We start from the raw sequence: 120,847 nt of genomic DNA on the forward strand, positions 1-120,847 counted from the left end.
TGCATGCTGCCTCTTATGCATGGTGGTAAGTCAACGACTTCTTGTCAGTCTCCTTGTAATTACCTTTATCGCTATTGCTCTTTTAACGTTCTCGTTATTTTTCCTTTTGGCAGGTGAACTCCTCCATCCATGCCTTAGCGGCCCAAGTGGAAAGGAGCTCGAGGCAAGCACGAGCTACCGAAGTGGCTTCTCGCGCTGCATAGGCCATGGGAGTGGTGGTGAAGCACATGGCGGACTTGAGGTTGGACTTGCAGCATCAGGTCGAATACATTCAGGAGGATATTAGAGAGAGGACAAAGATCTTTTCTCAGGGCATCGAAGATGTCAAGAAGAAGGTCGTTGAAGACTATATCGCCTCGCCGCGCTTTGACGACCTGATGGTGGGCTCCTATAGAAGGGGTTTTAAACTAAGCCGGTGGATGATCAGGAACACGTCCCCCGAGCTCGATATCAGCGCCATAACTACTTCGCGCATTACTCAGGAGATGGCCAACGCGGATGATGGTGAATTGGATTATGAGGATGAGGCAGGACCCTCGGGTATCATTGAAGTGCCTTCCGAGGGTGAGGACTGAGGTTGTCGGACTGCTGGAATGTTGTTTCTTTTTTTTTTTTTGAATGTAAATAGAGTATGTTGTGATGAAATGTCCTCCTTTTGGTTAAGTGTTGTTGTCACCCTCTTTTTTCTGAACTGACTATATTGCCGAACAGACTATATGCCTTTGATGATGAGGTGCCGAGGTCCTTATTAGCTCGTTGTTAGCACTTCGGCTTGGTGTTAGCATTTTGCCTTTCCGTGCCCATGCTGAAGAGGTGACTATGTCTTAGCTCAACATTCTAGCCCTTAGGCTCTGGGAGCGGCTCCTAGTCCACTTCGCTTGGTGATTTATAGGTAGTATCGTCTTAAGTTAATGACGTTCCACGCTCGGGGTACTTGTTTGCCTTCTAATGTTTCAAGCTCATATGCACCCCGAGCACTCTCTTTACTCGGTAGGGCCCTTCCCAATTCGGTCAAAGTTTGCCCACGCCGGGCTCGGGTGCCATGATCTTACGAAGAACCAGGTCGCCGATACGGAAGTTCCACTTTTTTACTATGGCATTGTAGTACCGAGCTATTCTATGCTGGTACGCTACAGTCGGATGTATGAGAGGTCTCTTACCTCGTCGAGTAGATCGAGGTTGGTACGTAGCTCGTCTCCGTTTGTCTGATCGTTGTATGCTTCTAGTCGCAGTGTAGGTACTTCGATCTTCACCTAGATTACCGTTTCAATGTCGTAGGTGAGGTTAAAGGGGGTCTCTCCCGTGGCGGTTTTTTTTCGTAGTTCGGTGGGCCCATAGAACACTTGGTAGCTCATCTGCCCACAATCCTTTAGCTCGGTCTAGTCGCGCTTTCAGGCCACAGAGGATAGCTCTGTTCATAACTTCTGTTTGACCGTTTTCTTGTGGGTGCGCGACCGATGCGAAGTCTACCGAATCCCCATATCTTGGCACCATTCCTGAAATTTGATGTCCTCGAATTGCTTGCCATTGTCATAGATTAGTACCCAAGGTAACCCAAAGCGACATACTATGTTCTTTCAAAAGAAGTTCTGTACGTTTTGTGTTGTGACTGTTGCGAGAGGTTCAGCTTCTACCCACTTTGTGAAGTAATCTACCGCCACCACTAGAAACTTCCTCCCACCTGTTGCTGGCGAGAATGACCCTAGGAGGTCGATGCCCCATTGCGCAAAGGGCCATGGACTGGTGAGATACTTGAGGTCGGCAGTAGGCTGATGGTGGATATTGGCATGCTTCTGACACTTGTCGCATTTTCTGACGAGCTCAATGGCCTCTGCCTTCATCGTTGGCCAGTAATACCCTTGTCAAAGTGCCTTCTGGGTGAAGGCCCTGCCCCCCAAGTGTCCACCGCACAGACCTTCATGAGTGTCACGGAGTACGAGCTCAGCTTCAGCAGGTCGCAAGCAACGGAGGTAGAGGAGCGTTAGGATCGTCGGTACAGTCGTTCATCTATTATGACATATTTGGCTGCTGGCACTGCACCCTTCTGGCTGCATTGTGATCTGTTGGAAGGGTCCCGTCAAGCAAGAAGCTCGCGAGTGTGTCAATCCAGCTCGGCTCTGCTTCAAGGACGGGAGCAACCTCCTCCGCGAGTGTGCACTTGGCGATGAAATCTGCCAAGGCTTGGGCCTTGATAGCACTTTGTGGCTTATACTAGAGGTCGTACTCATTGAGCTCGATGGCCCACTTCATCAGCCGACCAGAAACCTCGGGCTTGAGTAGGACTTGCCTCAGAGGTTTGTCAGTTAAGACGATGACAGTGTGAGCCTGGAAATATGGGCAGAGTTTTCGATCTGCAATTATCAGTGCGTATGCCAACTTTTCTATCTGCGGGTATCTTGTCTCTGCTCCCTGCAAAATTTTACTAACATAATAGATGGGTTGCTGGACCCGATCTACTTCTTTTATTAGTACCAAACTAACTACCTCATCGCTTGCCGAGAGGTACAGTTCTAAGACATCGCCCTCCTCGGGCCTGGTTAAGACCGGCACACTGGCAAGGTAGCTCTTTAGCTCGTTGAACGCGAGCTGGCAGTCTTGGGTCTATTCGAACCCTTTGCCTTTATTTGCTTTAAAGAAAGGCAGGCAGTGGTCTGCCGATTTGGACATGAAGCGGCTCAGGGCGGCTATGCGACCATTTAGCCTTTGAACCTCTTTTACTTTTCGGGGTGGTCTCATATCTAGGATGGTCTTTATTTTGTCCGGGTTGGTCTCAATACCGTGCCGTTTGATGATGTATCGTAGGAACTTACCCAAGGTGACATCGAAGACACACTTGTTTGGGTTTAGTTTCATGCTAAATTGACGCAGAATTTGGAAGACAGATTGCAAGTCTTGTATTAATTCATGCGAAAACTGTGTCTTGACGACCATGTTGTCTACATAACATTCTATCTTCATGCCAATTAGGGGCTAAAACAGCTTATTCACGAGTCTTTGGAAGGTCGTCCTAGCATTCTTCAGTCTGAAGGGCATGACCTTGTAGCAGTACAGGCCGAACTCGGTTATGAATGTGGTTTTTTCCTCGTCGGACTGGTCCATCCTGATTTGGTTGTAGCCCGGGTAGGCGTCCAAGAAACTTAGCAACTCATGTCCTGAGGTCGCATCCACTAGGCGGTCAATTTTGGGGAGGGGGAAGTAATCTTTCGGGCAAGCTCGGTTTAGGTCGGTGTAGTCGACGCACATGCGCCACTTGCCGTTTGCCTTTTTTACCAGAATTGGGTTGGCTACCTAGCTCGGGTAATGAACTTCCCTTATGAAGTCTGCTGCGAGGAGCTTCTCGACCTCCTCATCGACCGCCGTCCAGCGCTCTGGGGCTAAGTTGCGTTTCTTCTGTCTAATGGGTCTGACTGCAGGGTCAGTATTAAGTTTGTGAGTTATAAGGTCGGGGTCAATACCGGGCATATCGGCCGCGGACCATGCAAAAATATCTAAATTTTGAAGTAAGAAACTTACCAGTTCGAATCATAGAGGTTCTTGGACGGAAGCACCGATCTGTAGCGTCCGAGTTGGGCCCGCATCTGAAGTTGGGATTGTGATTGTTTCTTCTGTGGGCACAGCTCATTATTTGCCTTGCTCCGTAGGCCGCTCTAGTTCGAGGTCGTCGGCCACCTCAGTTTTTCCCTTCAGGGCGGCAACATAGCACTTGCGGGACTCGAGCTGGTCGCCCCGCCCTACCCCCACACCGAAGTCTGTAGGGAACTTCATTGTCAAGTAGTAGGTGGAGACCACTGCCCGTAGGACATGATTGATTGGCCGCCCTATTATGGCATTGTATAGGGAGGGGGTCGTGACCACCAGGAAATTGTGGTTGACTCTGACCGCACGGGACCATGTTCCGGCTTCCACAGGTATTGTTATTTTCCCGAGGGGCCTGGCTTTCTCTCCTCTGAAGCCCACCAGAGGAGTGTTTGCGGGCTTCAACTTGCTTCTCTGCAACTGAAGCTGGTCAAACGCCGATTTGAAGAGAATGTTCGCTGAGCTGCCTGAATCAACAAGCACGCGCCTGACTTCGAAGTTGTTGATCCTTAGTTTTATGACAAGCGCATCATCGTGGGGGTAGGGGACCCCTCGCGCATTGTCTTTCGTGAAGAAAATCGGTTCCTCCATCTTCGGTCTCTTCAGAGGGTTCTGTTATTTTCGAGCAGCTTCGCGAACTGACGCCCGGGCTGCTGCCGAAGTACGACCCGCTACTATTGAACCTCCCACTATCACATGAATGGTTCCCTGAATTGGCCTCTCTTCCGGTGGCTGTCTTTACGACTGCTCGGCCGGCCTACTGCTGGACTCGGGGGCATCCTTACTGTGCTACCCTTGCCGATCTGTCTTATTATTATTATTATTATTATTATTATTATTATTATTATTATTATTATTATTATTATTATTATTATTATTATGTACAAAATTTCTTAAGTACTCGCGACGGATGAGTCCCTCTATCTCGTCCCGGAGATTATTACAATGTTCGGTACTATGACCGTGGTCTCTATGGAAACTGCAGTACAAGTTTTTGTTCCTCTCATTTGGGTTCCCTTTTAGGCGAGGTGGCCACTTTACGTACGGGGCGTCTTTGATCGTCATCAAGATCTCAGCCCGCTTCATGTTCAAGGGCGTGTAGTCTATCCGACACGCCACGGGAGCTTGGAACTGGCTTGGTTTCGGCGCCCGAGTTGGGTCCTTCTGGCTGTCTCCTTGATTGGGGAGTTCTTCTCTCTTCCTTTTTTCAAACATGCTCCCAGTCCTTTGGTTGATCTCCTCCTCCGTTCGCATGAACTTTTCTGCGAGCTTAAGGAACTCAACAATGGTCGCAGACTGGTTGGCCACTATGTGCCACTTGAACTCCTTGTGTGTTACCCCCATCTTGGCTGCCGCGAGCTGAACTGCAGGGTCCAACCATGGGATCTGTAGGCATGCGTTGTTAAACCACTTGATGTAGTTGCGGATGGGCTCTCCTTCTTTCTGGACCATGCCGAGGAGGCTCTCCTCTTTTCGGGGGCACCGCTTGCTGGTGACGAAGTGTGCGGTGAAGACCTGCACAAACTGGGCCCAACTCCTTACTGACCCCGAGGCCAGATTCCTGTAACAGGTGTGAGCCACTCCTCTGAAGGTGGTAGTGAAGGCTACGCACATACAGGACTCACTGGCCCTAGCTTGGTGCATCTGGGACTAGAAGGCATCGACATGGTCGCTGGAGTCAAAGGACCCGTCATACTTGTCGAGTGGGGGGAGTTTGAAGTCTCTGGGCATAGGAACTGCAAGGAGTTCTGATGACAGGGGGAAGGGACTAAGAGGATTGGGGTAGCCTTTACCTCTTCCGAGCTCACTCCTTCTTCACCTCGGAGCTCGGGCAGAACATGGGTTGCAATTCAGCGGTTTCGCTGGCGGCGCCTCTACTGATTGGAAGGCCCGGTGTTAGCACTGCTTGCCTCAGTGCTCCCGAGCTCGATGGGCCTGGACTGCTGGAGGTAGTCCGCGGCTACGGCACTGAACCAATTTTCGGTGTGCAGGGGCCCGCCCTAAGAGTGCCGAGGTGATGCTGACTTAACGGATCGGGTTCCTGGTCCGCTGGCGCCTGGCGAGGCGGGGGCAGTTGCTCTCTCTCTCCTGCTAGGGGATGAAGCTTGGCTTCTAGAGGGGCTCTGAGCCTGGGGGGCTCGAGCTTGGGAAGCCTCCTAGTGGGGGCGCCCGCCTTGAGGGGAGGGCTTGGCTCGCCTAACGGCGGGGTGTCGAGGTGGGAGCTGACTTTGAGGCAATTGGGGGAATTGCTGCTGGTAGTGGTATTGGGATACATGGTGCAACATCTGTTGCTGGTAGATTTGATGTTGTTGAAGTTGCTGCATTTGGGCTTGGATGGCCCGCATGCCATGCACTAGGTCATCAAGCTGGTTCTGGCTAGTTGTCGGGGGAATAATGGTTGGTTCAGCAAAGGTGGTTCCAACAAAGGGAGGAAGGGGGACGTTTATGGCGGGAAGATTCACGGGCGCCACTATTCGTGGCGCATTCAGGCTGGGGATCCCCTCCACCGGAAGGGGGATGGTGAACTGTCTGATGCACACCACGGGGATTTGAGGTTGTTCCCCGATGGCATTCATCTCTGTGCTACGTCTGACATTGCTGGAAGAAGCCATGGGTGTTGGGGTTTCTTGGAAAAAAGGTGTTATGAGAGTTCTAGAGAGAGGCTTTTAGAAGCATTTCCCACAGATGGCACCAATTGATGGTGCGCAATCCAGTCGGTCCTAGCTGTCAGCGATCTTGCCTTTGATTGGAGCAAAAGGTGCCTGAAGTGGGGAAGAAAGCGAGTAGTCTACGGGGAGGAATCCGGTGAGAGTGCTCCGAAGCTCAAATTTGTATTTCCTCAAAGGCAAGATAAAAAACCAGATGGCGCAAAGTTATCACGTCCCTCTGTTCTTAGGGGGAAGGGGCCTTTTATAACCACTTCGCACACTCACTCCTAAGCTCCTGTCAGGTCGGGTATCATTACTTCTGCACTTCTGCCAGCTCAGGTGTCATCACCTCTGCACTTCTGCCAACTCGGGTGTCATCATCCTTGCTGGGGCAGACAACCGCTACTGCTCTCTATAACCGGAGATGGTGATGGCAGGTGGTCGTTGAAGTGCGGCTGTCAAGCGTCAGATCCTAAGTCAGTCAGGTGCACCGCTTTAGGATACAGACTCCTTTGGTGTTAGGTACGGTTGTTCAGTTTGGCGGCCTAGAGACGAAGTGTTGGAGTGGTGTGCGAGATGAAGTCTTGAGTTTGGATAGAAGTGTGGCCCGAACTGCTCTGAGGTGGGCCAGTTTGGGTTGTTGCCCTTTGGGCTCCTCATAAGGCTCGGGGTCAAAGGGAGAGTTTGGGCTCCTTTTGGGGAGCTCGGACCACTAGTTCCTCCCCTCGGAGCTCGCGCCTTGAGCGTACTGCCATGCCGAGCTGTTGCTCCTGCCAGGTCACCCTCGGTTGCTTCCACGTGTTGGGTGGCCAAGAGGTCAGGCCAAATCTTCCTCCATCAGTCGCCGAGGCCTTTTTTGGTAGGCTCAAGGCCGAAATGTGTGAGATCAAGGGAGCGAAGACACTGTTCATCATCGTTCTCTCAGTTGCTTTGGTTCAATCTTGACTTTTGAGGAGTTTTGTTTAAATGGGTTAGGGCTGTTCACGGGTAAGGTTGGGTTGGTTTACTGAGACTTTTCCAACCGACCCGACCTGGTCGGGTTACCTGAAATTGAAACTGAAACCGACCCTGTGTTAAGCAAAATCGACGAGTCGGGTTGGGTCGGTTTGGGTCGGTTTCGGCTCTAAGTTCAACCATGGTAATAAATTGGTAGATTGGAGAAAGAAGACTGAAATTTGATGTAAAAAATGACACATAATTCTATTAGAGAAAGAAGATTGAAATTGGTAGGGGGCGGGCCAAGTTAGAATAGAAGTTATCAAGAAAATAGAAAGTCAAATTGTATTAGAGAAAGAAGACTGAAATTTGTATATTTCAAGAAACCTTCTAATCCAAGTAGAAAAGCACACCTAATTCTAATTGTAATCGGTTGCCTATTTTGCGTAAAAGACCATAAAAACTAGGATCCTTTGATTCTTTTCTTTAAACTTTTCCAAAAAAATTTCTTGACTAGTTGTCTTACAATACTTGCCATTAATGTCATTCCTAACTAGAAGACTAGAAATTAAGTTAGTTTGTAACTAGGATAGAGACAACTTAGTTAAGTAGGAACTAAGTAGGTTGTAACTACTAACTGGGAATTAACCATTAACTACTAAGTCGGTTCGGGTCGGTTTCGGTTTTCACATATGAAAATTGAAACTGACCCGAACCATCGGTTTATGATTTTTTACAACCCGAAACCGATCGGTGCTGAAGAAAACCCGGCCGACTCGGGTTGGATCGGTCCTGGTTGGTCGGTTTGGTCAGGTTGGGTCTTCTTATGAACAACCCTAAAATGGGTTTATGTGGAAGTGACCTCATAGGTATTTCTGTCATTTTATTTGTCCATTAACTATAAGGACCTATTTGACACATTTTGAAAGTTCAGGTATTGTAGAGACATGTTTTGAATTTTGGTTGGGGGCTGACTTGATATAACTCCTAAAGTTTAGGTACCGAAAGAATTTTCAAAAAAAAAAAAAATCTCTAAATGTACAATGTTTAAGAGTTGTTTAAAAAGTAACCGCTAGAAGATGACAATGAAGAAACTAGAGCACCTAGGGGTGGCTACAAGCTGAGCTCCTTACGAGCTATTCAATCTTGGCTCAGTTCGGTTTAAACTGAACTTCGAGCCAAGTTCAAACCCAATGAAGTTCGGCTCGTGAGGCTCGCGAGCTTAATCAAATCTAGTAAAATGCAACAATCTAGTACCCAAACTTTCAAAATGTGATAATCCAGTACTTGTCGTTAAGAAATCCGTAAACTAGCCATTAAGTGATATTTGAAAAGTCAAAAATGCTATTTGAATTTTGAATGCCATCTAATTCTCTTTATCAACCATGTAAGCGTTGACAAAAAACTAAACAATCCCAAGGTGACTGTTTAGAAGAATATAGAATTTGGGACTATTCATTTTATTGTTAATGTTTGGATGGTTGATAAAGAGAATTAGATGGCATTCGAAGGGCATTTTTGACTTTTCAAATGTCACTTAATGATTGATTAACAAATTGGTTAATGGCAGGTACTGGATTGTCACATTTTGAAAATTTGGATACTGGATTGTTGCATTTTAAAGTTCGGGGACGGAATTGTCACTTGAGCCAAGGTACAAGGTATTGATCGGGAATTTCCCTAAATAATATTTTTACTTTTATTTATAATAGCAAATAATGTTTATAATTCTTATTTTTTGTATGTAAAATAAAAAATTACCTTTATATGTATAATTTTTATCTTTTTAAAAAGATTGGCTTATAGACGAGCTCGAACTTGCGAGCTTTTGAATTGAGCCGAGCTCAAGTTCGACCCTAACACTATTTTAATGAGTCGAGCTCAAATTGCAAAGTATTCTGCTTGGCCTAGCTCGTATTCACCCCTAAGAGCACCTAGTGGCTCAAATTGAAATTGAGAGATTTGTTTTTGCGAGATTTTAAATTTTTAATGCAAATTCATTATTTAGATTTTATAAAGGAAATTTTTGAAGTGCCCTTAATAGCATGGTTTTTAAAACCGACCCGGAGACCGAATAGGTCAGGGGTCTGGTTATTGGGTTGAACGGTTCGAATTGTTAATTGCTCGGTTCAGCGGTTTGTTTACCAAAATCAACATTTTTTTGAGAAAATCTGGTTTTGGGGGGCAATGGAACTGGTCTGACCTGTTCCCATTTTTTTGGTCCGGTCCGATTTTGAAAACCATGCTTAATAGTAATTTTCCCTAAGGCTGTATTTGGTTTAAAGGAAAAAGTAGGGAAAGGAAAGGTAGGGAAACTTTTACAAACTTTGTATGGGTTTCCCTACCTTTCCTTTCTTTTCCTCACCTTTTCCTTCAAGCCAAACATAGCTTAAGAAAAGGACAAAACGTGCGGGGCTACCATACTATCTTTGTATCGCGTACTATGTTAACATATGAAGATCTCTTTAGTTAAGCAAATCGAAGTTGGAAGGGTTTTCCTCGATAGATTACAGATCACATCGAGGTACAGGTACAACGTGCGGGGCTACCATACTATCTTTGTATCGCGTACTATGTTAACATATGAAGATCTCTTTAGTTAAGCAAATCGAAGTTGGAAGGGTTTTCCTCGATAGATTACAGATCACATCGAGGTACAGGTACGTTGCTAGGGTTTTCTGCAACTTTCTCCTCACCATCTCTTTGCAGAAATAGGTGTTCTTCTCCTTTTCTCATCTGCGTACTGTTCGTTATATGCGTACGTAATGCGAGCGCTGGGCACATGCTTTTCTTTTTCTTTGCGTTTCTTCGAAATGTGGGTTTTATCGTTTTTATTTATTTATTTATTTTTTATTTTTTTCTCTTCATCATCTTCCTCCATCGTTGCTTCTATTTCTGTGCGCCTATAGGGGTTCTTCCCTTTCCTATTTTCGTTAATTTCCCCTGTGTCTTTAGGAGAAAACAGGGCCTCCGGCTCTGCCCCTTTTCATTTCAGCAGCGATCGTTATCTAGAGAAATCCCTGTCCGAACTTCTTCCTTCTGTTTAATTACTAAATTTGGTCCTGTTAGTTGCTTTAATGCTTTATCTGTAAGTAGTCAACGGCAAAATTAGAGATTTATGCTTTAATAAATTGAAAAGAATATGTATGCTTTCTGTTCATTGCTCAAAAAAAGTTACTTTAAACATTTATAAAAAAATTACTTTAAATGTTTCAATGCGTTCTATGTCATGTAGCTTATATGAATTACTGATCTAAGAGCGTGTAATTTATGTTTGGGTTTTTGTGGACATTTTTGTTTCATTGATAATTTAAAATTGATGGTGCAGTTCTGTTCTTGGATGTGTAGATTATAATACTATAATTTGTACACCCGTTGTTACTTGTCACTTGATTGGCTTATTTGCTAAAATATCTTGGGATTTTGAATGTGATCGTATATTATTAGTGATTGTTAAGATAAGCTTGTTTTCCCCACTTTGAAATATTCTTTATTATTTATACATCTATTAGAAATCCATTCGCTGGAGGTTCATGCCTCTTTTATTGATTTACGTTTCATGCATTAGGATGGTGGAACACCATTCCTCCGATCTTTGTGTTTTGAAACGTTGAAAAAAGGTAGTATTAAAATAAATAGGTACAAGAATTATGTTAACAGTGGAGATGGAATAATAATTAAGAGTGATATAGTCTTGAACTAGGATTCCACATTATATGAAGGCATTTTTTTGAAGCTTGGAGCAATCTGAATTGCTGGACCTATCAAGCTTGTAGTTTCATAAGCAACTCAAACTTCCCTTTATCAATCTCTAATAAGGATTATTAAAGGAGAAAAAATCCAAAGAAAGGAGACAACCCCCAAAACAGGGTGAGGTAATAAAGCAACCAATCTCCTATTACACTATTTCTTGTGCTGTTAGTGTTTAGGAATTTGTTGACATTGACTTCCACAGGATGACACGAATGGTATAATCTACTGGAAGGCATGGTCATTTTACGCAAAGAAAAGAAAAAGTAAAAAGGAAGAGGAGGTGGGGTGATCTTACCCAGCCAATGATGCAATAGAATTCAAAGTATAGAATGATTCTTACTATATAGTTTTAACCTTTAGAAAAGGCATGATTCATTGCTCATGGCCAAGGTTGCTGTGTTTGGGGAAAAAGGGGGGAAACAAATATTGGCCAAAGCATTCAAGTTCCTAGATTATGACATGATAAGTATGCTTTCTCTTAGTGACATAATGCATTTCTCTTTTTATTAGGGAGTTTCTTGAATTCATATGTTGGGAGTTGTAACTTAAAATGCAAATTAGCCACAAAATCTTGTCTTTATTTCTTGGCTCTTGGTTTAAATTCATTTATTACAGCATTTGTTTTTGGACAGTTAGCATTACTGCATTACACCACCCCCTTTCCCTCACAATCTCATTTCTCTTTCTTTTCCTTCTTTTTTATTTTCCCCCCATGAATATGTATTCCTACGACTTCTTAAAATTATTCTGTGCTGATGATTGCAATTTTGAATTTTAAATTTGAAGTTGTGGCATTTTCAGGTGTTAAGATTCATGGAGTCCAATGCACAGTCACAGTCTCAAGACAATGCTGATAAGAAGCCATCATTCCGTAAACCTTCCAATGATGCCGCTAATAGGAAGTATCGGCGCCGTTCTCCTGTTAGTGGATCAGCTTCCTCGTCATCTGATGGTTAGTTCTCAATTAGCTTGTTATTTTGTGGGACTTACTCTCTTTAACATTTTGAATGTTTTTTCATTTAATTAAAATTTCATGTTATTTACTGGTAAAACATGTTCTTTAATTAGTTTTTGTATCAATTATTTTCAATGAGGTTCTCTGTCGTTCTGAGTTTAAGATAACCTGAACATACTATTATTCAGAGGCTAGTGGACTGTTTGAACTTAGACTATCAGTGGCTTATGTGGGAAAGAGAAAGTATGTTGTGAATAGGGGGGTTCTTATTAGGTGTTTGTCTCCTACATTTTTGGAGAGTCCAGAGCATTTTTTAACAGTAGAGAATCCAGGACAAATTGGATTGGTGTTTGGTACAATTGCAGTTTTCTTAGAAAATGGCATAGTGTTGCATTGTTGTTTTCTAAGAAAACAGCCATGAATGTTGTTTGGTAGTGTTTCTGCCACCTAAGCAGATGCAGCAACACTTACAAAAATTTCAGTTTGGTAAGACGTTCTTACGATGTCAGGTCATCCAACCGTTGCTGGCAACAGTGAGCCATGGCAAGAAACGTCATGAAGGTGATGCATTTTTAGTGTTTTTTGGATATATATCTTACCAAACAGATGATTAGACTGTTTAACTAGAAATGCTTAGTTGACATATATGTGGCACCATTTTTCTGGGAAATGGCAATGGTATCAAACATTCCATTGAAGTTTAATATTTGGCAGTGGACTTTGTAGGACTTAATTATTAATTTTGTATCTCTACCAGGTAGTCCCAAGCGTGACCGAAGCCGTAGTCCAATTTATTCCAGGGAAGAGCCCACAAAAGTATCTGATGATCGACGAAGAAGGAAGGATGATGGAAGGGAGATAGAGGTAGATCCTGCTCGTGGTCGGTATGGCAAAGATAGTGATGCATATAGACATTCTGATAGACAGTCCTATGGAAGTTCACGTGATTACCGCAGGCATGATGACTACAGCAGACACAAGTATACTAGTGAAGGGGAAAGAAGCCGTCAGAGGTTGTCTTCTAGGTCAGGTCGAGAGCCAAGAGGTGACAGTCGTGCAGATAATACAAGACATGAAAGTGAGCATGATAAATTGAGAGACTATGGATGGCATGTAGGTAAGCATTCCCTACATAAGCCTGATGCTGACAGACACAGAATTAAGGATAAGGAGAGAGAAGTTATGGATCTAGAGCATCCAAAATATAAAGGTAAAGACTCGACAACTGATAGAACTGTATCTGGAAGAAGACATGCTAATTCAAATATGGAAGAGACTAAGATGGGGGATTGGGATAGGCATAACAGGGATAGAGGAGGTCGAGATGACAAAAAGGATTATAAAAGGAGTCTAGTTGACCACAAGAATGACCAAACATCTTACCATGGAGAATATAGAGGACATGGAAAAGACTCGACCACAGAGAGGGATGATGGTGGAATTTCCCTTAGAGAAACTCAAAAGAGCAACTCAAAGGAACTGGAGAGGGAAAGAAATGCTGCAACAGAAAAGAGAAAAAATGATGGCAAGGATACTGAAAGGCCAAAGGAGCGATATGATAGAGAATCAGAGGAACATTTTAAAAGTGATTCCAGAAACTCAGGTTACAGACCACAAGATGTGGTAAATGAACAATATCAAGATAAAGAAATTCGTGCAAACCTGGATGAGGAATCTTCCAAAAAGCTAAAGTTATTCAATTCGGACACTGGCTCTGGTTCTGCAAAAGAAGGTTGGTAATTTACTAACTTAATAGTTTTAATTAACTTCATTATGCATTAAGCATTTAATCAGTTCTTCTTTTGTTATATCCTGGAGTTTTTTTTTATTATTTATTTTTTATTCCTTGACTTTTAGAACATTATTTCAGGACAATCAGTTGCAAAGTCCAGTACATCATCATCTGATGGAAGGTTGTCTTCAACTTCAAAGCAAGTTCAAGAGATTGCTGATAAAATTTCAGACCATGCCCATTCTTCTGCTGGTGAAGCTGAAGCTGCTCATGATCTAAATGCTGCAAAAGTTGCTGCAATGAAAGCTGCAGAATTAGGTATGAAACACTATGGCAAATTATGGTTCTTTTTTTTGCTATGCTGATCTCTGTAGTTGTTAAGTTCTTTTTAGGCCTAATCCCTGAAATGATTAATTGAGATAGGAAATCCATGTGAATTATATAGCACCCTATATTGTGTCCATTATTTCTTGTTTATCCTTTAGATACTGGCATTCTTGTTCATCTTTTTATTAACTTTGATTTACTAATTAGATTTATTGGGTTTGGGTTTACAATTAACTTAACTGATTCAATGAAGCTCTAACTTCTACATCCCTATCCTAAATCCTAATCCTATTGGTCGTAAATAGGAAATTTTCAGCTGCTATTCTTATGTGTTTTTTTACAGTTTTTTATTTTTTATTTTTTTATTTTTATGGATAACATTTTTTACAGGTTGGTTAGTTCCATGTGGTTTGCACATATGGATTAAGATTTGTGTTTGTGATTCCTGATCCAGTCCATTCTTGGCCTGGCCAAATTTTGGTTGTGGTTTATCTGGACCAGTTTGGGTCAGATTTTGGTTTGACATTTCTAGACTGACCTGAATTTGATTCTACATATTGTCATTCTCCTGTACACTGAAAGGTTTTATATTTCATGGAAATTTCTGGAGTTTTGACATTTTGTTGGTTAATATAGTGAAATATGGGTGGATTTGACCAAAATGGTAAAGGGTCACAAGTTTCCAAGAATTACAGTTTTACTATTTAGCTTTATCTTAGTTTCACAGTTCCACTTGTTAGAAGCAATAAGACATACCAAGGGTATGATAGTGTGCATAAATGAAAATCACAAGCATCTCTTGGTACAGATTTTAATGTCCTTCTGGAGCCATCAGGATAACATCTCTTATTTGACATTCTTCATTTTGGTTAATTAATTTTTTGATCAATATTCATTTTGGTTAACTATGGCCTTCACATACTCAATTTCCATTTTGATCCTGAACAATGAAGATTCTTTGTAGCCAATTTCTCTGATAAATAGACCTGTTCACATGCTGGGCTTCAGGCTAAGCCCATGAATATTTTACAATGTTTTGGGCTTGGGCTTCAGGCCAGGCTCATTCAAAATTTGGCAAAAGCTCAACCTAGCCCAACCCATGAACAGGTATTACCAATAAGTAATATCGTATCTTACTCTCCATTTGGTATAGTTTTGACCTTCATGTCATTCATTTCTAAACTTGACGCTAATTAGTAGTCATTTGACTCATTTCTTCTCTATCATGAATATACATACATGTGAACAACTGAACATTGCATCATTTGGTTCTTTACATCATCTTTCTGATGCTTGATATTTGGTGTGAGTTCCTGGTAAATGATAGAGTGGCCAGTTGGAACCTGAGCTTACCTCAATGCCCAGACAGTGTAAACTTGTCTTTTCTATTAAAAGAAGCAAGAAAAACTGAGTGACCTTATTTAGTTGGAAGTTGATTCTTATGGACTAACTCTAGAATGTGCTGATTTTGGACCATCTCTACATCAAAACAGTGAATAGGAACCTTGTCAGCGGTGGATACATGACTACCGACCAGAAAAAGAAACTTTTGTGGGGGAACAAAAAGAATAGCAATACAGAAGAGGTATCATCAAAAGTTGATTTTATTCATTTCAAAAATAAATGTTAGGGTTATTGCAGGGTGTTGGTTTCCTTAATGTTATTTTTTTAACTTCTGTTACTGCCTGTTCTTTTTTGCCTTGCTTCAAAATCTTGCAGTCAAGTCACCGATGGGATATGGCACAGTTCTCGGATCGAGAGAGACAAGAGAAATTCAATAAACTCATGGTAATTCCTGATTCCTTTATTTTCTTTTACAGTTGTTACTTTCAAAAGTGTTTACAGATGGTAAATATCTATTATTTTTCTTCCTGAATGGCAAAATCTCTGTTGGAATTTCTCAACCCTTACTAACACTGTTTTAGAGTCTGAGGTTGCCTTGGTACCTATGGCCAATTGTAGGGTGTGAAGGGCGAATCGAAAGTAGATCACAAACAGGACGAGAAAGATGGAGGTGCCCTCCTTCGAGCCGAGAAACAAAAAGAGCTTCAGCTGGATTTGGAGAAGCAATACACTGCTGGGCTTCGTCGGAGAGATGGTCGCACAGTTGGACTTGGCCTGTAGTAATATCCTTCTGCCTTTTCTCCATACTCTTGCAACAGTATTTCTTAACGTTTTCATGTACTCGTGTTCTCTGTAAGAATCATGGTTGTGATCCCCTGTATTTTTATCATTTGGTAAAAGGATGTGCTTGTCAAAAACTTTGGATCCTGACAAAAGAGATGCCAGTTTGGATCATTGTTGCCATACGGTTTCATCATGTAGCAAGTTAGGAAAGTCTATTGACACTAATAAATGTTCATAGTGGGTTCTAACATGGCTGAGAGTCCGTTTGGGTCGCAGTTCGAATTGGTATCGGAATTGTATGGTCATTCCCATAAATGGGGGAATTGTCATTCCGCTAGGAATGGGAATGGAATGAGATTCTGATTCCATCCAACCAAACAGTAGGCATTTGTTTGATTCTGATTCCTGCAAACCAAACGAGACTTAAATTTCCCATCAAGCATGTTTTGTCCCTCAATGAAGCACTGTTGCACAAGACCACCACCTTTATGCTATGTTTGGTTTGAAGGAAAAAGTAGAGAAAGGAAGGGAAAGTTGGGGAAACTTTAACAAACTTTTTTAGGTTTTCTTACCTTTCTTTTTCTAACCCTACCTTTTCCTTCAAACCAAACATAGCCTTAGGGTTTTGACCATTGATGATTGCAGTGCCAGACAGACTCGTCAATCAATTTTGTCTTCTCTTCTCAGGGTCTGTTTGGGTTACAGCTGGAATTGGAATCGGAATGGCCTACTCTCATGGTCTGGTTCAGACAGGAATGGGAATAAGAATTGGAATCAGTAGGAATGAAATTTCATTCTCAAAGGAGGGGCAGGGAATGGCCATTCCTCAAATGGGAGAATGACATTCCTGTTTCCATTCCTGTCCAACCAAATTATTGGAATCAAAATAATTCATTCCAATTTTGATTCTAGACCCTTGTTCCTGTGAACCAAATGGGGTCTCAGTGATTCTCGCGTTTGAGTGTAATCTTTATCAGACCAGATCTCATCTCTTGGCATATCTTGGCTGATGGGATGGGATTGGGATCGCAGCACAAATGGGAAGGCACCTTGCATATTCTAGGAAGCCTTGTGGCATCCAAAGAGGGTGCTAGTCATATAGGTCCCTCTAGTGACCCAGTCCTCCACGAATGTTGCCTTCTTAGAACCTGCTGGTGAGTGAGTTCGCTGGTCACATGACACATCTTTTAGCCAAGGTTCAAAATTTCATGAATCAGCTGAAACAGATTGGCACCGATATTCTTAAGGCCGCATTTCGAACTGATGTAAAATGTCAACGGTTACTCGGTGTAAATAGTTACGCTGGTTTGATTTCGTCGGTGTTTGGAAGGTGTACAATCATCATCAGCGTAAAATTTCATTCCAATTCAGTTCTGCACGTTTAGATGGAGTGGAGTTTTACATTGTAAATCAATGTAAAAATTCATTAAAGCAAAGTTTTATATCGATCGATGTAAAGTTTAATTTTTTTCACACTTTTTGAAATTCAAACGATTATTTTTTAGGGGTTTTTACAGTTCAGCCCACCCCTAGAAATCTAAACCTCCACTTTAGGGTGGACTGAATCTGACTATAGGCACTCAAAACAAGTACATGTTCGAGCATCATTGACTAACTCCTCATCAATCTCGATTCATTTCAATATGAACAACAATTCAACCGATTCGATTGACTAGAATATAACAAGAACGGAAAAAGGAAGATATTGGTAATAGATCGAACAAAAAGCATTTCCATTTTTTTTAAACATGAACAATCTGAAAATAGAAAAGAAAAAATGGAAGTAAGAAGTAAAATGAATGTGATAATACAGAAAAAAAGAAGTCCTTATTTATTTTTATTTCTAAATCTAAGTATTTATTACCGACGAGCCATAGCAATTGCACCTATCAAGGCAACTAAAAGAATTATAGAAATGAGTTCAAATGGAAGAAAAAAATCTGTTGATAAATGAATTCCAATTTGTTGACCATTACTTATCAAATCCTGTTCTATAATCTGGTTTGATCTTGTAGTCCAAATCATCCCATACCATGATGTATCTAAGATAGTAGTAATTAGTGAAAAAAAAATACTTGTACAAACCAATGAAGTGACTCCATCTCCAATGGTCCAAAGATGGAAATCATTGTAATATTCTGAACCATTCATCATGAATCTACGGGCAGGATGTGATTTATAGGGGGTCTACTAGTAAACTAGGAGGGGAGGTGGATTGAATCCTGACCATGAAATCTACGAGCAGGATGCAATTTATAGGGGGTCTACTAGTAAACTAGGAGAGGACTGCAAATCAGATTCCTGAGGGAGATTGCAGTCCAAAAATTCATATTTTTTAATGATTCATGTAAAATGTCATCGATATACTTTTACACCGATGATGTTTTACATCAGTTCCAAATGCACCCTAAAGGTTTTTTTGGGGTTTTAAACGGTTTCAGTGGGGTAAGCAGGTTTAGGTTTAAGATTGATACCCTGACTAATTTTAGGAAAAAAAAAATTGAAAACAGAATTTGTCAGTTGAAACACCCGGAAAGCATGTTCATGTGTATTGGGTGCATCTCCCGATCTCCAGATACTTTGAAGCTTAATCCTAGTCGCAAGATACTATAGCCGCAGTGCCGCACATCAGGTGCATCTCCGGATACCCTACAATCTGAAGATTAAATGGCCTGCATCTTGCAAGCTTGCACAAAACTGATCATATTGAATCAAATTTGGAATGGTTCAGCTTTTTTGGCTTCATGGGGCCACTCCTACACAACACACAACAGGGGTTACTTGTCCTCCATTCCCTTAACCTCCCAAAATTTTAGTGGCCATCAGTTGGTAATGTGAAGTTGCTCTGCTGATGAGAATCTACTTAAAATCTTATTAAAAAAACAAAGATGAACTTTTCAGTTTAGCATCTTCAACTGTTATCAAACAGCTCCTAACCAAATAAACTTTTATAAGTCCCCTGAATTTAAAAGGTTTCAGTGGATATATACATTTATAAAACTCAAGCTAACAATTAGCATCGTATAAATTATATGGCAAGGGCGGAGCCAGAAATTTTTTATGAGGGGGTCAAAACTTATGGATGGGGCATAGGGGGGCCAACTATTAGGTGAGAAGTGAGAAGGAGAAAACTTACATAGAAAAAATGTATTTTGTGTATAGATTTCTAGACCATAGAGGGGGTGGGTCTCCCTCTAGATCTGCCCCTGCTACATGGTGTTTGGAAGTGTCGGCGATTTTTGGGACTGATTTTCAAGAAAAAATGCCCATGCTTCCAAGACCCGGTTTTCAAAAAAAAAAAAAAAAAACGCTTCTGTCACGTAGATAGTGAACAAAACTATGATATTTGGTAAGGTGATTTTCATCACCATTTTTCATTTATGTGCTGACAGGTAAATACCATATAAGATACACATCAGTCAACAATTGGGAGAAACGGTTCACCGATGCATGTAACGCCAAATTTGATGTTTCATGCATCGGTAGGGTCCCGATTTTCGAGGCAAGCCTTGTTTTTTAATAATCGGATGAACCAAGCAATGAGATACATAGACATTTGTTGAAACACCTATGTGGATCCGATGTGGCACCATTTTTTTGAAAAACGACCACGATTCCAAACATCCCCCTATGTTTTATATGGCCCAAGATGAAATACCTGCTATACTGTTGTTAATATTTGCTTATCGACTTAACTTGACCTGAGACTTGACTTGGACGCTGTTGTTTCTTAGGTCAGCCCCAGTCGTTGGCTTTTGCTCTTCTATGAGCCTCAGATGAATTTTGCTTCTTTCAGCATTGGACCCATTAGTATTTCTTAGGCCAGCTTGGTATTTCTTTGTTTCAAAATATTTTATGTGTTTGATATAGATTCCATTTGTTAAATAAATATTTATACTTGATTTATCTTTAAAGCCAAAAAAAGTACTTGATAAATCGTTTATTGGTAACCAGGCACCATATCAATGGCATAGTGAATAAACGCTTAGCTGTTGAGGGAAGCATTAAAATGAAACTTCCTCCAACAGTTAACATATATATAAATCATGACCACCTTTTATCAATAGGATGCATGGCACTGTTTATCAAATGAAACTTTCTCCAATGGCATAACATGATGGGATAAATGCTGATTTGGTGATGACATGGCACTGTTTATCAAATAAACAAAAGCTACACCAAACACCGCCATTATGATAAAGTTGACCTAAATGGATGGTGATGGCCCCTATTTATGTATTTCCCAAGAAGCTCATGGGCTTATGGGCCATATGCTATGAAGTGTCACAGTGAACTTAGATAAGTTGGGGTACTGGTTGGCTTTCAAACCATATTGAAGCTCACTCTGAATCTACTACAAGCACAAATGTGTATAAATAAGATCTGAATCTCCTACCCACATTTATCGGAGCCACACATGGAGAACATCTCATCCTTTGCATAGTATTATGCAGGGGGAGAAGTTCGTAAGTGACCATGAGTCCATGTGGATTCAAATATACATAGAACACTAGCTTGTTCACTCGTAATTGGTTATATATTCCTCACATTTGAGTTAAACTTTACTTACAGACCCCTTCTTTTAGTGTGGCATTATGAACCTAACCATAATTGATGATGTCGCGCTTTTAAAGGATTTAAAATCTTTAACATGCTCATGAATGGTCTTGCACTAAAGAAAATTATAGAAAATAAAAATAAAGCAGAAAATAGTGGAAATGACAAAAATAAAACAGGAAACAATAAAAATAATTGAAAATAAAGTGAAACAAAAATAGAAAATAAGAAACAGAATATAGACTAATAAAAACAGAAGGAAAGTAGTATAAAATAACAAGAATAATAGAAAAAAGCAATGACAAAGGAAAATTAATAATATACAAAAAAATGTTCTTCGTCTACTAAAAGGGTTAATAAGAATAATTTACCCCAAACGTCGGGGGAAGATTTTTGGAGGTGTTAAATTTGAGGCAAAGTTTAGGTATTTGTCAGAAATGTCAGAAGAGGTATAAAATACTATTTATTTATTTTTGCAAATTAAGTCATTTTCAGAGTGGTTGAAGGCTTGAAGCAAATTACAATTTGGAATACTAGTGGGTACTTCCACAACAACTTCGGTGTCAACTTTCCGATCTGAATTGATTGAATTGGTGGAACCCACCTAGAAGACCATCTCGACCGCAAATTGAAACATCATCAATGATGGGACTAGCGATCTTTCCTTGTCAGTTATGTCGTGTATTGCTGGCCGTTCAAAGGGGATCAAACATACAAACAAATAAAATTTCAAGAAATTAACTAGCGGAACCCACAAATTTTACCTGTATAACACTGCAGAATATCAACACGGCATATCGGATTGTATTGATGTTTTTTTTTTATATATTTTATTTATTATTTTTCAAAACCGATTCAGAGGGGTCGGTTTAAGTCCCAGCTACCCTTTGAAACATGGACTCACCCGATACAACCCCTATGGGGACGTATCGAAAAGCTCCCAACATGAAACGTATTGGCCAATATGGGCCGATAAATATCGATACTTTGAACCTTGGGCTGGACACTTTGCAGGGGCCAAGTAAAGACCACTTTATTGGGACTTTGTTTCTTGTTCAGGGTTTGTATTTTTTTCTTGGCATGACATAGACAAGTTGGGCACGTGTCCCACAATACATTCTAATCCCAACTGTGACAGTGTATTAGGAATATCTCCCAATGACAAATACAGGAGGTGTTTCTAATGCACGCTGAGATGTACCTGTAGGGCACTGATGTGATCTCAACATAGAAGAAAGAAAGATAAGCTTATTTGTTTAACAAGCTTATAGGGCAAGCAACATCTGAGGAAAAAGGTGCAATATATACCCATGAATAATACTGATGTACCCTAGTGAACTACACCCATTATATATATCAAAGGTTCTCCAATCTCATTTACAGTAATGACTGATCATACCAAACAGATGTGGCCGTGGGGAGGAGTTCTCTCCTGTATTTTGTGCATATAAGATTGGAATAACATGTTGTTCACCTGTGCAATAATGTCTGCATCTTCTCTCTTTCTTGTTGTCCTTTTTCTTCAGTTATCAGCATTTTTGCTTTGTTATTGGTTTCAATGGATGACATTTTATGAGCTAACATGATGACCTTCAGGGTATCCAATCTGGTTGCTGCAAAAGAAGTTAAAAAAGAAGAAGACAGCTCGTCCTCCAAGCCTTTTTCTTCCCCCTCAAGGATTCCATTTGGCTAAGGCTTGGTTTGGAGACATGTCACCAACTTATGAGTTATCTAGACAAGATTAGACATGACCATTAAGACTTTTGGCAGACATAGGTTTGGCAGTTTGGCTTGGCTAGCCTTACTGCAGTAAGGCCCAAGGTCTGCACAAATTTGCTCCTCAACTAGAGGCTCAAGTTCAAAGCAATTGCCATGGCCAGAAAGAGGAAAAGGCTCAGTTTGGAAGAAGTACAAATGCAAATATGTAGAGAACTGATCCTTAATTTTTAATTCTCTCAACTTTTAGGCAATATTTGATGTATAAAATACATAAAAGCAAATCCGTAGGATATAAAGTTAGAAACATTTTTCACTGTCATTGAGCAAAAAAGAAAAAGAAAAGTACGAAAGTGACCTTGAAAAGCTTGAACCATAAAAGTTCCACCAAGAGTAATTTAATGCTGCACCTTGCCACATGTTTTACATTACGTTGTGTTTGCCTTGGCAAAATACATTGAATGCAACATTATATATAACCAGGATGCAAAATTTACAGTGCATTTTGTGGTACCAGAAATGTCTTTAACCTGCACTTAAACTGACCAGTTAGACCAATCAAACTGTCACTTGGCAAGGTTTCTGATGATTCAGTCAATGATCTAGTGACCCTGCTGTGAATCATTGAACCGTTTAACTGGGCTAGTGGATCATGGGTTAGATATTAATTTTGTTTTCTTTTTTTTGTTTTTATATTTTTATCCATTTCTATCATTGATAACAAAAACTTTCTTTTATCACACATGTTTTTATTTAATACGTTGAATAATATGATATTAGACAGTCAATTTTTTGTAATTTTCTTAAAATTTTTATATTTTTATTATTTAATATTAACATCATGAATTAATTCATTTAACCTGAATGGTTGAACTAAGGAGGAAAAAGTGATTCAGTTTCCATTATTATTTTTTTAAATATATTGGATGTATCAATTACTGAAAGTGTTTTTTTTTTCTCTACCTTCCAATAAATTTCCCAACAATAAATAAAAAAAAAAAAACAGTAGAAGTAAGCCTAGGATAAGAGAGAGGTGGTGGTGATTAATTAGCTCTGGTAAATGTTGATGGGTGCATTGAATAGATGGGGTGATGAGTAAGATGTTTAGACTTGGGGAGACAAGCATTTATAAGGGACCGGCCTCTTTGGCGATTTCTTTGCAACTTGTGGGAGAGGTGGTTGATGCTGCTTTTACCTCATGGAGTCATGATATATATTTATTTATTAATAACAACATTAATTATAACATTAATACATCTTTGTGCAATCCTGGCGTGCCATCTTTCTTTCCCATTCTCTCCATGATCCAAGGAAATTAAAGAGAGATACAGATGAGCAGATCAGAGACCAAAAGAAACTTCTTCATGTGGTATGTGTCAGCATGTGCTCTAATGGGTTGGAATGAGATTGGCTTTTTTAGCTCAGTAAAGCATATTCAATTGGATCAGATTCTTTGAGTCATCAACTAATTTTATACATATATGTATATATAATTAAACAGTTTCTTCCTTTGGGAGGATGTCAGTAGTCACCATGATAGAAAGCAAAGAAGCTTCTCAATTAAACTGAAGAGGTCCAATTGGGGCTAAAGTTGTTGTTTGTGAAACTTGACCCCCACCCCTCAACCCACCAACGTCATCATGACCCATTTTACCTAAAATCACACATAGTGCCAGTCATATCTAAGCATGACTTTGTTCAATTACCCCTTTTGTGGTAGTCACTGTTCATGGGTGGGCTCATCTTAGCTAGATATTGCAACTCCTCCGGCCACGTCGCCCCCCACTATACCGACCAGAAAACATCGGTCACTTTCGCCTTGTTGCCTTTGCTTGCAAGGCTGCACTTGGGGCTAGGTTGTGGGGGCTAAATCTATACTCTATCCATCCATTTCTTCAGGAAAAACACTAGTATTGTTCACCCTGCACAAGAAACTGATATCCTCATATCCCTATCTGCAAACCCTGTTCATTATAATATCTGACCCAATGACCTTGTTCAGAGACTAAAACCTCTAAGTCCCATGAGACCCAGAATAAGGAAAGAGGCTAGGGAGAGGGTTGCCATGCATCTGCCAATGAGAAAATGATAGATTACAGAAAACACAGTATTATGTTGATTTATCCATTGGTCCCTATCCAAGCCTAAATCTCTTAATATATGTATGATCCACAATTAAGTGATTAACTAACTTAGAGAGACCCAGACACCTTCTATTATCCTATTTTAATTTATGCTTGTCTCCTTTACTTTATGGATTTCATGTAGCAATGTTGTTATTGATCACACCCTTCCCTAATTCCCAATAATGGGAAGCTGATTTGTTTAATGAGATTGTGGTAACTTGGGGTTATTGTTTATCACTATTGAAAGTGCACCATGATTTGTTAAGGTTCTGGGTGTCGGTTGCATATAAAATAAATTATTCTATAAAAATAATAAACAAACAACTGATATATATGATGATGCTATATGTTGTACTTAGCTGATCTTCTTTTTGTTTCCACATATCTCCTATTTCTCCTTCAAAGATGGTTTCAAACTTCTATAAAATATCCTAATACTTAGATTCTGGAAGTTAGTATTATTCCCATAAGAAGTGATGTAGCGCAATCTGGCTACTCCCTGCAGGAGATGATCTAGTTACCAGTAATGACGGGCTCGATGAACCTGTAAGAGATGAACCAGAGAACCCGAAGTTGTTTACCTAGCAGGGTCGCTCCGATGCTTAAGTTAGCACTTGGTTGCGAGTTGAAAATGATATTAGATCGAGAGAGCTAGAGAGTAGAGATTACGCGTCCCCTCACCCCCGGGGGATGAAGCCTTTATATACTGGAGTCCTTGCGGGTTTGGGGGAGTAGTTCTGGAATTCTCGCTACGATAGGATCCGTTTCCGTGTTAGTTGGGGATAACGCCCAACCGGTAAGGGTGAATCGGGGAGTGGGGAGATAATATTAGCCATTACAAGGTATGATCTCGTAAGACGTGGAGTACGGTGATGAGATCCCCGGGGTTGCCATGCGGTGGTCAGTCAACATTGCCTGAGCTCATGCTCTTTAGATCCGACTTGATATGAATGTCGAAGTGCCTTGGGACCAAGGTGATCCTGATGTGACCTTGCACCGAGGTATACTCATCCCGACGTAGACTTGTCCCGAGGTGGACTTGTCTGAGGTGGTCCGGTTATCCGAGCTTGATCCGTTGCGGACTTGGCGTGACAGGCTGAGCTATTGTCCTACTAGTCAGGTCGCTAGTTCGGCATAAAGGTTGGTCGCCAATTCGATGCCTGTGCCAGGTCGCCAGGTCGGCGCCTGTGCCAGGTCGCCAGGTCGGCGCCTGTGCCTGGTCGCCAGTTTAGGACACCATCATCTTGGCTAAGTTGTTGCCTAAGTGGTTCCGGGTGTCACCCAGTTGTTCTGATGTGTCATGTGTCACAATATCATTGGAGGGCCAAATCTACCCTCATCATTTGCCCCCTACTCCTGAACTGAGAGTAACTCGGCGAAGGGAGTAGATTGCTCCTTCTGACCTAAAATGACTAATTCGATCAGCTCGTAAGCATCGATTCAATTCCTTAGGCTCTGGGAGTGACTCGTAGTCCACTCTCCTTACCCTTGATTTTTCCCATGCCGAAGAGGCGATTGAGTCTTACGTGGTGCCGAGGTCTTTTATCAGTTCAGCACATTAGCCCTTAGGCTCTAAGAGCGACTCGTAGTCCACTCCCCTTGATTTTTCCCATGCCGAAGAGGCGACTGGGTCTTATGTGATGCCGATGTCTTTTATCAGCTCGACACTTTAGAGCTACGGCTGCGCTGCATCAGCCTCGTTAGTGACGCCGGTCACTCACTCCTACAAAAAGCTACTGCGAGCTCGACCTATTGGGGCAACACTACTGACTTTAGGTCACTAGCTCGCACGGGAGCCTTGGAAGGCTTGACTGGCAGGGGTGTCCGTGCAGTTCGTTGGCCGCCAATGAGGGTACATCACGAAGAGGACTAATGAGGCTTTATCCGAGTTGAAATAAAGTCGGCAGAGCTGCTTAGTCTGTTGGCCATCAACTTCCAACTTAGTCTTTGAGTTCATAAAAAATGAAAGCTAGAAAGTGAGAGCTTTAGTTTCTAAAAGGTGAGAACTTAGCTTTCTGGAAGAAGAGGACTTAGCCTTTTAGAAGATGAGAACTTAGCTTTTTGTAGCGTTTCCCACAGATGGTGCCAAATGATGTAGCACAATCCGACTGTTCCCTATAGGAGATGGTCTGGCTACCAGCAACGACGGGCTCGATGAACCTGTAAGAGATGAACTAGAGAACCCGGGGTTGTTTACCCGGCGGGGTCGCTCCGATGCTTAAGTTAGCACTTGGTTGCGAGCTGAAAATGTTATTAGATTGCGAGAGAGCTAGAGAGCAGAGATTACGCGTCCCCTCACCCCCGGGGGGGGGGGGTGAAGCCTTTATATATTGGAGTCCTTGCGGGTTCGGTGGAGTAGTTCTAGAATTCTCACTGCGACAGGATCCGTTTCCGTGTTAGTTGGGGATAACGCTACCAATCGATAAGGCTAAACATTTTCACCTGAATCGGGGAGTGGGGAGATAATATTAGCCGTTACAAGGTATGGTCCCGTAAGACACGGAGTACGATGACGAGATCCCTGGGCATGCAGTGGTCGGTCAACATTGCTTGAGCTCGTGCTCTTTAGATCCGACTTGATATGAATGCCAAAGTGCCTTGGGACCAATGTGGTCTTGATGTGACCTTGCACCGAGGTATACTCATCCCGAGGTAGACTTGTCCCAAGGTGGACTTGTCTGAGGTGATCCGGTTATCCGAGTTCGATCCGTTGCGGACTAGGCGTGTCAGGCTGAGCTGTTGTCCTACTAGTCAGGTTGCTAGTTCGACATAAAGGCTGGTCGCCAGTTCAGCGCCTGTGCCAAGTTGCCTGGTTGGCGCTTGTGCCTAGTCGTCAGTTTAGGACAACATCATCTTGACTAAGTTGTTGCCTAAGTAGTTCCGGGTGTCACCCAGTTGTTCCGAGGTGCCATTTGTCACAATATCGAGGGCCAAATCCAAACAAAGAGGAAGAAAAAAAGTTGGCAACAAGAAAAGGAAAAAGAATCTTCTACTGTTTGTCCGAAATGAACCCTTGTTTGTTCTAAAGGATGAAATAGTTTCTGAAGTTCTCTGAAGTTAAAAGTTCAATAGGTTTTCTTTTTTACATAAAAAAATGTTCATTTGGTTGAGATCATATATTTATTGTGAATGGATCAAAAGCAATACATAAACATTTAATGCCACTTTGTGTATTGGCAAAGTGGATAGATACATTGAATTTTGTCATTCAATAAAACTTTGTACCTTATTTGTGCAACATTTACAGCCTATCATGCTTTTCCGGTGCAGGTACTGCAAAGTGCTATTTTGATCACAGAATTTGCTTAAATTATGACACATTATATATAGTAAATAGCATGTTGTTACAACCCTTGTAGTTTTTGGTCCACAGACATGATTGGATCCATGAAATAAAGACATGCTACAGGACAAGGTTGCATAGACTCATTGTCATTTGAGGTTGGTAAACCAAGAGTTGCATAGACTTATTTACTAGTGTTCCTTTAAAGGCATATTTGGTTGATGGTTCATTTTGTGTTTCATTTAGTTAAATAAAACACAAAAGCGCATTAAGACCACAAACCATATGGTCCTCCTGAATCACAAGCTTTCCCATTTTTTGAACAATTCAAATTCTAGTGCTTTCAACAAAAAAAATCAGAACCACCCCCCCCCCCCACAAAAAAAATTCAGGGTTTTCAACAATACTAAAAGGGTTTTTTAAGCAATAACCAAACACTGCTGATGACTTGGTAGTTGAAATGGTTAGTGGACCTAATGTGCACTTTACTTTATCCCCACGGACCCTTGAATCTCCCTATATAATTAAAAAAAAAATTACTCGCATTTTATTTTGTTTTTCTTTGTAATTGTGTTGATACATTTTATATATTAAATTTCTAATTAATCTCATAAAATCATTAGCTTGGTTTCTCTTAAATCGTAATGCTAGTGGATGCATAAGCCACACTCAAATTCTCATTTTTTTATTTGAGTAAGATTTGGTCAAACCTCCAAACTTCTTCAGATGGATTCAGTATTGACTGAGTCCGGATCTCCTGTCTACACAAACTCTGTTCACATCTATCCACATAACACCACAATCATACATGAAGAACATCTCATCCTTTTATATGGTATTATGCAGAGGGAGATATTCCCAATTTATCGGAATAGTATATTGTGGGTAGATATGGGCAGAGTTCTCATAAAGAAGATCTGGAGTCATATTGACTGTATGCCCACCTTGTTTTGGTCTTTTCAGTTTGGAAGAAGTAATATGTACTATGAAAAATACATATAAAATAATATAAAATATAAAATTTTGCATTCTACAGAATTATGTTTTTACTCCTTCGTAAACTGAGCCTTAAGAAACTTCTTAAACAGTGCAAGAATCGCTTTCCAGTAGAATTCGTATTATAACTCCATGGCTTTCTACTCCTTAAGTAGAAAAAATTTTGGCTCTCCTTTTTGACGGTGGATTAACCATGCATGCCGCCCATGTTTAAGATAACCTCAAATAGGTTTCAAGTCAGAAAATTTTACTTCGTGGGGTTCCCTACCTGATGGCTTCTAAATATGCCCAGCCTCCAACTTGGAAAAGAAGAGAGAGAGAGAGATATTTGAGTCCAAATTGATAAATTCCAACTTGAATGTGGTCTGAATTTGAGACAAGACCAAATTGGGACTGATCTCAGTGGGCATGTGGGGGCTGACAGACATAGGCCAAGAACTTATTTAGAGGGCTTAAAGTTTCTATTTGAAATAGAACCTGCTGCCCAGTGACCATCACTTATAGAAATTGAGCTAAACTGGATAGGACCTTACATGTAATGTATGACAAAGTTTATATAACACGCAAAGAGGTGGAAGTCCACTTAATTTTCGTTTTGTTTTCTAGTTTTAGGTAATCAAGATAACAGGTGGAAGTCCACTTAGTGGGTCCAATAATGAGAACATCCACTTTAGGCCTTAGATCTTCTCCTAGAAAAGAAAAAGATCTCAAAAATCAAAACAGTGATTTATTTATTTATTAACTATACAAAAGAGTTTATTCTAACATATTCCAACATAGCCCTGTTGAAGATGAGCTCATTCAATATAACTTAATTCCAGGTTTTGTTTGTTGATTGGGCAGAAAAAAGGGGACAAGGGTACTAATAGAAATGGACCAATGACATAAAAGATAGACCTAAGTATATAGCTAGAGCTATTATTGCTCAATTTACATTCCTAACTCACTAGACCTCCCAGTGGTGGACTGCAATCAGATTGCATATGCACATGATGCAGAATTATTGCAATTGAATGAGGGATCCCTCATCCCTCACATTAGGAGTGAAGGGGGTTGGCCAATGCCCAATGGAATGGTTTCAATAAGGGCCCATGTGGATGCAAGATGGGCTATGTGTTTCAATCAGATTTCAAGTTGATATATAGAAAAAGATATATCCCCACATGTGCATGCGAGGAGCCTTGTTTGAATCAAAATCAATAAACAATAGACCCACATAAGTAGGATCTGAATCCAAAGCAAGACCAAATATTGGAAATTACCATTTCATGATGCTGACCAACTTCTATTCTTTTTCATTGTGGAATAATCTTCCACAATCATCTTCTATTCTGGAACAACCATGCTAGGCCAGTCATTGGGTCACCATTATTTTGGGCCTGTCATGTCTCTAGCATTTTAATTATTCAAAACAAACTCACTTTCAGACTGCTGTGCACTGAAAAGCACAGCTCCTTTTCCTATCTCAAGATGGTTTGAATTCTATAGGGACCAGCTAAAATGATGGTTCTCACCATTGGCTCAGCACCTTCCAGTCAGAAATCACTCTCCACACACTCTCACTACATTGAGCCAATGATTGTGCAACTGGGAAGGCACAAAATTGGACTCAATTCTCATTCAATTCTTTGATGAAATCAAAATCCTCACTAAATTCTATGGTCAATTTGTATCCAAGGTATAAAATAAAACATTAATTATATATGGGTCCCTTGCGTGAGTGGTAGCAATTTAAAATCTGTTTTGGGTAGGTGTACTGAATCGTCAGCATCACCAATTATGTGTTTAATACCACTTATGTTTATTAAATAAATATTTGTATTTTATTTGCTGGTAAACCAAGAAATGCAATAATTATAACTGTTTATGACAACTGGGCACCACTTCAGCGTGACAATGAATAAATGTTTGGCTGTTTATAGAAGCTTCAAAAAATAATTTCTACAAACGACTAGTATGTACATAAACCAAAATTTATTTTTTACATTTTTGATATATGCAAAAGAATATGAGAGAAAATGATGAGATGACGCCTATGTGACAACATCAATAAACGTTTACTGAATAAACATAAAGATACCAAACATCACCCAAGATGGACTGAAAGTCTTCTGTGTTGAATGGATGGATTCTGTGTCCAAAAGCCACCACTCGGATGGAAGATCCCATGCACATTGGTTCAATATCTTATTGGAAATTGAGACACGTTATCCTATCCATCCCATTGATCATGTTAGCAGCCTTACATGGAGGATGGAGACTTGCCTAGATAATTATATTAAAAACTATTGATAGATTAAACACCGCCCATGGTTGTCATTTGTTAACTACTTTTTATATAAACCCAAGAAAGAATTGAATACAAATCGGATCTAATTAAGCGTTCGAAATTCAATCCATTGATAATTGAATTGAATATGATCCAAATCGCAGCTTTGCATAAAAAAGATGAGTCTAAGACTGGTCCCATGACACGGAATGTTTTTAGGAGACAGACATTTGAATATGTATCGTTTTGTAACAAATTCTTACTACTTTTTTTTGTTTTCTTTCTTTTTCTTGTAATTAGTTGTTCTGTTAGACTCTTGATTCCTATATCAATTGTAAGGGTTAATGGACTCAAACATATCCATCCATGAAGATTTAGGACTGTGTTTGGTACCATTGACATTTTTACTTTTACTTGTAAAATTTTAGGTTAGTCAATATCATTGTTGTTTCTTTAGGCAACGTTAAATTTTATGTTTTTACTATAAATATTAATATCTAATACAATGACTATATTTTTTTAGTGGATGTAATTATCGAATATGATGTAATAAGACAATTTTTCAAAAATTTGTATTGACCAACTTAAAATGTTATAGATAGAAGTAGCAATGATACCAAACACATCCCTAGTATAATTAGAAAGAATCCACAATTATCAAAGAGGTTTGTTTATTGAGAGTTGCCATTCAAAAAATTATCATATTAAGAAAATAACATAGCTGCAAATTTTGATAACCACACAAACAACTGAAACTTTCATTATTTAAAAGGAAGATTGATTGGATATTTCTTACTTATTTGCTAAACAAGTGAGCAGTTAAAAACTGTGCCCATCAATTGAGAAAAGTGGCTTCCATCCTAGCATGAAGTCCAAAATAAGACACAGTCTATTGGTCAATATTTTTTTTTGAAGGTTTGTCCATGGTTCAATAATTAATATATAATTGATGATATATGCATCTGGATTTATTCTTTTTAGAAGAAAACTAGGAGTGCACTTATTTTTTGATAAAAGGCTTGTCCCTAACTACTAGTTAAAAAGAATATTTTTTTTATTGCCCCTACTCAAAATCTTTTAGGGGAATTACTAATATTGCCATATTATAATTAATAACAATTAAGGGGTGCTCCACAGCCAATATGTATGGTTTTGTTTTGAAAGTCTATTGAAATTTGAAAGTACTTTTGCCATTTTTACTCTTTGAGAAACAACCATTTAGGCTGTGTTTGGTTGCAATGCAAATAAATTTGCATTGATGCAAAATTATAACATTGCAAATGATTTGAATGTAAATTATGATCAATTTTTGTTTCAAATTTTAGTTCATTTTGTTTGATTACAATACAAATGAAGTAAATTAAGACATGAAGTAGAATAAAGTAAAATCCAAAACAAAATTAAATAATAATTTGAATTTTTTACATTTACACTCCCATGCATTTGTACTAGTGCAAATAAAATTGCACTGCAACCAAACATAGCCTCACAATTATCTTAGCCTTGGCTGCAGTTCCTTTCTTGACTAAAAATAACCTTGACATTACCCCATTATAAAAAGGTAAAAATACATCACACCATATTCTCTTTGCACTATTGACAAAAAAAAAAAGATTATGTATAATCACATAATATAAACAAACCTAGAAACAGGATAGATGATGGTCATACTCTTTTGTATCTTTCAAATGGTGACAAAAGGAGTCAAAACTATGTGAAACAAAAGGATAACAGACAAAAAGTAACTTGAAGGCAATGCAAAATTTTAGAAAAGGGTTAGAAAGAGAGAAATATTCAAAATTGATAAATGGAGAGTTTTCTCTTAGCTAAAATATCCTGATGGATATTGTTGAACTTTAATTTCTCTAGAAGATTAAAATTCGATGGGGTTTGATTAATAAATTATATGGAGAAAAACACACTTCACATACACCTTGAGAACTGGTTTTAAAATTTCCAACAAAACTTTGTTTTACTCATTTTCAATCTTGTCCTACATTGAAATATTATTAAACCTGTTTTGAGCTTTAAGTAGGAACTTGTTTACACTTTTTATAGTGATAGAAAGGAGAGTATAAAGACTTCCTACCGTGCAATGCACTCATGCATGTATATGCAGTGCAATGAGTTGCTTTAAAGGCGCATTTTGCTTGCACTAGTGATAATTTAATGTGGTGAGAAAGTTTGTAATAACACATTAATTGCATACTATAATTTTACAATATCACAAAGTCGCAATACATTAGTTGCCACATTGCAATTTGAGCCACACATAAGGATGCATTTGGTTTGAAGGAATAAACATAACCATTGACATTTTAAGTTAATCCAATAGTCATGACTTAATCGGGTGTGATAAATGGACAATATTTAAATATTAACGATCGCTAGTTATTAATTAACTGAGAAGTCACAAAGTTTGAAATTGTAATTATACAAAGAGACCCTTCAAACCAACACATCCCTCTTTGAGATGATTTAAAGGGGGTAAACCAAGTCGCTTGACACAATTTTTTGATCACTTCTAATTGTCTCTCAATCTGATTTGTTACTGTCTCACAGAAGGTTTTTTTGAAAATTCTTCAACTTTGTTAATTGTAGTTTCTTACCAAAGGTTTTGTTGTATCCTAATTAAGAACGAATTTACATGTAACCCAACAACAAATTTAATAAAATTGAATAGGGACAAATAAAATTTTAAAGAATATCTTTAGATATGCCTCATAGCTTCTCCTCCAAAATTTGTGATCCCAATTTCTCTAATAGATTGCAGAGCTATTTTTCATCTTCTTCACTGTTCACTTAACTTCTGTCCTCGGTATTGCAATAAGGCTACCCATTTGTACGGCTGCAATGGTTGTTGGGACTGTGTTGAGATTAGATCCATCCTCCAGTCTAATGCAACCCTCCTCTCTATATAAGACAAACTCACATTGGCAGAATTAATCCCTATTGGCTCTTGGAAGGGCTTCATCTTTGATTTAGCTGCCTTGACTAAATCGGTTGAAGAAGCTAGTGAAACTTTCTTTGGAAATGTCAATTTAATAGCTCAATTAAGTATATATTAGCTTTTTGGATATTTCATCCAACATAACTTATAGGCTTTTCATATGAGGCCCACCTTGCAACACAATACTGTTTGTGGAAGCACCCCCAAACAGTCACTGTTATAACTAAAATCAAAGGAAGTGTTTCTTAAATTGCTGAATAGAGATTCCGTTTGAAGGGTATGTAAGGTTGTTTTGCATTTTAATGGGCCACCCAAATCAATCTCTCAGGGTGAGAGGATTTCGAGGTCTACTCACCTACACCTAGTATAATCAATTAATCCTTTTGGAATTATCCTCTTTTAGGAACCTTGGAATCATCGATTAAGCCAAGGTCCACTGGCCCTAGTTTCTATTTTCTCATACGCAAAGGAATCATGACTTCTCATGAGGCCAGAATTGAACTAAAAAAATGAAAATAAAAAAAATAAGAGATGATGGAAGTTGGAACTTGGAACTATGTCACATGGGCGTGCAAGCAAATGATATTATCACCTTTTTTTTTTTTTGATAGATTAAATGATATTAAATACCACCCTTATTTCTTGTATTACCAGTCAGTGATTCTGTTTTAATTAATGAACATAAAGCAAATAGAATAGAATCTGCGGTGATAACATCAAAATGGATTGCCCAACCAGCTAGAACTTCTGGTTGGGCGGAGTTTGCGTTGCGTGAATGGAGGAGTTTGGTTTGGTGGAAATTGGGAAGAGTTCAGGTGGTGATGGGCCGCAGTTTGCTGACACACACAAAAAAGTACCGTTCAAAATTAATCTGTTAACTGTAAACGTTTACCAATCAGAACCCAGTAAGTCGATTCAGTTTCTTCTTTTCTTCCTCTTAAATTGAAGGGAGAGAAGACGAAGAAGAGGGACAGCAGAAGCAAGGGAGAGGGGAGAGAGAGTGTGAGAGAGGTTTATGGTTTTTGATGGAGATTTGGGTGAACTGAAGGAGGACCCACTTCACGTTCATCTTCATCTTCATCAATCTCCACTCTCTCTTTGACCAGATCCTTCCGTTCTGTGATAATTCCATTTCCTCTGTACTTTTTTTTTTTAATTGGGTTCGTATACTTTGTGACTGATTTTAAAATTTGTTGGTTGCACCTAATTGAGAAGCATTGCTAACTTTTATTCCTGAAGATCCGTGTTTTTCTTTCTCAAGTATCAGAAAGATATCGGTATTTGAATCGAGATTCAACCCTACTTCTCTTAATTCTCATTTGTCAGCCACCCATAACATAATATCTACAGACAACAGTCTTCTTACCTTTGTAACCAGTTCCTTGTTCAACCATTCCTTCTATTTTCTTCTCCCCTTTTCACTTTCCTATCTCTAATTGACAGCTGTCCTGAATGCTTTCAAGGTTTCACCAATAGGGATCACTGTAACACAGAGGCTAGTTGATCATAGGAGGAGCTCTTCTGCTGGCTCTGGAGCTTTGAAGTTTGGGTTGATTAATCTAACTACCACCAATAAAACCTTGTCGTTTATACTTGTAGAGTGGACCCCCATATCCATCTTTGGACTAAAACCTGAATGAGGTCCCACTAACAGAATTCTGTTATCCAATGCTCTCTCGCATTGGTAGATTCCATTTCTTTCGTTCTCTGTAATTTTAGGGGGGTGAGGGGCTGAGGGGAGGGAGGTGTTCAAGGGAGGAGATTTCAGACATCAGACCTTTTCTTTTATATATATCACCATTGCTTTTTCTTTTTCCTCAATTGGGTCCTCTCCTTTCTTCTTTTATCTTTTGTGCCAAACTTGAATCAACCAATCTGAGAACTACCCTTATCTGATGCTTTTCTTCCTGATATCCTGCCTCTCCTTCATCATTCTTTCCAAGTCCCTTTCTCTCAAGCCTCTCCCACCATGGGCGAGTAAGTTCAAATTGCTCTCGATTTGGTTTTGGCAGGAATTTTCGTCTTTTCTTGTATCCTGGTCAAGAGAAAGTAAGCTAACCGGCAGTTTTTTCCAAAGTCCCGCAAGTATGCCTATGAACAAGAGGCCTGCTAGTCTGAAACTAGAGATTGTGGAGGAGACACCAGAGATGTCCATATTGGATTTGCCTGAATTGGCCTTGGAATGCATTCTCGGAAAGCTTCCCCCATCTGGGTTGTGTCGCATGGCTGGAGTTTGTCGCTCTTTGAGGGACAGATGCAGGAGTAACCACCTATGGCAGAGTCATATGAAGAAGAAATGGGGTGGAGTAATAGACCGTGCAGCTTATCGTGAATGGCAATGGCATATTGCTTCAATGAAGGATGTCAGTGCACCAAGGAAAACCAAGAAGAAATCCTTGGTCATGTCTCTTTCCTGTATGTGCTCTATTCCATGGGCTAGATCGAAGTATGACAAGCCGAGGAGTTCTTTACCTGTGGATTCGATCATGTCTTGGTATCTCGCTCTTGAAAGCGGCAAGTTCTGGTTCCCTGCTCAGGTCTACAACCGCGAGGTATTGAACTGAAGACATTACTTCAATTTTCAATCTCTCTTATTTCTATTCAATTTTTCTCTTTGTTACTGAAATGGCTGGATCTTTTTCTTTTTTGTTCTGATTTTCTTATCAGAAATCATTAATTTGCTTCAGTTTGACAAAGATCCATGACTTCAAGCTCTAATTGACTTGGATTCTTATTTTCTATGTTTCCTTTGAGCTGGGTGCTGTTGATATAAGCTTTGTAGTGTGGTTGCCTGCTGCTTACTGAAAGTACTCTGAATCTTTTTTTTCCCTTTTTTGGCAGCATGGGCATGTGGGCTTCATGTTGTCTTGTTATGACGCAGAGCTTAGCTATGATAGCCGCACAGATACATTCTATGCCAGGTAATAGAGAAGATGGTTTTCTTTAACATGAATTCTTGTGGACTTATTCACTGATCATGCTGTTATATGCTCTGAAACATCTTGTTCTGATTCTTTAAAGCCTTTTGTTGTGTTTAGTTGTAAACAAGAAAAAGGATTTACATATTTTCAGGTGGTTTTGGTTTGTCTCAGTGCAAATCAATTCATGTTAGAGGCATTTGTCCCTGTGGTTGTCTATGATGAGATGTAGAACGTGCCTTGATAGATGATTTTTTCTATTACTTTTATGTAGATACCCACCACATGGTAGGCGGATAGCTGTGATAGAAGATGGCGTGCAGTGGGATAGGATAAGAGCACCACCTGTTGATACTCCTCCACATGATCTTCATGTCTCTGACTGTTTAAATGATTTACACCCTGGTGATCATATTGAGATTCAGTGGAGAAGGAATAAGGAGTTTCCATATGGTATGCTCTTTAAGAGAAGTTTTTATGCTTTCTGAAATCCCTAGCTTTCGCCAAGATTACTGTGCAAGAACAAAATTCGTTTTCAATATTCTGCAGGAATTTAGCTTGTTTTCCTTTACTGGTTTGTATTTTTCAATAATTAGATATGGCATTTCAACATGTAAATTAATCCAACCTTACTGTGAATTCATGCATAAATACAACTTTCTCTTCATGCTAATGTGTTCTATATTTGTTTCAGGTTGGTGGTATGGAGTTGTGGGCCACCTGGAATCCTGTGATAGAAATGAGAATCACTGCCTCTGTTCTTATAGTGGTAAGAAAATCAAGGATGCTAGTAGCTGATCTTTTTCTTTCAACTAGATTTATATTTTGTGAGCATTAGTCTTTATGGAAAAATGACTAGAGATAGAAAAGTTCTATTTCTGTAAGCACAGTCTGATTCCCTGCCCATAAAGTTACTTTTGTACTCCACCTAATTATTTTGTTACCTAGAAACTATTTATATCAAACAAATTTTGTCCTGGACACTTTTGTGAAAACCATCTGGCTGTCAAACAGGAGTACCTACTCTCTATTTACCATCCCACACGATGAACTTGCCAACAACTTTCTAATTTTCTGCCTCAGAAGAATCCTGAAGGCCAAACAGACTGGAACATATTTTCTCAGTCTCCCTTGTTATCTCTCAATATGCAGCCTTAACCAGATGGGTTTGCCAGTCAAGTTACCAAATGACTGTCATTTGATGTCCCACTTGACTATAATTTTATGTCCTACTAGACCTCAATTATTCCTTGCTATTCAGCTTTAATGCAAAAATTACAGGGCAAAAATCAGTTCATGTATCAATTAACTTAAGGAGCCTAGTAAAATCTTTTGGAGCTTGGTAATATTTACTTCTAATGTGTAATGTAAGTATGAAGATTCACTTCATTATAGAGAAAATGGATCCTGTCCAAAATACTTATCTCAAAGATGGGATAAAAGTAATGCCCTATTTCACCTGGTTCACTCATTAAATAATAAAATGGAAAACCAGAATAGTTGCTATGGGCCTTGGTTGTTTACGTTTTTCAATTCTATCATCTTCTAGTTTCTTGTGTATGTGAAAATGATCCCTTATTCAGATAAGCATATCAAATGGTTTGGAACAACATTCAGATCAATATAAACCCAAATTAACTTCTACTTGTCTCATGTAACCAATAGAGAATGGCCAACCTCATATTGGTATTAAGGCTTGAGTTGAGTTGATGTGATCATTTAATCAATAGGGAACCTTATTGGTTGGAACAGAATTCGAAGTGCTGCCCTAAATGAGTGTCAATGTCTTCAGTTCATGGACTGAATTGAAGACTGGAAAGAAATGTTGATTCCTAATTCTTAGTATCTAAAGGGCAGCACGGTACATGAGGCTCCCGCCAATGCGGGGTCTGGGAAGGGATAAATGCACACAGCCTTAACCCTGAAGATACACAGGGAGGCTGCTTCCAAGATTCGATCACTGGTCACCCAAGTCACAATGGAGTAACCTAACCATTGAAGGGAATATGTCATTCTTAGCATCTAGTCAAAGGAAATATGTTGAGTTCACTGCCATTGAAGAAGGGATTAAGCAAAAGTTCAGTCATGCTCAAGTATATGAAGTTCCTATAACGGCTCTCTGAAACCTCTCTTAAAGTAGAAGATATCCTGCAACCATAAGAGATTCTATATCCACTTGAACTCGGGATTCAGGTTTTTGATTTGGTCTATATGGATTACTTTCAAGAAGATCTTTATAGATCATACTGAATAATTAATACCAAACAATCTGGTGGTCTCTAATTTCTTAGCCATGGTGTGCACACAGTTCTCACATGCTTGGGATCAAGACCTGGCATTCATTATGCCTTCCTCTAAGATCAAATTTTCATCAAGTTTGCCAGTACAGATCTTTGACAGGTGGTTGTAAGCATCCGTCCTGCATGCATCCTTTTGAAAATTTTCAATCAAGTAGTATATCATTTTTATATTACCCAGGATGCAACTAAATAGTGAACAGATCAACTCCCTTCTTTAGGATGTTCTACCTTTTTTCCTTCCTGTTTAGTATGTGTTGATCTTATTTCTTTAATTTTTTTTCTCTTGATTTGTCCAATACTAATGTTTTGTCAACTGCTCACCTAATTATATGACTAAAACTAATGCATGCTGACAGATACTGTGGTTCTGGAGTTCAACCAGTACACCCATGGATCACGGTGGAGGCAAACAACCATTAGCAGGAAGGATCATCGGGAAGAAGGTAATGAAGCAGATGGATTTTATGGAGGAATCAGGAAACTTTACTGTAAGGAGGAGATCTCAACATGGAAGCAGCTATGGCCAAAGGAGGTTTTAGAATAGGTTGATATAGCTTGAATCACAATACACACTAGTGCCTATGTGGTTCTTAGGGTCTAAAATTAGGATTCAATTTAAGTTGGGTGGATGTGGAGGCCATGTTTTTTCCGGCTGGTGGGAATTTTCAGCTGTTAGATGTGACCCTGGTCCACAGAAAGAAAAAACCCTTTTCTCAATAAATGTGAATAGAGTGTACCATATACTACATTATATAACTGTGGTGCTATTGATTATGAAATTGGAAAAACTCTTCCTATTGCTTGCTAGCAAGTCCTTAAACAGTGGGGATGTAATGTTTGCCAAGTGAAATATGACAACCATATTTCATATCATGAGGAAGATATGTTTTTCCCCTCTTACTTTGTGTATTGTTACACTTTTCTGTGGTTCCAGTAGTTCCATCAGCAGAAATTAACAATAATGTGCCATGCAATGAAAGATAAAATGCTCATACCATTTTTCTTCTCTCAACATGAATGAGAGCCTTAATATTGGAAGATTAAGTAAATGTAATTGAGTTTTAAGGCTTGACTATTGAACTGAAATGGTGCAACTGTAATGGCTACAAGTGTGACTTTGGTTTTAAAATCTACAATTTAAGATTTTGAATGTTATTGCAACCGATCATAGGACTGAACCAAATTTAATCTGATGCAAACTAGAATTGTTATTTCAAATCTACTTGGTTAAAGTTCAAATTTTAAACTACTCGATCTTTTCTGATGCAAACTAGAATTGTTGGGAATACTACAAGGCACTTCTACAGTTCTACTCTATGATAGAAACCAAAGTTAAACTGGAAATATGGGAATCTTGCTACTTTTGTGAGACAACTAAAGAAGTCCAAAACAAGCAAAACAGAACTAGAATATAGTTTGTGCATCCATCTCTTCAACTTTGAAATTCTCTGTACAACAGAATATGTTTTGTAAGAGAGTGGTGAAACTGAATTCACCAGAATGTTTTTCTCTTTTCAGAGAAGAATGTTTGTGCTATTAAGAGTATACCCATTTATCATATGTTCAGTGTGGCCAAATCCTTAGGCTCAGTTTGGAAGGAGTACAAATACAAATATATAGTGTGCAAAACCTTATATTTTGTATCATTTTGTATATATTTGCACTGTACATATTTGTATTTGTAATCTTTTCAAACTGTGCCTAAATGAAAAAATAAATCATAAAATCACAACCATATTGACTTCACCAGTGTGAGCTTGTCTTATACCGCCAGTCCCAAGCCTGGATAAATGAGGGTTGTGTCAAGTTGGTAGCCTTGCCAAACCCTCATGAATATGGATCGACTTACTCCTACAGGCCTGAAATACTTCCTACATTAGGACTGAAAACAAAAGGCCCTTATTCTAGTTTTATAATACACAAAGGTTCAAAGTATCAATACACCCAATAAGCACGAACAAGGATATCAGGTATTTCAATGCTTAATAAATTTTATTTCAGCTTTTTATTCAAAATTGCTTAGGCTGCATTTAGAAACGATGCAAATAAGTGTGAATGCAATATGTAGTTTAAAATGGTTCATATAAATTGCAAAGTTGGGTTAGTTTTGCACTGGTAAATTTACCTTCTTACCAAACAGACTTTCAGTTGTAATGGATGCAAACATGAATTCCAATAAAGCATATGCCTTGTTTTATCAAAAACCCACTTGAATGCAAATTTACTTCTTTTTTATTGATGTACTTTTACATCTTATTATCAATATAAATATGCATTGGAAAATGTATTTTCTGTCAATTGTCAATGCATAAATGTAATGTTGCCAAACACAGGCAAAAGTGAACCAGAGTGCAAAATTACCCTGAACCAAGATTTACACTCCATTTGTATCATTTTCAAATGCAGCCTTTGGGGGTTGGTTTTAGGCATGCACCTACCCCGTGGAACCACTCAAAATCCAAAACACCCCTCATTCGGGGTATCAGAAACCTCATAAAAGAGAACTTAGATAAGCCTAGTTGGCTAGTTGCAAGAATGGAATGCACCACCTCAGATGCAGTATGTATAACAAGGTCCAAGAAACATGTTTTTGATTCTGAACCTGAAAGGAAAAATCACTAATAAATTTAGAACTAAGTTCAATCCACTTTTACCATTAATGATATACAGAAAGATGGAAATTCCACTCCACGTGTGAAAAGATGACCAGTGATCTTCCTATTGGATCGTCCAAGTACCATACTCCATACTAAGACAAGTGTACCACTGTCCATCTGGCCATCTCTTTCTCTAAACTTCTCTGTTTCAGAATCATGTGCTTTAGTTCTATAGTCAATCTTCCAAAGCTTTAACTGTTGCCAGGACCTGTCCATAAGGCTATATTTGTTTTGAAGGAAAAGGTAGGGAAACCTATATAAGGTTTGTAAACCTTTCCCTACTTTTTCCTTCAAACCAAACACATCCTTAGAGTAAATTAACTGCATCCGGGAACAATATAAGCAATATCTCCTGTCTAACCATATATTTTTAGCTAATGACTTCCTAAACTCTCAGTCATCCCTGCTAATCTAACTATCGAGACATTAGAGCGAGGCTTCTGTTAGTGCTTCACATAGGTGGACTAATCCCATCAGAAAGTTTTAATCTTTTCAATGTAAGGTTTCCTCACAGAGAAGGGCAAACTGTGGACGCATGTCAAGGGGCCTTGGGCTGAAATATAGTCCATCAGGATAGGATGAGGACAGGAACATGTGTGGAATTACAAGGGTTAACCAGAGTACCTGTATCTCCCACTCTGGTCAATGGTCTAGAGAATCCAAATTTGAACACATGGAGCTAAAGGTTAGGGGTGCAAGTCAGGCAGGGTTAGGTCAGGTTGTGGTCAACCAACTCAACACTAACCCAATCTAAGTTGTTCAACCCCCAGCCCTAACCCTAACTCTACCCAATGCAATCAGGTTAGGTTTGAGTTGGCCCAATGTCTTCACTTCTTTTTTTAATTTTAAAAATATATGTTCTTAAATTTAGGCTTAAGGACATTTTGGTTCTCCTTTCATATAAATAATTTTTCTATTGATATCAACTGATCATATCGGATTTCCCCTTTATAAAATAGATTTGATAAGTAAGCTTCAATTTAGGCATAAAAAAAAAAACTTAGTACAGACGATAAGTAATTAATGTGAAGTTACTTGTTCAAAAGCAACTTATGATAATCCTATTGATTAACCAAACACGTTTAGTGCCAATTTGGGAGGGATTTGACATTGCTGATTTTAGATTTTATGAGGTGGAGCCTATTAGAAAAGCCCATAAGCAATGTTTGGTGAAAATTTTGGAGAGCCCAAATGGACTACTTTTAAACCACATATATAATTCATTGAATCTTTTTTTAGTAGGTTCTTCACAAATAGTTAGCTAAAGCAATTGAACCAACGTTTAAACCCTCCCAAATGAGGCCTCACGATGGGTATTGCAGATAGTTTTTCATCCACTGGATCATGTGAGCTTTCCTCGGCTATTAAATAATCTTAATTACATGTGTCAAGTTATTATTATTATTATTATTATTATTATTATTATTATTATTATTATTATTATTATTATTACAGGGGATCAACAGGTGGGGACAGAGCAGGGTGCACATGAGATTCACGGACCTCGCCACAGAAAGCATGCAGCTTTGCAAATTTGAATCCACACGTACGTGACCAGAGTGATGCCAAGTGACCATCTCATTTAGGGGTGTCAATTGGACCGGATTTGGTCCAATCTGATACGGTTCAATATGAGTTCATTAGTAATGGATCAGGTCCAATCCAATCCAATGAATACTTTGAACCATTTCGAATTAGTCTAATTTAATGTCTGGCCCGTCCAATCTGTTCAAATTGGTTTTAATTTAAATTGGTTTCAATTCAAACCTGGTCCATTGATATCTGTATCCTTATTTTCTATCAATAGACCAGATATTAGTTCAATCTGACTCAATCCAATATAAATTCATTTCAAATGGACTAGGTCCAATCTAATACAATAAATACTTTGGACCATTAAGTCTGGACTGGTCCAATTCAATATATGTCTTACTGGTCCGTCCAATCTATCCAAATTGATTTTAAATTGAACGGGTCCAACCCAAAAGCAGTCCATTGACACTCCTAATCTCATCTACTGGGTCAATAGTAGGTGGCAAATTTATTTAGAACTCAAAAGAGACTCCAACTACTTCAACACAACAATTGGACAATTACTCTAGTGTAATTTCTAAAACTGTTAAAAAAGAAGGACCTCATCAACTACCCAACTTAATGGTTCATTGGTTTGACCATCTGGGCGAACGATGGATTGAGAAAACTGATATAGCTAGATTGGCCATAAGATTCCTCTACATGACTAAAATAAGATAGTGTCAAGTAGGGAAGTTAATTAGGGTAAGTGGAGAACTTCCTTGCACAAATTCACCTATTCTTTACCATGGAACTAGTGGTTAATCTAGAAAATTGATAAGATAGGGAGCCCGTATGATTTACCATGGTTGAATCCTACAACCAACCTCAGCCCTATTTCAAAGATTATATATTTAGAGAATGTTGCAAGGTCTTTTCAGCTGTTTTTTTTTTTAAGGTAAGGTAAATTTGCATTGAATTGTCAAAAAGAGGGGAAAGGAACACCCCCTATTAAAGTGCAGGAGAGGGTGAGGAGGACTCCTCTTGAACCCTAAACTAGAGAAAAAGTACTTTAGACCATTTAATAGGGTAACATACTCTGGTTTATATATGTTTATAAAGTTTGTACAAACCTAAAACCAATGATTATGACCTTTTTATTATTGAGGAAATTACAACTATTGAAAGCATAAGTCCACTTCAAAAGGGTAAATAAGAATACATTATTTTGGTCAATGGCTTCAAAGGATCCAAATTCCCCTAACTACTTTGCCATGTTACGTGGAAGAATTCTTGTATACTTTACAGAAGCTCACTAAACAACTCAACTAGCATACAATCAATATCTTTTACCAAGAAGCTTGAATGATAAATAAAAATCCTACATGTGACAAATTGGTTTTAGGAATAAAATAGCCCCACAAGTTTCTTTAACTTTGAGGTTAAACCTTTATTGCTTGTTTATATTAAGGACCCATTTGTTTTCACATGCCCTGTGAGTTTTTTTGTTTCCATTTTTATCCTTGTATCTTTTTGTTTTTGCACCTGTTTAATGGGTATTTTTGTCCCCTTAAATTTTAGAATATTCCATAAGTGGAAAAATAACTTGCCCGCTTGGGAGAGGGTAAGATTTCCTACACAAGTGACCAAAAAACCTAGGGAAAATATCATTGTCATGAAAAAAGAACATGGAAATGTTGGTCAACTCCCCCCCACCCCCCCTCCCAAAGACAATAATTAAAGGTGGATCATAAACTGATATGTACTAGAATATTGAATAGTGGCAATCAAGAGACTCTCCCATACAATGATGGATAGCTCTAACTGTGGTAAAAATAGGGTTAATTGCATATCCCATTTGACCCAACCAGTGAAACTTCAATATATGGGACACCCTTGAACCCAAAAACCTTGCATACAGCCAAAATAAATCCTATTTTTAAGGCAAGTTTGATATTAAAATAATGAAAGTTTCAATGACCAATAATACTTATCACAAGCACTAACAAAATGTGAGATATATAGTCTATGAAAATGCGAGATATATAGTTCTTGTAGACGGGAGGATTGAAATTGGCCAATCTGGAGGGTCCCTTATTTATTGGATGAGGTGGTTTGGCCACATCATCCTTTCACATGAACCACATCATCCTTTCACATGGGATGATGTGGAGGGTCCCCCTATTGTGGGCTATGCACTTTTTGGCAGGTGTGGGACATTATGTTTAGTCCTATAGCCTGTAAAACAGTTATCAAGTTCAGCTAATCCTTTCTCAAGTGAGCTACCCTATATACAACAATCCCCTCACCCACTTTGCTGCTAGAGAGACATTGTGATCAACCTAATTCTCGTTGAATAGGGGGCTGAAGCCTGTTTGGACTGACCACATTGTTCAATTTGAACTCTCATATTTAAAACGACTAAGAAGTCAAATTGGGTTTAATGATTTTTATCAAATGATTCAGGTGATCCATGCATGCCATGTTTCATGAAAATGGATAAGTGACTAAGTAATCTTGTTGGATAAAAGTCTTGGTAGTTCATTTCTGAAATTAAAACAATCTCATAGTTCATGCACAATAACTATGGTGCTCATTTCTCTTCCACTTCCTTAAGGACCTCAACTATCAATTTATGTTCTTTTCAGTCTCAGCCTCCTAATATAAAAAAAAAAAAAAATTAAGGAGTGGTATTTACTGTAATGGGTAATGCATTCTATCTCTGCAAAATAGACTCCTCCCAATCTCTATTTCCCATAACCAATTTTGCTTCAAGATCTTATTTTTAAACTCTAAGCGGAACATTTATCAACTAGGCATATATGGAAACTGGCACTCTTTCATCAGTGTTTTGATAATTAAAACAGACCAAAGTTTTTGCGCTTTTTCTAGCACAAATCGTATCAAATTTCAAAACAACAATCGGTTTAGAGCAGAAACTTGAAGACATATACATGGGCAACCAAATTAAAATAGCATTTTTTTCTTGGAAGTTGGGATAATCTTCGTTCAAACATCAACTGTGGTCTGAATCCACCATAACAAAACAAATTAGAACGATTCGAACAAACACCCCCTATTGTTTTCCATATGTATTCTTATTTCGCATTCTAAATCAACCCTTTTTTAATATCACCCTTGTTACATATATGCAATTTCATTGAAGATCTGTTTTGAACTTTTGAATCATGCTTGAATGAAAGTTGAACATCAATGGTGAGAGAGCCTTTTCCTGTTATATGCCAACCTCTTGGGCCATGGTATCTTCAACATCAATGGTGATATATACATGGAGATTTTAGTGGAAAATGGACAATCTAGAGCTTATCAGTAGCTTCTCTTCTCCTATTTAATTATTGGCAAGGAAGACTGTATATTGATTTAATGTTCAGCTTGACCACCTAATGAGAGTCATCTAGCTCTATTGCCATTGATCTAGAAGGGTTTCATTCATTCATTCTACTTCGTTAATTAGACACCAATAGGAAGTAACCAGCTCTGGGGTTTGCTTGAGATCCAGAATCTACTGGGTTTCTTGTTTCAGATTCCTAGCTCCTTGCTGTGTAGTCCTTAAGAACTCCTCTAAGAGACGACTCATCCAGTCAATTCACTTTCTAAAGAGATTAGGTATAGGAATACTAAAAAAGTTCTAGATGAGAAGAGTCAGAAAAGAAAGTTGGACAAAATGTGATTTCTGCAAGTCTCAAAGCAGGGAAAATTGGTGCTTCATCTTGAGCTGAATAGATGATACAAAGACAAGAAAGTGAGAAACCAGAATAACTTGGAGGTGAAACCTCACTGCCACGAAGGTTCAGTAGTACTGCAAATTAAAGCATTGATCTATGAATTTTAAGGTGAATTTGGAGGTTTAAAATCCTTCAAATTTTTATTTCATCCTCTGTTATTTATTTTGGGTAGTTTGATGGCTGTATAGCGGAGGGATTCTTTAGAGCCCAATTTAATGAATTTTGATTTTTGAGGGGGTGGGGGAGGTTTATAAGGGTATCGTAGTCATTTTGATTTTTGAACACTGCATTAACTATAAAGGGTTGTTTGATAACAGTTGAAGTAGCTGATTTGAATGACTTATTGCTTTGTCCTTTAATAAATACATAATTAAATAATAAAATATTTGAGGATATAGAAAACAACCTTACTTCAGCTCCAATCTTTTAAGGGGCTCACTCCTCCTTAATAAAATAGGAAAGTAAAATATGGAGATCTACCTTGTACTTTGGGGTAGACTGGGTGGTGATACTTAACTCCCCCAACTCCCAGTTGTGATAAAGAGCTACCTCGTACCTTCAGATTCTAACATTCTAATCTAGTTGTTTGCATTGTGTAAATTGAGAGAAGATTCACATGTGTTAGTCATGTATCTTCAAACATTATTTAAAACCTTGTATTACCCTTTCCTTATTTAATTTATATAAAATTGTTGGGATTGATGGCCTTACCCCCAAGAGGGGGTTAATTAGGTATAACTTAAAAATTTAATTAGGTCAAGCATTACACCTTCCCCCAAAATTTGAAGCTAAGCCTTCTTGAAGATTCAAGATAAATAGCAATGAATAAGGCTTAGACAGAGTATTTAGCAATTAATCAAAATATTGACTTGCACAATCAACTTATTGTTGAATAACAAGCTACAATTTTAAACAAATAAACAATATATAATTATAACAGTTGTAAGGGTTAGCAGTTAAACAAAGATAGTGCAACAAGAACAAGTAACCACTTGAATGTAAATAACAACTGGAAGTAAGTAGAACAATTAAATATAGAAGTTGTTGAACAAGTTAGTGGAATAATGGGCAGTTAAATAAAGATTCAACAATAAAATAAAATAATTACTGAAATGTAAAGGCAGCTGAAAAGTAAAAGTCAATTGCACAAGATGTGTGTGCCAAGTTTTGCAGCATGAACCAACCACAAGTTGGTAGCTGTGAGAATGACCAATTACTAGAAATGAAAACTTGAGATTCGAGTAGTTAAATGATAAATAGAACAAAAAGAAATGTAATCTCAATAACAAGTTAATTGCCCAAAAAATAAATAATACAGATGAATACTAAATAAAGCAATGAATGTAAACAACTGCAAAAATATAAATTCAAAGCAGTTAAATGTTAGTGGTTAGCAGTTGGTGAAAGTTAATAATCAATAAAGTACTCAAATGGCTAATCAAAGATGTTAGTGCAAGTCAGTAGGATTAGTAAAGTTAGTATCTTAGTAACTGCACCAAGATATCTAAATTTTGCAGCTCAAAAGAAAATAAACAAAGTAATGTGCAATAATTACAAGTTCTTTAGATATTTAAGTTTAAAAGATTAGTAGAAGAGTTAGTAGCCAAGTAATTGCATAAACTTGAAAAGTAAAGAAAGGATGAAGCAAAGAAAGCACAAAGGAGGCAAACAAGATTTTTATAGAGGTCCAATAAAAACCCATACATATGTTTACACCTCAAACACCCTTTGAGGATTTCTACAACCATAGATTTTTTCAAGGCTCCTAAAATCTTGGATAGGCTTTTGAATACTACCCAAACTCAATAGAACTTCATGGGTGCCTACCAAACTTGACCTAGTAGATCTTCAAAGCCTCTACCAAACCCTAATAGGTGTTCAACTTAGAACACCTCTTGCATTCAGAGATATTACAAGTGAAGCACAATACAACATGGCACAAAACCTGGCAAATAGGTAGCACAAAAACAGTGTAACTAAAAATGCTCAGCTTAATGAAGAGATATTCAATATATGTGTGAAACTGTATGAACCCTTATGGCTTCTTAGCTCTACTCACCTCTAAAAACTATTGGAGCTCATAAATCTTTTCAAAGAAGAAAGACTCTTGATAACTTGCTTTCTACAAAAACAACTAAAGACTATGTGCATTAATAGCTTTAGTTGTTTTCTTTCTCTTTTTCTTGTTTGTTTGAATCAGGCTAATGACCTTTATTTATGGAGGTTTGGAGAGCAAGTGATCATTTTTTAGCTGTTGGAGGTGTCTTGTCAAGCATAATAATGATTCAAAAAACCTCCAATATGATAGAAGGCTTGCCAAAGATAGAAATAGTCATTTAAGCCTTTAAATGGTTCAATTTCTTTGAAGTAGTTGACTACTACATTCTAATTCTAGTAGGCATCTACAAGACAAAGGAAGAAATCTTTTTTTTTTTTTTTCTCATTTGGTTGGCTAATAATATGACTTGTTATCACAATTAATAGTCAGGTAGTCAACTATACTGTAAAGCTTGGGAAATTTATGCCTTATTGACAACCCAACACTTAGAAATCTTAGAAATATTTATTTAAAAGTTCAAGAACTCTTCCTTTGTCCTTCAATATTGATTTTCAAGACTTTAAAAACTTATTTTAAGTCCAGGAAATCCAAGGAGCCAAACCTAATTTTAACTGTTGGTCTTTAAGGTTGACTAAACCGAGTTTGGTCTTGTTGAATATTACAGAAAGTGCACCTCAAGCAACTGATTACATCAAGAACTTAAAGATACAACTCTTTTAAACACAATTTGATGTCATCGTCCTCCTAGTTAAGTCGTTGTAGAATTGAAATTCTTGAACAACTTTAAAGCCTTTGAATTCCTTTTGTGGCCTTTTCATACTTGAATTTGATTAGAGCATCACCATCTAAGAGATTGGAGATGGTATTTGAAATATGAAACTCAGGCAGCTGAATCAAACAATGCTTTCATTTCTTCATCTTCAGTAGCAATTTTGCTTAACACAATTATACCTTAGAGAAACTTACTTAAGTTTACTACTGTCTTCTCTTTTATTGTATATCTAAAACCCGAGTTCTAAACCTTTCCTATCTTCTTTCTCAAAATTCAAGGACCGTAGCATTACATCAACACCTTGGAAAGCAAAGTGACACTCCCCAAGAGACACCACACTTTAACAATGTCCATTTTCATCATTTTTCCTATTTTCTTTTATCACCTAACCAATTTTGAATGGGCATATTCATAAATTTACCCTTAAAGTCAAGCCCATTAATATTGACCTGTAAACGGAGCGAATTCTAATCAAATCATTCTATATTCGAATTCGAATTCGATTACAAAGTAGGTTATTCAAATCTGGTTAAATATCCACTAATATTCAAAACTACCAACCAAATTCAAAATCGATTAAAGCATCGAATATTTGAATTGAATTTGAATTCGTCCAATTATTTTTCTTCAAAACCCCAATAAAGCCACCCTGTGGCGTTGATGTTGTTCATTGCAAGAAATACCCATGTCAGCACCAAAACATTGAACACAAGAAAGAAAAAAGAAAACAAGGTAAAACTAAAAAACCTAAAAAACACTATGATATATTATTAGGGTAAGGTGGAGATATGTTGAGGGTGATGTTGAATGCGTTGGGATGGATCGCCTGTTGCTCTTCTTCTGAGTATGGATGGCAGATCACAGCTCCGGTGAAAAGAAAAAGAGAGAAAAAATAAAAAAACTATAGAGAAAATCTTACACATGGATAACAACTCGTAGCTCCAGGCCTTTGATGAATGGGATTGGGGATTGTAAGTTTAAATTGATATATTATATTGTATTTATTATTAATATATTAAATTTATATAATAATAAAATTTGAATATTAATTGAATCGAATCAATATTAATCCATATTCAATTCAATAAAATGATCGGTATTGACATAAAGATTCAAATTCGACCATTAAACTTATTAAATCATCTGAATTCGATTCAATTATATCCGATATCAAATTCAAAATTGAATAATTGAATACCGTTTATACCCCTAATTAACATGATGGTAGTAGAGTGTTAAAACTTGAAAGTAAAAGATAGATCTTATGGCAAATTAAAGTTTGAGGAGTAAGTGTCACTACCCTCAAATTAAGGGTAGAGGTGTAATTAACTCAAGCTTTAATTGAACCATTTGGGCTTGAGGCTTATTTCGAGTTCAATACTAATCAATAGTTTGAATTAATCATATAATTTGCAGCCGGAACAAAAATTAGAAATTTTAATCTTCAACTTGAATTCAAACTCAAATATACGAGTATTTTAGTCCAACTTAGTCAAGACATGTCGAAGTTTGGCTCGACTCAGTTCTATTGCACCCTCACGCATTGTATTTTTCCAGCAATAAGTCATTCAGTTCAGCTATTTCAGTTATGTAAGTCTTTTCCAACAAGGATCGTTTTTGAGTTAATAGAAAAGTCAAGGTGTCAACAAGTAATTAGTTGTTACTCGGGGGAGATTTAAGTATTTATAGGATACAATTCAGTAAAAGTAAAAACGAAAAACTCAGAAACAGAAACAGATACCGGATTCGTTTCTTCCATTTCTTTGAGTTTTCAAAGGGAGGCGAAGGGGGTTGGTCGTTGCTCCTTCACCTCGAAGATGAACGGCGGCCCATCTGGTTTCCGTACGTATTTCTTCCTCCCAAATTTTCACAAGAAATCGGAAGAAACAAAAAATCCCATCTTTGCAATCATAGATCCTTTACTAGATTTTTTTTTTCGTTGCACATTTTAATGAAAACTTATATTTTTTCCCTCACAGATAATGCTCCTGTCACAAAAACATTCGTTATTGCGTGTGCCCTCTTCACGATCTTCCTTGGGATTCAAGGCCGTTCGTCGACGCTCGGATTATCGTATCAGGTACTGTAGTTTCCATTCACCTATTATACTCCTTTTTGCTTTATTTTGACACTATTTTTCGTTAAAGTGACGATGAATTATCACAGTACACATGTAATTTGAAGTGGGTCTTTCTGTTTCCTTTCGGGAATCCCTTGAATCGAGATTGGAGATCTTTTTCCCACTTTTTGTTTTCTTCTCCGTTTTCACGGTTTCTTGTTCTTCAGTTTTATCTGTTTTTGCACGTGAATTTCCTCAATGTTTTGTCTTTTTTTTTTCAGGTTTTTGATGGTTAAGTGGAAATTGTTTGTGTTTTGTGATATGGGTATTGAATTAAGTTCTGAGCTCCTATGATCAGGCTCAATTTAGGTGCATTGTATTGGGTATAATGATGGAGATGTTCCCTTTTTTATTTTTTCCATTTCAGTAAGAATAGACCGGAAATAATATTTGAATTGCAACTCTTTGTTTCTTTTCTTTTTTAGTTCCTTTAGACTAAATTTCAAGTTTTTCCTTATGACCTTGTGGTTTTCTGTTGTATGCACATTCTTATTGATTTTCTGGTCGATTCATCTATTGCTTGTTTAAATCATAACGGGTCTTTGCCTCTGGTAGTGTTTATAATCCTGCTTTCTTAAATCAACAGATAGATATGAGGATAATTTACTTGAATGTATGATACCATCTTCTTATTTCCATTCTTTTCAATGGGTTTATATGACATTTGACAACCTATTCATTTCTTTGCTGCCATATCCCCTGATTCAGTGAATTGGTTATTTCCTTTTATACATCTAGTTAGTGTTGTTGGGATATTGGGGATGAGATTTGACACTCCTGGGGGTTTCTTCAAGAGCTCTGGTATCTTCAGAAAGCTATGCAATTATACATTAATCTTCACTTATCACATGAATTTAGCTGTTTAGTGAAACAGTCTATACCCACTGACTTGAAAGATATTTTTCTTTTTCTTTCTGTTTTTAAATCAGAAACTTGACTGTTGCAACTAAAAGAGCAACTCAGCATCTTTTCCTTACTCAAGGAGCTTTCTAAAAAAACTGTTTCTAGGAGGCAATGACCTAACATCCCAATTATACCTGAATTGTGTCATGGTAGCAGTGTTTCCAAAACAGTGAGTCTATGACTAGTACAAACCATGATCTATGTCAATGAAAATTGACCTGACTAGGAGTCACTTGAGTCCATCACTTGACTTGGAAGAGTCATATTGATAGGAATCGATCAGCACCTTTGAAAACTTATTCTAGAAAGAAGAAGGTCTTACAGCATGTCCTGATATGGCACAGTGATGGTACTTTGGATTTGGACTAAATTGAACACCAAGGGTATTTTTGTCATTTTGGAAATTTTCTGTGGGGTCCAATGATAGGGTTTAATTTGTCTAGTTGTAGTTTGTTTATATTTAAAATTTCAGAGTGGTTGCATAAGTAGGATTAGAGTTAATGAGTCTTCTTTGAATTGATATAGGATATAACGGCTTAGTTTGAATCCTACTAGGATTATTAAGTCTAACAGTTTGACTTCTAAGACTATTATGAGTCTAACAGTTTGACTCTTAGATTATTATGAGTTTAGAGTCTATAAATATATATGGACGTTTTACACAAAGGCAATGAATTATATTGAGTTTTTTTCTTCAACTTATGTTAGCTATGGTGAGTGATTCTCATGCCCTAGAGTGATCCTAGGCACCCTGTGAGTGATTCCAGGTATTTTCTCTCTTCTTTCTCTCCCTATTTTCTCTCCTATTCTTCAAGAAGCCATTATAGCCATCAACAACCATAAATTTTGATCCAAGAAGACCATTCAACATTCTCTAAGGACTAGAACTGAGCTGGTCCTATATCAGTTTGGTACCAGAGCCAAGGTTATAGGCTGTTATCATCATGGCTACACGTAGTGGCAAGCAATACAGGGGTCAGCTGACTGATACACAAAGAGATTCATTGATTTCTACCCTTTGCAAGAGAGTTGAAGTCTAGCAAGAAGATAAAGAAGAAGAAGTCTAGCAAGAAGCACCTCTAATCAATGAAAGGGATGGAGGATGAAACAATGTAGCTGCCCATGAAGATGATAATGGTGAAAATGAAGGATCTGTTAATTTTAGAGAATGGCAAAGAGCTGCAAACTGCACAAGGGTACTGCCTGCACAAGCTAATCGAATCCGAAATACCCATCAAGGGATTGATCAAGAAGCATCACTCACAGATCTATTTGATGAGATGATGGAACAAGCTGAACATGGTGGTTATGCAAATGATATAACCAAGAAGGCAAATATGGATGTTTATGATTTCAATGGAGATTTAAACCCTCAATCTTTTTTAGATTGGCTGGCTGCACTAGAGGAATATTTTGACTGGTATGACATGACTGATGATTAGAGGATCAGATTTGCACGTGTGAAGCTTGATGATCATGCTAAAGTATGGTGAAGCATGAAACGACAATTGGAGAATAGAGGTGATGGTCCTATGTCTACATGGTCAGAAATGAAGAATCATTTGAGAGACAAGTACCTCCTAATGGACTTCTAAGATGAGTTATATGAGGAATTGACTAACCTCAAGCAAGGTATGCTATCTGTAGTCGATTACATGCGTAAATTTGATGACTTATCTATTAGATGTGATACTACTGAAAGTGAGAGGCAAAAGTTGGCTTGATTCAAGAATGGACAACAGGCTGAAATTAAGAAAGAGATGGTAACTGCTCGAGTCTTTGACTTAGAGGGTGCCTACCAAGTTGCTGTCAAAATTGAGAAGAGTGTAAAGCAAACAAATACAAGGCAATTTGTATCACAAACCGGGGAATATGCAGCTCGTAAGCAAGCTGATGGGGGAAAGACTTCTAGGCCAACGCATTCTAATGCCAGCTCTAATAAGCTTAGTTGGTCTAGACCTTATCAAGGGGCTGACTATAAGAGTAAATTGCTAATGGTATTACTCAGAAAAAACAGCCTGGTACTAGTTGTTTTAGATGTGGAGGAAAGGGCCATATGGCTTACCAATGTCCTACCAAAAGCCTTCATATCATTTATGAAGATGGCATTGAAGTGGTAGGTGACCTGGGTGATGATTTAGCTGAAAAAGAGGATTATTCCTTCACCGATGGTGATGCTTTAGATGAAGACATCAACTATGTTAGTGTTGTTTGGCGTATTCTTACATCCCCAAAGGAGGAAATCAAGGAAGATTAACTTCATACAACAATATTTCAAACTATAGTAAAGAGTGGGGACAAGTATTGTAATCTCATCATAGATGATGGCAGTAGTATGAATGTGATTTCTGAAGTCACTGTGGATCGGCTAAAGTTGACACCACAACTATACAAGATTGCTTAGGTTGATATGACAACAATTCCGGTAACTCAATGAGCCCTTGTGTCTATTTCTTATGGTAGTTATTCTGATTCTATTTGGTGTGACATTGTTCCTATGAATGTTACACACATATTGCTTGGAGGGCTTGGTTTTATGAGGGATATCTACCATTGTAGAAGGGAGAACACGTATCACTTTCTATTTGATGGGAAGCAAGTTATCATGAACCCAATGTCACCAGAAGTTATTAAAAGACATGGTAAACCACCTCAAAAGGAGACTACAGCCCAAGGACCCATTGCTGAATCTAAGAAAAAACCATTGCATTTGCTCTCCAAAAAAGAGTTTGAAGTAGAAAGCAAGGAGACAGGAGTTGTATATGTTGTAATATGCTAATATCCAAGGAGGTAAAGCAACCAGATGTTGTTCCACTTACTAAAATGCCTAAAGAAGTGGTCCAAGTGTTGGATGAGTTTTCAGATTTGGTGCCAGAAGAGCTATCTAATGAGTTACCGCCCATGAGAGACATTCAACTTGCTATTGACTTGCAGCCAGGGTCACAATTGCCCAACTTACCAGCTTATCATATGAATCCTATAGAGCAAGCTGAACTTAAATGACAAGTTGATGACCTCCTAAAGAAAGGTTTTATTAGAGAAAGCCTTAGTCCATGTGCTGTTCTAGCTCTTCTCACTCCAAAGAAGGATGGTTCTTGGCGTATGTGCGTTAATAGTAGAGCAATCAACAAGATTACTCTCAAGTATATGTTCCCAATTCTTAGGCTTGATGACATGCTTGACATGATGACTGGAGCGACCATTTTTTTTAAGATCGATCCAAGGAATGGCTATTATGAGTGGTTAGTTATGCCATTTGGCCTAGTGATGAGTGGAAGCAACCTTTAAGACAAAATATGGCTTATATGAGTGGTTAGTTATGCCATTTGGACTAACCAATGCCCCTAGTATGATGACCCAGGTACTTTGATCCTTCATTGGTCATTTCTTAGTTGTTTATTTTGATATTCTTATATATAGCCATAGTCCAAAAGAGCATATTGATCATCTACGTCAAGTGATGAGAGTTTTACGCCAAGAGAAACTCTACATCAACTTAAAGAAATGCTCTTTCATGTCACCCTAAGTTTTATTTTTGGGGTTTGTTGTTTCTGCTAGGGTTGTTCGTGAGAAGGGCTAAACCGACCAAATCGGTCCGACTCGAACCGATATAGTTGGTTTTTAAAGTATATCGGTTCAGTTTCGGTTTATAAACATGCATAATCTGATTGGTCAGTTCGGTTTTGGTTTATGTATTTGTAAACTGAAAACAACCCGAACCGAACTGACTATAATTTAAAAAAGGCAAAATATTCAATTTCCAATGTTCAAAATTCTCAATTTTCCAATTTGTCCTGATTTCTAATTTCAAAAAAGGTTAGAATTTATATAAAAGTTTTATTTTCCAAAATTTCCTTCCTAGTTTCGAGAAAAGAAGCCATTATTCATTCAAAAGTTGTCTTTCACTCTTAAAAGTCTAAATTTCTAAGAAATAAAACAGTACAGTCTGAACTCTAAAAAGTTATTCAAACTGTATTTGTGAATATTACTTAGTTACCTTATCACAAGAAGAAGTCCATTTGAAGTGGTGACTGGTATTCAGCCTAAGTGGCCAATTGACTTAGTTACCTTACCACCGGATACGTGTACTAGCATTGAAGCAGAAGCATTTGCTAGGCACATAAGAGCGATACGTGATGATGTTAAGAGAAAAATTGCATTAAGCAATGATTTATACAAGGCTAGAGCTGATATTCATCGACATTTGGCAAATTATCAAGAGGGAGACATGGTTATGGTACGTATACACTCAGAATGTCTTCCTAAAGGTGTGTACAAGAAGCTCCACTCAAAGAGTGTCAGTCCTTACAAAATCATCAAGAAGATAAGTTCTAATGCCTATGTTCTAGAGTTGCCAGATGACATGGGAATTAGTCCTATCTTCAATGTTGAGGACTTGACTCCTTACCACGGACATGTGGATTCCTTTAAGACTCTTATACTTAAATCGCCAACTATTGCAGCTCCAAATGACATTCTAGAGGATGTGTTAGATGAGGAAATAATATCTACTGCTATAGGAGGGTATTAGAAATTCCTTGTCAAGTGGAAATGCAAGAGAGTTCTTGGATCACTGCTGAAGACTTTCATCGTCTCAACCCAGATATTTACGAAAGGTACCATGCTTCTAACTCGTTGGGGTTGAGTTCTTTCAAGCCAGGGAGAGATGATAGGAATTGATCAACACACTTCAAGACTTATTCTAGAAAGAAGAAGGCCTTACAACAGGTCCTGATATGGCATAGTGATGGTACTTAGGATTTGGACCGAATTGAACACCAAGGGTATTTTTGTCGTTTTGCAATTTCCTGTTTGGTCCATTGATAGGGTTTAATTTGTCTAGTTATAGTTTGTTTATCTTTAAAATTTCAGAGTCATTGCATGAGTAGGATTAGAGTTATTGAAGCCGCATTTGAATTGAAATATGATATAACAGCTTAGTTTGAGTCCCACTAGGATTATTGAGTCTAACAGTTTGACTCATAGGATTATTATGAGTTTAAAGTCTATAAATATGTTTGGACGTTTTACTCAAAGGCAATGAATTATATTGAGTTTTCTTCAGCTTATGCTAGCTATGGTGAGTGATTCCTATGCCTTAGAGTGATTCTAGGTATTTTCTTTCTTCTTTCTCTCCCTATTTTCTCTCCTATTCCTTGAAGAAGCCATTACATCCATTAACAGCCATAAAATTCTGATCCAAGAAAACCATTCAACATTCTCTAAGGACTAGAACTGAGTTGGCCCTACATCACATATTCTAAAGGAGTGGAGTCAGCACTCAGAACCATGACTTGACTCCCTACACATAGGAGTGGAGTTGACATGGGAGTCAGCAAACCATGTCCAATATAACTGCAATCTCTTCACACCTCTAGCCTACCAGCCAAAAAGTTGGTTGGCCTCTGAATCTACTTGAAAGAGACATTCACTCTGGAAGCAAGCGCTCCAACTACTCTTGACTCAATAGGACCTGAAGACTCCTCCCCCATACATCAAAATTTGAGCTTCACTGCTCCCTTAGGCGGGGAGACCAGCTCTGTGGGGCTATCTTGTTGGAACTAGAGGATCTAGCCCCATAAGGCCAATATGAACTGCCATCAAAGGAAAAGTTTCTTAATTTCTTTCTATGTTTTGATTGATAATATAATTTTATCAAAGATTTGAAGAGATTGGAGTTCAAAGCACCTAAACATAGGGGTGAGCAAACGGTTTATTCGGTTAAAAACCGAACCAAATAAACCAAAATTTTAAATGAAAAACCCGAAACCGAAATATTGAAAAACTGAAATAACTGAAACCGAAATTTTTGGTAATTTCGGTTACTGAGTTTCAACACTATATATTTTAATATATATTATATATTAAAAAATATATATTATACAATGTACATAATAAATTATATATTTTATATTAACATATAATACATATATAATATGTATAAAATATATTATATTGTATTATATTATGTATTAAAATATATAATTTATTATGTACATTGTATAATATATATATATATATATATATATATATATAATAGATAATAAAGTTTGGCTAATTTGGTTTTTTCAGTTAACCGAATTTCTAAACCTAAAAACCGAAACCAAAACCAAAACTGAAATTTTACAAAACCGAAAAAACCAATGCTCACCCCTACCTAAACATAGATAAAACCAAGAAAAGTAAAAAGCCTGGACCCACTACCTTTCTGAATACCCTTAGGAAACCAACCCTACATCTAAACAATTTAAATAGCTCAACAATCAAATAGAAACTTAAAGGCTCTTGGCAAGAAAAAAATCACAAGTATAAGCTAAGGATAATATCAGTTAAAATATCAGATGCCATTTCTTATTTGAGAAGACTCTTCAGTTCCTCTCTTTCCAAGTGGTGTAAAATATAGATGTTGTTGCATCTGTACACATTGTCTTTCCTCTTTTATAAAAACAGATCCAAATAGATGAGGAATATCAGATAGCAGCTGCCAGTAGATATCACAGAGGGCTAGAATATATTTTTTTAATATCCCTGAAACTGGGGGCACCATAACAAGGAGTTGACATTGTTGCCTCACTGTTAGACCTATGGAAACTACACTTATAGGGAGATATAGAGTAAATTTTCCTTTTGTGCTGAAGTATCTCGCAGGTGTTGACTCTTTTGATGCATAGTTTCCCAACATAGAGCTCATTTTTTTAGGAGAAAACTTTGGCTGTTGGAGGCCATTCTTGGGTATGAGTATGACACATCAACCCATTCAATCCCCTGCTTTTCTTTTCGATCAAAAGCATATTCAGGGAAATTACTCTTACCCCACACCCATGGTAACATGTCATACCCAAGAATGTTCCTAACAGCCAAAGTTTTTCCCATTTTTAGGGGGTCTTACAATGAGAAATCAAGAGAGATTTTATCTCTCACTGACCTACTTTACACCTTTGTATTTCTATACTTCATACACTCCTTTCTATTTTATCAGATTCAGCACTAAAATTTGGCTGTTATTGATTATAAAAAGAGACACCAATAGAGGTGAATGATTTTTGGATGGATCTTTAAAATAAGAGCAGTAGAAAGGTATAAAGGAAAATTTCTCGTAAAAGATGTTTGGCATAGACCATCCCTCCCAAACTTCGATCCTTTTGTTTTGAAGAGTATTTGGGAAGATCAATACTATGGATTTGTTGCAAAAAAGAAGGCCAAATACATCCTTATCTCTGAGCTGGTGCATTCTCTGCATAGCTGGTTGTGAGATTTGCTCCACCTACCAATCTCCTGTACAGTTGCTACTTGTATTTGGGATTGGTTCGTTCTATGCTTTATTTGGGTGCATGTGGACTATTGCTATGGATATTAACAAGTTGTTTGACTCTTCTGTCTTTACATGGCCTAAGAAGAGAAGAGTGTTGGGATGTACGGGGGGAGTTTGATTTGGACAATTTTGGAGGAAAGGAATGCAAGAATATTGTTGGAGAAGGAAAGAAGTAAGGAAGTAGTAATGGGATGCGTATTGACTAGGGTGATACATTGGGTAAGAACAATGGAAATATTCTCACCTCTAGTCCTATGATGATATGTGGAGAAAATGGGGGAGGTGGCAAGAAGTTCCTCAAGAAAGAAATCTGCTTGTAAATCTTGGTCACCTCCTATTGGATGGATTTATTTTGTTAAACTTTGATGGAAGTAGTCAAGGTAATCTAGGTCCTTTTGGAATAGGGGAGTGTTTAGAAATGAACAAGGTCACATTCTTGCTTTGTTTTCATGACCAATTGAAGGGGGCTCAAAGGTGGTAGTAGGATGGATAAGGAACCTGGAGGATTTAGTTTAAAAAATTCAAATGGCCTACTATCAATATGGTGTCAAGGATAAGTGGGTCCAAAGGTCTTCTAATGCGTTGACTGGCATATTAACTAAGCAGGGGTTAATAGCAAGGTTTAAAATGTCGATGTCGGTGGAAATGTTGGTCATCCAAATATAAGAAAATGTCGGAAATGTCATATGGAAATATTGTAAAAATTATAGACATGGTGGGAACAGGGGACCTTCAGGGAAAACTTCTTTTGGGCTGTACTGTAATTCTTGATGTTATTTTGGGGTCAACACTCTTTGTCTGAGTGGTTGACAGTGCAAGATGTTTATTTGATATCACTAATGAAAGTTACCATTTCCAATAAAAAAAAAAAATAGACATGGTGGAAACATTGTAAAATATGCAAAATATAGAATGATATTTTATGAAATGTCAAAAGAAGCATAGGCACACCTTTTTAAATTATTGTCTTGTTCCAAGTTATTAAACAAAACTAAGAAACTAGGATTATAGACAAAAGAATGCGTTCTGAAGTTGTCTTGTAAACCTTAAGCTTTAGAACTTCATGATAGAATTAATTAAAGCAAAATTTGAACTCATAGAAAATGTAAATGGTTGTAACAGATCAACCAAATAATCTACTACAGAAACAAAAACTATTATTTAACTTCATGTTTGAAATGAATATAGAGCTAGCTCAAAGTTGTAATCATGTAAGTTACGTGGACAAAAACTTGTTACTTCACATATCTACAATATTGTCACCAACTTATGTTATAATACTATCTTTTGTATCCCACATAGTACTGGTAGTGTTCAAAAGGAATATGTCAATTCTAGTAAAATTACATGTTGCTACCCATGGAAGTGAAAATGGAAATATGTCGTGGGTACTATCTCTTGTACTCCACATAAGTCTGGTAGTGTTCATTGGGGAAATGTCGATTCCAGTAAAATTTCATGTCGCTACCCATGGAAATGGAAATGTGTCGTGGAAATATTAGGGAAATTAGGGACGTTTTAAACCATAATAGAGAAAAATTGTATTGGGTTCAGTTGTAATGTAAATATAGCTCTGGAGAGGTAGCATCTTGTACCTCTCCATGAATTGATTATTCTATATGTACATTTCCTCTTTTCACTTAATAAAGTTTCAAATTACTATTGAGAGAAAGAGAGAGAGAGAGAGTAGTCCTTGCACATTGTCAGGTAGAAATTTTGATAATATCTTACTGTTTTAGTAGTCCTGTAGGTCTCACATTACTCCGTTGATCTTTTTAAAGTCGGATATGGTTGGAAAGTGCAGATTCTAAAATACCATTTCTTATTGTTTGAGGGTTAACTAGAATTGATGACTTACCACCAAATCTACTTTTTTGTTATCACAGGATGTTTTTGGAAAGCTTCACCTCTGGAGGTTTCTGGCATCATTTATTACCTTCTCATCAACACCAGAACTGATGTTTGGATTGTATCTTCTTTACTACTTCAGGGTTTTTGAAAGACAGATAGGGTCTAATAAATATTCAGTAAGTAATTGATTAAACTAATTGTATCTTCTTTACTACTTCAGGGTTTTTGAAAGACAGATAGGGTCTAATAAATATTCAGTAAGTAATTGATTAAACTAAACTGCTTAGAGGACTGCTAAGAGAATTAAAGGTTCTTGATAATTTTTTGTGCTGTTCGAGTTATATACCTTTTGATCATTAAGATAAATTATTAAGAACCATCCAAGTTTGATATTTATATTGGATTTGCATTTCACATTTGTGTTCTTTGTCCATGATATGACCAACTTGCAATTTCTATGCCTTTTTATTGATGTTTTCATCAAAGAAGTTGGATGACTTCAACAAAAATGAAAGAAAAAGAAATCAAATAAATAAGAAACAAAGTTTATACCTTCTTGCAGCTAATGGGGAACTGTGGAACAGAATGATTCGCTCTACCAAAGGGCTCTCCCTTTATCTTCTACACAACTTCTTTTTATTTTTGCTACATAATCTCCTTATAAACACCTTTTGGGTCTTTGTGATCTTATTGACATAGTTTTTAATGGTGACAATGGGTTTTTGATGTAGGTTTAGGAAAATATGATACAACATAGGAACAGAAGCAACTTGATGTTAGGGTTTTATAGGTTGGAAAAATGTAAAATTGGAAATTCATTAGATCCTATTGCACTTGGACAAGGCTGTTGGAGAATCTTAATTCTCTGAGTTCATGTATGCTGATCAATATATTCAATGTTGAACGGATGGGAATTTGTCATCGTCCAATTTGGGATCTCTCTAATAGTTTTCTGTTATAGAATACTCTTGTACATTCCAACTGTATAGCTTCTCATCTCAATGTACATGGGCTGATGTAATTTTTTGGCTATTGTAATACAATACTTTCTCAAGTAAAAAAAATGTTTGCTGTCATAAAATCTCCAATACATAAAGCAGCATTTCTTATTGTGAATCCATCAAGTTCTGTTTCAAACTTGAAAATGGATAGAGTACCTTGTTCAGATGGGGACAAAGCTTTGCAAATTCATTAGCAGATTCCTTGGCTAGGGAAGGGGTGAGTGAAGTGAAGAAGAATTGTAGCTCAGCCAGTCCATTGGGTGATCTCCTCTGGGATAGGTAATCTCAATGATAAGATCCCAAAGGCCAAGTGCGTGCTTTAAGGTTGTGGCTTGAAGATGAAGGGCTAGATATTTCACGGCCCAGCTAGATATATCAATTATTGAAGATTAGATAAAAGCTAGGAGTCAATCGCATCCTCAATCATGTATAGATGTGCAATATTGGTATCATAGTTGTCAAGGCGACGCCTAGGCGACAAGGTGCCCTTGGAGGCTTGCCTCGCCCAGTCGCCAAGCATTTTTGTGCACTGGATTATAAAATACTTTTATATTTTAATTTTTTGACATTATAATTATAAATTATACATTATTAAACTAGAATATTCATTTTATGTGTTTATATACTAATTTCTTTTTATTATTTTCTTATTTTGTTAGGGTTTAATCAACGCAAACATTGCTAACTGCTGTATTGAACCCATGGTTCATAGTATTGATACACCTCTATGTATTGGCAGAGGTGTATCGGTACTTATAACGATACTCCCCCTATTTTTTTCATTTTTTTGGTTTCCAATTTCATTTTTAAATATATATTATTTAAAAATGGGTCCCCGAAAACACCTGTAAACAGGTATTGAAACCTCAAAAATACAATACAGTACACCCGATACAGGGCGTATTGTATTGAAATTTTGATCCTTGATTGAACCCTCAAAAATTTCAAAACCTGAACCAATAAGCAAGGGAAGAACTTAAAATTTTGTCTAATCAACACATTTTCTTCTTTCACTTCTTCTTCTTCTTCCACCTTTTCTTTTCTTCTTTCCTATAACAAAAGTAGGGGTTCAGCCCCTATACTTTTTGAACTTTCTTTCCTTTGTTTTTTTCTTCTCATAAATTGTTGATTTTTCTAGACTTAAACATGAAATTTATACTTCTCTTATGAAAATTATGAATAATTATTAAGGAAAGATGGTTATGGAACCTAGGGAACTACCCTAGGACATATGGTTTTACTTAAAAAAAATCCATCGCCTAGGCGATAAGGCGCCTAGCCTCGCCTTGGTGGCTTGAAAACTATGACTGTTATCTGTTGATTTACAACCCTGAAAATCACCAATACACCCAATGAATTGCTGTCAGATAGGACATATATATATATATGTATGTATATATATAGTAGAAAACTTCCTTGGGGGCCATCGGTTGCAAAATCTCAGGTTGGCAAACATGAGTGTGAAAATCCAGCTTTGAGTCTGAGAGCAGCCACTTTGTGCAAACGCCTAAGTTTAGAACCATATCCAGTCTACCCTCCCAAGACCCCAGATAAATGGATCAACATTGGGTAATGGCCTTTATTTATTTATTTTTATATTAGAAAATTCCCCATGAGAATGAATTCTTGTTAGATTGCCACCCTAAATCAAATTAAAGTGGACCAGTTCAGATGGTTGCCCATTCCTGGAATATTATTAGATGTACTAAATAAAATGGTATTTTAATAATATTAACACTGGGCGGTGATTTGTGGACACCATTTTTATTGGTTCTGTGCATGTCCTTTTCTGATAGATGGGAACAGTGACTTTATAATGGTTGGTGTGATTTACTGTTAATTGATAAAGAATTGTTCTAGAACTACAAAATAAAAAGTCACTTCATAGATTAGAAATGATAATGTAATGTATTTGTGTCAATTGTTTCTTAAGTTATTCATTGATTATTTCACGTTCAAATATACAATTATGTGCACATGAAGAAATTAAGAACAACTGACTTATTTCAAAAACGTGTCTTTATCCATGTGATGAAAAGGTAAGTATTAATATAATAAAACAAGATTCTTCTTAATGTGGTAATAAAAGCATTTTTATTTTCTATGATTTGATTCTTCTTAATGATAAAAAAAAGATTCAAATTTTGTTCTCTTATTTTGAGTTAATCATTTTTGTTCTTACTAGTTTTCTTATCGTCTTTAATTCATACTTCTGCCTACAGGTCTTCATCTTGTTCTCTGTGATAATTTCATCACTGTTTGAGGTCCTCACATTGGCATTCCTTAAAGGTATACATGATTCTAAAATTTCAATGGATGATTCAGTTAATTACAGTGGTAGCCCCTTAATCTTGTTGTACTACTTGGAAGCAATATACTCTAACCTGTTAATTTTCTTGTCTCATCATCATCATCTAAGCCTTGTCCTAACTATATGATGTCAGCTACATGAATCCTGTTTCACTATTTACCCCCCAAAAAAAGAATCTGTTTCACCATTCCATTCTGTTCCGTGCCATATCCATTGTTAAATTATGAGCGCTTAAATCATTTCTTACTACTACAATCCTTGTCCTTTTGGTCTAAATGTCTTTTTTTTTCTTGTTTTAACTCTTTATGTTCATACCTGAAATTCATTTAAATGCCCATAATTTAACAATTGATATTACACTGAACAGAACAGAATGGTGAAACAGGATTCATTTAGCTGAGCCCATATAATTGGGACAAGGCTTAGATGATGATAATGATTCATACATGAATTTCCCATTATTCCTTGATAGTAATTTCTCTTAACTAGTGTTGTCCGTGGGTCGGGTCTGAGCTGGGTCGTGGTAGACTTGGTCCTTACCCTTACCCATTTCTGATCCAAACCCTGTAGGGTCTATAAGCAAAAGACCTAGAAATCCTATAATTAATTTAGGCATTTCTATTCTGACTGATAAGACCCAGTTATATATATATATATATATATAGTTTGCTTCAAGACCCAGTTATAATTGACACTGGAAATTTGATACTAAATCAACTAATTATCTTTCTCTCTCATCTCTAAGTTTCTTAGATAGTTAGATATCCATTATAAACTAATAATTTTAGACATCTTATAATTAATTCCAGTCATAATTGGGATGAAATCAGTAAAACCAATCCAGAATTGGGACTCAAAAGGTAGATCCGGAACTTGAATCTATTATAATTGGACTCAAAATGTTGTCCAGGACCGATCACAATGGTAATCTTAATTCATTACCATTTCTTTTCCTGAGTTCAAATCAGTGGTCATACTAGATTGAGTATTTCCTAGAATAAATTTATCTTCTTTACCCATAAAGAATTATTTTGCTTTTCTGAGTCAGAATCATGAATGTTCCTTGGGATGTACAGAGACAGAAACAGTATTTATTTATTTATTTATTGGTTTCTAGAGGCTGATCATCAGGGTTTTATGCTTTGGATACTTTTGAGGTCCGACTATAAGTGTTCTTCTGATGCCTAGTCTGATCGCCTCGTGCTTCTTTTTGAACAATACACTAGTTTTCTTTCTCCGCCAACTAAATTATTCAATCTGTGGTATGTTATTTTTATGCTGCATATTTTTTATGTTGTGTGGATACACAATCAATGGTTTGATGGAATCACAAGAAATAGAGAAAATAATAGAAAATAACAAACCACATAAATACAATATTTATGTGGTTCAACAATATGCCTATGTCTATGTGTGAGGACGAACAGAAAATCCAATGGTATCAAAGAGATTATAAGAGAACCAAAACTTCAAAGCCAATGAGCAACCTTATTCTTCCCAAGGGCAACACTAATGCATATGTGGAAGCAAGGAAAGAACCATGGAGAAATAATTCAGTTCTCCGATTCCTACACCAATTTAAGAATTTCTGAATTCAATATAATTTGGATTCTATATAGATCCCAGATCAGGTTTGAAACCCTTAAGGTCCAACCTGGGTCTAACCATATAGCTGAATGGAGCAGGTTGGATATTGTAATTATAAGATCCTAATCAGACCTAGTTGTGGATATTGTAATTCCAATGTAGATTTGGATCTGGATCAGATTTAGGTGGTTCCAGTCCAGCTTTTCCCTGTTAATCCAGTTGGATGGGAAATCAAATAATCTTCCTCGTATTAGAACTAAAAACTTGGGTATGTCAAACAGAAAACTTTGAAAGAAAGTGAAATGATGGATCTATAACTTAGTTTGGATTTTTTTTCTTTCTTTTTCATATGTTATTATATCATTTCTTCTTTTGTGGAATATATCCATGCATCCAAAATCTGCCATATTTGCCCCCATGAACCCTCCAGGTTTATATGAACCAACATTGAGCTCAACACCCCATAGCTCTTTTCTTCCTTGTGTGTGTGTGTGTGTGTGTTTATGTACCATCAGAGTAGAAGTCGAATATTGGCATGCTTGACTGTCTTGACTTGATTGTTTTTATTCATCATTTATTTGTTTATTTATGTTTTACTGTTTGGATGCCAAGTGCCAACTTGCCAAGTGAAGATTAGTGTGAGGATCCATTTTGTTTCTTTGTTTCTGCAGATCCTACCTTAAACATTCTGGCATCTGGACCCTATGGCCTTATTTTTTCTTCATTTGTGCCCTTCTACTTTGACATTCCAGTTTCAACCCGGTTCCGTATATTTGGTATTAACTTTTCTGACAAGTCGTTCATATATTTAGCTGGTCTTCAGGTAAAAAGCCCATGTGTTCTTTCTTTGTTTCTCTCTCTCTCTCTCATTCTTTTTTTTTCTTTTTTTCTTTTTGTTAATGTTTATGTGTATGTTGCATAGGTTTGATTTAGACAAGCCTATCTCTTCCTTTGATATTTCATGACCTGATTATGTACATTAATCTTTATATGGCAGCTTCTTTTATCATCCTTGAGAAGGTCTGTTATACCAGGAATGTGTGGCATTCTTGCTGGTTCTCTCTATCACCTTAATATTCTTCACATTCGCAGAATGAAGGTAATTTTTTACTTCTCTTTCTCTCTAGCTTGAATGCCAACAATTTTTCTTATTTTTTTGAGAAAAAATGTAACTTTCATTAATAAAAAGATGGAAGGATATACAACAAAATTTTCATTGCTGCTTCTAATATAATATGCATGGCTGGTTAAATATGTTCTATGGAATTATATCCCAATAAGTTCGACGGCAACATCTTTTTCACTAAGGCTTCTAATATGCATTGCTGGTTAAAAATGTTCCAAATGTTCTGTGGAATTATGTCCCAATAAGTTCAATGCCAACAGCTTTTTCACTAAGGCTTCTAATATGCATTGCTGGTTAAATATGTTCTATGGAATTATATCACAATAAGTTGCTATTATTGACAATATTCACATCTCTGGAAACATTTGCTTTTGACATATTTGCTACCATGGCATGGATTGAAGGCCCTGTTTACCCACATACTTGCTGTCCCATCTTTCCAATGAAGTTTCATTGTATTGGAATTTATTTATCCAATAGCAATGAAGAGAGCCTACAGAGTATTCATTGGATAAAACATCCATGTTTCTCCAACCTCTATGTGCATTTGAAACAAAAAAGAGAACCTCTTCATGGAGTTTGTTTAGATGGAAGTTTGTAATGAGGAAATAGGAGATCTTTTGGGTAAGAAAAACGGAAATAGTTCAAAGTGTTGAAATGTAGCTTCAATATAAAGTATCAGAGAAAAATCTTTGCAATCTTTGAGTAACCACAATTGGGTCTTGTTAATGTTTCTAAGAGAGCTATCAGTTATTACCTTAAACCATAACTTCATGGGTCTTACTTTCTTCCACCAAATTCAAGCAACCCATTGGCCTAAGAGATCATTAAGTTGTGAACTCTCTTATTTTCACCTATTTGGAATTCTCAGCTTGATAATGTTTTTTTTTTTCCTCCAATCATTAACTGAAACATTATTAATTTATGGAAAGAACTAGTCGGGACCCAAACAATGCACGGGCTTTGTTAAGAAAAGTGAGATGGAAGGGGTCTTTTGTCGTTTCCTAATTGAGCTAATCCAGATCAATTCCACACTGAGTATTATTTTTTTGTTAGGTATTGTTTGATAAATTTGTATAAATTATCATTAATTTTTATTGTTTTAATTAATGTTATTACTTTTATTATTGTTAGAAATTTTCGTATTATTTTTTTACTCTTTTTAGATTAAATGTAAATGGATTTAATTTTTATTAATTAGTGTTTGCAATACATGGGCTATGTAAGTGAAATTAAAGTAGAAAGACATTCTCATTTGGGGAGAACCAGTCCAAGTCCAACCCAAGTATTATTTTTGGGTTAATTATTGTTAGATAAATTTGTATGATGGATTTTAAATTAAAAAACTATTGTTTTTAGGCAATTTAATGGGATAATTGAGAGGCAAGAGAATTAGAGTTATTGGAGGGTAGAGAGTTAATAGTGTGATTAATAAGGATAGGTAATTGGAGGAGTCGATGAGAAGAGGAGAAAGAGAGAGAGTTAGCAGTGAGTTAATGAGGAGAGAGAATGGGAAAAATCTTAAAAGTGATTGGATACTCGAGTTATTTTGTTGAATTTTAAAAACAACCAGATATTGTTACATTGCTCCCATGCCTCTATAATTTGAGCCATTTGACAATGTTTGTGTTCTTTGGTTGGAAAGGTGTGGGAGCTACCATCTGAAGTTTTGGATCTGTTCAAGACAGATATAATAGGTAACTCCACTTGAAGACAAAATATTCTTTGGCAATGTGTGCAAGGGAGAGTTTTGTGGGGGTTGTGGTGTGAAAGAAACGCAATAATTTTTGAGAACATATGCAGGTTGAAGAGGTGGTAGAGCTAACAATGATAAGAGTTGCTCATTGGGCTTTTGTCATGGAAGAGTTCGAAGTGGTGAGCTTAAATGATAGAGGGAATGGCAGATTTTAGCTGGTTTTCAATCGAATAAACAGAAAAAGATGTTGGAGTGGAGCCCTCCAGGAACAGGGATGGTTAAATTCAACTTTGATGGCTGCTGTGTTGGAAAACCAAGGCCATCTGGGGTGGTGGGAGGTGTGGTGAGAGATCATGGTGGTAACATAATACTAAGCTTCTCAGGACATGCAGGTCAAGCTAATCTCTGAAGCTGAACTGTTTCTAATTCAAGGTTTAAAATTGCTTTGGCAGCATGGATTGAGGGGTGTGATTGTGGAAGGAGACTGTCAAACTGTTATAGGTTGGATGGAAACACAACTACATGCTCCGTGGGTGTTCAGGCCATTGATGAGGCTGGCTAAATCCTTAGGTGCTATGTTGAACATCTCATTCAAATGGGCTCCTAGAAGTGCAAAATGGTGGCAGATTCTTTGGAAAGATTAGGGGTTGGGAGAGAATTACTAGTTTTGGGTTGTCTAGGGCTGGGGTGTATCTTGTAAAAGTCTGTTTTTTTTATTGCTCTATTAAGGTTATGTTGTCGCAAGCTTTCTTACTTATGGTTCTGCTGCCTTCTTGTAAGTAGTAGGATGTTTTTCCTTTTGAATGAAATGCATACAGCCATACAGTTATCAACTTGCATTAGTGGCATAGTTGTCAAGGCAACAACGCCTAGGCAACAAGGTGCCCCTGGAGGCTTGCCTTGCCCACTCGCCAAGCAGTTTTGTACATTGTGTTATAAAATGCTTTTATATTCTTAATTTTTTGAGATTATAATTATAAAATATACATTATTAAACTAAAATATTCATCTTGTGTGTTTATATGCTAATTTCTTTTGATTATTTTCTTATTTGTTAGGGTTTAATCAACACAGACATAGCTAAATGCTGTATTGAACCCTCAAAGACTTCAAAACCTGAACTAATAAGTAAGGAGGAACTTAAAATTTTGTCTAATAGGGGTTCAGCCCCTATATTTTTTGAATTTTCTTTTCTTTCTTTTTTTTCTCACGAACATGTTGATTTTCTATACTTTAATATGAAGTTTACACTTTTCTTGTGAAAATTATGGATAATTAGATAGGAATTATGGTTATGGAACCTAGGGAACTACCCTAGGTTATTAGTTTTTTACTTAAAACCCATCACCTAGGTGACTAGGTGATAAAGCACCCCCTGTCGCCTAACCTCACCTTGGTACTATGATTAGTGCTTAGTGGTAATAGATGTGCACATTAGGAAATGAAAGAGAAGTAGGGAAGAAAATAGGTGTCCAAGAATGAGGTGGGAAGCCCTAAAAGGAGAAGGTAGCTCAATTTAGAAATAGGTTGATTATATTTGGCTTGAAATGAGAAACAATATAAAGAAAGTAGCAACGAATGTCTTAGGAGGATTGAGGCAAGGGGACCTTCTCTCTCCGTTCCTGTTTACTCTAGTTGCTGGGGCCCTTGGAAAATTAATTTATAGGGCTGACTCTAGAAATTTGGTGAGGGGATGGAGAGTTGGAAGGAATTGGATTCCATTAACTCACTTACAATTTGCTGATGACACAATACTCTTTTGTAAGGGTGGTGATCTCAGGTGGGTGAGGAACTTGAAGCTGATTATTTATATCTTTGAGCAAATGTCTAATTTGAAGGTCAATTTGGATAAAAGATCTGTTGTGGGAGTGAACATGGGGGAGAGATAAATATTAGAGTGCTGGAACTTTGGGTTGTGTTGTTGCTCAATGGTCTATGAGTTATTTGGGTTTACCTTTTGGAGATAATCCTAGAAGCAGTAATTGTTGGAACCCCATAGTAGGACTATATATGACATTTGACATGTAAATTTAGTAATAATAAGAGTGTAAATCAGGATACACTTTGTATTGGAGACCAAGAGATAACTCAATGTGACCATTTCTGATACCTTGCTTCAATAATTCATAACAAGAGAGAGATTGAGGAGGACATCATCCAAAGGATTAGAGCAGGTTGGACAAAATAGAGTGGTGCATCTGGACTTTTGTGTAATAGGCAAATTCCACTTAGATTAAAAGGAAAATTCTATAAAACAGTTGTAAGGCCAGCTATGTTGTATGGACTATGGAACAAAGTGTTGGGTAGTCAAGAAATATGTCTAGAAAATGAGTGTGGTAGAAATGCAAATGCTAAGATGGATGAGTTGAAAAACTAGGAAGGACAGGATCAGGAATGAAGTCATCCGTAGGAACCTAGGAGTAGCTCCAATAAATGATAAAATGAGAGAGAGTAGACTAATGGTTTGGTCACATGCATGGAAGACTACCAACAGATCCAGTTAGAAGAAGTGATTTGTTACAAGTGGAATGGGCTAGAAGAGCTAGGGGTAGACCAAAAAGAACATGGGTAGAAGTAGTAAGAAATGTTTTAAAGACTAGTAGTTTAACAGTGGGTATGGCTTTAAATAGAACAGATTGATGAAACAATATTCATTTAGCCAACCACATATAGTTGGGATGAGTCATGGGTGATGATGATGATGATGATACAGTTAATCATCAAAAAAATTAAAAACAACAAAAACATAAGAAAAACTAAAAAAAATACCAGAAAAAAGAATTCTATTGGCATGAACAATACCATTTTAGTGTATGTTTGTGTGTCTCTATGTTATGCATATGGGAATATGACAAGCATCCCACTATTTTAGGGTAGCCCTGCTATCTAACCAATTGTCCGTTTTACTCCATTTATTGTATTACCAATGTTTTAAAATGCAGAGGCGTGAAGCAAGGAGTTCCACTACTTAGAGGTGTGACATGTAGTTTAGAACAGAAGAGGCGTAAGCCTCCTGAGCATAAGGAGGCATATATGTGTACAAGTTTTTTATTTTACTGTTATGGTGCTGATCAATAAAACTGATGTTATGGTCTTAGTGGTTGTGTTCATATGTAGGGCACTATGAATAGTTTTTTTAAGTCTGGGGGCATATGCCCCTTGGTGGTGGTTTGGGGGCATAGGGAAGTGTGGGGGCGAGTGAGAAAATCTGTACAAGAGCATTTTGATAATATTACAATACATAAATTTGGAGGGTTTTCATCCTCTGCATTATGTTAATATATAATGGTTCCCCCATTTTATTTTTAACATTTTTTATTATAAAAATTGTCTTAGATATAAAAACATATAAGGTGTAAGCCTCTTGTATAAAGTGCAAGAGATGTGTATGTTTCATATGCCTCTAGGCAGGAAGAGTACACCTTTATGCTGGAGGCATATGCTTCAAAGGTCTATATGCATCTAGGGTGCACCTCCATGCATTTTCTTAGCACCTCGCATGGAGGTGTACCCCTGGAGGCACACCTCCAGCACTTCTTAAAACACAGTGTATTACATTATCTTTCAGTTTCCCTAGGAATCATCCCCCTACACTGGTGTCTTGTTAACCCCTTGCTTGGCCAGTATATCTGCCATACAATTACATGATCTTTGTGCCCATATAAACCAGTTTCTATCTTTCTAGCTAGTATCTGATTTCTCTTAGGATGTGTCTATATTGCAATGGACTCGCGCTATTATTTTTGAACCACCCCACTATCTTTTGAATCCCTCTCTACCAACAACAGCTCATGATAACTAAGGTCTTTCCCCATTCTTAACTCTTAGAGTGTTCAGCTCTCTAACCAAATGACCATGCTCCATGGGTTTGGATTGTAATGTTGTAATCATGTGCTCATGCCATCATAAGCTTAATTTTGCACTCATACCAAATGCAGCCTAAGTTTCTTGAATTTTCTTGTCAGCTTGAACAATAATGATAGTCCACCCATATAGATTTTATCTGCTCCAAGACACTTTTGTCAAGGACCCTGTTACAACAGGTTAAATTAACTACAATTGAGACTTTGCAGTGATGTTATTAACTTGTTATTTATATATGACATTGGATGTATAGAATTTCTTGTCTAGTTGTCTCTATTATTTGATCACAGTGTTATCAAATTTTCTGATGTCTGCATCAGTTATGCACTTAAAAGCATGTATGCATGCTTCGACCTTTTCAGACTTTCTTTATTATGGTGGTAGACTAATAAAAATTAAGTTATTGGGTAACAGTTACTACTTTTTTTTATGTTAAAGGTTTGCTGAGTTTATCCAATATATCATTGTTATGCTTTCTTTATCTTAGATTTTTATATTGATGTGTATTTGTATATTCTTTTTCTTATTGAATATTGATATGAATCTTGTAAAACATTTAGGGTCTGTTTGGTTCGCAGTTGGAATCGGAATCGAAATTGGAATCAGAATGGCCTATTCCCATAGTCTGTCTGGTTCAGACAGGAGTGGGAATAGGAATTGGAATCAGCAGGAATGAGATTTCATTCCCAAGAGAGGGGCAGGGAATGGTCATTCCCTCAAATGGAGGAATGCCATTCCAGCAGGAACGGGATGGGATTCCGATTCTGCCCAACCAAATATCTGGAATCGGAATAGTCCATTCTAATTCCGATTCCCGACACCTATTCCTGCGAACCAAACGGGGCCTTAATGTATTATGAATAAAAAAGGAAGTAGCTAACTTATCCAATATACCATCAACTTTCTAAGTTCTAACATCCCTATTATGATAGTAATAGATTTATAGTTTCAATTTGGAAGATTTGACTGTGGTATGCTCATTAGTGGATTTGCATTTTTTATATTTCGCAGTTTCCAGAGTTTGTCACTTCATTTTTTTCACGCCTCTATGGACTTTATCCGGGAGGTTCATCTCCAAGATCATCAAGCAGGAATATTACTGGGACTGCACCTTCTTTCGTGGGCCGCCAAGTGGAGGCAAGTTGTGCTCCATGGACATTTTGCTTGTCTTTATTAAAGAAATTGTTTGTGTTTGATTATTCTGATAAGTATCATGTTGGATCTTTTTGAAAGCAATAATTATGCCTTCAGTTCTATGTTTTTTCCTTTTCTGTTTTTATGTCAAGTTGTTTATATTCATCTGGGTTCTCAAGGTGACTAAGCAACCCTAGGCACCAATACTTGCTTGTGACCATGGGTCCCTGAGTTGTACATTCGTACTTATCCATTGGCATTTCAGAAGTCCAACATTAAGTCATTAATGCATGAAAAATTGAAAATCATATGTTTTTCTACTTGTCTTATTGTTTATAATGTAGCAAGGGCACAGAACAGGATACTCAATAAGCATAAAGCTGTAGGATAACATGCTGAAGTAATCAAATTCATAAATATAATAACATGCTTAAAATATATTGAACTTCATATTGTGTGGAAACTTCAAACAATTTTGAAGTAAACTAAGACACCATATATTATAATTACACACCTAGGTGGGGTTTAAATGCAGGATCATGTTTCTCCATTCTGCTCATCTGAAGCCATATCTTCTCTTAATTGGCGATCTTACAAATCTTTTCTCACTAATTGGCTCTACTTGAATTTCTAATGCTTCTCATAGTGTATTTAGGGCATGTGACTCTCATGAACCGAAACAATTCCATTTTCAAAAGCTGCACACCTTTTTCCATATTGTAATGTTCTTACACCTTTTAATGGTATATTGACTTTCTAATAAACCTAAAATAGAACATAAGTTTGAATTTTGTTCATCTCCCACTTTAGATCTAAACTTCCCTTTGGTATTTAGTATTTACAGGTCTGATTATGTCCTCTTCAGATAGCCCACCATTGCTGAATCTGTAGGAAAATCCTTATAAAATACCGTAAGGATTGAGGGATGTTAATGTAATTACAAATGCTAAGTTGTTCTTTTCTGTTCTTATTGGAGAAAAAAAGCCATTTTTGCGGTAGGTCAATTTCTAATGCTTCAAGACTAAGACTATCACTGGCTTTTTACTAGTTTCATGAAATAAAATGATTAATTTTCCTAATTACTTCCTAGTAACTCATAGGTTAGAGAACTTTACAAACTAATGAATTGCAGTTAGTGTGACATATTTGATGCCTAATCTCTATGATGGATTTTATTATTCTGGTTCTCTGGAGTCTGGTCACTGTCCCTATTTATTTTCAACTTCCAGATTTTTCGAGTTGAAAATCTTTCCTGAATCATGAAGCCAAGATAGAATCCAAGATCAGGATGCAAATTTCTTCTTTTCCTTCTATGTTTCATCTTCAAAGTTTTTATATTTGCAACATTAGTAATTGTTTCTCTGCATGAATTTGTAATTGTAGATGTATTATTATTGTCTATATGCAACTACTTATTTTCTTAGTTGGCTGCAGAGAAACTATCCTACTACTCTCCATGCTTCCACTACAGAGCCACCCGAGGATTCCATTGCTACACTGGTGTCAATGGGTTTTGACAGAAACTCAGCAAGGCAGGCACTCGTGCATGCTAGAAATGACATTAATGTAGCGACAAACATCCTCCTTGAGGCACAGTCCCACTAATTTAATCAGAGTTAAATTTTGCTAGGACAAAAAAGGACAGCCAGTTGGTCGATGAAGCATTACAGATCCATCAGTCTACAGGGACAACCATCAAGGAAGATCAACAATTATACTGTTTTCATCTTCTTGTTCATCTTTCTGTTTCCCCTCTTGGCTTGGGTTCAAGATGACAGTTTTACACACTAATGAAACTAAGATTAGGAGCCTGTATAATTGTTTACGGTATTTTTGAACTTGCACATCATTTGAGAGAGACTCAATATTGTAAAGTTGTTGCTTCAGCAATGCAGGTTGGTCAGCTGTGGCTCTGATATTTATTTGGTCATTTGTACATTATCTAGAGATCCCATTGCTTGAAGAATTCAGGAAGATGCAGTGTAAAATTAGCACACATTAGAATCCTTTCTTGAATTATCCCTAAAATGTTAAAAGAGTTAATCTTTTTATCTAGTCATAGATAAAATCATAAAATTATCATTGGGCTGCCTAGCCTCACCCGCCTAGGTGAACATGATGTCCTCGTAGCAAGTTGAAAGATTAGCAACGTTCTATTTCCATGGTTCAGGTGACTGAATCGGGAAGGCTTGGACCATAGAAGGGTATATTCATCTATAATTCCAATGGAGGACAAGGTTCGAAGTATTGATTTCATAAGAGTATTGGAAAGATGATTTTGGGAGATGTATAAGGATATGTTTAAGAAACACATGATAAATATGATGAAAAAAAAAGTTGAGACAACAAATAAATCCGAAAGATACGTCAATAACACTAAATTTGAGTCTCAAATAACTTTAATTAAATAAGATGTGCATGCACGAGTAACATATTTGAATAAATGCGTGGATATGGCAGAATGAATATGATGCACGTGGATATGTTCATATAAATTCACAAATGCATTGGTAACACTGAGTCTGACTTAAATGATTATTAAGTTGTACACGCACAATAAAACACCTTATAATAGTTTGAGTGAAGTGTTTATTACTAGGATGCTACGCTTCAAGAAATGTTTGGAAATGGCAAAAATAATTAGGGTGCCTCAAAAAACTAAGTTTATTTAGCACCTTATTATGCTTAAGTCTAGTGGTTAGAACTCGTTATCTAACATGGGTGGCTTGATTTTGAATCCTGCCAATCAGATGAATTTTTTTTTTTTTATGCTTTTTTGCAAAGACTTAAAAGGACAGTTTAATTGAAAGGTTTGAACCAAGTGTGGTATAATTTAATGGTAAGAATTAGGGGTGGCAATTTTTAACCCTATTGTAAGTTGCAAGTTTGTAACCCACCCAAACTCATGGGCATCAGTCTTTTTGAAGCCTGATAAAGGACCCTGGATTATAGTGCACCATGCCATACTAAATCACATTTGAAATCAAGACACTAAAGCCGATTAAAAGAGATCAATTCTATGGACCCTATCGGCCTATCATCACCATCTGCGTAGCTTGAGTTTATGGCTGTCTCAATTGACAGAACAGTGGATTTTTAATGTTGTCAGCTATGCTGATGAGACTCCAAGAATTTGTACTCTTTAAAATGCATCGTTAGAAAGTGAAAGTGAAGTAATCAGAAGGGCGTCGAATACTTGTGAATGGGTGTTTGGCTCTCATCCTTCAATTGATTAGACATGAATAATTCCCGTCCTTCAATTGATTTACTCAATGACTAGATCAAGCCAAGCTCTTTTGGCATCTTAAGGAGAGGATGGCTCTACTTTTATATTTCTTTAAGTACTTGGGTGGTCTTGAGTTGACCCTTGGCACATTCAGTCCAAATATAATCAGTTTGATTTTGGTCCCAAAATGTGGCAAGGCGAGAAGAAATCAATTGCAGAAATATTAACAAGGTCTTACAAGTTTGTGCCAAGCACTAAAAGAAATATCATCAATTTGACACAAGCAAAATCTAAGTCCATTTCTTGCTACATTGTTGTTTTTGCACAAAGACATCAAAGTAAATTAGATAGTTTGTAATTTGTATTATTGGTGTTATGGTACATTGGTACACTAGTCGGACTAAAAGGAGGTGAAGAAAAAAGGATTTGGGATTTGTTTCTTTTACTTTGCATTTAGCAATTTGGTTAGTGAACATGGATAGAACTCTGACCAGGCACCTTTCTCAGACCAAGGCGTTTCATTGTCTCTCTGACTTCACTGGCATCACTCCATCTTTCCTTCTGAGACAAGATGTTCGATAGGAGCACCAAATTTGCTGGATTGTCTGGTTCCATGCTTAACAAGATCTTGGCCACCTCATGTGCCAGCTCAACATCCTCATGGTAGCCACAAGAAGCTAGCAGAGACCCCCAAACAGGCGAGCTTGCATCTACAGGCATTGCCTTTATAAATTCCAGAGCCTCTCTCAATCGCCCAGCTCGACCCAGCACATCAACCATTGCCGCATAATGATGCATTTCAGGCATCAACCCATAATCTTGGGTCATACACCTGAAACACTCCTGAGCTTGGTCAACAAGGCCGGCATGGTTGCATGCAGTAAGGACACCCATGAAGGTCAGATGGTTTGGAGTCACACCTTGCCGTCTCATCTCGTTGAAAAGTCTCACAGAATCCTCACCTTGGCCATGTTTAGCATAGGCTGTGATAATGGCAGTCCATGCCACCACATTTCTGTCCTTGACTCTTTGGAACAGTTTATCAGCATATTCTATAGTTCCAAATTCAGCATAAACATGGATAAGAGAAGTTGCAACAAACACGTTTAATTGATCATAGCCATTCTTGACTGCAAGGCAATGGATCTGTTTTCCTTGCCGAAGAGAGCCGAGAGCCGGTATCACTGTGGCCAGTGTGACTGCATCTACATATACATTCCCCTCACGTACCTGCTGTTGCTGCTGCAACATGGACATGAATGTTGCTAGTGCCAAATTCTCTAGTTTGTGATGAAGATACCCGGAGATCATGGTGGTCCAAGTAACCACATCTCTTTTATCGGGCTGCATTTCTTGAAAAACTTTCTGTGCATATGCCAAACATGAAGCCTCGAGATACGTATGGATTAGAGCATTCTCCACAAAGGGCTCGGTTCTCATTGCTGCAGGTGCAGGCTTTTCATTTTCAATTTGGAAGCCTCGTCTTATGATGTAACCATGAACAGCCTTGGCACTTGGAAACCCAGTAGGTCCAAGATGGGCATGAGCATGAAGCACAGTGCACATGGTGATGGTGTCAGGTTCCTCTGAGGCCAAGGATGAGACAGAGAACGAGAATTTGGGTTTCACTATCATCTTGGAGAAATAGGAAAGAGATTCATGGGCAAGGTCGTTACGGATGCAGCCAGCCATTATAGAATTCCAACTAACAGTATTTCTTTGAGGCATTGCGTCGAACAACTGAATGGCAGCTCGAATTTGTCCACATCCCGAGTACATAGACAAGAGGGCGTTGCTGGTGTAGACATCCCAGTCGAAGCCTAGACGAAGGATGAGGCTGTGGAGCTGCCGGCCTTGTTTCCATGCTTGGATGTTGGTGCAAGCTTTGAGAGCAATTGGGAAGGTGAAGTGGTCAAGGAGGCAGATGTCAGTGCGGTGCATGAGAGTGAGAGTCTGGAGGGCTTCGTGGTAAGCTCTTTGGGCAACATGTTTCTTAATTAGCCCATTCCAAGGGAACATGGGCGTAAGTGTTAGTAGTTGCAGCTTCAGCTGATACTCCAAACCCAATTATACAGCATCCAGTTCCTGTCGCATTGAATCACGCTTGAAATTTCTCCTTTTTTCGGTGGTTACTATCTTTTCCAATTTATAAATTCTACCGTGGCTGTAACAACTCAAGAATCAAAAAACAAGATTATTCCCTGGTATTAGTAGTGATTTTTCTTCCTGAGATGATTAATAAAAGCTTTCTATATTCCTCCCTTTTTATTTTTATTATCATTATTTTCTACGAATTTAGCTTAATATTACATTCTTGAAATGCGGAAGGTTTTTGGTTCTTACATGTAATTTGATTGGAATAACATCTAGCCACATCTACCGTGTATTGGAAACATCTTTGATATTACATTCTTGAAATGCTGAAGGTTTTCGGTGGTTACTATCTTTTCATTTTTTCTTACCCCAACATTGCATCTTTGATATGCAAGACTTAGTGTTGGTGTGTCCCGCAATCAGCCACATCCTACCGTATATTGGGAACATCTCCCATGAATAATAAGATGAGAGTATAAGAGATACTCCCAATGTTCAATTGGTACATTTTGTGAGATTGGTGTGAGGCACATATTTGGACTAGTTGAAGGCATGGTTCTACGAAGGAATTGGGATCTGCTCTTTACTGAGCAGTACACCTCACACCTACCTCACGAAAACATCCCACCATGCACCGGGAACATCTCTTACAAATAATTACACAAAAATATAGAAGATGTTTCCGATACATGGTGGGATGTGCCTATAAGGTCAGTGTGAAAAGCAGATTCAGACTCTATGGAGCACGGACTCATGGGAGCCCCATAAAATGCACCCTACATCACATTATACATGACAAGTAAGGGAGATATTCACCATGCATGGTGGTATGTGCATGTGGGTACCAATATGAAGTCGAATAACAATGGCTGGCTGTCCAGTGTCTATGGAACATATACATTTGCTCCTTAAGCCTGGCTGTCGAATAACAGTAGTACCGGTCCAAATGAGACCAGATCTGCTCCTCACACTTGACGCCTCACATGCACATCCTAGGAAATATTTCCTGTACTTATTTATTATTATTCATGGGAGATATTCCCAATGAACGGTGAATATGTATGTGAGGCGCCCATTTGTGAGGAACAGATGCCGTCTCAATCCGAATGTGGACGAGATCGGTTTTGCTCCTTAGAGCATACCTCACAGCACGTTTCAGCCGTGTATATGGAGCATATCTGTAATTATAAATTTTTATTATGGGGGAGATGCTCCCAATGCACGGCTGATACGTGCAGTGAGGTCGGTGTGAGGCGCGGAACAAATCCGAACGTGGTGGACACGAGACACCCAAAAGTTTTCTCGAGGTGGATTGTTATAGGCTGAGTTTTGAGGCTTGGCCCATATTGGCATGAACAGGATGTCTTGGACTTGGATCAAAAATCCAGCCCAGCCTAAGCCTGTCATGGCGGAAGGCAGCAGTCAGGACTCGGGAGTCAGCTAGTCACCGACCCTCTTCCCGTATTCCCGTCCTCTTTCTGTCTTTCAGGCCGAGTTGCGAATCGTGAATCTCTTTCTTTCTTTCTCAATCGTCTTCTTCTCTTCGGCACCTACCCTTTTCCCCCTTCCTGTTGCAGGGTCACAAATCAAGTAAAGAGTAGGAGCTTCCTTTTCGTCTCTTCCTCTCACCACTTGGTACCCCTCTCTATCTTTGTAGTGTTTTATCAAATTTATTGTTTGCAAGTTTGTTTTCATCTTTTTTATGTTATTTATTATTAACTGTTCTTACTTTTATTTTTATTATTGCCGGTACGTGTTTTATACTCTGATCTTGTAATGGGTGTTGATTGAACCTTATCCCACATTAAATTTCTGTTCTGATGGTATCTTCTAGGTCCAGTTGATAATAAAGCCAACAAAAGAAGAAATTTTAGAAAGTGAAAAACAAAGAAAACTACAATCTTGTTATTAATCAAACTTGAAAGGGGCATGGCAACTCTCAAGGGTAGAGTAATTAGAAAATTGTGACTTAGGAGGCACTATTGTAGAAAAAAAGGCATCCGATATTTGGCCTTTAAACTCGCATAAAGATTCTTAGCATGGGGGCTCTTTAATGTGGGTGGCTTCCTTAGCAGAGTGAGTGCCTAGGTTCTCTAGTTGTAGTTGTATGCATGTACCGGGAATTTATCTTGTGCTCTGATTGTTTCTGCTGTTTTAACTTAAGCAGTGGATTATGGAGCCCTCAGTTGAATTATTCTCACTCAGATTTTCTATTTGTTTCTTAAGTGATTTTAACCGTGGGTCTGACACTGCTTATATTTCTGGAAGGTCTGATTCAATTCTAATGTGACACACTTAGAACATGTTTGTTTGCAGTTTAAGTTACAAAACACGAAAGAGCTTTTCTAATGGATGCGAAATTTGGATTGTACTTGTTTAGATATGCAATTTCCTATTTTTTGGTTGCACTAGATATGCGTGCCAATCATTAAATTGAAATTGGATGCTATTTTATCATATTTCATATTTAAATGGATTGAGTTTTGCTAATTGGATCTAAATGCAGGTAGACTATGAAGAAACATTTTAAGTTGTACATGTTAGGAAAATAAGTTGGAATTTGGGTATAGTTACGGCATGGCTCCTGCACAAGTCTTAACTGATATAGAATCAGAAAAGAGACCAGATCCCACCCCAGAAGTTGATACAGGGGAAGCAAATAGGGTTCCCTTGACATTCCAAGATGAGAAGGGACTGAAGTGTATGAACAATTGTGAGGATACTACCTTTGATATGGAAAACTTGTTGGATCAACATACAGAGTCAGCAGATGAGACATCGGATGTGGATGTTGATATTGTTGGCTGTTTCAATGCTAATGAGATTGGTTCTGCTGAATCTAAAGAGACAGATGCTACTGAGTATTCGAGCTCTTTTGCTGACACAAATACTGAAAGCGAAGATAATACAAGGCTGAGTGACACTGAAGTGGAGTCTCAATTCTGTGGTGACAATGGGCCAACTTCTACTTTTGTTGATGGCTTTAATAGTGTTTTTGAGAAAAGGTTTTCTTCTATCACTTTGTCTTTTCTTATCACTGCTTGTGTGTTCTATTTTATATTATTGGTTTTTTGATTAATAAATTTCTATACTTCACCAGTTACCTTCTCTCAAAAAAATATATTAATAGTTTTGGTGCCTGCTATATTTGAAGATGCCTGCTTGCTAATTGTTAGACCTTGTGAATATTGATACAATCATGCAAATGACCTGGGTGTAATCCACATTCGCCTATATATTGCCCTATCCTTCCCCTCTCCATAACCTCCAAGAAAAAAAGGGAAAAAAAAAAGAAAAAGAGGACCAGAAAAGAAACATACCAACAATGCAATGTTGATGCCTTGCAACTGCATTGGATAGTGAACTATGGAACTGGGGGACAGGTGAGTTACAAGTTTAAGTTTGAATGTCCAATTTGAACTGTCTGAACATGTAGAAAAATGTTAAGTTGGAAGACAACTAAAAAAGAATAAAATTATAAAACTGATTTCTAGCATTTTGTTGATTGGTAATCAAAGGAAACTAACAACAAAATCACCCACCTAAACGAAAACTAGGCTTGGTCAACAATCCCAGCGTTATTCTTGCAAGCCCCCTTGCTCTGCCAAATGATCAGAAACCTGCTTTACTAACTGAGTGGTGATATTATGACAATCATTGTTTCTAGAAGCTTTCCTCACCAATGCAAAGAAAGTTTAGAAGCTCTATATATCCCTCAACTCAGAATAGATTTCAAGCTTCCATTGATAGGTTTCATGTTACTTTTCCTAAACAGAAAAATAATTAAATAAAGGTTTACCACAGAACGAAAGATCCACATTGATGGGAGAAGAGATGAACCGATTTTCTGCATGGTTCTTCTATATATTTTTTTTTGATCAATAACACTTTCATTAATTCATCAATAGAAGATTTACAAAAGGAAGACAAACACGCTTATCTTCCAAGAGCAACAAAGAACCTCAAGAAAAGGAAAAAAAGAAAAAGAAAAGAAAGAAAGAAAGAAAACACACTACAGTTACAGCTTGGCCCAAAAAAGTGAGCCCCTTTCTGCCCCTTGTTTAGCTAAACCGTCAGATAGGGAATTAGCCGATCTTTTAACCCAACGTATCTTAACTTCCATCTCCCGCAACGGCCACTTGAATTTCCTCCTCTCATTATTGTACTTCCATAAACCATTGTGATCTTTAAGCAGCCACCCTATCACCACCTCTGAATCCCCTTCAATTAAGAGTTTCCTAATGTCCAACTCCTTAGCTTTTTGGACTCCTTCCATAACTGCAAAGATCTCAGCTCTAAGGGAGTCACCCACTCCAATTGGGCCTGAGAACATGGCAGAAATGACCCCATTTTCATCCCTAAAAACATCCCCAATCCCTGATTGTCCCGGATTTCCCCTGCTACACCCATCGAAGTTTAGTTTCACGAAACCACTAGGTGGAGGGGTCCAAGCCACACACATGGTTCTTCTATATTTATTGCTAGTGCTTGTCTCTGAACTTTATAGGAGAAATTAATTCTAACATATCAGGAAATTAGACAATGGTTATGGAGGAAACTAGGTAATCCTCAGAACCAGACCTTGTAATGGGCATCCACTGGGAGCATGTCCTAGCATTTAGTGGTCATAAGTGATGCTTACTCTACTGAAGCGGGGGTGGGGGTTCTTCTAAGTGGTACTTGTAGAAGCAGTTTCATCTTGATTGCAATTAAGAGGAATCTGATATAAACTGTTTTCTCTATTGCTGAGGCTTTAAAAGGAAAAAGAAAAACTGATTACAATCACATAACAAGTGCCAAGGTAAACCTCTCAAAGTTTCAAACAAGCTAAAAGCAACCCTTTCATCCAAACTAAAAGCAAACTACCAAACAAACTAAATGAGATTCCCTTCTTACAAACACCTAACGGCATCCCCCAGTAATTCCTCCTAAAGGCCCCATCAAAAAGTTCTTCCTGCCCTCCTTCCTTGTTCCATATTTCTGCCTCTTCCCCTACTATGGTTTTCTCAAGTCTCTCTCCTTGCTTCTCTCAAATTCTTCAAAAGTTCTTAGCAAAAGTCTCTCTTCCCTAGAAAAACAAACGAAAATGCTTGCTGCCAACCTCCACGTCTTTGTCAACAATTTTCTTTAAATCCACACTTCCTTTGCTTCACCTCCTCCCCTTCTGGCAACATCTCAACAGCAATTTCCTTAGCTTCACTTCTTCTTACCAGAAGGGTCTTCATGATTTGGAGCTCTGAATTTTACCAACTTTCTTTTGTACAACCTGTTCTTTCAACTGTGAAAAAGTAAAAACAAAGCACGATGTGGGTTTTGCTTGGAACTCTGGGTTCTTCAGAACCACCGAAGCAACAGCAGTCTTGACCTCATCTGGCTCCTTCTTCCTACAGCCCAAGTAGATCCAAAGTAAAAATAGTAATAAAAAAATTCTAGGCCTTGGTTGAGTGGCCTTAAAAACAGATAGGAAGAAAGATCGAACAAGGTGGATTTAATTAGAGTGACGCCCCTCCCCCTAGAGATGTAATTATTAATTAGAGTGAATCCCGTATACCTAGGATCCCCCCCAACCCTCCCAAAGGTAGTCCTAGATACTTAATAGGCCACTTTTGAATTTCACAACCCAAAAACTCTGCACACTCCACCTCCAACCTCAAGTTCCCACCAAACTACATTTGGCTAAATTCACCCTTAAGCCAGAAACTTTCTTCCACTAACTCTAAAATGCATTCAAGGATTCTCAATCTTGACCACCCCTAAACTCTCCCAAAATCAAAGTGTCATCTGCAAATTGCAATTGTGAGACCACTTGGTTTTGTCTCCCCACTCTGAAACATCTCAAGATGCCTCTCTTATCCGCCTTCTTCAATTTGCTTAAGTGTTCAGCCACCAAAATAAACAACATGGGAGACAAAGGATCACCCTGTCTTAACCCCCCTGAGGCCTTAAAAAAATCCTTTTGGGATCCATTTAAGAAAATTGAGAAGTGGGTAGTTCTCAAACATCCCATTATCCAGCCTACCCACCTTTGCCCAGAGCTCATATTCTCGATCACCTACTGTAGAAACCCTCAATTGACATGATAATAAGCCTTTTCCAAATTCAATTTAGAAACAAAACCTTTCCTTCTTGACTTCGTAAAATGCTCAACAACCTCATTAAGTCATTAGCTATCAGAATTTGACCCAGAATTTGCCTATCCTTTACAATAGCCCTTTTTTCCCTCGACACCACTGAACGAAGCACTTCTTCAGCCTCAAAGAAAGTACCTTAGCCAAAATTTTATATAAGCTCGTACTGAGGCTTATGTGTCTAAAATCATTGGTGGAAGCAGCCCTTACACGCTAGGGTATTAAGGAGATGGAAGTGGCATTCATCCCTTTTCTCACTTTCCTTTCTCATGGAATTCATCAAAAGCTCCCTTCATATCCTCCATTCCTCAATTTTCTCCCAACACTCATGATAAAAGGCCATAGTGAAGCCATTGGGGCCAGGAGCCTTACCACCACTCATTCCCACTACAGCCACCTTTACTTCTTCCAATGAGAAGGATTCCTCCAACTTTGTTGCCAACTTCACTGGAATCCTGTCCCACTCCACATCTGCCAATTCTTCCCCATTAACCACTACTCTTGAAATCATATTTTTCTTCCTTCTCCCATTTGCCACAGAATGGAGAAACTTACTATTCCCATCTTCCTCCTTTTGCACCTGGATATTTGCCTCTGGCATATTTCTTCCCTCCTAGTGGCCATCTCCAATTTGGTTCTCAATTCCATTATTTTCTGTCTCTCATCATCATTAAAGCCCTTTCATCTCAACTGAATCCAATGCTTCAATTGTGATATAGGCAGGTATTGGCTTATGTGATCTCACTCCTCAGGCCTATTACACATGTGAAAGTCCTTCACTAAATCCAAGGAAGAAGACATTCTTGCTATTCTACAGCCTAATACTTAAGGATCATAACACACAATTGAAGCCTGCTTGCAAGCCTGTTCTTACAGTCCTATAATGAATAAGGTAGAAAAGAATATTCCTAGCAGATTCTCTAGCTAAGAAAGGGGTAACTATGGATCAGATGTACTGGACCCATTTGTAAATTTGTTTTATTTCTTTGTTAAAGAATGAGACTGCACCTCACGCCTCCCGCTGGGATGCTTGTAACAGACTTTTATCCTTTGCTTCTAATGAAATTTGATGAATTTTATTTATCAAAGAAAAAGAATATTCCAAGCAGATGACCAATCAGAAAAATAAAATTCCTAGTAGATTCTCAGGAGATAAGAAAAATAAATTTTCTAGATGCTTGCTATTTTTCAATTTTATTTTCTTACTTTGCAAGACAGCTTAGTCTTTTTTCTGTAAAAGTTATTCCCCTTTGTTTACTTTTTTAGTTGATAAAAGATTTTGAGAGTTATTTGTAGCTTCCTTGTAGGTCGACAAATAAGATTTTTGTCCTGGTGTAAACAGAAGATTGTAACCCAGCAGTGAGACTCTGCTACTTCTCATATTTTTTCTTTTTCCCCTCTTTATTCCATTTCTTTTTTTTTTTCTTTCCACTTTTGTGCAAATCACCGTTTTTTAATGTTTTTTAATGGTAAAATTAAACCCATTAACTTCAATGACAATGACAATCCCATTGGTCAACCAAATCAAAATCTCTTCCAAGCATCCTGTGACAGAACCATGTCCACATAAAAAATAAAGCAATTCCCTCTATCTCAGTTCAGCAATAAAACAGAGCATCAGCCACCACCCCCTCCCAAAGACCCTCCAGATTTACAATCTCAAACAGAAACCCACAAAACATCACAAGCTTATCTACCCCTAATGGTTCATTTCCTGGAATTCCATCCCAATATTACAATCTGGATATTAAATATGCAGATTTTATTCATTCTCTCCAATTTTCAGGCACTACATGGGAGTTTATAAATTCTTTAAAGCATATTGTGTAATTATTGACCAAAAAAGGATATTTTGTAATTAGCTTATATGCTGCCAGACATATCTCCAATAGTTGAATGTCTTTCATGCCCAAAGAATTTCCACAAACGTTGTCTGTTAATGATAACTCAACTTTAGTAATACTTAGGAACATAGTTTTCAAGGCGCCAACGCGAGGCTAGGCGACTGGGGGGCGCCTTGTTGCCTAGTCACCTAGGTGATGGATTTTTTATGTTGAAAACATAGATCCTAGGGTAGTTCCCTAGGTACCATAGGCATATTTCTTTAATAACTATTCATAATTTTCATAAAAAAGTATAAATTTCATATTAAAGTATAGAAAATCAACATGTTCATGAGAAGAAAAGGTATTGGTAGTAGTAGTAGTAGTAGTAGTAGTAGAAGAGGAAGAAGTAGAAGAATATACGGAAGAGGAAAATGTGCTGATTAGATAAAATTTTAAGTTCTTCCTTACTTATTAGTTCAGGTTTTTAAGTCTTTGAGGGTTCAATACAGCATTTAGCTATGTTTGTGTTGATTAAACCCTAATAAATAAGAAAATAATAAAAAGAAATTAGTATATAAACACAAAATGAATATTTTAGTTTAATAATGTCTATTTTATAATTATAATCTCAAAAAAGAATGAATAAAAAAGTATTTTATAGTAGGAAGTAGAAAACTGCTTGGCGATTAGGCGAGGCGAGCCTCAAGCGGCGCCTTGTTGCCTAGGCGTTGCCTTGACAACTATGCTTAGGAATCAGGTCTTTGATTGCTGCCTTAACTGTTTTTGCAGCTTGAATTATATCCTTCACTACTCTTTTCTTATGCATCTTCTTAACCTTATTGGGACCAATCCTGAATAAACCCCTTCTTAGCCAAGTAATGACCTCTATTACTTGGACAATTCTTAGGATCTTCTTCTCCTTAATATGTCTAGCAGTGCTGGAAATCTTTTCTTTCTCCTCTATTTCCTTGTTCCCACGGTTAAGATGCAAAGAAACATCCTTTTGTATGACAAACCTTCGACCCAGCGCTTTTCCCACCTTACCAGTTTGTACTTCGAAGCAACCTCCATTATGCAAATCCAAGCCACAATTCTTACTTCTATCCTCCTCGTTATGATCCTAATTCCTAAGGTCCCTGCAAATCCAAGTTATAATTTTCATCTATGCCATTCATTTTCTCTATTGAACCCTTCTAATCAGGTTCTTGTTCTTCACTACAGTCACCTTCACCTCCCTTTTCATACTACCCAAAGTACAGCCATTTGTTTGGTGTTCCATAGAAGTTTGCCTCTATGGCTCAGGACCATCAGTTTCCATCCCAACAGCTGCTCCCCAGTTTTTGGATGGTCTGCCATTTCCCTTTCCAGGAGGCAGAAGCCGCATTCCATGTCTGGTATTCTCAGACCCTTTCTAAACAGATTATCCCTGGTTAGATATTTTCCTTAAGTAGCAGGCTACACCAAGGACATCACCTTTAAAGTAGGGCTGTCAACTGGACTGGATTTGGTTCAATCCGGTCCAATCCAATATTGGTCCATTTACAAATGGACTGGACCAAAGCCAGTCCAAATCCATGCAAACCAAGTCCAATCCGGTCCAAATAAAATGCAAGCGGACCAGATTGGTCCAATCCAATCCAAATTGAATCAAATGCCAAAAAAACATGAGAAATCCATAAAAATGTATAAAAAAACTACAACACCTGCTGCAATCCAATTCAATCCAATTAAAATGCAAATGGACCGGATTGGGTCCAATCCAATCCAAATTGAATCAAACACCAAAATAACATGAGAAATCCAGAAAATGTATATAAAAAAAACTACAGCACCTGCTGCAATCCAATCCATTTAAAATGCCAATGGGCCGGATTGGGTCCAATCCAATCCAAATTGAATCAAACACCAAAATAACATGAAAAATCCAGAAAAATATATAAAAAAACTACAACACCTATTGCAATCCAATCCAATCCAATCCAATTAAAATGCAAATGGACAGATTGGGTCCAATCCAATCCAATCCAATCGAAGTCCAGTTATCCTTACTAACAAAAAACTCATCAATAAGTAAGGGTGTCAACTGGACTGGATTTGGTCCAGTCCAATAGGTTTCCATTTACAAATGGAGCAGATCCAATCCAGTCCAAAACCCATACAAACTGGATCCAAACCTGTCCAATTAAAATGCAAATGGATTGGATTGGATCCAATCCAAATTGAATAAAACATAAAAAATTATATAAAAATAAAAAAATATAAAAAATTAAGGAAATATATTAAAAACATAGTTTTCGAACCGTCATTACCTAGATGGTCGGACCATTCACCCTGAAAACCATCAAGGCAACTGGTCCCATTTCACTCTTAACCCGTATCTTGGCAAAAAATCCTTGACTTGGTCAATGACCTGTTGACCTGGGCAGTCAAACCATCAATCCGTTTGACCATTTTTGGTCATTTCTTTTATTTAAATTATTTTTTATTTTTTTAAATAGGAATGGGACATCCATTCGAACCGAATGTTTGAACCACTGACCTAGAAACCGGTGGCCAAAGCGATTTTGGTTTTGGGTTGGTTTTTAAAACATTGATTAAAAATTTCACAAAATATAAAAATGTATCAAAATAGAAAATAAAAAAGATCAATTTCTACAATGATAGAAATCGTTCTGTGCATATTAGTTTTGAGTGAGCGGCCTTCAACTTCTTCTCTCTGAACTTGCCTTCTCCAATCTGAGCACAGGATGAATTCTTAGGTGAAAATTGTAGTCGTGGTGAAGGTAATAGGACAAACTGGGTCAGGGGGATAGGTGACTCAGATCAGGGTCAAATTTCTGGATTACCAGAACAGGCCTATCATGAGGATGTGAAGGGGCCTTTCAGGGAGGGTGATATCTTCACCTTGCTCAAGTCTGAAAGGGAACCAGGTGGTTGCGCTGAGGGCCTGTTACATTTTAAGAGATTTCTTCTGTCAGGTTTTTATTTTATTTTTTTGTTTTAATGGGAATCCTCTATTTAAGTCGTACTGCTAATACATAGTTTGAAAATGGATTGGGTTTTGATGAATTTCTAAATTTTGCTTGTGTTTGTGATCTGGAAACAAGGATTTGTTTAGGAAGGTTATTATCTTATCTATGTTCTCTTTCAATTGTTCAAAAAAAAAAAAAACAGAGAGAGATCGTTCCTGAAATTGTTTGAAATTGTAACATAGAAAGAGAGAGATCGTTGCTGAAATCGTTTGAAAACACTCTCTTAAATACTGGAGGAATCGTTGCTGGAGATAAACCCTACCCTCTCTGATATGCTATTCCAAGAGAGACAGAGGGAGAGAAATTAAGTGGACAATTGAGCAGACCATTGGGTATTTGAATTATTTCCATTTCAGTCCACTAATTTACTGGACAATCAAATTTTGGACCAGTCCAGTCCGATGTAACACTTCTGACCATCCAAATCGGTCCAATTGGTTACGGTTCGAATGGGGTCCAATCCGAACTCGGTCCATTGACAGCCCTACTTTGAAGGCTCATGAGGAAGCCAGGCTTCTTCCATGGAAAATTATTCACTGTAGGAGTGTAGGGTCACTCAGCTTCCTCAAGCAAGATTGAACTGAGAGTTTGCCATTTCTCCTCTTCCCTTTCAGGGGATGGAGGGTAATAATGGTGAAGCATCTGAGTCCTTAATGTAATAGTGTTATACCTAAGGACCAAACTTAGCCTATGTGGCATCCTGTGATGTGCATGTGAATATATGATACAGGGGCAATTTTCCCTTCCTAAAGCCCTTGTTTTTCACAAAATATCCATGTAAAGCATTATGGAATTTGTAGATTTGTCCCATTATTTGACTGATAATATGATTTTTTATTTTGGGTCATGGCAGCAGCTACAGGGGAAGGGACTTCCTTCTATACAGAGTTTGGAAGCTGTCAAACAATTGGTCTAGTCTTGAGAAGATTTTTTTTTGACAATAAATGAGAATTTCATTAAAAGAAAAGTAATTATAAATACAAGGTGAAGAGGTATCCCCTTTCAAAAAGAAAGCATGAAACACGAATACTAAATGGCAGACCATGATTAATAATTGTACATCATCCATTACAGCATCTGGCAAATCTTGTATACAAAATTGAGAATTCATGCTAATCTGAGAGCAGCCACTTTGTAGTATAAATACTGGAGGTTAGGTTGGTATACAGTTCAGCCCTCCTAGATAGCAGCTGGTGTTGGAACAAGTGTGGCACACCACCTAGGCTCAATTTGAACTTTGACAGTCTCATGTAAAAGATAATAAGCTAGAGAAAATATAAGTGCTAAAACTAGTGAAAATGTTATTTGGGTCAAGATCTCCCACTGTGCTAAGGGATAATTTAGGAGAGATATGCTAAAGCAGAATGAATCTAGAATACAGAGAGGATGTAAGAGATGTACTCCCCATTTGGCCATAGAGAGATCCATTAAAAGGATTAGACATCCAGCAGAACTCTTGGAACTCAAAATTCTTCTGTATACTTGCTTATTTAAACTTGCTTTTCTTGCACATTTGCAACATCCCTTTCCATATTTTATTAGATTTTGACTTAACTAACTACACTTATTGATATAATTGCTTTTTTTTAACACGTGCTTTTCTTGCACCTTTGCAACAGCATCCCTTCCCATATTTTACTAGACTTTGACTTAACTAATTACACTTATTGATCCACACTTTGTCCCGCACACAAGAATCCTCTAGATTCCTAAATTACCTAAAATTCTCACATTCCAACTTCTGATGTTCTTGATGTTCTTGAACCACGCATGCCTCAATGCTTGTTCCTCTCCTTCCCAAGGCTCCAGCAAACAGAGATAGGAATTATGCTCCAAATTACTGGTGGTCAACAAGAAAATATCTCATGCAGTTGTTTTAGACTGAAACTTGATCTTCTAAAAGGTACAAGGAAATTTGACCATGTGAATTTTGCCACTTCTCAGTGAATAAACAAATGGCAAACACCTTCCTTGTGGCTTTTGCACATGAAACAAAGACTTGTCATATGATATTCTATGGACTTCATATGATTGATGGTCATGCTATCTATTGACATCAACCAAGCAAATGGTTCCACCCTAGAAGGAACTGGATTTTCCCACACTGCTTTGATATGGAATTGCTCAACCTGGTTTCTTACAAGTGCATTCTTTCCACCACTTAATTTCAGTCAAGCAAGGATCCATTTCAGTCTATTCCATCCTGTTTGAGAGATTAGTACATTCTCCTGATTTTCTATTCAGAATGTAGGAAAGTAAACTAGTCCCCACCCTCCTTTCAAAATGTTATTGAGGATAGAGATCACAGTATTTTCATTATCCAATCCAGACCATTCCTCCTCCCAAAATCTCATTCTAGTTTCCCTTCCTACTTTGTGTAACTAGGAAACTTCATGACCACTTTCCACATACAAATGCCATATGTTGATGAAGTCATCATAGAGTCCCACCCAAATTTTATAACCCCATATTATATACCACTACTCCATAATGCATCATTATCTACCCCAAACCTCTTCAACCATTTACCTTAATTGAGTTTTGGCAGGCTATTACTCATGCAATAATGTGGGAGTTGTGGGAAGGAAGGAAGAAATGAACCTTTGAAGATATAATGAGGTTTCTTGAGGATTTACTTGCGTGTACTGCATATACTCTTGGGTTACCACTTCGTAACTTTTTGGGGTGTACCGTTTATTCATTCTTACCTTGTTGAGTGGGCCGACTTGTGTTTAGTTTATTTTCTTTTAAATTAAGATGTTGTTGGGCCTTGGGCCCATTAGTTTTTATTTTTTAAAGAGCTGTAATTACCTAGTTTGAGTTGCCGCCCTACTAAGGGCATCCTTGTAATATCTCATACTTAAGTTAATTATAAATAGAATGAGGGGCTGGCGGATAGGGTTATGTTAATCTATCCTAGTCGACCTTCTCTTTTTTTCCCTTTCCTCTGTCTCTTGCTGAAATCCCCAACTTTCTACTCTTCCTTTCACAAGAAGCTTGGCCGAAATCAGCACATAAGGCTTTCTACTTGGTATCAGAGCAGGTTGAAGGTTCTTGAAGAGATTCGTTCCTACAGCCCTAGATCAGCCGACTACATGGAGATTTAAGAGGCTGATCGAAGCTTTCAGGTAAGCCCAGTTTTTGGATTTTCTTGATGGATCTGTATGCTCTGTAGCTGGTCTAGGGTTTCTCATCAGAATCAGGAAAAACTAGAGAAAGGGGAAGAGCCCTGATTTTGTTGGACTCTTCAATTTTGACCTAGGTAGTGGCGCCCTATTTTTTTAGGGTTCCTCTGGGTTTTTTGCAAGGGGCGATTCAAGATCCATGTGGTTTGGAGGCCTTTAGAGAGGGCGGTTGCTTCTTCTCCCTCTTCTCCCCATCCCACCGAAAAGGAATCTTTCGTGGGAAGAAAGTCCAGGACACCAAAGGAGTGTCGTTGGTTCCAGAAGGTATTCTGTTTATTCTTGTTGCATTTTTTAGTTGTTTTTTGTACCTCTTTGAGACACATGGAGGGATACAGAGTTGAATATAAGCTCGGGAATGAAATGGGACCAGTGAGAGGAGGTGCTGGAGACCCCTTCGGAGCCGGAACCATTACTACAGTTAGGTTGGATGGTACAAATTACTTGGAATGGTCCCAATCTGCAAAGATGGCCATTGGGGCTCGTGGAAAATTGGGGTATATTACTAGTGAAGAGGTAAAACCAGAAACTGGCAACTCCCGGTGGGTGCAAGAAAATTATATGGTAATGACATGGTTGTGTAATTCTATGTTGCCACATATAAGTAAAAACTTTTTATGGGCAAACACTACTAAGGAGATATGGGATGGGGTTGCAGAGACCTATTCATAGAAGGAGAATGTTGCTAGGGCTTATCAACTGAGAAATCAGATTATTGCTACTAGGCAGGGAGAGAGATCTGTTGTAGCTTATTTTTCAGTCCTTAAGACCCTGTGGCAGGAGATTGACCATCTAGAGACCTTTGCTTGGGAAACCACCAAGGATGTAGCTATCTATCAAAGACACTTAGAGAAGTATAGGGTGTTCGAATTCCTTGCTGGCCTTAACCCTGAGTATGACATTGCACGACAACATCTTCTTTCCAGGGACAATGTCACTCTCTCCCAAGCATATGCATTTGTGTCAGGAGAGGAGTGTAGGAGGGATGTAATGATGAAGAATCTCATGTCTGATCAGTCTGCTATGGTAAGTGCTGTGAAACCTAAACAGAATGGCAATGAGAACAAGAAGGAAGACAAAAGGGACTTAGTCTGTGACTATTGTAAGAAACCAAAGCATACAAGAGATACTTGCTGGAAGCTTCACTCACATCTTGTGCCGACCAGATTGAAGAATAAGAAAGGAAATGCACATATGGCAGTTACTGGTGACACTCCGACCCCCCTACTACAGCTGCCTTGGAGTCTGTTGCAGTTGCTGCAGTAAGGGCTGAGCTTGAGAGGTTTGGGTTACTTCTGAATCAGAGGGATACAACTAGTTCCATTTCCGCCGTAACCGGACAACAAGGTATAGGTAGCACAGGTGGAACTCACTCTACCTCCCTTGCCCACACAGGTAGTCCACATGTCATTGCAAACTATGTTTCTGCTTCAGGTAAGGAGAGATCTCTTTGGATTATAGACTCTGGAGCCTCAGAGCACATGACCCATTGCTCCACCATTTTCTCCTCTTACCAGCTCAGTTCTAACAGAGATAGGGTCTCCACAATTGATGGATCCCATGTTCCTATTGCTGGGAAGGGATCTGTCAAGATTAATGATTCCATTTGTTTACCCTCTGTCCTCCATGTTCCTAGATTGAGCACCAACTTGTTATCTGTTAGTAGTTTGACTAAGAATCTGAACTGCTCAGTAATTTTTTCTCTTGGACATTGTATTTTGCAGGATCTGGATTCAAAGAGGACAATTGGGAGTGGTCGTGAAGTGAATGGAATCTAACTCCTGGATATTCTTCCAATTCACCAAAGTCATCATGTTTGCAAGGACAGTGAGTCAAAACTTGTGGATCGGATTATACTTTGGCATAATCGTCTGGGTCATTTGCCTTTTTCTTCTTTAAGTTCTTTGTTTCCAAAACTGCTTGAGTCTGTGAGTCTGTTAAGGTTGAAGTGTGAAGGTTGTGAACTTGGAAAGCATTGTAGACATTCTTTTAAACCAAGTAATAAAAGATGTTCTTCTCCTTTTGATGTTATTCATTCGGATGTGTGGGGCCCTTATCATGTTCCCTCTATGGGCGGCTATCGCTATTTTCTCCTCTTTGTGGATGATTTCTCTCGATATTCCTGGATTTACTTGATGAAATCACGTGATGAGGTACCATCCTTGGTGAGGCAATTCCATCAAATGGTATTAACACAGTTTGGAACTAGAATCAAGATGTTCAGATCTGACAATGCTAGGGAATATTTTGAGAGACATCTTGCCTCATATCTGTTGGAGTATGGTGTTGTCCATCAGAGTAGCTGCTCCTATAGTCCACAACAGAACGGTGTTGCAGAGAGAAAGAACAGACACATTGTTGAGACGACAAGAAGCATGATGATCACAACGACAGTTCCGGTTCGTTTTTGGGGTGATGCTGTTCTCACGGCAGTATATTTGATTAATAGGATGCCTTCTCATATACTTGGATTCAGCACTCCATTCAGCCTTCTTTTTGCTCAGGGGGAGATGTTTCATATTCCTCTAAGGGTGTTTGGGTGTGTTTGCTTTGCGCATATTCTTGGTCCTTACCGTTCGAAGCTTGATCCCAAGGCAAAGAAATGTGTCTTCCTTGGATATGCAGAGAATCAGAAAGGGTACCACTGCTATGATACAGTCTCTAGGAACCGGTTTGTTACTATGGACATCACCTTTTTCGAATCTACGTACTTCTCAAGGAATCCTTCTCAGGGGGAGTGTTTTGGGGAAGTAAGTCAGTAGTCTATCCCTCTCTCAGTTCCAGTTCGTGCGTCTACTACTGTGCTTGACAACCATCCGATGTCACCTACCTTGCCACCCCTTTTGCGTTCCGTCTCACAGTATTACTCACGGCAGAGACTTCATAAGGAGGTTGATTCCACTATAGCAGAACTCACACCACTTTCTGTCGATCCCTTGGAGACTCCAGATTCGGCTAATACAGATCCAGATATTCCTCTTGATCCCTCTACTATTTCAGTTTCCATTGGTCCCACTAACACTATTACAGATAACCTTGGTCTCCCTATTGCTCTTAGAAAAGGGAAGAGGAAGTGCACTGCTCATTGCATATCACAATACTTATCCTACAGTGGACTTTCTCCTTCCTACCGTGCTTTTCTCTCCTCTCTTGATTCCGTGTCTATACCCAAGGGTGTTAGTGAGGCTCTTTCCAAACCTGAGTGGAAGGCAGCTATGCAAGAAGAGATTGAGGCTTTGATTAAGAATCGGACATGGGAGATTGTGGACCTACCAGAAGGCAAGGAGACAGTTGGATGCAGATGGGTTTACACAGTAAAGTATAAGGCAGATGGAAGCATAGAGATGTACAAGGCAAGACTTGTTGCAAAAGGATACACACAGACCTATGGCATTGATTATCTAGAGACCTTTGCACCAGTTGCAAAGATGACCTCTGTTCGGATACTCATTTCTCTTGCTGCCTCATACTCTTGGCCCTTGTTTCAACTAGATGTGAAGAATGCTTTCCTAAATGGGGATCTGCAAGAAGAGGTGTATATGGATCTTCCAGCTAGTTTTTATGATAATGCTAAAGAGGGAAAGGTATGCAAGCTGAAGAAGTCACTATATGGCTTGAAACAATCCCCCAGAGCATGGTTCGACAGATTCAGAAAGGCCTTGATTGTTTTTGGCTACACTCAAACTCAATCTGATCACACCTTGTTTGTGAAGCGCAGGGGATCCTTGGTGTCAATCCTAATTGTTTATGTGAATGATATTGTTGTCACTAGGAATGATCTGAGTGAGATTGATAGTCTGAAGAGGAACCTGCATAAGGAATTTGAGATTAAGGACCTTGGAGAACTGAGATACTTCTTACGCATTGAAGTTGCAAGATCGAAACATGGAATTTTTATCTATCAAAGGAAGTATGTCTTGGACCTTCTCCAAGAAACATGGAAACTTGGAACAAAGGCAACTAGCACCCCCATTGATCAAAACCCAAGAAATAGGGAAACATGGAACAAAGGCAATTAGCACCCCCATTGATCAGAACCATAGAATCAGTGCATTAGAAGGTGAACCAGTAAAGGACCTTGGGAGGTACAAAAGACTTGTGGGTTGGCTACTATACTTGTGCATGGCAAGACCGAACGTCTCCTATGCAGTAAGTGTAGTGAGACAATACATGCATGCTCCACGAGACCAGCACTGGAAGGCAGTTGACAAGATTCTTGCTTATCTGAAGGGACATCCAGGCAGAGGCATATTGTTTACTGATCATGGACAGCTCAAGCTAGAGACCTATACAGATGCGGACTGGGCAGGATTCATCGATGACAGAAAATCAACTTCAGGAGTGTGCACCCTAGTTGGGGGTAATCTAGTCTCATGGAAGAGTAAAAAACAAACAGTTGTGGCAAGATCAAGTGCAGAAGCCGAATATAGGGCCATGGCACATGGAGTTTCAAAACTTCTCTGGATCCGTTCTTTGTTGGAAGAAATCGGTGTTCAGTAGAAGAACCTATGATGCTATACTGCGATAACCAGGTAGCAATTAATATTACTCATAATCTAGTCCAGCATGACCGAACTAAGCACATTGAAGTAGATAGACATTTTATCAGAGAAATGGTAACTTCTGGAGAAGTTTGTCTTCCATACATTTCTTCTAATCTGCAGCTTGCTGATGTCCTCACAAAAGCCGTTGCAAAGAATAAGCTAGAGCATGATCTACGCAAGTTGGGGATGTATGACATCTACTCCCAACTTGAGGGGGAGTGTTGAGTGGGCTGACTTGTGTTTAGTTTATTTTCTTTTAAATTAAGATGTTGTCATTAGTTTTTATTTTTTAAAGAGCTATAATTACTTAGTTTGAGTTGCCGCCCTACTAAGGGCATCCTTGTAATATCTCATACTTAAGTTAACTATAAATAGAATGAGGGGCTGGCGGCTAGGGTTATGTTAATCTATCCTAGACGACCTTCTTCTCTTTTCTTCCCTTTCCTCTGTCTCTTGCTGAAATCCCCAACTTTCTACTCTTCCTTTCACAAGAAGCTTGGCCGAAATCAGCACATAAGGCTTTCTACTACCTAAATAGAAACATTATTGATATCCTACATTCTTCTCCTGTGGTTTTGGTATTAGGATCTGCCATAGCACAGCAAATGGAGTGTCAAGTTAGACTTCAGTTTGATGGGAATTCCTTTGGGAACCCTAGCCCTGGTGGCATGGGAGTCTTCTACAATGTGGATTGGAAAAGTGGGTGTTGATTTGGGTTGGAGAAGGAAGGAGTCTATTGAGGTTTGGAGTATTGTTGCTTTAGTGGCTCAAAAGAAGTCCAAAGCTTCAAACAAAACCCACATCATGCATGTTACTAACCAGTGATTTAGAAGGCACGCCTGAGGCGCGCCTAGGCACACAGGTGAGGCGCATTTTAGGGTATGCACCTCACCTAGGTCCTAGGCGCATGCCTGGCGCGCCTAGGTGTGCGCTCAATGCGCCTTGTGCCTCAGCCCAGGCGTGTGCCTTTTGAAAATTTGATGCTTTTTTGCTCCAAGAACCCCCTATTTGCTAATGTTGTTCATTCATTCATCCTAATAAAATATTTTCTTAAAAAGCAATTAAAAGTATAAATTCATTATTTTTGTGTGAGAAAGTTGAATTGAACACCTAACATGGACTTGTTTGGGCTTGCCTTGAGGGATGTGGCACAAAGGCGGCTCATTGAATCAGGAATGCAATATGTTTTACATTACATTAGCTACTTGAAGTAATGCAATTGAGTGAAACAAGAGATTAAAGGTTTTACATGCTTGAAAATGTTTTATATGTTTGATTTTATTTTTAAGTTCTCATTTGAATATGCTTTACATCTTATGTTTATGTATTTTAATTTTAGACAATAGGTTTTTTAAAACATTTATTTTAATAAGTTTATATTTTTTATTAATATTATGTTCAATAATTTTTTTTGATTTTTTTAATTTTCTGACTTTTTTTTTAATTTTTTAGCATTTTTTTTTGTATTTTTGCACCTTGCTTCAAAAAGGCACGCACCTCACCTTGCGCCTTGTGCTTCAAGCGTAAATTGACCTCTATGCCTTTTTTGCACCTTGCACTTTTCAAACACTGTTACTAACCTTCTTTCAAGGTTGAGAGTGGGTTTCATTGGGGCATGTCCTACCAATAAATACAAAAAAAGTACAAAAGAAAAGGGGTGAAGTTTAGAGCCCCACCTTGTGATGACCTTGCCTTACTAGGGATAGTCAAGACTTGCAAGGTTTTGATTTGAAGAACCTGTCAGCATCCCTTCCTAGGGCGGGGGTGGGTGGAGTTTTAGAGGAGAGGGTGACTGGAAATGTTGATAAGGAGGATGGTGGGATGGTGGCCCATTGCCTCTGGAAGGTGATTCGAAGGTGGTGGTTAGTTGGTTGAAGACAGGACAGTGGCTTGTGGAATTTTAACAATGAAAAAAAAAACAGTTCTTATGGCTGGGTAGGGACATTGAGATTCAGTACAGCTGGGTGAAGAGGAGTGCCAACTCATTTGTGGATGGGTTGGCCAAGCAAGGAGTGAATAGGGAGTCTGTTTTTTGGGCTAGTTTTTAATATTTTTCTTTGCTTTCCCTTTGTTTTCTGTTTTTGGGGAGCTAAGTTATTTTATCTCCCCCTTTGTATCCTTATTCCCTCTCTTATTATAATTTAATGAAATTGGTGTTATAGATAAAAAAAAAAAAAATAGAGATCTTTTCTAATGTTACAACTGATGACATTCTCAAAAATTGGAAGTGGCGGTTTCTTCTCCAAACAAGACTGTTACTACTCATACTTGATCTCCACTGGAACAAGATTCGTCAAACTCAACTTTGATGGTAGTAGCATGGAAACCCAGGACTATCATCAATTGAAGGTGTATTTAGGAATGAAGAGGGGAAAATAGTTGCCTTATATTAAGGACCAGCAGGGGAGGGAGATTCTCTTAGAGCAGAGGTTTTGGCAATGATGGAAGGAGTGCAAAGGGCAAGGACTCACAATTGGTTGAAATTGACTTCACAATGAGGAAATGAAGATGTTGATTTACAATAATGAGAAGAAAAAATTCAGGTGGCTAACAAAAAGCATGGAAGTATCCTTCAGTTGATGTAAGCGCAGTGCTAATTCCTTAGCAGATACATTAGCCAAGCAAGGGGTGGGACAAAAAGCTATTTTCTGGGCACAATTGTAAGAGGGGTTTTGTGTCGAGGAGAGAGAGAATTTTTATCTCTTGCTGACTTTACCTTGTATTTTTTTCTCATATGCCATCTTCTTAAATTAATGAAAGCTTGCAGTTATTGATAAAAAAAGACGGTGTCAAGGGAGTGCAGGATGGGGAGGAGGTGAAACAAGGAAACATGGACTTAAAGAAAATTGTTGACAATGAGGTGGTGGTTGGTAAGTCTTTGGGTTTGTTTTTTTTTGGAAGGAGAGATTTTTTCTAGAAGAGCTTTTGAAGACTTTGAGAGAAGGAAGGAAAAGAGACTTAAGAAAACAATAGCAGGGGAAGGAGAAGAAATGTGGAATGGGGAAGGAGGCCAGGAAGAATTATCTATAAAAAAAAAAGGAGGGCAGGAAGAATTTTTCGATGGGGAAGACTGATTTGAGCTTTAGGAGAAGTTTCTGAGGTTTGGGATCTGGTGCTAGTAAGATGGGTTTTTCATTTTAGTTTTTGCTATGTAGTTTGCTTTTTGTCTGGAAGGGTCGTTTATGTTTGTGGGTTGTGTTACCTTAACACCTGTGAAGTGGTTGTAATCAGTTTTCTTTCTCTTTAATAAATTTTTATTTTACTTAAAAAAAAAACAATGTGGATGACAGTGTTGTTTGGGCCTCAGTGAGCCATTTGATGGCAGACCAATGATTTAAAAGGCGCCCCTGAGGCATGCGTAGGCACACAGGCGAGGCACATTTTGGGGTATGTGCCTCGCCCCCCCCTTTCAAAAGGCACCTAGGCATGCATCTGATGTGCCTTGTGCCTCAGCCCAGGCGTGCGCCTTTTTAAAATTTTGCGTTTTTTGCTGTTTTTTAGTCTAATGGTTGGGCCGGGGGCTCCGCCCTCAGACCCCCGACCACGCCCCTCGAGGCAAGCCCGAACAAGTCTATGTCAGAGTATGAAATCTTATTTCTCACATAAAAAATAATGATTCTATAACTTTCATTGCCTTTTAAGAAGATATTTTATTGCAATGAATGAATGAACAACATTAGCAAATAGACTTGTTCGGGCTTGCCTTGAGAGGCGTGGTACAAAGGTGATTCATAGAATCAAGAGTGCAATATGTTTTACATCACATCAGCTACTTGAAGCAATGCAATTAACAAAAAAAGAGATTGTGGGTTTTACATGCTTGAAAATGCTTTATATGTTTGCTTTTATTTTTAAATTTTCATTTGAATATGCATTACATGTTATGTTTATGTATTTTAATTTTAGATAATAGGCTTTTTAAAACATCTATTTTAAAATTTAAGTTCATATTTTTTATTAACATTATGTTTAATATTTTTTTGGCATTTTTTGAATTTTCTGACTTTTTTTTATTTTTTTTGTAATTCTGTGCCTTGCTTAAAAAGGCTCGTGCGTCGCCTTACACCTCAGGCACAAATTGGCCCTGGCACTTTTTTTGCGCCTTGCGCTTTTAAAACACTGGCAGACTACTAAGGCTAAAGTCTATTCTCTCCTGACTGGCCTGCACATAGCTAAACAGTGAGGTGGCTCTTCCCTAGCCATTGAAGGGGACTCAGCAAACGCTATTAGATGCCTGGGGAAGTGTGGAAGTGCCTCTTGGTGCCTGGCTCATTTTTGGAGTGAACCAAGGTAGATTGCTGACTCCACACACGATAGTTTCAGGTGAATCCTTGGGGAGTCTAGTTGATGGACTTTTAACACATTTAGCATTATCTTTCTCAAAAAAGAAGTTGTTATTAGTGACTCTGACAGAGCTGAAGTTTTCTTTCCATGGTCCTATCATTTTCTAAGGAGCTCTCATATGAAAATTGGTTCTGAAGGAGATTCATGGAATGCTTCACATTTGTAAATAACTAAAAGGGGGTTGGTGAAGGTCTGAAGGATGTCTTATCGTGTAAAAGAATTTGGACTTCTGCGTCCTCATGGGTGTCAAACAAGACCAGAAAATACATGTTTAGTCAAATTGAGTGTTGGAATTTATTTTCCATTTTATGTTATCATTTGTCTCTTTGTATTCTCCACTAACATTTTTAGTGAAAGAGAAACTACTGTTAATGGATAACAATAACATACCATTCCCTTCTGATTATATTTGATTTTTTAAATCATTGTTGAACAAAATAAAGTCTTTTGATAAGAAAATTGTAGTTTCCTGTGTTTTGTAGAGTCCTCACACTTCTTGTCAGGTTGTTCCAATTTTCCAGGAAGAAGAAGTTGACAGCTCATTGGAGAAGGTATATACAACCTTTAATGTGGCGGTGCAAGTGGATAGAACTGCGGATAAAGGAACTTCAGTCACAGGCATTAAAATATGACAAAGAACTTGCTGAATATGATCAAGGAAAGCAATTATATTTTGGGGAGCATGCATTAGAAGATAGTGCTATGAGAGCACTGCCATTTTCTAGACAAAGCAGAAATGAAGTCATGAAAAGGAGGAGAAGAAAGAGAAGAGAAGACACAATTGATATTCCGTCATATATGTCAAGCCATGGCCTCTTCTCCTATTATGGTACAAATTGCTTTTCTGTGGTCAGCCATTTTGTTCTTTGTCCATCAATTTCTTGTTTTATCTAATTGCTTGCCTGATCTCTTTTAGAGAACAAGAAGTCTAATCCAGATGGTGCTTCTTTGGATGATGATTTTGGTTATCAAGGTAGGAAGAATTGTTGATTTTACTGCAGATGTTATTTGTATGTTCCGTGAGTATTTTTTTTACTGCATACTTATGCAGTTTGAGACACCGCACTATGAACTTGTGCTAGGCATGGTACTACGCTATTTCTTTATCCATTTATGAAGCAAACAGTTTCAACTTGGTTCTAGTAAAATTTTCTTCTGTTGATAAAAACTGATGGATTTAATCAAAGCACAGCAACCTCATATTATAATATCACATGCATTCTTGGATGATGTTCACATGTACACCATAGGGCATATTATGCTTTGTAGGTTCCATGTGGTGCCTTGAGAATCCTCAATTCAATGGCCAGTTCATTTTGCAAGATTTGCTTAGTGAAATAACTTATTGAAATTGTTGACTTTCAGAAATATCAGATTTCACTTTATTGTATCTTATGGCAGTGATTGCAGCAGATCAGAATATTAATGGTAATGAAGAGCTTGGTGCTAATTACGAGTGGTCATCACTTGAGTTTAATAATCCTCCGGAGCAGATCCTTTGGAAGATTGAAGTTTTGCAATCTCGAGTTATCAAGCTGAAAACTCAGCTTGACAAGGTTATGTGCAAAAATGCTGGTAAGTTCTCATCTGCTGAGAACTTAAGCCTTCTTGTGCCATCTGATGTGCCCACCAGCTCTGCACGAACTCCTAATCTTCCTCCTGGCAATGGAGACATAACACCAGTTGGAACTTTGTATACACCACATCAACACATTTCAGAATATGATCCAGATCTCGTTATGCCTGAAAGTGCAGTTTCAAGTCATGGAGAAGCTACTCCACATCCTGATATAATTGAAAGCACAATGGGATTATTATCTGCTGCTAATGTTGCACTGGATCAACCACAGATGGGAGATTCTTGTCATAATGTAAGCATTTTTCTGTGATGTAATTTAGAATTAGTTTAACTTTGTTTGATACTGAAGGTGAAAATTCCCCACAACTTATTTTAGTAGAAAGGCTGACCATGAAATCATGATAAGAATGATGAGTCTACACGAGACACCAGAACGCACATATAGTATTATTTATGGTCATTTTTTTCCTTGATATTTCTCGTTAATTAGCTTTGCAGTCATTGATGTTTACCCTTCTGGCCCGTTCTCATCTATAATTGTTTTTATGGCTAATATTTTCACTGCAGTCTACCCAACCTCAGATACAGATCCATGTATGGAGATTTTCTTGAAAATGGAGTGTACCCTGGAGTTGATCCAAGGACTCACCCTTGATTCTACTGGTTGGAGAGGTTCTCTCAACCATGAGTATATAGAGCTTCATATTTATTTGGAATACATTGTTAACGAAACCTAGTTCTTAAAGTATTTTGAAATTGTGTCCTGTAGATAATGGCTTCTAGTGTTAATTTTCCAGTGGTTAATGTTGGTAGAAGTTTCTGATCAAATTGTTCTTTCACCATTTAATGTCAGCAGATGGTGGATGATATTCTGATCCATAATCAGGCAGCACAGGAAGAGTTTCATAATTTTGAAAGGATTAGTGGTCAGCCCATAGAGAAGCCTCAGAAAATGATGAAAGATCAAGAGGAGATTCTTCCAGTTTCAGCAACCGAACCTGATCTAGCCCCCAAAATTGCCAAGGAGCAATCGACAGTTAATGCCTCTCCAGCCTCTGAGTTTAAAGCTCCAAAGAACAAGAGAAAACGAGGAGACCGAAAAGCTTATTCAGGTGGTTGGAATAGGAGATCCTCAGGAAAGCAGCGTAAACATCGAGTATGAAGCTCTCTAGAAGTGATATGCTAAGTTGTGAAAATTATACACTAGATGAAAGATTTTCTGGAAAGTACTGGAGATTCATTGCAGAAATAATTGTAAATTGTAAGTATTCACTCCATTGTTCCTTCCCTGTAATTTCGTACAAGCCAAGGGAATGTGAAGTCATGTATCTAATCTTTCTTTATCTGTGATAACCCACTTCAAGAAAATACCCTCCTATCTTCACTTCCACCTTCTGCTTGTGAAACCCGTCATTATTTATTATCTTGATGTTTTGCTTTGAGCATAGAGCACAAGAATTCTGCTCGATACATAGTCCAGAATTTCCTCCACCCATAAACCAGATCCAAGGTCCAAGGATTATACTAAGAACAGTTCAACCCAATAATTCTGAGATGGGTAATACTAGGCATACCTTTCCTATGCAATTAGTAGTTCTATTTTAAGAGTGATGATTATGTCAAGATATACATAGGAAACACATGGATGCATGGACATGGCAGAAAAATTAAGATACACAGATACCTTAGAGAAATCAATATATTATAGTATATGATGCCAATGCTTGCTTTCCTTTGGTTTAGGTCATAAAGAGTTAAAATCAGAGACTCATATCATATAAGGTTTACCTATAGCTTTGCCCTTTTGTCAGGGAAAGCTTGGCAATTTGGAAAAAAACAGCATGGGCTGTTTCAGAGCTTCATCTGTATGACACATTAGCATGGGTATGGGGTAGTAACGTAGTGTCATGGGGAGGAAGCTTTAACAGCTCGGGCTGTTTTCTCCGAACAGCCAAGCTTTTTCCCTTTTATCTTTACCTGTGCAGGTGCCCTTATACTAGTTAAAATAAAATCCAACATGCCAAAACTAAACCTAAGGTTTGAAACTTTGAATGACTATAAACAGCCAAACTCTGTTGGAGTGTTTGATTGTCTTCCTTGCCTTAATTTCAATCCGAATGCAGAGCTCTCTTTACGCGACTCTCCTGCCGCTCAGTCCATTTCATCCCTAGACCGGACAACTACGCTGCTCATCTTGTTTGTGGTCAAGCACGTCCTGAAAATGTTTTAACAGATTTACCTGGTCCGTTTTGCCTATTTTTTAGCTGATGCTATAAATATTGATGTATTGAGCAGTTATATTGAATGAATTGATTTGTCTTTTGGCTTCCCTGAACCTCTTTTCCAATGTTCAGAGGGTTCACCTGCACTTGTGCAAGTCGGTAGAAAGAACTTGCACTGCAGCCTAGGAGAGCCTACCCTGCTCTTGTCCGATATGCATTATGAGAGTAGCTACGATCTTTCAGGTCTGTCAGGAAGGATAGAATGCAAGCACACCACTGATACAAGACTGCTGTTATTGATGGCGATATATTTATATATATATATATATATTAGTGAGAAAAATAGGAAGTTGGAGAAAAAGTTATTAGGTAATTATATACAATTTCTTAATGTCTTTCTTTCAACCTTCCATTTCTCTCTTATTTTCTGATAAACCAAACAGAGCCTCATCATTATCATCCAGATCTCAATTATATTAACTCTAGGAAACCAATACAAACTATATTGATGAATAAAAATATTAATTTTACATATGTAACTCGAATTGGGCCCAACCAAGTTGCAGCCCTACTCATCGTGGTGTTTCATTCCCATTTCTTCTTTATGTAAGCTCCACAAAATTTCACTAGTGCTTTCTTTCGCTCCACAAATTTCCCTAAACTTTGTGTCTCTCTTATTTTTTATCAAACCAAAACAGTCTTGACGTTCAAAACTTGTATTTGGTAGAGATGATTCAGCTTGAAATGGGAACAGCATGCTTGGATAAGGTTTTATATAAAGGACCTAAACGATTTTTTGAATCCAGAAGCCGTTCCTGCTGCACTCCTATGTGTATGACTAGCAGCGCTTGTGTGAAATGCCTTACTAATGTCGTTCTATATGTTTCATGCATGGATGCCAGAGTTTGAACCTTGTCGATCTATATGTTTCATGCCTACCCTCTTGAACCATCGCCTGACCCAATACAACCCCTGCAGGGGCATACCGGGAAGCGCCTGATACGATAAGTAACAAAATTTTAAACCTTGAAATTAGAAATAAACAGAACCAAACAAATTAAGAATGAAAAAAAAAACGAAATTTGGATATATGCATTCGTTAAACTGGATAGTTAGTCATTTCTTTTGATTCATATGCCTGTGAATTTTCAATGTTTTCCACTTGTATAAAACTGATGCCTGCCTTCTTTCTCATATCAAATTCCTTCATGATACTTCTTATCTCCACAGCTTTGTTCCATTTTCCTGTCAATGCATAGAAATTTGCTAACAATACATAAACCTCATGGTTCTGAGAACCCAACTTGACAAGTTGTTCTGCAATCTTCTCTCCTAAACTGATATCAGAATAAATCATGCAAGAACTAAGCAGAGTCTTGTAGGCTATAACTCTATCTTCTGTGGCCATGGCTTCAATGAACTCTTCTGCTTGGTATAACAACCCGCCTCTACTCAACAAATCTATCAGGCAGTAAAAGTGCTCAATCTTGGGTTGGATTTTATAAATCTCCACCATCCTACCAAACAAAAGGAGGCCTTCCCCAAGCAGACCTGATCGGCTGCATGCTGTCAAAGCTGCAACAAATGTAGTTTCATTTGGCTCTATACCTTCCTTTTCCATCTGCTCAAACAATCTCAGAGCTTTGTGCCCAAGCCCATAACTGGCAAACCCTGTGATCAACGCAGTCCAGGTGAAGATATCCTTGTGCTCCATCTTATAGAACGCTTTTACAGCTTCCTCCAGACTCCCACATTTGGCATACATATCAATCAGTGCAGTTCCAACAAAAACATCTATTCTTATATTCCTTTGCATGATAAATCGATGATGAACCAGCCTTCCTAATTGTAGTTCAGATAAGCTAGAGCAAGCTGAAAGCACACTCACAATAGTGGTCTCATCTGGTGTTACAAATTCTGTCTCCATTTTTTCAAAAAGTTCTAAAGCATCCTTTGGACGCTTGGCCTTAACATAACCATGTATCATCGAGTTCCATGAAATCAAATCTTTAACAGGCATCTGATCAAAGACGCAACGAGCTAAATCTATTAAGCCCAACTCTGTGTAGCCATTGATCAAAATTGTATGTGACGCAACATCTCTTCTGTCCACCATTTCATGAAACAACTGAATTGCAGAATCCATGTCACAACCTTTAGCATACATACCCAATACTGCATTCTCCAATTTCAAGTTACGTCTAATGCCCAGTTTTATTAAATAACCGTGGATTGATCTTCCACACCTTGTATCTCCTACCTTTGTACAACCCGACAATACCACAGCAAGGGTGATTCCATCAACTCCAATGCCATTAACCACCATTGTCTTAAACAGAACCAAGGCTTCAAACCATGAATTTGGACTTGCACTATAACTTGATAGAACCGAATTCCAACTTGCCAAGTCTCTCTGAGGCATTAAATCAAACACAAGTCTTGCCTCTTCCATCATGGCTCCTGCCCCATAAAAATGAATGAGAGAATTCTGTATATAAATATCTGACTCTAGGCCAGCCTTTATGATATGGGCATGGATTTCTCTGCCCTTTGGTAAAGAAAGTAGACGAGTGCAAGACTTGAGCAATGCAGGAAATGTGTGATTATCAGGAGAGATAGAGCATGCTCTAATGAAGTAGTTGTATATGAAGACGGCTTTGATGGGTGTTGGGCTCTTAGAATAGGCTCTAATGATGCAATTCCAGGTGACAATACTGTTGATGAGACCAGTTGTAATGGATTTGGCGAAGATTTGGGCGAGTTGATCGACGCTTTGGGTTGAAACTTTGAGCGCTGAAAGGATAGCTTTCAAGTGCCTTAACATTATTCTCCTCCGTTGGAGCTGAAATTTGGCCCCAGAATTGAAGGTTCCGGATCTGCTACAAATACAAGATGGAGATGTCAGATGTGGGGCCTTCCTGGGTCCCAGCCATCTTGCCACATGGAAATTTTCTGGGTGCAATCCTTAACCCGAAGAACATGGCTTACACAAACCGGATTGAGAAATCAGGTGCCGAGGAAATCAATCTCACCCAGCTCTGTGGAGGACGGCCCAGCCAGGTGAATACTGGATTATTTGAGGTCCTAGGTAGGGGTGCCAATGGACGAAATCGGATTCGGTCCTCAGACCGTTCACACATTCTCAATGCTCGGCTGTAAAAAACTGTGAGAATGATGTGAATATGATCTTGTGAGCACTGAATCCGATCTCTCAATGGACTGAGTTTGGGTTGGGTGGTTGGGCCTGTCCAAATAAAAACCAATTTGAAGGATAGATCAACTAACATATGTTGAACCGGGCCAGTTCAGTATCATTGGTTCAAACTTCAAAGTATTTATTGAATTAGACTGGACCTGATCTGTCCTGTCTGTAATAGATTTATATTAAATTGGGTCGGATTGAACTAATATCCAGTCCATTAACAGAAGATAAGAATACGGGTCAATAGACCAGATTCGGATTGAACGACCCAGTCCAAATTAAAACCAATTTAAATAGATAGGACGGTCCAAACATTGAATTGGACCAGTCCCCATATTAGATACCCGATCTATTGACAGCTTTGAAGCTCTACTTTTACACTAGAACAAGTGTTCCTTGCTTAGCACTGAAAATTTGTCTATGCTAGAGTCCTGGTCTGAACCACAATTCCACACAAACCATGACTATCTTGGCAAAATTTCCATCAATAGTTCTTTGTTCTTTTGGTAATTAAAGACCATCAAAAGTTCAAAATCATCCTTTGAGAGGTCTACAAAAAGCCATTAATGCACAAATAAATTCGATCTACAAAAGCAAATAATATGCAACTAGGATTGTTGATTGTGTAGCTATTCTGTATATATATATATATATATATATATTCAAATCTCCAATTGCATGACTATCATTGTATATATCAAACTGTCATCAATGTAGAAAACTTAATACACATTCTGTTAATATTTAACCCACTCTTGAACTATGTTACGATGTATTTCGTTTATTTCTAATGGGGTGTTCTTTTTTTGGATTTTGAGTGGGGGAAAAATGGTTAATGGGATTTTGGTTCCCATTGACCAAGAATCCTATGTTCATTTTCAGATTTATGAGGGGACCAGTGAAAGTTTATTTTCCTAGTGGGTAAATAATTTTCTCACCTAGTGGAGAGTTGTTAACACTTGAATGGGACAAAAATGCCCCTTTTAATAATAGATTTTTATGGATAAAATGGTCATTACCTTATTTACCTAGGAAATAAAAGAACATGGGTAAATGCACTTACTCGGGTAAGTGCTTCCAAGGAAAAACTTACCCAGGTAATTGTATTTACCCGAGTAAGTAATTTACCGAAAAGCAAACAGGGCCTAAGTGAAAACATATAGAAAGTCTGCAATAACAACTACATAAATGCTTTGTAAATTGAAAATGGTCAAATATCTTTAAAAATATGGAATATGGCTTGTTGTTGCTTATGGGTAAAGAACCCTAGGTCATTAATAAATTCTGTCTACTGATCCAAAAATTTTAAGAAACAAGGCTGGTGAATCAATGGAGGTGATGGGCTACAAGGATCATGGTTTTTAAAACCGACATGGTGATCGACCCAGTCAGGGGTCCGGTTCTCAGGTTGAATGGTTCAATCGTTCAAACCGAACGCTCGACCCGTTCTAACAAAAAAATAAAAAATTCAAAAAAATAAAAATGGTCAAAACCGTTCAAATGGTTCAAACGGTTAACTGCTTGGTTCAGCGGTTCACTGACCTTCGTTGACCAAAATCAATAGTTTTGGGGGGGGGGGGGGAATATGGTTTTTGGGAAAAACGGAACTGGTACCTGTCTGATTCTCGATTTTTCCGGTTTTGAAAACTACAATAAGGATTGATAGATGGGTTCTAGATTTACTACCCACAAATTGTTCTCAAGAATGACAAGGGAGATATTCTCAATGTGCAGCTATAATGTCTTGTGAGTAGAGATGTGGGAACAGCTCGTGGGTATTAGATATGAGCCCCTAACAGATTGCACTTAGTAGAATGGTAGATGATTCAGAGCAACCAAGGCTCGTGATCCAAAGGTATGGTGTGGCTAACTTGATGACCCACATGCAAAGTGACACAAACTTGGGTAAACACTTTGAAATGTACTTGTGAATAGGGGTATCATTTGGACTGGATTTGGTCCAATCTGATCCGGTTGAATATGAATCACTACAGATGGACCAGGTCTAATACAATCCGATGAATACTGCAAAACATCTTGGACCAGTCCAATTCAATGTTTAGACCATCCAATCTGTTCAAATTGGTTTCAATTTAGATTGGTTTCAATTCAAACTTGGTCCATTAACACCTATATTCTTATCTTCTATTAATGGACCAGATATTGGTTAAATCTGATCCAATCCAATATAAATCCATTATGGATGGACCAAGTCCAATCCAATCCAATAAATACTTTGGACCATTAAGTTTGGATTGGTCCAATTCAATATGTCTTATTAGTCTGTCCAATCCATCCAAATTGATTTTGATTTAACTGGGTCCAACCCAAAACTGGTCCATTAACAACCCTACTTGTGAAGATATACAGCAAGTTTGAGATTGTGGTGCCAAGGAGGTTCCCATTGGTGTGCTTGGCTCAAGCCAAGAAAGAAAAGAAAAGGAAATGATGATGATGATTGGTCAAGGTTGACTTGCAAGTTGATTGAAGCTATTAATTTGAGTGCACATGCTCACATAACCCATGAATGTGGGTGTGGGTGGTACTTACGTGATACGTTGTACAATTGGAACAATCTTAACATGACCAACTGGTTTTGATTTCCAGCAACAAAAAAAAAAAATGATTCACATGGGAGAACACCCCATATAGTGTGTTATATACAATATGAATGTATTTAGTTTCACTTGTTTTTGAAATTGTGACATTGACCAAAATAAAAAAGATAAAAACAAAAACAAAAACTTGTTATTAAAACCTGTTTTCGTTTCGAAAGGCAAAAACAAGTTAATCTTGTTAAACTTGTCTAGTAAGACTGCAATCAGTTTAGATGTGAATTCAACAAGAAAGAATGCAGAGAATAGAAGAGAAGAAAAGGAGAAGAAGAGAAGAAGAGAGAACACAAAGAGGAAAAAATTTCAGAAAAAAAATGTGGGTCATAACATAGGTTGTCGCCCTACTCAACTATTTATATTAATGATTTACAATAAGGTAAAAAACTAGTATTTCCGCTACTGCTTACATTTTTCTTTAAACCCCAAAGTTTACTCCCAGTGGAGGGGTGGTCAGCGCAAATTTATTCATATGTAATAAAAAACCTCAAAGGGGGGGGGGGGGGGATGTGAGACCTTACCCCTCAAAACTATACAAAGGAAACTGGGCTCATAAACATCGGGTGTATAGGAAACCGAAGATCAATGAATTCACAAAAATGGAAGAGTTAGACCATCTGCAGTCACCGAGTTCTGGACATGAGAAGGAAGAAGTTTTATGCAGTCATAAACTTTCTGATAGGTTAAGCAACCAAGCTTTGTGAGAGCATCTGTCGGTTGATTAACCTCTCTATAAATATGTACACAAAAGAATTCTAGTCTACTCCTAAGCTCCTAAGTAATATAAACAGACATGCAGCAATGGGGACCACATCATTGTTCTAGATCTCCACAGTTAAAGAAAAAAATACATGTTTTTGAAATCATTAAAATAATGGTTTTTAAAACAAAACAAATTTTATAGTATAGGAATTATATGATTTATGGAAAACGATATTAGATGACGAGAGGAAAACATGTTTTTGAAACTAGAAATTTAAAAACATATTTTGGGTTTCATTTTGTAAGATGAAAAGCACAGAACATGTTTTTTTTTTTTTGAAAAACAATCTATTTCAAATAAGATGGTTTTAATTTGTTTTTGAAATTGACAACAAGAATGCAGAAATGGGCATAGTAGTTGTTTTATTTACTAATCCATTTTATATAATAATAAATAATAGATTTATTTATTTATTAGCAATGCAGTATAATATATCTTATACTAAATATAATATGTTTAATACCAAATTAAAGCTCAGCCAGATCTGCTCCAATGCAGTATAATTTAATATATCTTATATTAAACATAAATAATATTTATTTTTTTAGCAATGCAGCATTGAAGCTCAGCCAGGCATGCGCCATGAGTGGCTAAACTATATAGCAATTTTCTGACTTCTTAGAACCGAAAAGGAGAGCATTCATTTAGGCGGCTGTTCGGCATCCTTTCCATTTTCTGGAGCAACGGCGCCATGAGGAATGGCAACGGGGTGGATTTAGGGTGAGGCACCCCCTCCTCATTCCTGCCTTGAAGTTGTGATACCTTGCCTCATACCCGCCCCATCCCCGCCCCGTCCTATCCCCGCCCCGTCCCCGGTGGTGGAGCAGGTTGAGGGCGGGGCATCCATGCCCTATTGGGGATGGAGAATCCCCGAATTTTCCTCGATCCAAGGCAATTACTTAAAAATTATCTATTTTATGGATAATTTATACATAAGATATAGGAATTTGGGGTATTTTAGAATTGAATTATAATACTTTAGAGGTAATTCAAAAGTAAAATTATGGGATCCTAGGATTTAAAAAAATTAGGGAAAACTTAGAGATATTTTACTAATTTACCTTCGGGTTCGGGGCGGATTCGGGGAATTATATACAAAACCCATCCCCGCCCTGTACCCGGTTCGAGGAAAAATTATTTTCCCTATCCCCGCCCCGTCCTTGTTTAGGGTCGAGGAAAACCCACCCCGTTTGGGACGGGTGGGACCCCGGTTTTACGAGGGAAATTGCCATCCCTAGGCACCACATTAGCGCCGTGTAAGAAAAAATGGTGCTCTAGGAAACAACCATCTGTTTGGAACTATTTTTCCATAGAAGACGATGCTTTAAGCCACGCCTTGGAAATTGGGAAGGCATGGCTTGGAGCAACGCCAAATTTAGCGTTTTCTGGAGCTGCAGGTTATTGCTGCCAATAGGGCAGTGATGTGGCAATGATGTAGCATTGGATAATGGGCAGAAGTGCAGAAAACGTTTTTGGAGCATTGGTACCAAACAAAAAAAATTGCTATTGCTCCAAGCAACGTCCTACCTGACTGCAGCTCAATGCCAAACATATACTAGTTAATTATGGTTAGGGCAAGCAGAATAGAAGAGATATGGCAATTTCTAATTTTCTATACTCATTATAGTACTACTGCCAATAAAAACATGTTAGTTTATCCTTTTTTAAGCCCCAAGAATGATTTCACTCAACAAAACCAAAACAATAGGAGAATGATGTAATATGGATGATATATCAAGGGGAATCAGAACCCTCTAGGGAATATAATTGCAGAGTTAGGACAGGACCACTCCAATTAATGGCCGATTTAGTCCATTTGATTGGAAGTAAGGCTCAATTTGGAAAAAATATAAATATAAATATGTAAAGTGCAAAACTTTCTATTTTGTATACATTTGTATCGTACATATTTGCATTTATAATCTTTCCAAATTGAGCCTAAAGGAATCCCGCAGTAGTTGAAATTGCACAGGTGAAATTATTGTTCCAAGAAAGAGATATGGTGATAACTGCATTAACTGCATCACCCATAAACATGGTAAGATGTGAACGAGATGATTGGGTACGTGTGCAGCGAGATTTGAAACTAATGATAATTTTCCACACCAGCCATAAACACTGAAATGAAGATCACACGTCAAGCTTTACATCTTGCTTTGGCTCTCTTGTGTTTACGTGTATTTCATACCACTTTCGTATTAATGCATGTCAATGGTTGATTCAACTAAACTAATTTGTTTACTTCTCAAAAAACGTTTACACAAGTCCTTTCACTTCTATTTTTCTTTCTTAAAATGACCAAACAATATAAAAGAAAATTAACTACGTTCTAATTTGCTTCATTAGTGTTCTTTTCTCTTCTTTATGATAGAGCGCGATCCAGCCGATCTTAGCTGTCCACGACCTTGCTTCTGAACGGGGTAGCAGGGAACCTGAAACGGAGGAGATGGGAAAGCTCCGGGGGGAACCCGGTGTGGAGGCTCCGAAGCTCGAGTTAGAATCCTTCAAAAGCAAGATAATACCAGATAGCGCAAAGTTTGCATATCTGTTTGTTGGGGGCAGAGGGGCTCTTATAATCACTTCGTGCACTCGCCCCGAGGCCTTGTCAGGTCGGGTATGATTACCCTTGTGCTTGTCAATTTGGCCATCGTCCTTTCTGCTGGGACAAAACCGTCACTGCCTAACCGTCTCTCTAACTGGAGATGGCGGTGTCAGTGGCAGTGGCAGGTGGCCGTTTAGAGTGTGGCCGCAAAACGTCAGATCCCAAGTCAGTCAGGCGAGGCGCCCTCGGGCACGGACTTCCTCAGTGTTAGGCATGGTACGACTTGTTTGGTTTGGTGCCCAGAAGGTAATGCGGAGTGCTGAGCGAGGCGAAGTCTTGAGCTCGGAGGTATCTATAGGGCAGGTCAGTTCGGCGAGGTGTATTCCGAACTGTTACAAGGTGGCCAGTTCGGTGAGGTATATCTCGAGCTGTTACAAGGTGGGTCAGTTCGGCGAAGTGTCTCCCGAGCTGTTACAAGGTGGGTCAGTTCGGCGAAGTGTATCCCGAGCTGTTACAAGGTCAGTTCGGCGAGGTGTATCCCGAGCTGTTGTTTCTGCCACGTCACGTAATAGTGAGGTCGGGCCAAATCTTCCTTCATCAATTGCCCCCCACTCCTCGCGCCAAGGGTCTTGCCATGGTGCGGGGAGTTTCGCGAGGTAGCAGGTGGATTTGTCCCGTCCTTTGAATCTTGATTGCGCGAGTTGCTTTTGCCAGGGTTCTTTGGTTTCCGAGAAGGCCGAAAACGTGCCTACTCAAGAATGCTGATGGTTGCGACAGTGCGCGTTTTAAATTTCAAAAGTTCACGCCGCTGGGACGTGACAACGGGTCATTCAAAAAGGTGTGCCACTGCTGTACGTGCGCGGGCGACTGTCAGGGAGACGTGCGACGCATTAGTTTCGGAAAGACGCGTGTCGAAGCGACGTCGGTTTCAAAAAGACGTGCGCTGACGTTTCACTTTTTTTGGAAAGACATGCGCCAATCACGTCTAGACCTTATGGGACGTGTGGTAAGTGAAAACGTGGGCCGTCGGATCGTCTTCGATCTGCATGGTCGATTCTTGGTTACTGTAGCTATAAATAGTGGGGGACCCCAGTCGGTTTGTCTACTGAGCTCGCGTCCAAGTTTTTTCCAACTCATGTCAAGGTTGGTTACATAGCCTTCACGGTTCTTTGGCTTGTTCCAGTCTCCGAAGCCTTCAAACTTTCTTCCGGTGAGTACTTTCCTTAATCCATCTTTTCCCTAATGTCTAGCTTTGATAGCTCAGACGATTCTTCAAGTAGGGCCGACGTAGGTTCCACCAACCAAGCTGTGTCCCCCGACTGCCTCAGTGATCCTGAGGTGGAACTTGAGGACTATGAACCGGTAGGCCGAGCCGCTTCGGGCAGTTTGGCATCTACCTCCCGCCGAGGTCGGATGCTAGACAGGTTTGGTCCTTCGACCATGACGCCTGAGGGGCTTCAATCCATACTTATGTCTTTCAACCTTCCTGGGGGGTATACATATTTTATTCCTTCGGGTAGCTTTCCTTGGGAACACGGTCCTAACGAGATCGTGATTTTTTGAGAGCAACTCGCTGCGGGGTTGTGACTTCCTTTCCATCCCCTTCTCGTCGAAGTCATAAACCACTTCGGTGTCACCATTGGCCAACTTCATCTGAACTCTATTCGGAACCTGGTGGGGACAGTTTCCCTTTTTTGCGAGCAGAACTTCCCCTTGGACTTAGAGATATTCTCCTCTATCTTGATGCTCAAGAGACAGGCGGGTTCTCTTCCTGGGGGAAGACGGGCATATTAACTTTCTCCTCGCCAGGGTTTTAAGCTTCTGCACGATCTTCCTAATAAGGTCCCGGCGTGGAAGCGGGACTACTTCGGCGTGCGAAGTGCACAAGGATGGCCCTTTCAGACCGGGTGGGGTGAGGCCGCTCCTGATTTAGGCGTGACTCTCGATAAAGAGACGGTGAAGGGCCTCCGGCAATGGGCACGGCAAGGTTTAAAGTGCCACCACTACTTAACGGAGGCCAAGCTTATTGCGGCCGGCCTGAGTTCGGGTAGGTTTCTAGCTACGTGATTTCTTGCTTGCTCTGTTCTTTTCATTTTTTCTGATGTCGAACTCGTTTCTACAGGTGTGATGGACGCGGAGAGAACTTGTGGGGGGCGTCTGTTCCAAGGTATGAAGAGGAGGAAGCGGGTTGCCAAGCGAACTCGTACTGAGCTGCCCCTGGAAGAGGAGCCCCAAGCCCTAGACCACACGCTGGAGGATCTGTCCAGGGAGCCCGAGGTGACTCCACCGATGCACGAAACTTCCAGGGTGCCTTACGCTGAGACCACTCATACGGGCGCTCCTGCATATTCAAGTGCTCTTGCTCACTCCGGGTTCGCTCATACGCGGGCTGGGCCCTCGGGTTCGGGAGCTCAAGGGGAGTTCAGGAGCGTGTTGATGCCGAACTACGCTCTTCAGAAGAGTAGGGAGGCTACTTTCCCTGAGGAGATCGCGGCGTGGACCGATCTTCCCTTGAATCAGGTCGCTTGCCGCGCCATAACACATGCCATGGTGGTAAGTTAGATTCCGTGTCTTTTTCATTTTCTGTCGCTTCTGCTATTATTGCTCACTTGTTTCTTTTGGTAGGTGAATTCTTCAATTCATGCCCTGGCGGCCCAATTGGAGAGGAGCTCGCGACAGGCGCGAGCTGCTGAGGCTGCCGCTCATGCTGCTGAAGAAGCTTTCCGTGGTGTAGAGGCAAACTCCCGGGCTGCTGAGGCGGCTGCTTACGCTGTTGAAGAGGCTGCTCGCGTCGCGATGGCCAGGCAGGCGAGGTCTCAGCGTGACGCTGAGGCCATGGGGGTAGTTGTCAAGCATATGGCGGACTTGAGGTTGGATTTGCAGCATCAAGTCGAATATCTTTAGGAGGACATCAGGGAGAGAACACAGATTTTTTCCCAAGGCATTGAAGATGCCAAGAAGAAGGCAGTTGAGGACTATATTGCCTCTCCGCGTTTTGATGATCTGATGGTGGATTCTTATAGGAGGGGGTTCAAATTGAGTAGGTGGATGATCCGGAATACGTACCCTGACCTTGATGTTAGTGCCACATCCACTTCGCGTATAACTCAGGAGATGGCCAATGCTGCCGATGGCGAGCCGGACTCTGAAGGAGAAGCAGGGCCTTCAGGTGTTGTTGAAGTGCCTTCTGATAATATGTGAGAAAACAAGTTACAGAAATACAACAAATCACGCGTCATCAGTCAATCCCAAAAGAGAGAAAACAACTGCTGCCTATAGACCCCCTGCTTGGCTAATGAATTGGCCATCCCATTTGCAGTCATTCTGATCTAAGTAAAAGTGGCATTGAGTTCCCATTTGTAGTAGTGCAAGAGATAACCAGTTTTGAATCCCCTTTGACCTCCAAGTTTTGTAGGCTTTCTTTCTTTACCAAGTTTTAGACCTTGTAGCAGCACTAAGCCTTTAGTGAATCTCCTACCCCTAAAGGTCCTGAATACATTGCCATCACTTTGCTCGAGGAATCTCTAAACACACCACCAATGCCAGCCAGTCCCAGTTTCCCTATAGAGCTCCCATCGAAATTCAGCTTGATTTTATTGCTATATGAGGGCTTCCATTCCATCACCTTTTTTTTTTCTTTAGAAGAGTGCCACTTCATTCCATGCTCTTATTCCAATATTCTTGGAGTGGTCGCAGTTAGTTATATATAGCTACTCAGATCTGAAATAGGGTTACCCAAACTTATTCACAAAAGTAGAATAATGCATTGATTTATCAAGTAAGGAAGGATATTGCAACCTTTAGACAAAGAGATGGGTTTTCTAGCCAATGATGCTACCCTGCAAGGAATGTGGGAGGAACTCTTGACTGTGAAGTCATTACTTGGCATAGTCCCAGGAATGCTAAAGTCTAAAAGAAGTAGAATGATTGTAATAGGGTGTTTGAATTTCTTGCAAGGCTTAATCTGGAGTTTGAGATCATTTGGATGCAAATTCTTGGTAAGGTAGACATACCTATATTGAGGAGGTTTACTCGTGTAAAGTGAGATGTATAAGATGATGGTGACAAGGGTTGGACTTGACAAAACTGCCATGGTTACCACTAGTTCTAATAACTCGACTGTTAAGGAGGCATCAACTGTTTGATAAACATGTCTTTTGTGATTATTGAAAGAATCCATGGCACACCTAAGAAACTTGTTATAGATTACATGGTTTCCTAACTGTTTTGTCTCTTAGGATCTAGACTTAGGGAAGAAGGATTGTTCATGGGAGTGTAGCCAATGGACTCTACATCTTGGATACTCTTGACAGTATGGCCGGCCATAAATAAGAGGAAGAGAAGAGAAGAGAAGAGGAGAAGAAGAGAAGAGAGAAGGGTTTTGCAATGCGACAGTACTAGCAGCGCCAGCCTTTATTTTAATATATATAGGGCGACAGAAATAACAAGGGAAAAGACCCTTGTGCCCTTGAGTACAATAACAGACATAACAGAAAGAAAAAAATGAAATAAAAGAAACACTTTAACTAGCCAAACAGACCCTAACATCAACAACTAAATTATTTTAACACTCCCCCTCAAGTTGGAGCATAGATGTCAGTCATGCCCAACTTGTCACACAAATCTTTGTGCCGCACATGATGAATACCTTTGGTGAAGATATCTGCAAGTTGTTCTTCTGAGCTGACATATGGTGTACACACTTCTCCACTTTCAAGTTTCTCTCTAATAA

At 38.4% G+C, this 120,847-nt stretch overlaps 5 protein-coding genes and 1 pseudogene across 29 annotated transcripts; 4 read left to right on the top strand and 2 right to left on the bottom strand.

Moving 5' to 3' along the window:
- The first annotated feature begins 9,616 nt into the window (after window positions 1–9,616).
- LOC148845307 (pre-mRNA-splicing factor) lies at window positions 9,617–16,304 on the top strand. 22 transcript variants are annotated; one of them, XM_088953898.1, is made up of 9 exons: window positions 9,795–9,820; window positions 11,116–11,193; window positions 11,715–11,865; window positions 12,378–12,429; window positions 12,626–13,600; window positions 13,739–13,918; window positions 15,421–15,512; window positions 15,647–15,715; window positions 15,853–16,304. In XM_088953898.1, exons 3-9 carry the CDS (start codon window positions 11,737–11,739, stop codon window positions 16,258–16,260), a joined length of 1,905 nt encoding a protein of 634 aa, XP_088810024.1. In that variant the 5' UTR covers window positions 9,795–9,820; window positions 11,116–11,193; window positions 11,715–11,736; the 3' UTR covers window positions 16,261–16,304. The 22 variants fall into 22 exon arrangements, with proteins under 22 accessions (XP_088810025.1, XP_088810033.1, XP_088810038.1 ...); XM_088953897.1 differs by lacking the exon at window positions 9,795–9,820 and adding an exon at window positions 10,897–11,035; XM_088953914.1 differs by lacking the exon at window positions 11,116–11,193 and having other exon boundaries at window positions 9,641–9,820; window positions 15,890–16,234.
- Window positions 16,305–34,648: 18,344 nt separating this feature from the next.
- On the top strand, window positions 34,649–40,069 carry LOC148845308 (F-box protein At2g32560-like). Its single transcript, XM_088954876.1, has 5 exons — window positions 34,649–36,503; window positions 36,793–36,872; window positions 37,144–37,322; window positions 37,564–37,638; window positions 39,526–40,069. Exons 1-5 carry the CDS (start codon window positions 35,847–35,849, stop codon window positions 39,711–39,713), a joined length of 1,179 nt encoding a protein of 392 aa, XP_088811002.1. The 5' UTR covers window positions 34,649–35,846; the 3' UTR covers window positions 39,714–40,069.
- An 11,340-nt stretch (window positions 40,070–51,409) lies between these two features.
- LOC148845309 (Ubiquitin-associated (UBA) protein) lies at window positions 51,410–76,741 on the top strand. The gene is made up of 8 exons (XM_088953723.1): window positions 51,410–51,757; window positions 51,895–51,995; window positions 62,136–62,276; window positions 65,324–65,390; window positions 67,671–67,822; window positions 67,997–68,098; window positions 74,697–74,822; window positions 76,254–76,741. The coding sequence occupies exons 1-8, from the start codon at window positions 51,733–51,735 to the stop codon at window positions 76,422–76,424; spliced, it is 885 nt and encodes a 294-aa protein (XP_088809849.1). The 5' UTR covers window positions 51,410–51,732; the 3' UTR covers window positions 76,425–76,741.
- Window positions 76,742–78,318: 1,577 nt separating this feature from the next.
- LOC148845310 (putative pentatricopeptide repeat-containing protein At3g23330) lies at window positions 78,319–80,632 on the bottom strand. Its single transcript, XM_088953314.1, has 2 exons — window positions 80,389–80,632; window positions 78,319–80,209 (listed from the first exon to the last, which is right to left on the bottom strand). Exon 2 carries the CDS (start codon window positions 80,062–80,064, stop codon window positions 78,511–78,513), a length of 1,554 nt encoding a protein of 517 aa, XP_088809440.1. The 5' UTR covers window positions 80,065–80,209; window positions 80,389–80,632; the 3' UTR covers window positions 78,319–78,510.
- Window positions 80,633–81,470: 838 nt separating this feature from the next.
- Window positions 81,471–106,142, top strand: LOC148845311 (uncharacterized). Of its 4 annotated transcripts, none has more exons than XM_088955419.1 (6): window positions 81,471–81,774; window positions 82,646–83,144; window positions 103,699–104,024; window positions 104,112–104,168; window positions 104,597–105,066; window positions 105,631–106,142. In XM_088955419.1, exons 2-6 carry the CDS (start codon window positions 82,717–82,719, stop codon window positions 105,934–105,936), a joined length of 1,587 nt encoding a protein of 528 aa, XP_088811545.1. In that variant the 5' UTR covers window positions 81,471–81,774; window positions 82,646–82,716; the 3' UTR covers window positions 105,937–106,142. The 4 variants fall into 4 exon arrangements, with proteins under 4 accessions (XP_088811545.1, XP_088811546.1, XP_088811547.1 ...); XM_088955420.1 differs by having other exon boundaries at window positions 81,478–81,774; window positions 82,650–83,144; XM_088955421.1 differs by having other exon boundaries at window positions 81,488–81,774; window positions 103,717–104,024.
- A 1,953-nt stretch (window positions 106,143–108,095) lies between these two features.
- On the bottom strand, window positions 108,096–109,820 carry LOC148845312 (putative pentatricopeptide repeat-containing protein At3g15930 pseudogene; annotated as a pseudogene).
- Window positions 109,821–120,847: the final 11,027 nt, after the last annotated feature.

Source organism: Nelumbo lutea, chromosome 7 (assembly GCF_056320005.1).
Source record: "Nelumbo lutea isolate HS-2025 chromosome 7, American lotus-T2T, whole genome shotgun sequence".
Taxonomy (NCBI): Eukaryota; Viridiplantae; Streptophyta; class Magnoliopsida; order Proteales; family Nelumbonaceae; genus Nelumbo; species Nelumbo lutea.

What these genes read in the sequence shown, in the direction of transcription:
- LOC148845307 (XM_088953894.1), top strand. Translation starts at nt 9,943, where the DNA reads ATGCTTTTCTTTTTCTTTGCGTTTCTTCGAAAT. An exon ending in TCTTTGCGTTTCTTCGAAAT is followed by an intron (nt 9,976 to 11,115) that starts GTGGGTTTTATC and finishes TGACTTCCACAG; the next exon opens with GATGACACGAATGGTATAAT. An exon ending in AAAGTAAAAAGGAAGAGGAG is followed by an intron (nt 11,194 to 11,714) that starts GTGGGGTGATCT and finishes TGGCATTTTCAG; the next exon opens with GTGTTAAGATTCATGGAGTC.
- LOC148845308 (XM_088954876.1), top strand. Translation starts at nt 35,847, where the DNA reads ATGCTTTTCTTCCTGATATCCTGCCTCTCCTTCATCATTCTTTCCAAG. An exon ending in CTCAGGTCTACAACCGCGAG is followed by an intron (nt 36,504 to 36,792) that starts GTATTGAACTGA and finishes CTTTTTTGGCAG; the next exon opens with CATGGGCATGTGGGCTTCAT. An exon ending in ACAGATACATTCTATGCCAG is followed by an intron (nt 36,873 to 37,143) that starts GTAATAGAGAAG and finishes ACTTTTATGTAG; the next exon opens with ATACCCACCACATGGTAGGC.
- LOC148845309 (XM_088953723.1), top strand. Translation starts at nt 51,733, where the DNA reads ATGAACGGCGGCCCATCTGGTTTCC. An exon ending in TAGGGTCTAATAAATATTCA is followed by an intron (nt 62,277 to 65,323) that starts GTAAGTAATTGA and finishes TTCTGCCTACAG; the next exon opens with GTCTTCATCTTGTTCTCTGT. An exon ending in TCGTGGGCCGCCAAGTGGAG is followed by an intron (nt 74,823 to 76,253) that starts GCAAGTTGTGCT and finishes AGTTGGCTGCAG; the next exon opens with AGAAACTATCCTACTACTCT.
- LOC148845311 (XM_088955419.1), top strand. Translation starts at nt 82,717, where the DNA reads ATGGCTCCTGCACAAGTCTTAACTGATATAGAATCAGAAAAGAGACCA. An exon ending in TGGCCTCTTCTCCTATTATG is followed by an intron (nt 104,025 to 104,111) that starts GTACAAATTGCT and finishes GATCTCTTTTAG; the next exon opens with AGAACAAGAAGTCTAATCCA. An exon ending in TGATGATTTTGGTTATCAAG is followed by an intron (nt 104,169 to 104,596) that starts GTAGGAAGAATT and finishes ATCTTATGGCAG; the next exon opens with TGATTGCAGCAGATCAGAAT.
- LOC148845310 (XM_088953314.1), bottom strand. Translation starts at nt 80,064, where the DNA reads ATGTTCCCTTGGAATGGGCTAATTAAGAAACATGTTGCCCAAAGAGCT.